Source organism: Salvelinus fontinalis, chromosome 2 (genome assembly GCF_029448725.1).
Source record: "Salvelinus fontinalis isolate EN_2023a chromosome 2, ASM2944872v1, whole genome shotgun sequence".
Lineage (NCBI taxonomy): Eukaryota > Metazoa > Chordata > Actinopteri > Salmoniformes > Salmonidae > Salvelinus > Salvelinus fontinalis.
In genome coordinates, this window is record NC_074666.1 from 39,480,749 (window position 1) to 39,624,927 (window position 144,179).

At 42.3% G+C, this 144,179-nt stretch overlaps 3 protein-coding genes, 1 long non-coding RNA gene and 1 other non-coding gene across 8 annotated transcripts in view; all 5 read right to left on the minus strand.

Moving 5' to 3' along the window:
* Window positions 1–1,111: 1,111 nt before the first annotated feature.
* Window positions 1,112–76,555, minus strand: LOC129818508 (AP-2 complex subunit beta). 2 transcript variants are annotated; one of them, XM_055874469.1, is made up of 22 exons: window positions 76,394–76,555; window positions 75,786–75,837; window positions 75,397–75,502; window positions 74,755–74,890; window positions 74,224–74,469; window positions 72,186–72,376; window positions 63,053–63,274; window positions 59,451–59,571; window positions 58,228–58,323; window positions 57,923–58,038; window positions 57,581–57,746; window positions 56,893–56,991; window positions 56,352–56,611; window positions 55,492–55,687; window positions 43,213–43,254; window positions 42,524–42,670; window positions 41,594–41,739; window positions 38,138–38,267; window positions 29,168–29,252; window positions 28,900–28,986; window positions 21,221–21,375; window positions 1,112–3,111 (listed from the first exon to the last, which is right to left on the minus strand). In XM_055874469.1, exons 2-22 carry the CDS (start codon window positions 75,820–75,822, stop codon window positions 3,037–3,039), a joined length of 2,859 nt encoding a protein of 952 aa, XP_055730444.1. In that variant the 5' UTR covers window positions 75,823–75,837; window positions 76,394–76,555; the 3' UTR covers window positions 1,112–3,036. The 2 variants fall into 2 exon arrangements, with proteins under 2 accessions (XP_055730444.1, XP_055730452.1); XM_055874477.1 differs by lacking the exon at window positions 43,213–43,254.
* A 16,324-nt stretch (window positions 76,556–92,879) lies between these two features.
* On the minus strand, window positions 92,880–94,832 carry LOC129818522 (uncharacterized). 2 transcript variants are annotated; one of them, XR_008753953.1, is made up of 4 exons: window positions 94,604–94,832; window positions 94,145–94,182; window positions 93,307–93,515; window positions 92,880–93,020 (listed from the first exon to the last, which is right to left on the minus strand). It is a non-coding gene; the product is annotated as an uncharacterized LOC129818522 (long non-coding RNA). The 2 variants fall into 2 exon arrangements; XR_008753954.1 differs by having other exon boundaries at window positions 93,485–93,515; window positions 94,604–94,810.
* Window positions 94,307–94,401, minus strand: LOC129833827 (Z30 small nucleolar RNA). The gene has a single exon (XR_008756119.1). It is a non-coding gene; the product is annotated as a Z30 small nucleolar RNA (small nucleolar RNA).
* Window positions 94,833–95,449: 617 nt separating the features above from the next.
* LOC129818515 (protein orai-2-like) lies at window positions 95,450–99,743 on the minus strand. 2 transcript variants are annotated; one of them, XM_055874503.1, is made up of 4 exons: window positions 99,562–99,743; window positions 98,955–99,016; window positions 98,055–98,290; window positions 95,450–97,776 (listed from the first exon to the last, which is right to left on the minus strand). In XM_055874503.1, exons 3-4 carry the CDS (start codon window positions 98,283–98,285, stop codon window positions 97,177–97,179), a joined length of 831 nt encoding a protein of 276 aa, XP_055730478.1. In that variant the 5' UTR covers window positions 98,286–98,290; window positions 98,955–99,016; window positions 99,562–99,743; the 3' UTR covers window positions 95,450–97,176. The 2 variants fall into 2 exon arrangements, with proteins under 2 accessions (XP_055730478.1, XP_055730469.1); XM_055874494.1 differs by lacking the exon at window positions 98,955–99,016.
* Window positions 99,744–110,152: 10,409 nt separating this feature from the next.
* The window catches only part of LOC129818529 (3-methyl-2-oxobutanoate dehydrogenase [lipoamide] kinase, mitochondrial-like), a 36,162-nt gene continuing 2,135 nt past the window's right edge, over window positions 110,153–144,179 (minus strand). The window contains exons 2-11 of the mRNA XM_055874527.1: window positions 137,788–137,856; window positions 135,837–135,947; window positions 134,793–134,840; window positions 133,303–133,422; window positions 132,971–133,069; window positions 130,947–131,020; window positions 122,452–122,580; window positions 120,260–120,349; window positions 112,272–112,427; window positions 110,153–111,709 (exon numbers count right to left, since the gene is read on the minus strand). Coding sequence (XP_055730502.1) covers window positions 111,565–111,709; window positions 112,272–112,427; window positions 120,260–120,349; window positions 122,452–122,580; window positions 130,947–131,020; window positions 132,971–133,069; window positions 133,303–133,422; window positions 134,793–134,840; window positions 135,837–135,947; window positions 137,788–137,856 — 1,041 coding nt within the window. The 3' untranslated portion in view covers window positions 110,153–111,564. The remainder of the gene's footprint in view (window positions 111,710–112,271; window positions 112,428–120,259; window positions 120,350–122,451; window positions 122,581–130,946; window positions 131,021–132,970; window positions 133,070–133,302; window positions 133,423–134,792; window positions 134,841–135,836; window positions 135,948–137,787; window positions 137,857–144,179) is intronic.

A 144,179-nucleotide genomic window follows, 5' to 3' on the forward strand; every position in this document is an offset into this window, starting at 1 on the left:
AGACACCGATGCACGCATACCCCACAAGACATGCCACCAGAGGTCTATTAACAGTCCCCAAGTCCAGAACAGACTATGAGAGGCCCAAAGTACTACATAGAGCCAAGCCTACATGGAACTCTATTCCACATCAAGTAACTCACACAAGCAGTAAAATTTGTTTTAAAAAACAGATACAAATACACCTTATGGAACAGCGAGGACTGTCTAGATTTTTGCTGGACCCCAGGAAGAGTAGCTGCTGCCTTTGCAGCATCTAATGGGGATCGATAATAAATACAATACAGTACAATGTGATAAGTCAAAAAAGTTAAATAGTCAACCAAATAGCTACCCGGGCTAACTATGTAGCAGTCTTATGGCTTGGGGTAGAAGCTGTTCAGGGTCCTGTTGTTCCTGACTTGGTGCAGCAGGACCGCTTGCCATGTCAACAGAGAGAACTAGAACTTGGCGGGGGGGGGGGGGGGGGGGGGGTGTCTCTGTATGAACTCACCAACCTCAAACACCATTGTTGATCTTATTTTGTGTTCCAGTTTGGCCTTGCAACGAGGGTACAGTTTTTTCCCAATGAGTTTACAACAATATAAACCTTGACACTCAATGTGGATGTGACTGAGTTTTATTGTCTATTTTGAATATAAATAGAGCAACTAATTACCAGAGCCATATTCTGTAGGCCTATAGCTCTGCTAATTTCTTTAGTTCAAGCCAGACTTCTTCCCAATACCCACAATGCAGATGATGTAAAGAGTTGGCAGTCCAGCGTGAAACACTTTTTCGAACACTGATATCGCTGATCTCTAGACTGTGTAACTTCCATTGTGCTTGCATTTCTCCCAGACACACAACTGTAACAAAATCAACATGCTGATTCAGACTGTCATTTTCAGTGTGAAAATGCCTACCCTCCAAAGGAAAAAAAGGACACCTAAAAAATCAGTAACATCTCAAGGGAAATAAGCTTTGATTCTGAGCGAGTCACTCTGTATTCTGAGCATCTGTGGACTACACACTGCTGTGTCTGGCCTTTGGCTGTGCGTCACACACTGGTCATATTACCTCTGGTCTGATTATGGATTGTGAACAAACGAGTGAAACATCAGGCACCGCATACGTTTATACCGGACATTTTATTGAAATAATAGATACAGTGCCACCTTGACGACGAGGAGTGATGCAGTATCAATAGGTTAGCTTGAGGAGAAGCAAAAAAAAAATGGACATTTCAGTTTTCATATTACTTCTTACTACAGCCGTTCTGTAGGCTTATTCCTGGTTGCTGGGCTTATAAGTACATTGAATATTTTTTTCTCAAACAAGTTCTGGATGGGAAAGCTACACCCAAATACACCTGTATAACATCTTGCTTGGGATACATGCAGTCAAATTCTGGGCAAAGATAAGTCCATCCCCTGTAGCCGAGTGTTGTTTTGAGAATGAGGAAAACAGACAGCAAAGATTTTTGGGGAGCAATGGACACCGCTTCCATGCAGGTTTACAGGCACATCAGCATGTGGCAACAATACAATTAGAAAGCTGAAGTCACAAACACAATTGGTACCCTTCAGACTGCACTTTACATTGGCTTCAATAAAATAATTAATAAAATGATCAACAATGTTTGAGCTCAACTACCAGAGGTCTAGCAAGCATGGTTAGTCATAGATATGGCATATTAAAATCACATCAGTTTGTATACATTTATTAATACAACTTCCACGAGGACTTGGTACATAACTGGAATATAGCGCCAACGTGTTTCTGTTATGGAATACAAGCACACTAATTCTGGGTTACAAGGTAGTAATATAATAACCATCTTTCATTAGTCGTACAGAGCTTTAGGTCTACAAACTACACCACGTCACTGCACAGTATAATCATAGAGGGGGGACCCTGGTCATTAGGTGGCCTGCAAGCACTACATAGCCTCCATGTTAAGGATAAAGCAATGCCAGGGAGGTGATTTTAACTGTAGAACACCACAAACACGTACACTAGGCATGTCATTGATGACAGTATGGGGTTGTTATCTACTATGAAAATAGCAACTGATATTGACCCTGGCTTTGGGTTTGACCCAAGGTTTAGGGTTTAGTTTTGTTTGGAGGAACAGCTGCAAATAAAATATCAATAACAATCTTACATATAAAGAATAACGCATAATATCTCATTGGAATCAACATAAGATGATTACAGTATAACAGAATGGACAACTCATGACACACTCACAATTGGCATAATAATTAATACGGCAAAACAAAATCAGCAAAGAGGCATGGATTATTGGAAATCTAGGAATGACTATAACTGTGTTTGATGGCTGCTGCAGGTCGAGCAATCAGAAAAGCGTTGAGAAGCTTGAAATTATCAGCTACCTGCAAGTATCAATAAAAAATAACAATGGCACAGACTGGAGCAAACAAGTAATAATAGCCATCATAAATAGTGGTCAGCATAGTGGTTACTAAAATGAGTAGAGAATGACATCCACTAATGCATTAAAATCATGGCAGCCTGACAATTTCATGTTCCCTGTTCCTGCTCGTGCCTCTCACTACTGCCATCTTGGCCCAGAATGGTACTTGTTGAATCATGGAGACATACTGTAGCAACTGGTTCAACTGGAAACGTCAGCCCCAGTAAGGCCTGGAAGATGGCACCAAATCGAGTATCTCTTGTGGAACAGTTGGGAAAGTAGGAAAAGTACCACGGAAGCAGAACAAGCATAAAAAATAGACACAAAACATATATATTACACTTTCCAATATTGGCAATACAGTACAAAGAGGTGGGACCGATGGCTTAGTGAATATGAAAGATTTCTTCTTCTTTTTGGAGAGCTTCACCATCAACCACGTTTTACGACATTAAGACATTTAGTTTAGGATGGACTGGGGATGTCATATTCTCCCATGGAGGTAAAGATGGTGGAGAGGAATGAGGGGAAGGAATAATACATGACTAAAACGCTAACAGCTGCTGTTTGTTCTTGGGGCGAGATGTGGAGTGGAGGGTGGTGAGTGGACGGAAGGTTCAGTTCTTCAGGACTGAGTCGTACACCTGGTAGACATACTGGGTCACCTCAGGAGCCCGGCACTTCAAGGACAGCTGGAAGAAAGGATAGGAAAAACTATTGATTCAGGTTACATTTCAGCTCAATAAGTCTGAGAACATTTCACCTTCTCTACTGCAAAACAGTTGAATTTCTTTTCGCCACTCTTTTCATTCTAACAATTATTGTGAACACCATAATATATGATAGCGTTATTGAGTATCCCTACAAAGCATATTATATTCAATTCAGCCATCTCCGTATTATAAATTTTCCTTATACATTTAACAGCATTGATCAGTTTCTATTCACAGTGGGGTCGTTCCATTTGAATTCAATCACTTTTTGACCCACCGCTTTTGATTTGAACAAACCATTCTATACATACACTATACAGTGGCTTGCGAAAGTATTCACCACCCTTGGCATTTTTCCTATTTTGTTGCCTCACAACCTGGAATTAAAATAGATTTTTTGGGGGTTTGTATCATTTGATTTACACAACATAAGACGATGCAAAATAAGAAATAAGACAAAAAAACAGAACTTGAGCGTGCATAACTATTCACCCCACCAAAGTCAATACTTTGTAGAGCCACCTTTTGCAGAAATTACAGCTGTAAGTATATTGGGGTATGTCTCTATAAGCTTGGCACATCTAGCCACCGGGATTTTTGCCCATGCTTCAAGACAAAACTGCTCCAGCGTCTTCAAGTTGGATGGGTTCCGCTGGTGTACAGCAATCTTTAAGTCATAACACAGGTTCTAAATTGGATTGAGGTCTGGGCTTTGACTAGGCCATTCCAAGACATTTAAATGTTTCCCCTTAAACCACTCGAGTGTTGCTTTAACAGTATGCTTAGGGTCATTGTCTTGCTGGAAGGTGAACCTTCGTTCACAGGTTTCCCTCAAGAATTTCCCTGTATTTAGCGCCATCCATCATTCCTTAAAATTCTGACCAGTTTCCCAGTCCCTGCCGATGAAAAACATCCCTACAGCATGATGCTGTTACCACCATGCTTCACTGTAGGGATGGTGTTCTCAGGGTGATGAGAGGTGTTGGGTTTGCGCCAGACATAGCGTTTTCCTTGATGGCTAAAAAGCTAAATTTTAGTCTCATCTGACCAGAGTACCTTCTTCCATCTGTTTGGGGAGTCTCCCACATGCCCTTTGGCGAACACCAAACATGTTTGCTTATTTTTTCTTCAAGCAATGGCTTTTTTCTGGCCACTCTTCTGTAAAGCCCAGCTCTGTGGAATATATGGCTTAAAGTGTCCTATGGACAAATACTCCAATCTCCGCTGTGGAGCTTTGCAGCTCCTTTAGGGTTATCTATGGTCTCTTTTTTGCCTCTCTGATTAATGCCCTCCTTGCCTGGCCTGTGAGTTTTGGTGGGCGGCCCTCTTTTGGCAGGTTTGTTGTGGTGCCATATTCTTTCCATGTTTTAATAATAGATTTAATGGTGCTCCGTTGGATGTTCAAAGTTTCGGATATTGTTTTATAACCCAACCCTGATCTGTACTTCTCCACAACTTTGTCCCTGACCTGTTTGTAGAGCTCCTTGGTCTTCATGATGCCGCTTACTCAGTGGTTCCCCTTGCTAAGTGGTGTTGCAGATTCTGGGGCCTTTAAGAACAGGTGTACAATATACTAAGAACATGTGACAGATCATGTAACACTTAAATAAAGTCCATCTGTGTGCAATCTAACTAATTATGTGACTTCTGAAGGTAATTGGTTGCACCAGATCTTATTTAGGGGCTTCATTGCAAAGGGGGTGAATACATATGCACGCACCACTTCTCCGTTTTGAATTTTTTTGATTGTTTTTTAAAACATTTTTATTTTATTTATTTCACATCACCAATTTGGACTATTTTGTGTATGTCCATTACATAAAATCCATTTAAATTACAGGTTGTATTGCAACAAAATAGGAAAAACAGCAAGTGGGATGAATACACAAGGCACTGTATATACAAAAGTATGTGGACAGTGCTTAAAAATAGAGGATTTGGGTATTTCAGCCACACCCGTTGCTGACAGGTGTATAAAATCGAGCACACAGCCATGCAATTTCCATAGACAAACATTGGCAGTAGAATGGCCCGCACTGAAAAGCTCAGGGACTTTCAACATGGCACCGTCATAGGATGCCACCTTTCCAACGAGTCAGAGCGCCATATTTCTGCCCTGCTAGAGCTGCTTTGGTCAACTGTAAGTGCTGTTATTGTGAAGTGGAAAAGTCTAGTAGCAACAACGGCTCAGCCATGAAGTGGTAGGCCACACAAGCTCACAGAATGGGACTGCTGAAGCGCGTAGCGTGTAAAAATCGTCTGCAACACTCACTACCAAAATCCAAAACTGCCTCTGGAAGCAGCAGCACAAGAACTGTTCGTCGGGAGATGTTCCTAATGTTTGGTACACTGTGTGCATTCCCATTTAATTGTACATGTGCGCCTCCCCGCACAAAAACTATATTGAGATAATCACATCAAAGACAGTATAGTATGAAGATGGGCAGAAACGGCTTCTCCAATAGAAATCCCTGATCATGCTTGTAGGCGATGTTATGGTGACGTTGGCTAGCTAAGCTCATAAGCAGAAAAGCGCCATCGGTTTTAACGGTCGTCTCGCGCCAAACGGAGCTTGTGCAGGCTGTAAAATCAAAAGGCACTCCTTCGAAATAAAGTTGTTTTTGACAAAAAATGAAAACATGTCAGTTTGTCACTTTCACGAGGTTGGAGTAATAACACGTTCAACTACTTAAGACACTGACTCGAATCTAGGTCGTGTCTTTAGATTTAGAGAAAACTAACAACTAAGGAAGAATTTGGCACTTCTCAAACCCCAGCCTGGTCTACTTGGTCAGTTTCCGGAAGTCTCGCGATGTTGCACCTCTGGGTTAAGAAACTCTGTGGTCATCTGGTATGTTTGTTTACAAAGAGCAAATGGATCAAACCTGATATGACGATCCACTCTTGAGCAGCACAAGAGAGGTGATCAAGGTACACTTGAAATGTACTACTAATGTTAACTAGTTTAACATATTAGATACTTAGCTGGCAATCTAAGATGTGGCAAAAACATTTTCTCTAGCTCAGGGCTCCAGGTATGCATTTGGCTTGCTAACTATAGTGTTAGGTGGCTAGTTTGCAATATCAAGCTTCTTGGTTACAGCAGAGACAACCAATCCCCTTCTGGATCAAGTGTGAGTAGCCTTTTGAGATTTGTAGAAATTGTATAACTTTATTAGCTGGGATATCTTCCCTTGCATTTAGTTTATGTTCGCTTGTGCTTTTTAGCATTTAGTTAGCGTCTGCTATGGGAATGCCCTAGTACTTTGTTAGCATGGCTTGTTTAAAAATAAAAATACAGTTAGGAAATAAATAGAAATAGCGCCCCTTGTGTGCACTGCCAGTAATAGCATATACTGGTATTGTACAGGAACGGTATGAAGGTATGGAAATGTTAGGGTGGGACGGGATCCACATGTAAAATAGGGCCTGAGCTATTACATACTGTACTCAAAAATGTCCCCAAAAAATCTGAGTTTATGCATTTTTAGATAATTGACGTTAAATGTTAAGAATGTTTTATATTTTTTTCGAGAAATTATCAAATCAATTGACAACCCTGTTTGTAAGCTTTTACAATTATATCAAATTCAACTGTTTAGGGTGGTAGGGTGGGGTTTGCAAAATCGGTCAACTGTGAGCACCTGTATCTTCTAAATTTTTGTCATTCAGGTCCAAAAAGTAATTTTCTGACCACGTCTACCATGGGCAAATATGTATGGTAAGTTTCTTTCAAATCAAAATGGTATTGGTCAAAAAGTGATTGAAATCAACTGGAATGACCCAGTGGCCTAATTAGGTCTGACTAATAAAAAAATCTCAACACCACTACTCACTTCTCCTTTTTTTGTCTTCCACAGGTTTTTTTTTTTTTTTTAAGGTCTCACTTTCTATCAAATCACATTTCAGCTCTTAACCAACAATGCAGTTCAAGAAAAAGCATTAAGAAAATATTTACTAAATAAGTAAAAAATAAAATTAAACAATAACAATAATGAGGCTATATACAGGGGGTACCGGTACCGAGTCAATGTGCGGGGGTACATCCATACTACCGCTTTAAAAACACTACAACATTAATGCATACTAGCATGTAGACGTACACTCAGTGACCAGTTTATTAGATATCAAATCAAATGTATTTATATAGCCCTTCTTACATCAGCTGATATATCAAAGTGCTGTACAGAAACCCAGCCTAAAACCCCAAACAGCAAGCAACGCAGGTGTAGAAGCATGATGGCTATGAAAAAATCCCTAGAAAGGCCAAAACCTGGGAAGAAACCTAGAGCGGAACCAGGCTATGACGGGTGGCCAGTCCTCTTCTGACTGTGCCGGGTGGAGATTATAACAGAACATGGCCAAGATGTTCAAATGTTCATAAATGACCAGCATGGTCAAATAATAATAATCACAGTAGTTGTCAAGGGTGCAACAAGTCAGCACCTCAGGAGTAAATGTCAATTGGCTTTTCATAGCCAATCATTGGGAGTATCTCTACCGCGGTCTCTAGAGAGTTGAAAACAGCAGGTCTGGGACAGGTAGCACGTCCGGTGAACAGGTCAGGGTTCCATAGCCGCAGGCAGAACAGTTGAAACTGGAACAGCAGCAAGGCCAGGTGGACTGGGGACAGCAAGGAGTCATCATGCCAGGCAGTCCTGAGGCATGGTCCTAGGGCTCAGGTCCTCTTTAGAGACCTGAGCCCTAGACCACCCTTTTTCACGAAAAGGGTTCACGCCAACGGACAGTGGTCATGTGGACGTGGCTTGCTATATAAAGCAGGCAGACAGGCATCGATGCATTCAGTTACTGTTCGATTGAACGTTAGGAATGGGCAAAACGAGTGACCTAAGCGAATTTGAGCGTAGTATGATCGTCAGTGCCAGGCGCAGAAACAGCCGGCCTCCTGGGCTTTTCATGCACAACACTTTTCATGCGACAAACAAAAAACATGCAGTAGGGGGCAGTCCTGTGGGTGAAATTAGTTTGTTGATGAGAGATCGAAGGAGAATGACATTAATCATGTGAGCTATCAGGTGGGCCAAAAATAGCCAATAACGGAGCAGTACAACATTGGTGTGCAGAACAGCATCTCGGAACGCACATCTTGTTGGTTCTTGTCATGGATGGGATATTGCAGCAGACGACCACACCGAGTTCCACTCCTATTAGCTAAAAACAACAAGAAGTGGTTCCAGTGGGCACGCAATCACCAACATTGGACAATTGAGGAGTGGAAAAACATTGCCCCGTCCGACGAATCCCTGTTCCTGTAGCGTCAGGATTTGGCGTAAGCAGCATGAAACCATGGCCCCTTCCTGCCTGGTGTCAACAGTACAGGCTGGTGGAGGTGGTGTAATGGTGTGGGGAATGTTGTCTTGACACATGTTAGGTCCCTTGATACCAACTGAGCAACGTTTCCATGCCCCAATGAATTCAGGCTGTTCTGGAGACAAAGGGGGTTCCAACCAGGTAATAGATGGGTGTACCTAATAAACTGGCCACTGTGTACACTCTCCTGTTATTATAGCCTGGTCCATATGTTCTACCTGTTCCATGACAGGCCATGATGTTGCCCAAAAGGTATTTGTCTGAGATGCTTCTGCCAATAAATGGGCCCCTAAACAGCTGCTCTTGACCATTCTCAAAGGTTGATATGAACTGTTACCTGAACTCTACTACCTTGGACAGCTTTATTGTGCAAGGGTCAAATGAAATAACCCCTGGGCATTATCTATGTATGGGGAGCACAAAAAAAACAATAGCCATGGCCATCACCATAGCTCACTTGATATTATCAGTCTTCCACTGCTCCTGATGTCATAGGATAAGTGTTTGTTCTCAACTGCTTGATGGGCTAACACAATCCATTATTTATTTTAGACGGGTCTAAAGAAGCATGATATGAAGAAAATGTAGTCTATTTCCGAAGAACAGAATAGCATACTGAGTTGTCCTTAAGTTAGGTCCTGATCTGGCTATGGCTATGGGCTACACTAGAACATCTGGAAAAGGTCCACCAGGACACGAAAAGGCATGAGCAGATAATCATCCCACATGACATCCCACCTATTCAACCACCAGAATTCAATCTGGACACTGACCCTCCAAAATGGAAGGAAGTAGAGAACATTGTCCGACGAGCAAGAGCGGCCTCGGCTCCTGGGCCTAATGGAGTACCATATAAGCTCTACAAGAACGCCCCGGATGTTCTACGCTTTCTTTGGAGGCTCATGAGGATAGTGTGGCAGAAGGAAATAATACCAAAGGCATGGCGAAGGGCTGGTGGTGTGCTAATCCCGAAAGAGAAGGATGCGACAGACATCAGTCAATTCCGACCAATCTCCCTTCTCAACGTCGAAGGGAAGATCTTTTTCAGTATAATAGCACAGAGGCTGTCCACTTACCTGGAAAGGAACAAGTACATTGATACATCTGTACAGAAAGCAGGCATTCCTGGTTTCTCTGGTTGCCTGGAACATACTAGTATGATTTGGCACCAGATCCAAACAGCTAAGAAAGACAAGAGAGACCTCTATGTCATCTTCCTCGACCTGGCCAATGCCTTTGGCTCAGTTCCCCATGAACTGCTCTGGGAATCCTTCAACTTTTTCCACGTACCAGAACCCATCACTACACTGGTAAAGGCCTATTTCCAAGACCTGCAATTGTGTTTCACAACACCTGACTTCACAACAACATGGCAGCGCTTGGAAGTGGGCATAATGGCAGGCTGTACAATTTCACCTCTGGCCTTCACTATGGCCATGGAAGTCATCATCAGGGCATCGAGATGGGTGGTCGGCGGTGAGAGAACTAAGGAAGGGCTCCGTCTCCCACCTATCCGAGCATACATGGATGACATGACTACACTGACCACCACTGCAGCATGCACCAGGCGGCTACTTGCAAAACTGCAGGATAACATCAAATGGGCCCGGATGAAAATCAAGCCAAGCAAATCTCGAAGCATCTCCATAGTCAAGGGACATCTTAACCTGTTGAGGCTGGGGGCGCTGTTGTCACTATTTATGCTAATCGTGTAATTTTTGAAACGGCTTCCCACAAAATTCTTGATCGTACAATATGCATATTATTATTATTATTGGATAGAAAACAGTCTATAGTTTCTATAGGAGTTGAAATTTTGTCTCTAAGTGGAACAGAACCCATTCTACAGCAATTTCCCTGACATGGAGTCAGATTTCAGAAATGTTGGCCCCTGATCTGGAGTCAGTTAAAAGGCCACTGTTATTGCTATGAGTATACGGACACTGCTTACGTCTTCCCCTGGATGCCTTTACGTGATGACGATTTGAATGGGGTCGATTGCGCGTTCACAGGCACTATAAATTAAAAAACCCTGTAGCTAGCAACTCTTTTCTTGGTGCGTCATGCGCGTGGAGGACACCGACCCGCACCTGTTCCAAGCATTAGTGTTGGGAGTAATCTTTCTCCGGTCATGTTAAGACTCGTTATAGGAGTTAAAAACATCATAAGGTAGTTAATTTAAAGCGTTTTATAGCAATTTATATCCGTTTAGTGCGATTTTGGGACATTTATTTCTGAAACGCTGTGAATCGCTGGGCACGCTTCCAGTTCATCCCGAACGCAGTTGGCATTTCCACATGGCAAGAGGACAGCTTTCCACCAAAAGACGATTAGACCCAAGAAAGGATCCTTTGCCCAAGATACTGATGGAAGAACAGCTCAAAGTAGGACATTTTTATTATGATAAATCGTGTTTCTGTCGAAAAATGTTAGTGGCTTAGGACGCCATGTTTTTTGACGTAGCTTCGCTTGGCGCAAACTGTATTGAAAAGTAAGGATAATTTAAAAAATGTAAATCCGCGATTGTATTAAGAATTAAATTGTCTATCAATCGCTGTCCACCCTATATTTTTTAGTCACGTTTATGAGTATTTATGTATAAGAGTAGATCACTGTCTAATATGGCGCACCAACATTTTCTCACCAGCTGGGCTACTTTTGTCATTGTGTAACCATGATTTTGGTGGCTAAATATGCACATTTTCGAACAAACTGTATATGCATGTTGTAATGTGATGTTACAGGGGTGTCATCTGAAGAATTCTGAGAAGGTTAGTGAAAAAATTAATATATTTTGGCGATGTTTACGTTATCGCTCACTTTGGCTAGAATTAATGCTGGGGTAATGTTTGCACATGTGCTATGCTAATATAACGATTTATTGTGTTTTCGCTGTAAGACACTTAGAAAATCTGAAATATTGTCTGTATTCACAGGATCTGTGTCTTTCGATTAGTGTATGCTGTGTATTTTTACGAAATGTTTGATGATTAGTAAGTAGGTAAACACGTTGCTCTATGTAGTTATTCTAGTCCATTTGTGACGGTGGGTGCAATTGTAACCTATGCCATCTACCTGAAATATGCACATTTTTCTAACAAAACCTATCCCATACCATAAATATGTTATCAGACTGTCATCTGATGAGTTTTTTTCTTGGTTAGGGGCTATAAATATCTTAGTTTAGCCGAATTAGTGATAGCTACTGTTGTTGGTGGACAAATAAAAGATGGTGGATTATGCTAATGTGTTTTTAGCTAATAGATTTACATCTTTACATATTGTGTCTTCCCTGTAAAACATTTTAAAAATCGGACATGTTGGCTGGATTCACAAGATCTGTGTCTTTCATTAGCTGTATTGGACTTTAATGTGTGAAAGTTAAATATTTAAAAAAAATATTTTTTTTGAATTTCGCGGCTCTGCCTTTTCAGTGGGGGTGGGGGGGGGGGGGGGGGGGGGGGGAGTGCCGCTAGCGGCACCCTCATCCTAGACAGGTTAAAGATGTGAGGTTCTGCATTGGAGATGACCCGATACCAACGGTGTCTGAGCAACCCGTCAAGAGCCTGGGTAGATGGTACAACGAAAGCCTCCGAGATAAAGATCAAGTGCAGCAAGTAAGACAGGACATCGCAGACGGACTTGAGAACATCAACAAGACCCTACTGCCTGGGAAGCTCAAGCTTTGGTGCCTACAGTTTGGACTTCTCCCCCGGGTAATGTGGCCACTCACCGTCTATGAGGTCCCAATAACAACAGTGGAGAAGATGGAGCAAACCATTACCTCATACGTGAAGAAATGGCTGGGTGTCCCACGATGCCTGAGTAACATCGGCCTCTATGGCAAAGGGGTCCTTGAACTACCTCTTACAAGTCTAACGGAGGAGTACAAGTGCTCTAAAGTAAGACTTCAGATGACATTGAAGGACTCCAAAGACCAGACCATCAGCAAGGCTGCACCTCCCCTACAAACTGGACGGAAATGGACATCATCCAAGGCTGTGCAGCAAGCAATATCAGCCCTGAGACACCAAGACATTGTGGGGAATATCCAGCATGGAAGAGGAGGCTTTGGCCTGGCAGCAAGCAAACCAACGTTCCATAAGGCAACAACATCTGAACGCAGGAAGCTGGTGGTCGAGGAGGTGCGCAGACAGGAGGAGACTGCAAGAAGTGCAAAGGCTGTCTCTCTTGCTAAACAAGGGCAATGGACGCGGTGGGAAGGCCTGGAGAGGAGAAAGATCAACTGGAGTGAGCTTTGGCAAATGGAGGCAAGCAACATCAGCTTCATCATAAGAGCTGTTTATGATGTGCTTCCATCACCAAAAAACCTACATCAATGGTATGGCGAGGACCCGACCTGCCCCCTCTGCCCAGCTCCAGCGACTCTCAGGCATATAATGACAGGTTGCAAGACCAGCCTCTCACAAGGCCGCTACACCTGGAGGCACAATCAGGTCCTCAAGAGCCTGGCTGCAGCACTTGAGACCAAGAGGAGTGCAACCAATTCATTACCTCGAAAAACAAGCAATCCCGTCAATACAACAACATTCATCCGGGAGGGACAGAAAAGGCCCAAGCATCCTCCTACAAAGCCAGAAACTGGACACCTAGGCATGGCCCGGGACTGGAAGATGCTTGTCGATATTGGCCAGCAACTCATTTTTCCACCTGAGATTGCTTCTACCAACCTTAGGCCAGACATGGTACTCTGGTCCCCTTCACGAAAGGCTGTGTACATCATAGAGCTCACAGTCCCATGGGAAAACTCTGTTGAAGAGGCCTACGAGCGTAAGAAACTGCGTTACACAGAGTTGGCAGCAGACGCAACTCAGCGTGGCTGGAATGCAAAAGTCTGGCCAGTTGAAGTGGGATGCAGACGATTCGTGGCTTCTTCCACCATCAGGTTGCTGAAAGAACTTGGAATCCATGGACAGGCTCTGCGGCAGACCGTCAGAGCAGTTTCTCAAGCAGCTGAAAGAGGCAGCCAGTGGATCTGGATCAAACGGAAGGACCCTTGCTGGGCTATAATTTCATGACCCCCCCCCCCCCCCCCCCCACCCCCACCTGAGAACCCAATTCAGATCCATCCAACTTGAGGAGGGCATATGAGGTATGCGGTCAGCTATAGGGCTGGCTCAGGGAAGAGGACGCCCCTGCCTTGCATAGTCCCATGGGAAATCTTAATTGGGCATGGGACACAAGCTAAGGCTTGATCACCCTTTAGCTGGCCACCTTTGATGAGGGTGTTTAGTGATTAAAGGCCGAAACACCCACTGATTCGAAGGCACACTACTGAGGATGTGTCCCAAAATTGACATCTTAACCCAGTCTAAGAAATAAACCTCCCATGCCACTCTGTCAACATCACGGCAAATCTCATGTGAGTGCATACCATCTATTGGCACAATGGACAGTTTCAACATCTCGTCCCGTGTTTTATGATTCATTCAGCAGACAAGATTTGCTTAGAATTCCATGGCATTATTTTATAGTATGAAGTATCAGCTGTTCCGGACGACTATTTGATCATGCTCTCCGTAGCCGACGAGAGTAAGACCTTTAAACAGGTCAACATACGCAAGGCTGCGGGGCCAGACGGATTACCAGGACGTGTGCTCTGGGCATGTGCTAACCAACTGGTAGATGTCTTCACTGACATTTTCAACATGTCCCTGATTGAGTCTGTAATACCAACATGTTTCAAGCAGACCACCATAGTCCCTGTGCCCAAGAACACAAAGGCAACCTGCTTAAATGACTACAGACCAGTAGCACTCACGTCCGTAGCCATGAAGTGCTTTGAAAGGCTTGTAATGGCTCACATCAACAACTTTATCCCAGAAACCCTAGACCCACTCCAATTTGTATACCGCCCAAACAGATCCACAGATGACGCAATCTCTATTGCACTCCACACTGCCCTTTCCCACCTGGACAGAAGGAACACTTATGTGAGAATGCTATTCATTGACTACAGCTCAGCGTTCACCACCATAGTACCCTCAAAGCTCATCACTAAGCTAAGTATCCTGGGACGAAACACCTCCCTCTGCAACTGGATCCTGGACTTCCTGACGGGCCGCCCCCAGGTGGTGAGTGTAGGTAGCAACACATCTGCCACGCTGAATCCTCAACACTGGAGCCCCTCAGGGGTGCGTGCTCAGTACCCTCCTGTACTCCTTGTTCACCCGCGACTGCATGGCCAGGCACGACTCCAACACCATAATTAAGTTTGCAGACGACACAACAGTGGTAAGCCTGATCACCAACAACGACGAGATAGCCGATAGGGAGGAGGTCAGAGACCTGGCCGGGTGGCGCCAGAATAACAACCTATCCCTCAACGTAACCAAGACCAAGGAGATGATTGTGGACTACAGGAAAAGAGGACCGAACATGCCCCCATTATCATCGATGGGGCTGTAGTGGAGTAGGTTGAGAGCTTCAAGTTCCTTGGTGTCCACATCACCAACAAATTAGAATTGTCAAAACACACCAAGACAGTCGTGAAGAGAGCACGACAAAGCCTATTCCCCCTCAGGAAACTAAAAGAGTTGGCACGGGTCCTGAGATCCTCAAAAATATCTACAGCTGAAACATCGAGAGCATCCTGACTGGTTGCATCACTGACTGGTACGGCAATTGCTCGGCCTCCGACCGCAAGGCACTTCAGAGGGTAGTGCGTACGGCCCAGTTCATCACTGGGGCTAAGCTGCCTGCCATCCAGGACCTCTACACCAGGCGGTGTCAGAGGAAGGCCCTAAAAATTGTCAAAGACTCCAGCTACCCTAGTCATAGACTGTTCTCTCTACTACCGCACGGCAAGCGGTACCGGAGTGCCAAGTCTAGGACAAAAAGGCTTCTCAACAGTTTTTACCCCCAAGCCATAAGATTCCTGAACAGGTAATCAAATGGCTACCCGGACTATTTACATTGTGTTTATCATACACTGCTCAAAAAAATTAAGGGAACACTTAAACAACACAATGTAACTCCAAGTCAATCACACTTCTGTGAAATCAAACTGTCCACTTAGGAAGCAACACTGATTGACAATAAATTTCACATGCTGTTGTGCAAATGGAATAGACAAAAGGTGGAAATTATAGGCAATTAGCAAGACACCCCCCAAAACAGGAGTGATTCTGCAGGTGGTGACCACAGACCACTTCTCAGTTCCTATGCTTCCTGACTGATGTTTTGGTCACTTTTGAATGCTGGCGGTGCTCTCACTCTAGTGGTAGCATGAGACGGAGTCTACAACCCACACAAGTGGCTCAGGTAGTGCAGTTCATCCAGGATGGCACATCAATGCGAACTGTGGCAAAAAGGTTTGCTGTGTCTGTCAGCGTAGTGTCCAGAGCATGCAGGCGCTACCAGGAGACAGGCCAATACATCAGGAGACGTGGAGGAGGCCGTAGGAGGGCAACAACCCAGCAGCAGGACCGCTACCTCCGACTTTGTGCAAGGAGGTGCACTGCCAGCGCCCTGCAAAATGACCTCCAGCAGGCCACAAATGTGCATGTGTCTGCTCAAACGGTCAGAAACAGACTCCATGAGGGTGGTATGAGGGCCCGACGTCCACAGGTGGGGGTTGTGCTTACAGCCCAACACCGCACAGGACGTTTGACATACTACCTCAATTGGTCCGACCAACCAGTGCACCCGCACATTGGTTAACCGGGCTATCTGCATTGTTTCCCGCCACCCGCCAACTCCTCTTTTACGCTACTGCTACTCTGTCATATATGCATAGCCACTTTAACCATATCTACATGTACATACTACCTCAATCAGCCTGACTAACCTGTGTCTGTATGTATCCTCGCTACTGTTATTTTTCACTGTTTTTTTACTGTTGTTTTTATTTCTTTACTTATCTATCGTTCACCTAATACCTTTTTTGCACTATTGATTAGAGCCTGTAAGTAAGCATTTCACTGTATCACCTGTTGTATTCAGCACACGTGACAAATAAACCTTGATTTGATTAATACAAATTAACAAAGCTGAATAAAATTGAAATTATATTTTCTCTAAACGATTTTAGGGAGTGCGCACATGCGGCTATTCTGTGTTGAGCGGTTAACAAAGAAATAGGTATTCCTATATGCTTAATTTAGAGTTAATAATATAACTTTGTAGAACAACTAAACGTTGGGCTATATGTTTTGATTTTTAATACATTATAAGGCTGCATGATGCCGATTTGAAAACATTTGTTTTTTTTTGCGCAGGCTGTACACGCTACATCAGTAACTCATTCACAATTTGACAAGCATTTGATCATGCCAAGAATTTCACGCCGGAATCCCTTTGTGTGGCCATAATGCACCCTAAAAAAAATAATGCACCCTTTTGCGTGGCCGTTGTGCCCTTATGCCTGAGCGCTCCATCACGTGAGAGGGGTCTTTCTCACAGGCTACAAGTGAAGATAGACACATTGGGGACGCAACTTCGTGCATCCATACCCAACTCCAAGGTGCATATTGAAGATATTGGAAGAAATGTTCACATTTGCTTTTCGTCAGCCAACAAGATGAGTAGGCCTAACAAACAGCAAAAGCACTAGCCTATGTCAATCTACTATCCCCCATAATACAAAGCTTGACCTATTCTATGTTGTGCGAGAAATAAATATACCAAACATAGTCTGGAACATATAAAATAAACAGAAGTAAAAAAAGACAAATAAAAAAGACAACTAATAAATAAATAAAAATAAAAACTAATAGAAAAATAACAAATAATTAAGGAGCAACAATAAAAGAACAGTAGCGAGGCTATATACAGGGGGTACCGGTACAGAGTCAATGCGAGGGGGCACCGGTTAGTCGAGGTAATATGTACATGTAGGTAAAGGTAAAGTGATTAGGCATGGATAATATACAGAGTAGCAGCAGCTTAAAAATGGGGGTGGGGGGGAAATGCAAATAGTCTGGGTAGCCATTTGATCAGCTGTTCAGGAGTGTTATGGCTTGGGGGTAGAAGCTGTTAAGAAGTCTTCTTGACCTAGACTTGCCGCTTATTTTTAGAGCCTTCCTCTGACACTGCCTGGTATAGAGGTCCTGGATGGCAGGAAGTTGGTCCCAGTGATGTACTGGGCCGTACGCACTACCCTCTGTAATGCCTTGCTGTCGGAGGCTGAGCATTTGCCATACCAGGCAGTGATGCAACCAGTCAGGATGCGCTCGATGATGCAGCTGCCAAAATTTTTGAGGATCTGAGGACCCATGCCCAATCTTTTCAGTCTCCTGAGGGGGAATAGACATGGTCGTGCCCTGTTCACAACTGTCTTGGTGTGTTTGAACCATGATAGTTTGATGGTGATGTGGACACCAAAGGAACAATTATACGCACAGCAATGCGCACATGGTAGTAGGCTATCAGTGCAAATGCTCCAATAGTGGAAAACACCATTATCAAAAGTGATCGCAAATTAAATTATGCATGTAATGCTTTTATTATAAAGGTGCATTTTTAATGGGGAAAGTTATCTTCCCCAAACTTGAAACTCAGGCGCTGCTTATGTATGCCAGTTGGTATGCCAGCTCTACACCCCTTGTAAAGCTGATTAATGTGCTTAATTTTAAGCACTTTAGTTGTGATACAAACCTTACTGAAACATATAGGCCTATGGGCTAGGCTATATGAGGTGTATGACTTAGAGGTTGACCGATTAATCGGAATGGCCGATTTTAAGTTTTCATAATCGGTAATCTGCATTTTTGGACACCGATCATGGCCGACTACATTGCACTCCACGAGGAGCCTGCGTGGCAGGCTTGACTACCTGTTATGCGAGTGCAGCAAGGAGCCAAGGTAAGGTGCTAGCTAGCATTACACATATCTTATAAAAAACAATCAATCTTAACATAATCACTAGTTAACTACACATGGTTGATGATATTACAAGTTTATCTAGCTTGTCCTCGATGCTGTGCCTGTTAATTTATCATTGAATCATAGCCTACTTTGCCAAACGAGTGATTTAACAAGCGCACTCGCGAAAAAAGCACTGTCGTTGCACCAATGTGTACCTAACCATAAACATCAACGCCTTTCTTAAAATCAATACACAAGTATATATTTTTAAACCTGTATATTTAGTTAATATTGCCTGCTAACATGAATTTCTTTTAACTAGGGAAATTGTGTCACTTCTCTTGCGTTCTGTGCAACAGAGTCAGGGTATAGCAGCAGTTTGGGCTGCCTGGCTCGTTGCGAACTGTGAAGACAATTTCTTCCTAACAAAGACAGCCAACTTCGCCAAACGGGGGATGATTTAACAAAAGCGCATTTGCGAAAAAAGCATAATCGTTGCACGAAATGTACCTAACCATAAATATCAATGCCTTTCTTAAAATCAATACACTGAAGTATATATTTTGAAACCTGCATATTTAGTTAAAAGAAATTAATGTTAGCAGGCAATATTAAACTAGGGAAATTGTGTCATTGCGTTCATTGCACGCAGAGTCAGGGTATATGCAACAGTTTGGGCCGCCTGGCTCGTTGCAAACTAATTCGGCAGAATTTTACATAATTATGACATAACATTGAAGGTTATGCAATGTAACAGGAATATTTAGACTTATGGATGCCACCAGTTAGATAAAATACGGAACGGTTCCGTATTTCACTGAAAGAATAAACCTTTTGTTTTCGAAATTTGACCATTTCCGGATTTGACCATATTAATGACCTAAGGCTCGTATTTCTGTGTGTTAATATGTTATAATTAAGTCTATGATTTGATATTTCATAGAGCAGTCTGACTGAGCGGTGGAAGGCAGCAGCAGGCTCGTAAGCATTCATTCAAATAGCACTTTCGTGTGTTTGCCAGCAGCTCTTAGCAATGCTTCAAGCATTGCGCTGTTTATGACTTCAAGCCTATCAACTCCCGAGATTAGGCTGGTGTAACCGATGTGAAATGGCTAGCTAGTTAGCGGGGTGCGCGTTAATAGCGTTTCAAACGTCACTCGCTCTGAGACTTGGAGTAGTTGTTCCCCTTGCAGAGTCCCCTTGCAGAGTTCCCCGCGGCTTTTGTGGAGCGATGGGTAACGATGCTTCGAGGGTGGCTGTTGTCGATGTGTTCCTGGTTCAAGCCCAGGTAGGGGCGAGGAGAGGGACGGAAGCTATACTGTTACACTGGCAATACTAAAGTGCCTATAAGAACATCCAATAGTCAAAGGTATATGAAATACAAATGGTAGAGAGAGAAATAGTCCTATAATTCCAATAATAACCTCAACCCAAAACTTCTTACCTGGGAATATTGAAGACTCATGTTAAAAGGAACCACCAGCTTTCATATGTTCTCATGTTCTGAGCAAAGAACTTAAACGTTAGCTTTTTTTACATGACACATATTGCACTTTTACTTTCTTCTCCAACACTTTGTTTTTGCATTATTTAAACCAAATTGAACATGTTTCAATATTTATTTGAGGCTAAATTGATTTTATTGATGTATTATATTATGTTAAAATAAAAGTGTTCATTCAGTATTGTTGTAATAGTCATTATTACAAATAAAATAAATAAATAAATATATATTTTTAAATATTAACAAATTGTCCGATTAATCGGTATCCTCTTTTTTTGTCCTCCATTAATCGTTATCGGCGTTGAAAAATCATAATCGGTCGACCTCTAGTACGACTATGACTCGAAAAAGTCGCACAAAAAAATGATTTTTTTCTTATGCTGGGCATCATTCACAAGTGATAATATATAATTCACAAGTCATAGGCTAATGTTGTCACCCATCAGACTATTCCTGCTTTAATCTTGTCTTTACATATCCTAAATAGCATGTGTGAAATTTGTTTTGATTTCGAATGGACCATTATTATGCATCTGTATCGAAACAGGGACAGCGGGAAAAAATGTAATCTATGCACTTAAATAGCGAATGGAGGATGCTTTCCCCCGTGGTTTATTTTCATGCCAGCCAGGTAGGCTATATTCTCTTGTTGTAAATATAAACAATGTGCTTAATATTAGGAAAGTTGAGAAATAAATATAGTAGGTCTAGCCAATAGAAAGCTGGCCCTCCTATTTTTAGTAGAGGTCATCACCGTCACCATTTACCGTGACTAAATGGTGACCTGGAATTTTACTGCCTCCATGACTCGTGACCGCCAGTGTGGCGGTAATACGGTCAACACAACAGCCCTAGACCTGACCTTGCCTGTATTTAGGAGCTATTTTGCAGTGCTATATGGGTCTTTTGACCTTGTTCATATCCAATCTAGAGGAGCAAAAGTTAACCAAGCAGCACGTCTGCTGCCAAGGTCACCCATTACTTTACCAGAGGACATGTCATTCCCAATGAGTCCTCAATGATGAACAGGTTCCTTCAAACGTATGATAAGGGAACAGGATATAGCTGGGTGTGAAACAAAGAAGGTTGATAACTTGTATTACTTCCATAAACCATCTCTAGGTACCAGTTCCTGGATGTAACATGCACTTCATTATAGGGGAGTGTAGCGAAGGTGCTGTCTCAGTGAGAAGGGCTATCAATTGTTTCCTGGGTTCAAACATTCCATTAAAGACTAAGTCTACTCATGAAGGTCACGCAATGACTACAGCGTTTACAAAACACAAAAGTGTTAATTTGCCTGGTACTCTAGTGAGTGGAAATATAAAGAGCCTTCTGCTTGGCACTTCAGACTTCTACTGACAAAAACAATGAGTGACTTCTGAGTTCAGAATTAGGAGAGTTGAGGTTAGGCGGGTGTTTTACCGTGTAGTTGGGGTTGCCGGGTTGGATGCGGAGCTCAGCCAGGATCCAGATGCCATTGGTGAGCTTGAGTGACTGGTAGAGCATGTCCTGGCCCTCCACGTTCCTCTTGGCGATGGTGTAAATGTTGTCGTTCTGCAGCTTCCCCGACACAGTGTCTGCAAGGTCACATTACATATGAGTCAGGTATATACTAGAAGTGTGGATATAAATTCTCCGTTTTTTCAGGACTTCTGGAGTCATGAGGGAATAGGCTGCGAGGGAATACTTAAAATGGGAATTTTGGGAAGATTTCAGGAATTTTCCAACCCTACATCATGGGGAGATCAGCGCTACACAGGCAAAGCTCAGACCTCATGGGCTGTAGGCTATTCTACGGTCGACTACTGATAAGTGCACATTGGATAAGTGCATTCTCCATTGTAGTGCAGTTCAGCAGTTGCAATTAAAAAAATGTTTACTGACAGTACTCATTCGGACATACACATCTGAGAAGGGAGTTATCTATAGACTAAGGCATTGTATTGTACAGTAGTAGCTTCATTTTTGGGAACTGCATTCTCTAGTCTAGGAACATGAGGTTTTTGCTTTATTACTAGGTTTTGGGCTATATATGCAGTGGTTTCTACAGTTTCCATTGTTGGTTTGCAGCGTCATCTAAAAAAAGGACTGAGGGACTCAATACAACAAGAGAGAAGGAGATTGATTTCATGTAAGACGAAATTCATAATAATAACAGTATGTGAAAAACCAACAACTAGGCCATTGGCTGCTTTCTGAGTCATATTAGACTACACACATTGCCTGACAAATCATTCCATTTCCATGACCTACGTCAGCTGCCTATTCCTCTGTCCCAGTCAATCTGTACCCTTAAGGCAACTCTAATGGTTTCTCTGTGAGCCTGGCTAACTACTGGCAGTGGGGAGCAGCTCAGCTAATATATTTACATTAGCTTCTTGAAACAACTGCTGGAGCTTAGTCCCTCCTTTGTGCCTCTAAGTGAAAAAAAATGTTTCCTGATCCAAGTCAAACTTTGAGTAAGGGGAACAGAGCTAGGGTAACTTCTACCAGTGCTGTGAACGTTGAAGCAATACATTGAACGTCATGGATGTAACCTAGCCTGTAAGCTGCACTCTTATGTGGACTGTAACTACAGGGAGTAGCTACTACAACTTCCAGATCTCACATCTAGAGGTGGGGATGTCACTATAGACACTATGTCTAATGGGCTTAAAACCATAGGTCAATGGACAATCTACCACAACCATAAAGTCTGACCCTGAGGCCCATGTCCCATTGCAGGTCCTGTCCTGAGCACTCGTCGGTGCCACTGCTCTCAGCCCTCAGTCACTCTGTTGTCTGGGGCAACCAGGCATGGTGTGGGTTATCATTAAAGAGCTTGTGTGAAGTCTCCTTCAGGGAAAGAGGGGGGAGGCGAAATGCCTTGAAAGGAGTCCTGAGAGGTAGGTGGTGGATGGAGAGAAGGAGAAAGAGAAGTGTCAAAAAAGAAAGAAGCAGGACAAGTGACAGTGGGGGAATGAATTTCATCTCTCCTAAAGCGCAGTGGAACAGCTTCCTGTATGACTAGTCTCTATTATGTTACAGTCTGCAGGGAAGCTTCTAGTGGTCAAGGCTCCCAACTCCATACTGCTCTAACCATTTACCTTTGAGCAACACTTGTCAGTCATAGATGGCAAATGGCTGCTTTTTGTTACCCTACCTTGTTTGAATGTGAGACGCAACTTAAGTGGTGTTTGCATTTTTGTGTGGCCAATCAGTGCCTTGTAATTTTCAGGGCAAAATGTGAATTGTCGTTTTGTCTTTTTCAGGGCAGAAAGGATGTCAGTTGTGTTTTAATAACAGCCTTTAAAACCATCCAACCACTTTATCACAATGACATTCTATGTCTTCAGATGAACAAGGGAAACAAACATTGATTACTGGGAAAAGGTTATATCCATTAAAATGAAAAGTATGATTCAAGACCATTTAATGTGTTGAAATATTACTTTAATTAGCTAGCTAGTATGTTGCCTACTTGGTGGCAAACATTTTGTATTTGCTATGCTATTATTCTCGCTTGCATGACTCATGGCTCTACTGTGGCTGTGGAAAGAGCCTTGTTTTAAATTAGGCTACTGGAGTACTGCTTGTCTCGCTACAAAGAAAGCATCTAAAAACAGAGGTGGTAACATAATAAGAATCTCCATATTTGACATAGGGAAAATGTAGGCAGCAAAAGAAAATACATTTTCATTACCATAAATACACATCTTCCAGAGATATCATCTTCCAAAAATGTACACTACCGTTCAAAAGATTGGGGTCACTTAGAAATGTCCTTGTTTTTGAAAGAAAAGCATATTCTTTGTCCCATTAAAATAACATAAAATTGATTAGAAATACAGTGTAGATGTTGTCAATGTTGTAAATGACTATTGTAGCTGGAAACTGCTGATTTTTAATGGAATATCTACATAGGCATACAGAGGCCCATTATCAGCAACCATCAATCCTGTGTTCCAATGGCATGTTGTGTTTGTTATTCAAGTTTATAATTTGAAAAGGCTAATTGATCATTAGAAAACCCTTTTGTAACTATGTTAGCACAGCTGAAAACGGTTGTGCTGATTAAAGAAGCAATAAAACTGGCTTTCTTTAGACTAGTTGAGTATCTGGAACATCATCCTTTGTGGGTTCGATGGCTCAAAATGGCCAGAAACAAAGAACTTTCTTCTGAAACTCATCAGTCTATTCTTGTTCTGAAAAATGAAGGCTATTCCATGTGAGAAATTGCCAAGAACCTGAAGATCTCGTACAACGCTGTGTACTTCTCCCTTCTCAGAACAGCACAAACTGGCTCTAACCTGAAATGAAAGAGGAGTGGGAGGCCCCGGTGCACAACTGAGCAAGAGGACAAGTACATTAGTGTCTTTAGTTTTAGAAACAGACGCCTCACAAGTCCTCAACTGGCAACTTCATTAAATAGTACCCGCAAAACACCAGTCTCAACGTTAACAGTGAAGAGGCGACTCCGGGATGCTGGCCTTCTAGGCAGAGTTTCAAAGAAAAATCCATATCTCAGACTGGCCAATAAAAAGAAAAGATTAAGATAGACAAAAGAACAGACACTGAACAGAGGAAAATAGCCTAATAAATGAAAAAAGCATCTAAAATCAACAATGTCATAATTTTCAATTAAAAGTAGACTCGAAATGACGTTGCCTTGAGCAGCACCGCAGATATTGCGATGAGCGAGATGCAAGTCTTCACTCCCACACAGTATCTGCTTCACGCTGCTAGAGCCCAAAACAGTGCGTGAGTTTGGCCGCGAGCTTCATAGGGATGGGCATGATTAATTGAGTTCACGAACAGACGTCAAACGTCAATCTTTAACCAGATATATATATATACAGTTCCAGTCAAATGTTTGGACACCTACTCATTCAGGGGTGTTTCTTATTTTTTATTTTTTTAACTATTTTCTACATTGTAGAATAATAGTGAAGACATCAAAACTATGAAATCACACATATTGTAAGGAATCATGTTGTAAGCAAAAAAGTGTTAAACAAATCAAGAAATATTTAATATTTGAGATTCTTCAAAGTAGCCACCATTTGCCTTGAAAACAGCTTTGCACACTCTTGGCATTCTCTCAACCAGCTTCATGAGATAGTCACCTGGAATGCATTTCAATTAACAGGTGTGCCTTCTTAAAAGTTCATGTGGAATTTCTTTCCTTCTTAATGCGTTTGAGCCAATCAGTTGTGCTGTGACAAGGTAGGGGAGGTATACAGAAGATAGCCCTATTTGGGAAAATACCAAGTCCATATTATGGCAAGAACAGCTCAAATAAGCAAAGAGAAACAACAGTCCATCATTACTTCAAGATCTTTGAAAGTTACTTCAAGTGCAGTCGCAAAAAACATTAAGCACTATGATGAAACTGGCTCTCATGAGGCCGCCACAGGAAAGGAAGACCCAGAGTTAACTCTGCTGCAGAGGATACGTTCATTAGAGTTTACTGCACCTTAGATTGCTGCCCAAATAAATGCTTCACTGAGTTCAAGTAAAAGACACATCTCAACATCAACTGTTCAGAGAAGACTGCGTGAATCAGGCCTTCATGGTAGAATTGCTGCAAAGAACCCACTACTAAAGGATACCAATAAGAAGAAGAAACTTGCTTGGGCCAAGAAACACGAGCAATGGACATTAGATCAGTGGAAATCTGTCTGGTGAGTCCAGATTTGAGATTTTTGGTTCGAACCATCGTGTCTTTGTGAGACGCAGAGTAGGTGAACGGATTATCTCTGCATGTGTGGTTCCCACCGTGAAGCATGGAGGAGGTGGTGTGATGGTGCTTTGCTGGTGACACTGTCAGTGATTTATTTAGAATTCAAGGCACACTTAAACAGCATAGCTACCACAGCATTCTGCAGCAATACGCCATCCCATCTGGTTTGCGCTTAGTGGGACTATCATTTGTTTTTCAACAGGACAATGACCCAACACACCTCCAGGCTGTGTAAGGGCTATTTGACCAAGAAGAAGAGGGATGGGGTGCTGCATCAGATGACCTGGCCTCCACAATCACCCAACCTCAACCCAATTGAGATGGTTTTGGGATGAGTAGGACTGCAGATTGAAGGAAAAGCAGCCAACATATGTGCTCAGCATATGTTGGAACTCCTTCAAGACTGTTGGAAAAGCAGAAGCTGGTTGAGAGAAGCCCAAGAGTGTGCAACGCTGTCATCAAGGCAAAGGGTGGCTACTTTGAAAAATCTAAAATATATTTTGATTTGTTTAACACTTTTTTGGTTACTATGATTCCATATGTGTTATTTTACAATGTAGAAAATAGTGAAAATAAAGAAAAACCCTTGAATGAGTAGGTACAGTTGAAGTCAGAAGTTTACATACACCTAGGTTGGAGTCATTAAAACTTGTTTTTCAACCACTCCACAAATGTCTTGTTACCAAACTATAGTTTTGGAAAGTCGGTTAGGACTTCTATTTTGTGCATGACACAAGTAATTTTTCCAACAAATGTTTACAGACAGATTATTTATTTATTTTATTTCACATCTATCACTCCAATGTTAATTTGCTAAACTGTAATTACTTCGCTACTATGGCCTATTTATTGCCTTACCTCCTTACTCCATTTGCACACACTGTATATCTACTTTTCTATAGTGTTATTGACTGTACTTTTGTTTATCCCATGTGTAACTCTATGTTGTTTTTTGTCACACTGCTTTGCTTTATCTTGGCCAGGTCGCAGTTGTAAATGAGAACTTGTTCTCAACTGGCCTACCTGGTTAAATAAAAATGAAATAAATAAAAAATAATTAAAATAGATTAATTCACTGTATAACAATTCCAGTGGGTCAGATGTTTACATGAACTAAATTGACTGTGCCTTTAAACAAATTAAAGGCAATTCTACCAAATACTAATTGAGTGTATGTAAACGTCTGACCAACTGGGAATGTGAAATAAATAAAATACAAAATAAATCCTTCTCTCTACTATTATTCTGACATCTCACATTCTTAAAATAAAATGGTGATCCTAACTGACCTAAGACAGGGCATTTTTACTAGGATTAAATGTCAGGAATTATGAAAAACTGAGTTTAAATGTATTTGGCTAAGGAGTATGTAAACTTCCGACTTCAACTGTATGTCCAAACTTTTGACTGGTACTGTACATTTGCAGCAGCACTATCACAACTCTGCGACAATGGTAGGGATTTTGTGAATCACTGATAAATCATTGTCTCAAAACAACCTCGAAATGCGTGGACATGGATCAGGAGCAAAGAAGATCTGGATGGACTCCATCAATCCTGTAGAGCATCTTCTGTTTCCAAAATGTGTAAAATGTATATATAAAATGTATGCCAACAGAGCTACAGTAGTCTTCTAGCCAGGTGTGTAATGCTAGTAGCCTGATGAATTTTCACAGCCGTGGCCCAGCGATGGTACCGGGCCTGAAATAATTGGCCGCTTTTTGGAATCTTCCAGAGCTAAAATCAGTTCTTTAAAAACTAATTTTCAGCTGTTCCCGAGCTAGCCCTCCTAATGTCCTTTGACCCCACATGGACTATGACAGCGTCGTGTGTATGCATCTGTACTGTGTATGTGCATGCGTGTTCCTGTAGGTGTGTGTGGGAAGACATCTGCACATGAATTACAGGCAGGTGTGTAACGCTGGAACCTAAATCTGTGATGTTGTGGTCACTGCAACAAAGCCAGAGGGTTAGAGGAAAAGGCCAATTCCACCATTTAAATGTTACCACTTTAAACCCCTAGTCATCTTATCTAGTCCTCCAGTCAATCTGTAGAATCTCTTTTAAACCAATGCCCTCAGCTTCCAGTGCTTAACTGGCTTCAGTCTGGTGAACACAAGTTAGGAAAGGATTTGATGACTTTGTGGTTTGATGGTTTCAGAAGGTCACCTGCGGTACCACCTGTCCAGGTTGGTAAATCAAACCCTGCATATAGACTAAACAATAACTAAAGCTACTTCCCTCCAATATAACTTTCCCAAAACAAGGACGGCCCTCTATCTGCCCTGTAGTTGGCTCAACGTGTTAGATCTATGAAAGGAGAGGATAGTAGTAGTAAGTGTGATTCAGACATGAGCTCCGTGAGGACAATAGGCCTGATATATTACCAAATAATATTTTAGGATGACAAAAACACCAACAAGTCACCGAACACAAGCACACCTAGAGATGTCATATATTTCCAAAACTGACTGAGCATATCATGAGCAAAAGGTTTTTCTATTGGCCTCATAGGTTAATGGATGTCATTTGTCCATTTTCCATGCGTCAAAAGTTGAAATAAGTTGAACTTTTGACAGCTAGACAGATGCATAGAGCACTCTTCATGCATTTCATCCTTCTCTGCATGCTTTCTCCTCATCAAATTACATCTCCTTCCACTGAATCACCAGCACTCAATCGATAGGAAACACTCGAAGTGACACTGTCCTTCACTTGTGCTCGAAGCAGTTAAAAAAAGGACAAAGATCTTATCCCATTGTACTCTTGGTAACTTAAACACAATGAAGTGTTCAAAACCACACTAAGCTGCAATTTCAACATCACCTAACAAATGTCCTCTGACATAAAAAAAAGATAGAGGAATACAGGAAGCTAGATTGGTGATGAGACTTAATTGTCTTTTTATAATTTGTGTTTGTGGCTGATTACTGTAAATGACTATGGGGTGTGTATTTCATCCACAAATATTAGCAGCATTGTGGATCGACTCGCAGGTCCTCACACTTTAAGACTGAATCACGCAAGGTTACATTTTTAAAGCATAGCGTGAACAGCTCCGATGATGGACATTTGAGCCGTACTGCTTGAAAGCCTTGTGTTTCTCGATAGGCTGGGTTTCAGTACAGTCAGGGTTAGGAGGGTGAAAGATGACCCTCTCCAACACATACATAGTATACATTTTCATTCTAGATCTGTATTAGTGTTTTTATACCGTTGAGCAGTAGGAGGAGGAAAACCCACAGATAAAAAAAGTGACAGCTCTTAGAGTACATATCATGGTCAGAAATGTTTTTTTTTTTGTTCATATGGTGCATAAAACATAAGTTAGTGTTCAAAGGTACATATAGCTTTCATCCATAGAAGTAAAGAAGCATACCTGCGTTTAAGTGGCACTCCTTGATCTGGTACTGCAGCTCGTTCTCATTGGGGATGTCTTTCCAGGTTGCCAGGAACACCTGTCGCTCTGAGGCAGATGAAGATGGGGGGGGGGAATAAGAGTGAAACCTGAACCTAGCGGGGATCTACAAAGGTCCTTGTGTTGGTATAAAATAAACTCTTCAAACTCTTTGGTGATAATGACTCTACTGCTATGGTAATGAGCTGAATATTGAGTGTTTGAGAGTGTTGCTTCCAGACACACGTACCCATTTTACCGTCCTCCACAAAGAAAATGTTGAGTGGGATAAGCCCGCTGAAGTAGAAAACATCAATGTTGTTCTTCACAGCCACCTGTGGACAAAAGACAACGTCAACACAACGTTAATATGACATCCGTCAGTGCCATGCACTAGAGGTGGCTGATTTGGACATATAGAATTCCAATAAGTCCTCAAACACTTCTGAGCACTTAGGAGCATGAGAAAGATGAGGCAGACAACTGTAAATATAGAATTGCTCTAAATAAGATAAAGTACTCTTGAAATGTCCATGCACTGTCTGTCATGGCTAGACAGAAGTTAGACTGGAGAGGTGTCTATTTGTGAATGTGGGTGGCGAGGGCTTAAAGCTGAGTGTGTGGTCTGTTGGACTCTGCAACTAATGCAGTATACAGCCCTCAAGGGCACTCTGAGCTCTCTCTGAACTTGATTAATATTTCTGGCTTCATGGAGTGACCCTCCGGCAGGCAGTCCTGTCCTTATTCTGTTCACGAATAGACATTATCAGATGTATTTGACAGGAACACTGTGTGAAAGTTGCGCAATGCTAAGCACCGAGGACACACACACAGAGAGAGACATAAATACAAAACACACAAACCTCATCTAGTATGACGGAGTTGTCGATTCCGTGAAAAAACTTTCCCCCATTAGCTCACAACGCAACTCGCATCGTGACACAACATGGAATTAGAGCTCCGTCAGAAAATCAATTAATCCACAAAAGGACAATCGTCTCCACCTACACATCTGAACCAAACTGACGTCCTGTCTGGGCTTAAAAAAATCCCCATGATAAAACACCCAAGCTCATTACAGAGGCCTTTTGATTTGTTTAGTGTCACATGATCGGAGTCATAGACATACTAATAAAGTATATCAAAACACAAGACGCATCACAATGGGGAGTGTGGGAGAGGTGTCGGAATCACATGGTAAATATCCCTAGGCTGTGTTGTGATTAAGTACCAAAGCTGCCAATAACTATTATCTTTGTTAGTACTTAGAAGTCTTCATTACAACTTAGGGTCTCTGAGGTAATTATTAGAATGAACACTGAGGTGAATCAGGGTCAGTAGTGTTGAATGGTCGGATTGGTAGATATTTATAGTCATTATTATCAATTACTCAATCTGCTGTTTTCTTATAGAATGGCCTAAGGACAAATGTGATTGACAAAATGTGTCACTACAGGCGCCAAACATTTTATTTATTTAACTAGGCAAGTCAGTTAAGAACAAATTCTTATTTTCAATGACGGCCTACCGGCCAAACCCTAACGACGCTGTGCAAATTGTGCACCGCCTTTATGGGACTCCCAATCACGGCCGGTTGTGATACAGCCTGGAAGCGAATCAGGGTCTGTAGTGACGCCTCTAGCACTGAGAACCTGCGCCACTCGGGAGCCCCATGAGCAAGTCTTCTGAAAAAAAGGACACAAGAGGTTGAATTTTCACTATTGAATATCATTCTGCATTTATGAGTAAGTAGATACTATATGAGCAGTGTTCATTTGAGCAGTGAGTGGATCCAACCCAGATGAACAGCTGTGGTGTGGTGAGCTCAAACACTCTAACGGTGGTCTGCTTACCACCGGGCCTTCAGAGACAGATATTTTCCTGCGCACACACACACACACACACACAATACCCATGCCGGGAAGGCAAGAACAGAAAAGGAGGAATCATTATAGGATGGAGGCTAGCCTGGGATATAGGCACAAAGAAAGTAGCTGTCTCAGCTGGAGAGCCCCGTAAAGTAGTGCTATTTTGGCTGAATGGTTTCCAGTGCATCTCTCTCAGCCACTGAACAGTGAAAATGAGACGACTGGAACTAATAAAGTCTGCTGATGGATGGGCTGCTTTCCAGGATAGCTGAGTAGCTGTTATATATTGCCATTATATAGGCCTACGTGCTCTTATGCATATTACCAAAGAATATACAGAGCTTTAAAAAAGGGCTATGTATTCAATTTCTGAGAATGGATTTACAGAAAGCTATTCCAGTGAATTGCCATACCTCCATAAAAATGTGAGCTTATGAAATGAGAGTTTGACGCAAGACAGAAGCACCCAATTCTGTAGATTATAGTTTGATAAACAGCATTTAGAATCCTGCTTTCTCTGGGGACTTAATACCTAGTTTTACATACACTTCAACGAGGCTGTAAAAAGACAGGCTCAAAAGCATATAAACAAATGTCATACATTGAGGATATCTTGAAGTTTGAAATTAATTTCTATTATAAAAAGCATATAGCTTGTTTTTTTGTTTTCCATTGTAATAGGTCTCAGGCTTGAAAGAGGAGTTTGCACACCGTACGTTGTTCCAGGAGGGAAAAAACTACAGTACCACTCATTCAAGACTTTCTTTATTGTTACTATTTTATACATTGTAGAATAGTGAAAACATCAAAACTATAAATAAAAATACACATATGGAATCATGTAGTAACCAAAAAAGTGATAAACAAAACAAAATATATTTCACATTTTAGATTCTAGATTCTTCAAAGTAGACACCATTTGCCTTGACAGCTTTGCACACTCTTGGCATTCTCTCAACCAGCTTTACCTGGAATGCTTTTCCAACAGTCTTGACGGAGTTCCCATATATGCTGAACACTTGTTGGCTGCTTTTCCTTCACTCTGCGGTCCAACTCATCCCAAACCATCTCAATTGGGTTGACTTCGGGTGATTGTGGAGGCCAGGTCCTTTGATGCAGCACACCATCACTCTATTTCTTGGTCAGATAGCCCTTACACAGCCTGGAGGTGTGTTGGGTCATTGTCCTGTTGAAAGACAAATGATAGTCCCACTAAGCGCAAACCAGATGGGATGGCGTATCGCTGCAGAATGCTGTGGTAGCTATGCTGGTTAAGTGTGCCTTGAATTCTAAATAAATCACAGACAGTGTCACCAAAAAAGCAGACTCACACAATCACGCCTCCTCCATTCTTCACGTTGGGAACCACACGTGGAGATCATCTGTTCACCTACTCTGCATCTTACAAAGACACGGTGGTTGGACCCAAAAATCTCAAATTTGGACTCATCAGACCAAAGGACAGATTTACACCGGACTAATGTCCATTGCTCGTGTTTCTTAGCCCAACCAAGTCTCTTATTATTATTGGTGTCCTTTAGTAGTGGTTTATTTGCAGCAATTTGACCATGAAGGCCTGAATCACGCAGTCTCCTCAGAACAGTTGATGTTGAGATGTGTCTGTTACTTGAACTCTGTGAAGCATTTATTTGGGCAGCAATTTCTGAGGCTGGTAACTCTAATGAAGTAACTCTGGGTCTTCCTTTCCTCTCGCGGTCCTCAAGAGAGCCAGTTTCATCATAAAGATTGATGGTTTTTGCGACTGCACTTGAAGAAACTTTCAAAGTTCTTGAAATGTTCCGAATTGACTGACCTTCATGACTTAAAGTAATGATGAACTGCATTTCCCTTTGCTTATTTGAGCTGTTCTTGCCATAATATGGACTTGGTCCTTTACCAAATAGGGATATATTCTGTATACCACCCCTACCTTATCACAACACAACCAATCAAAGAAATTGATCAGGAAATTCCACAAATTAACTTTTAACAAGACACACCTGTTAAATGACATGTATTCCAGTTGACTACCTCATGAAGCTGGTTGAGAGAATGCCAAGCGTATCCAAACCTGCCATCAAGGCAAAGGGTGGCTACTTTGAAGAATCTCAAATATAAAATATATTTTGATTTGTTTAACACTTTTTGGTTACTGCATGATTCCATGTGTGTGGTTTCATAGTTTGATGTCTTCACTACGATTCTACAATGTAGAAAATAGTCAAATAAAGAAAAACCCTTGAATGAGTAGGTGTGTCCAAACTTTTGACTGGTACAGTATATTTGAAAAAGAAACTCAGGCACACTGGCATTGCTGGAGTTTCTTCTTTAAACAAGCTTCAGGCAAAAAGTAGGGTGCTTAACCTGACAGGCTTTGATTACTGCGTCAACAGGAACATTAAAATACATGAGAAAGACCAAAGATCATGGGCCTCGTTTCCCAGAACGTTGGTAGCGTTAAAGATCATCGTTAGAACCTTTTTACAATCTATCTTTAGTAGCCAAGGTGTTTCCCAGAACCTTTGTTAGTAACGTGGTAGGAAAGATGCATTGTTAAAAACATTCATAAGCCTAAGTTCCATCGTTATCGGGAAATCGAGCCCGGAAGGTGCCGGAAGAAATGGCAGCAGTTTTACGGACGCCCAACCAATTGTGCTATTATTTGGGGTTTTTTCGCGTTATTTGTAACTTATTTTGTACATAATGTTTCTGCAACTGTATCTTACGGCAGAAAAGAGCTTCTGGATATCAGGACAGCGATCACTCACCTCGGATTAGACAAAGATTTTTTCAACAACAAGCAAGACTCGCATGATATTCTCCAAACACCCGGCAGGGCCGACATCCCAGTTATTCGCAAAAGGAAGCGACGCAGGTACAGAGGACGAGAGCCGGATGCCTCTACACCAGGCGGTGTCAGAGGAAGGCCCTAAAAATTGTCAAAGACCCCAGCCACCCCAGTCATAGACTGTTCTCTCTACTACCGCATGGCAAGCAGTACCGGAGTGCCAAATCTAGGACAAAAAGGCTTCTCAACAGTTTTTACCCCCAAGCCATAAGACTCCTGAACAGGTAACCAAATGGTTACCCGGAATATTTGCATTATGTGCCACGCCCCAACCCCTCTTTTACGCTGCTACTCTCTGTTTATCATATATGCATAGTCACTTTAACTATACATTCATGTACATACTACCTCAATTGGCCTGACCAACCAGTGCTCCCGCACATTGGCTAACCGGGCTATCTGCATTGTGTCCCACCACCCGCCCAACGCCTCTTTTTACGCTACTGCTACTCTCTCAGTTCATCATACATGCATAGTCCCTTTAACCATACCTACATGTACATACTACCTCAATAAGCCTGACTAACCGGTGTCTGTATATAGCCTTGCTACTGTTATTTTCAAATGTCTTTTTACTGTTGTTTTATTTCTTTACTTACACACACACACACACCATTTTTCCGCACTATTGGTTAGAGCCTGTAAGTAAGCATTTCATTGTAAGGTCTACACCTGTTGTATTCGGGGCACGTGACAAATAAACTTTGATTTGGGCTGCCTATATGCCTTACACTTATCTTCTGTATTGACAGCTGCCTTCAAAAAGGCCTTGCAACAAAAACTTAAAACAATAAAAAGTATTTTGGATCCTTTTCTTTTGTCCAAGCCTTCTTCTTTCTCTCTTTTATCTCTTCTTCTTTCTCTCTTTTTTTATGAGAAGCTAAGCATTCAGGTGAAACTCTGGGTTTATTCGGGATCAAAAGGGGGCTTAAGTGGGGGTGGCGTGGCAATGAGCGCAGGCAACATTTTCAGGCCCAGCTTGGCAGTGTATAGATTCTTTTGCATTTTAAGCCAATTACCTGCAATTCTACACATTTCTCCAGAGCTGAGAGAAATTTTTGCAGTTTTAAAGCAAATTTCCTGCAATTTTACGCATTTTGACACACAGCCGAGAGAAAACTTTGCAGCTTTATACACATTTTGTGCAATTCTACATATTCTGCAACGGAGTGGAGAGAAAACTTAGTAGTTTTAAAGCTAGATTAGTTTCCTGAAATTCTATGCATTTTGCCATTGCTAATACGGTGTTCTTGTGTTCAAACATAATAACAAAATGAATACTGCTAAATTCATTGTTTTTGGAATTTTCAATTCTCCCTGACTGTCAGTGGTGTGTCCAGAACATTTTGAATGGGGTGGCCAAGGTGGGGCACAGACACAATTTAGGGGGAGAATAACATTGTGAACCTTAATCGATGCAGGGTGGATTTTTTTCAATATAATTATGATGGTTCAATGCATTAAATGCTTCAGCTTAGGTTTGGTACATTTCCCTGTTCAAATAAAACATAAATCAATTCCAAAAGTCTTGTTAGTGTTTGCATTCAAGGTCAGGATTTTATATAAGGGTATTAGCATACAGCAGTAACTTCATTTGAAAGTGCCACCCCGAGTGATAATTATACAGTGACACTCGGGGGTGTCTATTTTTTTAACCGCACCTTTTATGTGTGCATGTGCTTTTTATGGGCTTTAGAGTAAAGACATGTCATTTAACTGTAAAAATGTATTACCTTTAAATGTGTTTTGAACACAACTAGTCATGATGTTTTCATCTGAGTGTCAGATACCTGCGCACATTCGTCCATTAAAAAATAAGTCCAGCATCCGAACAGTACACTGTGCACCCGCCATTTGAATGGAAAGGGGCATCTACACTGAAATCTAATTTCAACATGTAAAGTGTTGTCCATGAGCTGAAATAAAAGATCCCAGAAATGTTCCATTTGCAGAAGAAGCTTATTTTGTGCACAAATTTTTCTACATCTCTGTTAGTGAGCATTTCTCCTTTGCCCAGATAATCCATCCACCTGACACAGTGTGGCATATCAAGAAGCTGATTAAAAAGCATGATCATTACACAGGTGCACCTTGTGCTGGGGACAATACAAGGCCACTCTAAAATGTGCAGTTTTGTCACACAACCCATGTTGCAAGGATCTGAACACAATTTGTGGTAGCTGAAAATGTCAAAGTTCTTCCATGGCCTGCATACACACCAGACATGTCACCCATTGAGCATGTTTGGAATTCTCTGGATCAACGTGTATAACAGCGTTTTCCAGTTCCCGCCAATATCCTACATTTACAATTTACCTCGACTAAACTGTACCCCCCGCATATTGATTCGGTACCGGTACCCCCTGTATATAGCCTTATTATTGTTAATTTATTCTGTTACTTAAAAAAAAAATGACTTTTTAATTTAGTTTATTTAGTAAATACTTTCTTAAAACTGCATTGTTGGTTAAGGTTAAGTAAGCATTTCACGGTAAGGTGTTGTATTCGGCGCATGTGACAAATACAATTTGATATCCAGCAACTTTGCACAGCCATTGAAGAGGAGTAGGACGACAATCAACAGCTTGTTTTACTCTATGTGAAGGAGATGTGTTGTGCCGCATGAGGCAAATGGTTTTCTGATCCACGCCCCTTCCGTTTTTTTTAAGGTATCTGTGACCAACAGCTACATATTTGTATTCCCAGTCAAGTGAAATCCATAGATTAGGGACTAATACATTTATTTCAATTGACTGATTTCCTTATATGAAATGTAACTTAGTAAAATCTTTGAAATTGTTACCTGTTGCATTTATATTTTTGTTCAGTGTATTACAAACACCATAAGTGTAATGACATTCAACCTACAAAGTGGTGTGTATTCATGGATGCCAAGGGAAACCAGGATTCCCTCCAAAATGTTAATGAAACTAAAAATAAACGTATAAAATGATTTCTCATACGTGTCAATCAGTGTTTCTTCATTTTCCTTAAAATTGCAAGAGGCTGAATATATTTCACCAGAGAAAGCATCCGAATGAGGTAAACAGCGCCCCTCTGTCTTAGTATCTATAGCCCATGTATCTGATGCTGTCTGGCCAAAAATAATATGACATGCAATAGGGGGCAGTGACCCAATTTGGACTATTTGGATTCATTTTTTAACACCTTTAACTGCCATGTCCTGCAATTTAGATCAAGAAATACTCAATTATGGTGTGGTGCTTGGCCTAAAATGATAAGAAATAAAGTTTCACAAATATATATATATTTAAAGAGCGCCCTTACTTTCTTTGGGGAGAACCGTGCACATGGGCCACAGATACAATATAGAGTGGCTCCATTTCACATGGTGAAGATATTAATTACACTTAGGATATTGTTCAATACACCCAGTCACTACAAAGATACAGGTGTCCTTGTTAACTCAGTTGCAGGAGAGGTAAAAACAGCTCAGGGATTTTACCTTGAGGCCAATGGTGACTTTAAAACAGTTAGAGTCTGTGATAGGAGAAAACTGAGGATGGATCAACTCCATAATACTAACCTAATTGACAGAGTGAAAAGAAGGAAGCCTGTACAGAAAAAATATTCCAAAACATCCTGCTTGCAACAAGGCACTAATATAATACTGCAAGAAAATGTGGCAAAGCAATTCACTTTTTGTCCTGAGTACAAAGTGTTGTGTTGGATTTGACCAAACATAACACATTATGCAGTACCACTCTCCATATTTTCAAGCTTAGTGGTGGCTGCATCATGTTTTGGGTATGCTTGTAATCGTTAAGGACTGGGGAGTTTTTCAGGATAAAAAAAATGTGCGGAATAAAGCTAAGCACAGGCAAAATCCTAGAGGAAAATTTGGTTCAGTCTGCTTTCCACCAGACACTGGGAGATGAGTTCACCTTTCAACAGGACAATAACCTAAAACTCTGGAGTTGCTTACAAAGAAAACAGTGAATGTTCCTGAGTGGCAGAGTTACAGTTTTAACTTTAATCTACTTGAAAATATATGGAAAGACTTGAAAATGGTTGTCTAGCAATTATCAACAACCAACTTGACAGAGCTTAAATCATTTTGAAAAGAATAATGGGCAAATGTTGCACAATCCAGGTGTGGAAATCTCTTAGAGACTTACACAGAAAGACTCACAGCTGGTATCGCTGCCAAGGGTACTTCTACAAAGTATTGACTCAGGTGTAAATCCTTATATAAATACATTTGCTAAAAAATCGTGTATTGTGTGTAGATGGGTGAAAAAAAAATGTAATCCATTTTGAATTCAGGCTGTAACACAACAAAATGTGGAATAAGTCAAGGGGAACGACTACTTTCTGAAATAAATGTAAATGTAATCCGAAAAAACGCTTTGGCGGCGCGCTCAAGGATTAAAATGGCAGAAAAATCCCTGAGAGTGAATAATCATGATATCTTTTGTAGACCAGGTAGGCTGCTCTTGCCTAGCATGCATTACGTAACCAGAAAATACATGTAGGAGTTTACCTGTAGGTTGTTCAGTGGGTCCATCTTCATGACTGGCCCAATGGTGTTGAGAGGCAGGGAAACTTCGATACTCTGGCTGGGCATCAGTGGAGTGTGGATGGGCAGAGGGGTGGTGGGGATCACTCCAAAACTAGACAACATAAATTGCATAACAGGGTCTTAAGTGCTTCAGGTGACTGGAGCTAAATACACTACATGAGAAAAAGTATGGACACCTGCTGGTCGAACATCTCATTCAAAAATCATGGGCATTAATATGGAGTTGGTATATGGAGTTTGCTGCTATAACAGCCTCCATTCTTCTGGGATTGCTTTCCACTAGATGCTAGAATATTGCTGCAAGGTCTTGCTTCCATTCAGCCACAAAAGCATTAGTGAGGTCGGCACTGATGTTGGGCGATTAGGCCTGCAGTCGGCGTTAAGATTCTTCCCGAAGGTGTTTGATGGGGTTGAGGTCAGGGCACTGTGCAGGCCAGTCAAGTTCCTTCATACCGATCTTAACTAACCATTTTTATTTAAAATTTATTATTTTTTTTTTTTAATCCTCTTTTCTCCCCAATTTTCGTGGTATCCAATCGCTAGTAATTACTATCTTGTCTCATCGCTACAACTCCCGTACGGGCTCGGGAGAGACGAAGGTCGAAAGTCATGCGTCCTCCGAAGCACAACCCAACCAAGCCGCACTGCTTCTTTAACACAGCGCGCCTCCAACCCGGAAGCCAGCCGCACCAATGTGTCGGAGGAAACACCGTGCACCTGGCCCCCTTGGTTAGCGCGCACTGCGCCCAGCCCGCCACAGGAGTCGCTGGAGCGCGATGAGACAAGGAAATCCCTACCGGCCAAACCCTCCCCCACCCGGACGACGCTAGCCCAATTGTGCGTCGCCCCACGGACCTCCTGGTCGCGGCCGGCTGCGACAGAGCCTGGGGGCGAACCCAGAGACTCTGGTGGCGCAGTTAGCACTGCGATGCAGTGCTCTAGACCACTGCGCCACCCGGGAGGCCTAACTAACCATTTCTGTATGGACCTCACTTTGTGAACAGGAGTATTGTCATGTTGAAACAGGAAAGGGCCTTCCCCAAATGGTTGCCACAAAGTTGGAAGCACAGAATGGTCTAGAATGTCATTGTATGCTGTAGAATTAAGATTTCCCTTCACTGGAACTAAGGGGCCTAGCACGAACCATGAAAAACAGGCCCAGACCATTATTCCTCCTCCACCAAACTTTACAGTTGGCATTATGCATTGGGGCAGGTAGCGTTCTCCTTGCATCAGCCAAACCCAGATTCATCCGTGGGACTGCCAGATGGTGAAGCGTGATTCATCACTCCAGAGAACGCGTTTCCACTGCTCTAGAGTCCAAAGGCGGCGAGCTTTACACAACTCCAGCCGACGCTTTGCATTGTGATCCATGGCTGCTCGGCCATGGAAACCCATTTCATCTCGCTCCCGACGAACAGTTCCTTGTGCTGATGTTGCTTCCAAAAGACGTTTGGAACTCGGTAGTGAGTGTTGCAACAGAGGACAGACGATTTACAACGTGCTAAGTCTTTCAGCTGTCCCATTCTGTGAGCTTGTGTGGCCTACCACTTTCAGTTTTCGATTTCACAATAACAGCACTTACACTTGACCTGAGCAGCGCTAACAGGGCAGAAATTTGACGAACTGACTTGTTGGAATGGTAGCATTCTATGACGGTGCCACATTGAAAGTTTGAGCTCTTCAGAAAGGCCATTCTACTGCCAACGTTTGTCTATGGAGATTGCATGGCCTTGTCAACAATGGGTGTGGCTGAAATAGCTGAAGTGGGAAGTTCAATTGAAGTGGGAAGTTTACATACACCTTAGCCAAATACATTTAAACTCAAGTTTTCACAATTCCTGACATTTAATCCTAGTAAGAATTCCCTGTTTTAGGTCAGTTAGGTTCACCACTTTATTTTAAGAATGTGAAATGTCAGAATAATAGTAGAGAGAATTTATTTATTTGAGCTTTCATTTCTTTCATCACATTCCCAGTGGGTCAGAAGTTTACATATACTCAATTAGTATTTGGTAGCATTGCCTTTAAATTGTTTAACGTCGGTCAAACGGGTCGGGTAGCCTTCCACAAGCTTCCCACAATAAGTTGGGTGAATTTTGGCCCATTCCTCCTGACAGAGCTGGTGTAACTGAGTCAGGATTGTAGCCCTCCTTGCTCGCACACGCTTTTTCAGTTCTGCCCACACATTTTCTATGGGATTGGTGTCAGGGCTTTGTAGTGGCCACTCGAATACCTTGACTTTGTAGTCCTTAAGCCATTTTGCCACAACTTTGGAAGTATGCTTGGGGTCATTGTCCATTTGGAAGACCCATTTGCGACCAAGCTTAAACTTCCTGACTGATGTCTTGAGATGTTGCTTCAATATATCCACATCATTTTCCTTCCTCAAAGAGCAATCTATTTTGTGAAGTGCACGAGTTCCTTCTGCAGCAAAGCACCCACACAACATGATGCTGCCACTCCCGTGCTTCACGGTTGGGATGGTGTTCTTCGGCTTACAAGCCTCCCCCTTTATCCTCCAAACATAACGATCGTCATTATGGCCAAACAGTTCTATTTTTGTTTCATCAGACCAGAGGATATTTCTCCAAAAAGTGCAATCTTTGTCCTCATGTGCAGTTGCAAACTGTAGTCTGGCTTTTTTATGGCGGTTTTGGAGCAGTGGCTTCTTCCTTGCTGAGCGGCCTTTCAGGTTATGTCGATATAGGACTCGTTTTACTGTGGATATAGATACTTTTGTACCCGTTTCCTCCAGCATCTTCACAATGTCCTTTGCTGTTGTTCTGGGATTGATTTGCACTTCACGCACCAAAGTATGCTCATCTCTAGGAGACAGAACGCGTCTCATTCCTGAGCGGTATGACGGCTGCATGGTCCCATGGTGTTTGTACTTGCGTAGTATTGTTTGTACAGATGAACGTGGTACCTTCAGGCATTTGGAAATTGCTCCCAAGGATGAACTAGACTTGTGGAGGTCTACAATTTTTTTTTTGAGGTCTTGGCTGATTTCTTTTGATTTTCCCATGATGTCGAGCAAAGTTTGAAGGTAGGCACAGGTACACCTCCAATTGATTCCAATGATGTCAATTAGCCTATCAGAAGCTTCTAAATCTATGACATCATTTCTGGAATTTTCCAAGCTGTTTAAAGGCACAGTCAATTTAGTGTATGTAAACTTCTGACCCACTGGAATTGTGATACAGTGAATTATAAGTGAAATAATCTGTCTGTAAACAATTGTTGGAAAAATGACTTACCGACTCCTAACCGACTTGCCAAAACTGTAGTTTGTTAACAAGACATTTGTGGAGTGGTTGAAAAACGAGTTTGAATGACTCCAGACCGCACTGTGACTAAGGGCACAATAGCAAGAGATGGCATATAGGATTTGATACCAGTCGCACCCTCTCTCACCTGTTCTTGTTGAACTGGATTGCAAAGTCGGTCATGTGCTGCAGGGCCTTGTTGGTGAAGGTCATGTCCATATACATTTGGCCCTGTCGGCGGGAGAATGTGCCTGAGATCTCTAGCCCTTTAGCTTTCACTGCAGGCAGCCATATCTGGGGGAAGAGATAGACAGGAAATAAAGAAATATGAACATGCAAACTGCTTCACCAATACCTGGGAGCAGAGAGAGCACACAGGTAATTTGAAAATGGCAACCCGAGTCATACAGGATTTGCACAACAAGTGCTGAACTACGTGTCTGTGCTGTGTAGCCCACTCATTGTATTGAGTCAGACACAAAGGGAGATGGAGAATGGAACCTGTAAATTAAGTGGATACCTTGGACAGGATGCTATGTCCTGCTGCTACATAGCAACATGTACCAATCAACAGCACACATAACACAGCGAGGACTTTGTGAGCCTCTTCTGCATGACTCAACTGTATGATATATCTAAATTAACCATTTTGAACAGGAATCTAGGGTGGAGCCTGTTGATGCCAACATGGACTTAACACACCCCTCCTTCTGCCCCTGCCAAACAACGTCATAACTATATTTATGCCCTGTCCTACATGAAGAGTGACTTTGAGGCAGGGCTCAAGGTTCTGATTCAGAGGGGTTGGGTTAAATGTGGAAGACACATTTCAGTTGAAGGCATTCAGTCGTACAACTGACTAGGTATCCCCCTTTCCCCTTTCTGCATGCATTTCTCTGCTTGCTAGGTCCTAATGAGTTAGCATTCTGATCAGCTTTATCTGAGCTTTATTCTCTACCCTTGCTGGTGTGCTAACTCAGCAATGAAAATCTACTTTATCCCAACATAGTGCTAACATTAAGCTCTGGATAGCATTAGCATTGAACATCAACATAAGCATCGAGCTGTGGGTACTCACAGACTTTGGGGTGACATAGCCTCCTGTGGTGATGGCCATGCCTGTGGAGAGCTCAAACAGGTCGTTGAGGCCACTGCTGAGCACTGCAGGAGTGGGCGATGGGGCGAATGTGTTGGGAACTGAGGAGGGGATAAAGTTCTGTCCCACCTGAGTCACACACACATGCACACACAAAAAAAACATACAGGACATCAGCACAACTATGAATCCAGAATGTACCTCATCGACGGTTCTCTAGCAACCTTCGATGAAGAGACAGGTTCCAAACTCATTTTTGTTGTCAAGTGCTCAGAGTGGGTTTCAAATAACAAATGGTGGCACCTTCTAATTATTTATTTTTAAAGACAATGTCATGATCGACAAATGTGATTTCGTACATTCACTAAAGCTGAAATCCTGACACGAGAAATACATTCTCCAATGCTCTGATTTGCAGAGGTCGAAACTAGTTTGTATATCTTCAGTCAGAATTTCGGCCTATGATTTCGCAATTTGAGCAATCCTCCACTGGAATACATGATTTCCCCCACCCCCCATCAGTGGCAAGCAAGGTCAAAAGGTGAGGCGTGAGTGTGCAGGGAAAAAAATGTTTGTCCAGCTTTGAACTGTGTGGCAGTGAAGTTTTGACCCCAGCTAGAACCTCTAAGAGCATGCAGCATGCAGATGGAGAAACGGAAGGGCTCACTTACTGCTGGACTTCCCCCAACACCTCCTCCCAGGTCTCCCCCCAACTACAGGTGAGAGAAGAGAGGACCCATATCCAGCACCCGCATCCAAACAACAGATAGACAGAGAGAGAGAGTTAGAGATAGAGGTACTTAGCAATAGCAACCCATCCCCAACCCCCCCAAAAGCAAAATAACCCATATACCGCCTAGAAAATGGCAAAGGTTATTATGAAGATAGTCAATTTGACAGAGTGAAATGGTTACCAGGAAGAAGCGTCAGTCAGTCAGGAGACCAGAAAACCTTGCCAAAACATGAACATTGAGATGGAAGAATAGCTCATTGCGAAATTCATTCGATACACGTATTTGAGAATTCACAAAAAATGATAGTATAATAGCTTTAAATGTATTGGGCTCCTTTCATCTCTCCAGTTGAATTTTTACAGGGGTGTAAGGGGAAGGGGATAAAGTAATTACAGAAATCAAGTCTAGGTCTACACAAAAGATTCAAAGACGCATCCTCATTAGAATCTCTAAAAGCATTTTGTATTTGAGATGCAAAATATCCATCTCAGAGGCTGGATGACAAAATGTCATTATGTATGTAACAATAACCATTGTGATATTCAGGACAAAACTTCCTTTGAGACCTGGCACTCTTAGTTAAATGCATTGTGACTGTGAGAAGTGCAAAGTCACCTTGACAGCCACTTAATGAGACTGGAATAACATAAAACAATTTTATAGCCTAAGACCCAGCAAGGCACAAATCACATGCTCGTATTTGGCTGTTAAAAGGCAGATAGAAAAGCATTGGCGCAAGCAACGTTAGAAGCAATGTTCAAGACATCTTGAGGATATTTGACCTTGGGGAATATAAATGTATGAAATTATTTTACTTTCAAACATACAGTGCCTTCAGAAAGTATTCATACCCTTATTCCACATTGTGTTACTGCCTGAATTCAAAATGAATTACATTTTTTCCCTCTCAACCATCTACACACAATACCCCACAATAACAAAGTGAAAACATGTTTTTTGAATTTTTTGCTAAACTATTGAAAATTTAAAACATATCTTATTTACGTAAGTATTCACACCCCTGAGTAAATACATCTTTGGCAGCGATTACAGCTGTGAGTCTTTCTGGGTAAGTCTATAAGAGCTCTGCACACTTGGATTGTACAATATTTGCCAATTATTCTTTTTTAAATTCTTCAAGTTCTGTCAAGTTGGTTGTTGATCATTACGAGAGAGTCATTTTCAAATCTTGCCATAGATTTTCAAGCCGATTTAAGTCAAAACTGTAACTAGGCCCCTCAGAAACTGTCAATGTCGTCTTGGTATGCAACTCCAGTGTATATTTGGCCTTGTGTTTTAGGTTATTGTCCTGCTGAAAGGTGAATGTATCGCACAGGGTAGAGAGATAAGGTACTCATTCAAAAATAATGTTACATTATTATACGCTATTATTGTACACAGAGTCCATGCAACTTATTATGTGACTTGTTAAACACATTTTTACTCCTGAACTTATTTAGGCTTGTCATAACAAAGGGGTTGAATACTTACTGACTCAAGACATTTCAGCCTTTCATTTGAAATTAATTTGTAATAAAAAATTGAAAACATAATACAACTGACATTATGGGCTATTGTGTGTAGGACGGTGACAAAAAATATATATAAATTTAATACATTTTTTATTCACAATCTAAAACAACAAAATGTGGAAAGAGTCAAGAGGTTTGAATACTTTCTGAAGGCACTGTATATCCATCATTGTAATGAAGTGTAATCAATTAGCTGTCTTTTAATGTTAGAACCCAACATTTCTTTTTTTATTTTACCTTTATTTAAAACTAGGTAAGTCATTTAAGAAGAAATTCTTATTTACAATGATGGCCTCCCCCGGCCAAACCCGGACAACCCTGGGCCAATTGTGCGCCGCCCTTTGGGACTCCCAATCACGGCCGGATGCGATTCAGCCTGGATTCGAACAAGGGACTGTAGTGACGCCTCTTGCAGAAGCAGTGCCTTAGACCGCTGTGCCACTTGTGTACCACAGGTCGATAATGCTTAGGTTTGACAAACTTTGATAGAACTGTTTGATAGTGTTTACCACAAGATATACCTAGTTTTGCGAGCTTGCACAAAAGTGCATTGTATTCAGCCCTCCCTTGACGAAGTGGTGTATTTTGAAGGTGAATCACTCAGAACAAAATGGCTGAATGCTGTGGCCTTTTCACAGTGTTTTGTTAAGAGACTGCTGGGAGTCTGTCAACTATGCCGAATTAACCCTTACTTCCTCACATGCGAAGGGGAACTGGCAGACTAGTCAATATTTTCTCACTTCACCCTCACACTGAATTATTTCTTCTTCTAGCATATGAATATTCTTGATATTTACACAGGGTTGAAGTACCAGCTTTTGACCAGCGGCAAGAGATGCAAGTCACAAAGTTGGAGAAGTCTTAAAGTGTGAGGGAAGTGTCTGGAAATACTGCCAAGTTTTATACTGACGATACAAGGGCCATTTAGGAATGCATACAGAATATAAATAGGACATTCCATTTACATACCGCTGGAGAGGGAAGTTTCAGGCTCTTCAATAATAAAACCTTAATGGGGCAGTTAACGGTCACATTATATTTCTATTGGGAGACAGACATAGAGTCCTTCGCAATTTCAGCGGGTGTTCAAAATTCCATCCATATAGATGAGTGAATGAGAGTCTTCCATGAAAAGCCTGACCCAATATGTCATTCAGTTTTAGAGGGGTCTGCTATTGGCAGGTTTAAGAGAAGAACCCAGTCTATTTGCATTGAAAAATGGCTAGCACACGGAGCTAGCCTGACAGCTTGTCAGGTTAACTTGGCTCGGCCTCCTCATCTAGAAGGTCAACTTTAATATTCAGTTTTGGGGCGCTGACTCAGCCCTTTCTATTGCATTAATCATTCCCAGATTTTGCCCTTCTGATGACAGCAGGTCATTGTCTATCTGGTCTGGCGATGCAGCCTCAAACCTCTAGCAACACTGTCTCTCTGCAGGGTGTCTGGGAGCATGTTCCAAGCTATGGGACATTGATTCTAGTTCTATGCGATTCTATTTCTATGGGCATTGGGCAAGTAGACTTAAAAGGCAGGGTGCTTTACCTGGCATAATCCCAACCCTTGCTTGGATGGTGTGAATTGAAAAGTTTACACTGTTAAGACAGTGGACAAAGGCAATGTCCTGTGAAGTGGCTCATATGTTAAATCAACTGGCTGAGCTCCTTTTACAGTGGCCCAGAAAGCTGTAATACGGAATGACATGAGGATGAACAGGTTAGTTATCTGGTGCATTACACTGAAAATTGTACACCATCTCTTTAAAAATGTGAAGTTTATGATGATGACGTGCAAGCGAGCTGCCATTAATTCATTGCTATGCAATGATCATTGATCTCCCAAAGAAGCTTTTACTTTCTTTATTTGCCCTCTAAGGTTTGGATATACTGGTTAAGTTAGCTAGCTAGCCAATGAGGTAACATGACCGAACAAATGTAAACAAATGGTTAATGACGCGCAAGTAGTTTCTGTGGTGGAAAGAGTACCCAATTGTCCTACTTGAGTAAAGTAAAGATACCTTAAAAGAAAATGACTCAAGTAAAAGTCACTCAGTAAAATACTACTTGAGTAAAAGTCCAAAGTATTTGGTTTTAAATTTACTTAAGTATCAAAAGTAAATGTAATCACTAAAATATACTTAAATATCAAAAGTAAAGTATAAATAATTTCAAATTCCTTATATTAAGCAAACCAGATGGCACAATTATCTAGATTTTTAAATTAACGGATAGCCAGGGGCACACTTCAACACTCAGACGTCAATTACAAACGAAGCATTTGTGTTTAGTGAGTCTGCCAGATCAGAGGCAGTAGGGAAGACCGGGGATGTTCTCTTGATAAGTGTGTGATGAATTAGACAGCTAAGCATTCAAAATGTAAGTAGTACTTTTGGGTGTCAGGGAAAATGTAAGGAGTAAAAAGTACATTATTTTGTTTAGGAATGTAGTGGAGTATAAGTAAAAGTTGTAAAAAATATAAAGTACAGATACCCCAAAAAACAACTTAAGTAGTACTTTCAAGTACTTTTACTTAAGTACTTTACACCACTGAGCAGTTTTAAAACTGCCCACGACATGATTTATGAATGTAAAATGCGGTCCGGTGATCCCCTATAGGAAGATAAATGTTGCGCCTGTAATATGGGTCAGATCTTTTGACTTGGTTGCGCTAGAAGCAAGCCGTTTTCGCTGTAGTAATGGTGCAACCATGACGCTACTGACTCACCTTTTTCTCTAGGGCAATCAGAAGCCTTTTCATTAGAACAATTATCTTCTCCCAAAATAAAACTCCTGGTCGCACTTTAGAGCCCTTCTCAAGGGTCCAAGTAGAAATATCTAAAGCCATGATGACTCTCGAGTCTCTCACTAACAAAGTCCTCCTAGGTTCAGGTGTGAACAGGAGCCTAGGCAGTTCCCTGATACCATTCTACTTCCCCAACGAGGGCAGCCTGCCATTCCCCAGAAGTGCCCAAAAGTGGGATCCTAAATCCAATTACTTCAGAATATCGGAATCTTACTCACTCTCCCAGTTTCTGAAGGTGGATGACAACCGGGTAGTAAATACACAGAGGAAACGATTAGAGCGGAAATGAAAGACTAAAAAGTAGCTTCCTCATCAATCTACACACAATACCCCATAATGACAAAGCGGAAATAGTTTTTTTTAATGTTTGCAAATGCTTTAAAAATAAAAAAAACAGAAATACCTTATTTACACAAGAATTCAGATCCTTTGCTATGAGACTCAATTGAGCTCAGGTGCATCCTGTTTCCATTGATCATCGTTGAGATGTTTCTACAACTTGATTGGAGTCCACCTATGGTAAATTCAATTGATTGGACATGATTTGGAAAGGCACACACCTGTCTATATAAGGTCCTACTGCTGACAGTGCATGTCAGAGCAAAAACCAAGGCATGAGGTCTAAGGAATTGTCAGTAGAGCTCCGAGACAGGATTGTGTCGAGGCACAGATCTGGGGAAGGATACCAAAACATGTCTGCAGCATTGAAGGTCCCCAAGAACACTGTGGCCTCCATCATTCTTAAATGGAAGAAGTTTGGAACTACCAAGACTCTTCCTAGAGCTGGCCGCCCGGCCAAACTGAACAAATCGGGGGAGAAGGGCCTTGGTCAGGGAGGTGATCAAGAACCAGATGGTCACTGATAGAGCTCTAGAGTTCCTCTGTGAAGATGTGAGAACGTTCCAAGACAACCATCTCTACAACACACCACTAATCAGGCCTTTATGGTAGAGTGGCCAAACGGAAGCCACTCCTCAGTAAAAGGCACATGACAGCCCGCTTGGAGTTTGCCAAAAGGCACTTAAAGGAATTTCAGACCATGAGAAACAAGATTGGTGTGATGAAAACGAGTCAAAATGAAAGACTACAAATTTTACATTGCAATACAATTTCTGGAGGAGTATTTCCACATAATCTCTTGCTGGTGATTTAAAAATGGTATATTTTGAGGAACAAGCCCAGAGGAGAATTCAGTCCAGACTGTAAACAGACTGCAGTCAAATGTCATATTAAATTATCATCAAAGGCTATAACAACGTTAAATCTTGATCGCCCAACATTAAGCTTAGGCCTGCTTTTTATTTTACTAATATATAGCAAATAAAACTAGCATTGCTCTCTGTGTTCAATCTGGAGGAGCCACAATATCAGTAGTATTGGAACCCAGACTGCGAGAAGGTCAGGGTACCCTTAGAATTTATCAGTGCTAAACTCTAACTACCGACTGAGGGCTGTTTCAGTTCACAGCTCTTTGCCTTCCACTAAAACCCATATCGATTCCATTAATTGGTCGAATGTGCTTAGAGTAAGTAGGCCTGCAGAATGCCTGGTTATAATTGGTAAGAAAGTAGCTTTCACTCCCCACTGTAATTACTCAGCAGATCTGTTTAAACATTCTGTGTAGCAGCACAACGGTAAGATGTCCTCGATTGGACTCTCTGACTTGGATTGGAGTCACTGTAGTATTAATGACCGCCCAATTAGTCCCTGCAAAAACCAAGCCATGAGGTTTAAGGAATTGTCCGTAGAGCTCCGAGACAGGATTGTGTCGAGGCACAGATCTGGGGAAGGGTACCAAAAAATGTCTGCATCATTGAAAGTCCCCAAGAACACAGTGGCTTCCATCATTCTTAAATGGAAGAAGTTTGGAACTACCGAGGCTCTTCCTAGAGCTGGCCGCCCGGCCAAACTGAGCAATAGGGGGAGAGGGGCCTTGGTCGGGGAGGTGACCAAGAACCCGATGGTCACTGATAGAGCTCTAGAGTTCCTCTGTGAAGATGTGAGAACGTTCCAAGACAACCATCTCTACAACACACAACTAATCAGGCCTTTATGGTAGAGTGGCCAGACGGAAGCCACTCCTCAGTAAAAGGCACATGACAGCCCGCTTGGAGTTGAAACCAAGATTGAACTCTTTGGCCTGAAAGCCAAGCGTCACGTCTGGAGGAAACATGGCACCATCCCTACGGTGAAGCATGGTGATGGCAGCATCATGCTGTGGGGATGTTTTTCAACAGCAGGGACTGGGAGACTAGTCAGGATTGAGAGAATGACAAACGGTGCAAAGTACAGAGAGATCCTTGATGAAAACCTGCTCCAGAGCGCTCAGGACCTCAGACTGGGGCGAAGGTTCACCTTCCAACAGGACAACAACCCTATGCACACAGCCAAGACAACTCAGGAGCGGCTTCGGGACAAGTATCTGAATGTCCTTGAGTGGCCCAGCAAGGGCCCGGACCTGATAGAAAATCTCTGGAAAGACCTGAAAATAGCTGTGCAGACACTCTCCCCATCCAACCTGACAGCTTAAAATTATCTGCAGAGAAGAATGGGAGAAACTTCCCAAATACAGGTGTGCCAAGCTTGTAGCGTCATACCCAAGAAGACTCGAGGCTGTAATCGCTGCCAAAGTTACTTCAACAAAGTACTAAGTAAAGGGTCTGCATACTTATGGAAATGTGATGTTTCCATTTTTCATTTTAAGAAATTAGCAAAAATGTCTAAAAACCTGTTTTTGCTTTGCCATTACTGGGTATTGTGTGCAGATTAAGGAGGGGGGGGGGATGATTTAATCCATTTTAGAATAGGGCTGTAATGTAACAAAATGTGGAAAAAGTCAAGGAGTTTGAATACTTTCCAAATGCACTGTATCATTAAAAAGTTATTATTACTGTCTGTCGAGAAAGCCTCCCTAAAACATAAGATAAATAAATAGAGCTTCCCAAAAAGCTGCTGCTCATATCATGTGCTAAGCACGGACTATAATGGTTATCCAGATGAGCAGCCACAAAACAACAAGACCTATGAGCAAATGAGACTTCATTATCACATTGTTACACTAGAGATTCAAATGTGCTGTGTATAGCTAGCTAACTAGGACGTTTTAGATGCAACACTGAAATGTTCATTAGTATGCACCATCTTGTCAAACAAAATAACTCATCTGCATGAAGACTAAAACAATCTTGACAGTGCAATAATATTAGCAGCATACAACCTGATAAGACGCTATCACTATCCACCGTCCACCATTAGGACCAAACTTTGGGGTCCTGTGTGTGTGCCAGAGCCACCATGGCGTGCCAAGCCTCCGCCTCGTGTCTCTTCTGTATTGAGATGTTAGAGTGAAGCCACATCGTGACATCCCTGGCCTGCATGCCTCTCTGTACTAGTGTCTGGCAGATCAATCAGGGACAGGGAGGCAGGCTTCTCACAGACAGAGTGTCTCTCTGTTGCCGCAGCCCAGCATACATCACCCTTGATGTGTCAGCCAGAATGTGCAAACACTATTTGAACTGTTGATGCATACAGTATAATAAGAGATGAATCGATAAGCCAATATGTTTAATGTGGATATGATGATAACATAGCTATCCTGATAATGTAATAAACTTAACTTCCAAATTTAGCAGATACTTAATCAAAAAGCTAATCAGAGTTACCTTGCACCATACATGAAGATACTAAATCAGTCATACAGTGCTGTGAAAAAATATTTACCCTCGTTCTAATTTCTTCTACTTTTGCATATTTTTTTATACTGAATGTTATCAGATCTTCCACTAAAACCTAATATTAGATAAAGGGAACCTGAGTGAACATACAGTTGAAGTCGGAAGTTTACATACACTTAGGTTGGAGTCATTAAACACATTTTTCAACCACTCCAAAAATTCCTTGTGAACAAACTATAGTTTGGGCAAGTCGGTTAGGACATCAACTTTATGCATGACATGCATGCATTTATGCATGCATGACAAGACATAGTCATTTTTCCAACAATTGTTTACAGACAGATTATTTCACTTATAATTCACTATCACAATTCCAGTGGGTCAGAAGTTTACATACACTAAGTTGACTGTGCCTTTAAATCGGAGGGCATGTTGTCCGGTCCTCTGGCAGTCTCTATGGGGGTACCACAGGGTTCAATTCTCGGGCCGACTCTTTTCTCTGTATACATCAATGATGTTGCTCTTGCTGCGGGCGATTCCCTGATCCACCTCTACGCAGACGACACCATTCTGTATACTTCCGGCCCTTCCCTGGACACTGTGCTATCTAACCTCCAAACGAGCTTCAATGCCATACAACACTCCTTCCGTGGCCTCCAACTGCTCTTAAATGCTAGTAAAACCAAATGCATGCTTTTCAACCGTATGCTGCCTGCACCCGCACGCCCGACTAGCAACACCACCCTGGACGGTTCCGACCTAGAATATGTGGACATCTATAAGTACCTAGGTGTCTGGCTAGACTGCAAACTCTCCTTCCAGACTCATATCAAACATCTCCAATCCAAAATCAAATCTAGAGTCGGCTTTCTATTCCGGAACAAAGCCTCCTTCACTCACGCCGCCAAACTTACCCTAGTAAAACTGACTATCCTACCGATCCTCGACTTCGGCGATGTCATCTACAAAATAGCTTCCAATACTCTACTCAGCAAACTGGATGCAGTTTATCACAGTGCCATCCGTTTTGTTACTAAAGCACCTTATACGACCCACCACTGCGACCTGTATGCCCTAGTCGGCTGGCCCTCGCTACATGTTCGTCGTCAGACCCACTGGCTCCAGGTCATCTACAAGGCTATGGTAGGTAAAGTGCCGCCTTATCTCAGTTCACTGGTCACGATGGCTACACCCACCCGTAGCACGCGCTCCAGCAGGTGTATCTCACTGATCATCCCTAAAGCCAAAACCTCATTTGGACGCCTTTCCTTCCAGTTCTCTGCTGCCTGCGACTGGAACGAATTGCAAAAATCTCTGAAGTTGGAGACTTTTATCTCCCTCAACAACTTTAAAAATCTGCTATCCGAGCAGCTAACCGATCGCTGCAGCTGTACATAGTCCATCTGTAAACTACCCACCCAATTTACCTACCTCACCCCCATACTGCTTTTATTTATTTACTTTTCTGCTCTTTTGCACACCAGTATCTCTTCTTGCACATGATCATCTGATGATTTATCACTCCAGTGTTAATCTGCTAAATTGTAATTATTCGATTTATTGCCTACCTCATGCCTTTTGCACACATTGTATATAGATTCTCTTTTTCCTACCATGTTATTGACTTGTTTATTGTTTACTCCATGTGTAACTCTGTGTTGTTGTCTGTTCACACTGCTATGCTTTATCTTGGCCAGGTCGCAGTTGCAAATGAGAACTTGTTCTCAACTAGCCTACCTGGTTAAATAAAGGTGAAAAAAATTTAAAAAAATAAAAACAGCTTGGAAAATTCCAGAAAATGCTTTAAAGCTTCTGATAGGCTAATTTACATAATTTGAGTCAATTGGAGGTGTACCTGTGGATGTATTTCAAGGCCTACCTTCAAACTCAGTGCTTCTTTGCTTCACATCATGGGAAAATCAAAAGAAGTCAGCCAAGACCTCAGAAACATTTTTGTAGACCTCCACAAGTCTGGTTCATCCTTGGGAGCAATTTCCAAACGCCTGAAGGTACCACGTTCATCTGTACAAACAATAGTACGCAAGTATAAATACCATGGGACCACGGAGCCGTCATACCGCTCAGGAATGAGACGCGTCCTGTCTCCTAGAGATGAATGTACTTTGGTGCGAAAAGTGCAAATCAATCCCAGAACAACAGCAAAGGACGTTGTGAAGATGCTGGAGAAAACAGGTACAAAAGTATCTATATCCACAGTAAAACGAGTCCTATATCGACATAACCTGAAAGGCCACTCAACAAGGAAGAAGCCACTGCTCCAAAACTACCAAAAAAAGCCAGACTACGGTTTGCAACTGCACATGGGGACAAAGATCGTACTTTTTGGAGAAATGTCCTCTGGTCTGATGAAACAAAAATAGAATTGTTTGGCCATAATGACCATCGTTATGTTTGGAGAAAAAAGGGGGAGGCTTGCAAACCGAAGAACATCCCAACCGTGAAGCACGGGGGTGGCAGCATCATGTTGTGGGGGTGCTTTGCTGCAGGAGGGACTGGTGCACTTCACAAAAGAGATGGCATCATGAAGCAGGAAAATTATGTGGATATATTGAACCAACATCAAGACATCAGTCAGGAAGTTAAAGCTTGGTCGCAAATGGGTCTTCCAAACGGACAATGACCCCAAGCTAAATGGCTTAAGGACAACAAAGTCAAGGTATTGGTGTGGCAATCACAAAGCCCTGACCTCAACCCTATAGAACATTTGAGGGCAGAACTGAAAAAGCTTGTGCGAGAAAGGAGGTCTACAAAACTGACTCAGTTACACCAGCTCTGTCCGGAGGAATGGGACAAAATTCACCCAACTAATTGTGGGAAGGCTACCCGAAACATTTGACCCAAGTTAAACAATTTAAAGGCTATGCTACCAAATACTAATTGAGTGTACGTAAACTTCTGACCCACTGGGAATGTGATGAAATAAATAAAAGCTGAAATAAATAATTCTCTCCACTATTATTCTGACATTTCACATTCTTAAAATAAAGTGGTGATCCTAACTGACAGGGATTTGTGAAAAACTGAGTTTAAATGTATTTGGCTAAGGTGTACGTAAACTTCCAACTTCAACTGTAACAACAATTACATACATATTTCATAAACAAAATTATGCAACACCCAATGCCCCTGTGTGAAAAGGTCCACCCCCTTACACTTCTGTAGAATTCTACAGGACAATGTCAGGCCATCAGTCTGTGAGTTGAAGCGCAGCTGGGTCATGCAGCAAGACAATGATCCAAAACACACAATCAAGTTTACATATACATTTGAAATTTTGGAATGGCCTAGTCAAAGTCCAGACCTAATCCCAATTGAGATGTTGTGGCATGATGTGAAACGAGCAGTTCATGCTTGAAAACCCACAAATGTCGCTGAGTTGAAGCAGTTCTGCATGCAAGAGTGGGCCAAAATTACTCCACAGTGATGTGAGAGACTGATCAACAACTACAGGAAGCGTTTGGTTGCAGTCATTGCAGCAAAAGGTGGCACAACCAGTTATTGAGCGTAAGGGGGCAATTACTTTTTCACACAGGGGAATTAGATGTTGCATAACAGTGTCAATTAAATAAAATAAGTATAAATATTGTTGTTATTTGTAAACTCAGGTTCCCTTAATCTAATATTAGGTTTTGGTTGAAGATCTGATAACATTCAGTTTATAAAATATGTAAAATAGAGAAAATCAAAAAAGGGGAGAAACACTTTTCCACGGCACTGTACATCGATGAGTTTGATGTCGCCAAGGAGACTTAAAACAGCCTAAAATGAGCATTTACATCTGACAACATTGCCCCGCCACAGCAAACAAACTATGCCTTTTCACTCCACAGTAAAGCTTAGGCCTACAGCTTCATAATATTTGACAGGAACACCATGTACCATTGTCACTGATGCATTCCAAAACCTGCAGTTATCCTAGTAATACGCAGACGCAATTAAAATGCCCTCTAGAATTCCTCTGCCTCCCTACAACATCTCAGGTGAAAAGCCTACCCTGCTTAGGAAACCATCAATGAGACCACAATCTCCACACGACACCATACTATGTTTTATTGTTCATGGCACAATGAAACAATCTGGAGAGTGCGGTCCTATTGATCCCTCATGGACTTCATTGACAATCCCCACCATTCCAACTCAAATAAATAAACTCAGTTGTTTGCAATTGTCTGTGAGTGTCCGTCACTCACCAGGCTGTCGAGGCCTCCGCCCAGCAGGTCGACTGCGCCCATCTGCATGGAGGACTGCTGGGGCACGTTGACAGGGGGACCCAGGTCCAGGTTGAGCAGGTCTCCCAGCAGGTCACCCTGGGAGGGGATGACTGACTGGGTCTGTTCAATGGGGGCCGCTGGCCCTGCGCTCACCGGGCTCTCGCCTGTATCAATGCTGAGAGATGGGAAAAGAGGAGGACACAGAGATGCTAGTATGTCAGTGTTTCCCCTATATTCATTTAGCAACACTTCTAAATTGCCGCCATTCCCAGAAATATGATAAACCCCCCACCCCCCCGGGGAACGACTCAAACCAGATATAAAGTATAGGAGAAAATATACTGGAGATATACATGTTTTAATTAATAAGATTTTTTTTAGAACTAACAATCACCAAAATAAAACTAGACATTCAGGGAGAATCTAAAATGTAAAAAATGGCATGGCATGGGGCCCCCATTGATTTTGTTATAATGTTTGAGTCACTCAGATAGCATAAGAGGGCATAAATGTTCTCTCAGCCCTACGTCGAAATGTGTAGAATTGCAGGAAACTAGCTTTACAACTAATCTTCTCTCTGCCCCATGGCAAAACGTGTAGAATTGCAGGAAATTGGCTTTAAAACAGCAACATTATGTATCTGCATCCAAGAGCGCCTCTAAATTTAGGTCGGAGACAGCGCTATTGCCACGCCCACTATGGGAGAACAGATGTTGGTATTTGTGTGTTAGCAATGATACCCTTTGTGTTGTGCTAGAGGGGGAGGGAAGCTTTATTTGGGGGTTAGGTGAGTGTCTGTCTTCCTGGGACTTAGTAACTTTCTCATAACTGTGTCTCACCTGCCATGCTGGATGGGCAGGTGCTTGCGGTGGATGCCGTGGCTACCCTCCACGAAGGCGTTGGGGGGCTTGTGGTAGACGGAGGCCAGGGAGCCAATGTGGCAGATGAGTTCATCCAGCAGAGTGGGCTCAATCAGGTCCGTCTCCTCCGAGATCAGGGGCTTCTCGGACAAGACCACCTCCTTGGCAGTCACCGGGTCGGTGGACAGCAGGCGCCAGTAGATGTAACCCCTGTCACGTAGGTCAGGGTTGTCAGAATCCTAGGACGACACAAGGGGAAGGAATCACAGTGGTGAATAGACAGTGTTGAGTTGAAGTTTGAGACAGTTTGAAGCAAAAGAGGGAGATATATTTGTGTGTGTGTGTGTGTGTGTGTGTGTGTGTGTGTGTGTGTGTGTGTGTGTGTGTGTGTGTGTGTGTGTGTGTGTGTGTGTGTGTGTGTGTGTATGTGTATGTGTGTGTGTGTATGTGTGTGTGTGTATGTGTGTGTGTGTATGTGTGTGTGTGTATGTGTGTATGTGTATATATATATTTATGTCACCTGTGTGGCCAGACTAAGGACCTGCTGCACCAGCTCCTGAGTCTCAGAGGGTTTCTTGAGGAACAGTTTGACAATGGCCGTCAGAAGAGTGAGCTGGACCTGAAACACAACACACCCCCAAGACTGTGAATGGTCTGACCCCACAACCCAGATAATAAAGGTAATTATTGTTAGGGTGGGGTTAAATCAACTCCTAGCCACAAGGCACGTGTAGATCTGAAAGGAGGGCTTTAATGAAAGCAATATAGCAGAAATTACAGACAAGGGCAAGGTGGAGATCTTACCATATTCAATCCAGTCTTTGCCCTAGATTAATTTCCAAGCAGGGTCTAATAGTCCCAAAGGCAACAAAGAGGCCATCTGGCATTAAGATTGTCAAATGAAACCAACAAGGTAAAACATTGATCCAATCTTTTCAGATTTATATTAATGGTCTTGCGGGGTAGAATTAGATTAGAAATTGACTGGGTGCTCTGCTCTGGGACAACTGACCTGGGTGCTCTGCTCTGGGACAACTGACCTGGGTGCTCTGCTCTGGGACAACTGACCTGGGTGCTCTGCTCTGGGACAACTGACCTGGGTGCTCTGCTCTGGGACAACTGACCTGGGTGCTCTGCTCTGGGACAACTGACCTGGGTGCTCTGCTCTGGGACAACTGACCTGGGTGCTCTGCTCTGGGACAACTGACCTGGGTGCTCTCGTCGTGGAAGCCCTCCAGGAAGCTCTCCAGCAACTCGTCGGCGTTGTCGATCCTCTCAGCGTACTCGCCCACGATCCAGATCATGGCGGCGCGAGCATCCGGCTCGTCCAGAGAGTCCAGGTTCTCACACAGCGTGGCGATGATGCTCTCATACCTGAAGAGATAGAGAGAGAACACAAAGGGCCAGGGTATATACTAGTGTCTGTCTGGGCCTTGGGATATACACAGCTATTGTATATACACAGACAGGGGCGGTATAGGTCCTATTGAGGAAAATAAATCTCCATCTTCATTGATAATTATCGGGGATGGAGGGAAAAGGACACCTACTTGTTGGGGTATTTGCGGAAGATGTCCCTGATGACAACGATGGCCTCCTGCACCACATAGTTGACTTTGGTCTGGATGAGGTCCAGCAGGGTGCTCACACAGCGCTCAGCAGATTGCTAACAGAGAGACAACAGGAACAAAGTCAACACCGACCAAACACAGATTTATTTGTTTAAATCAGTGGCCAAAGTACCTCGTTTAAACCCCTTCAAACAACTTCATAGATGGCACTTTTATGGAACAGCTATAAAATCTGATCAGAGACCCACTCTGCGTTCATCTATGATGGGGTCTCAGATTCCTACCTCTACTTTGATGGCACAGCGTCCGATGGCTCTCACTGCCTTACGCACAAAGTCAACATCCACCTCGGTGGCGTACTCCTTCAGCTCAGCCAACACCTGGGGAGAGAGCAGGGCATACGAGTGAAAAACATGACACACACACACATTTACACACACAGTCACAGTGGGAGGACAGGCAAGCGTATTGACATTGTAAGAGAATGATTTGAGAAGACATGGTTAAGGTTGGTGAATTATGTATGTATCCAAAGCTAAACTACCCAAGCCAAGGCTTGTCTTTTTACAGCAAAGGAAGCAAGCACATCCACTGTCCAAAACATGTGTTTATTAAGGCATCATCTGACAGCATGCCTGTCAGAGTACCATTAGTAGTGACGCATTGGGATGTGAACATGTCTGTCGAAATAAGTCTTCAATATAAACTAAGTATACAAAACGTTAAGAACACCTTCTCTATCCATGACATAGACTAACCAGGTGAATCGAGGTGAAAGCTATGATCCCTTATTGATGTCACTTGTTAAATTCACTTCAGTGTAAATGGAGGAGACAGGTTAAAGAAGGATTTTTAAGCCTTGAGACAAGTGAGACATGGACTGTATATGTGTGCCATTCAGAGGGTGAAAGGGCAAGACAACAACATGTAAGTGCCTTTAAACAGGGTATGGTAGCAGGTGCTAGGCGCACCGGTTTGTGTCAACAACTGCAGCTCTGCTGGGTTTTACATGCTTAACGGTTTCCTGGGTGTATCAAGAATTGTGCCACCACCCACAAGACATCCAGCCAACTTGACACAACTGTGGGAAGCATTGGAGTCAACATGGTCCAGCATCCCTGTGGAACGCTTTCGACACCTTGTAGAGTCCATGCCCCAACAGAGGGGGAACTCAATATTAGGAAGGTGTACCTAAAGTTTGGTATACTCAGTGTTTTGGTGCAGCTGAACAGATGAATGCAAATCTGGGCTAGCTCCTGTTGTTTTCTAAGGGCCATGTTCTTATGTTAACAAAACTGTATATTTTTGTGGGCCAATAACATTATTCTAAGTCAAACAGATACAGTATGAAAAACAAACAAAACATATATAGTATGGAGCCATCTTCCCCAAAGATGTTTTTCTGTGTAGAGTGACTAAGTATAAAATGATGTACAGCAAATCATGAGAAATGAACACCCTAATATAGACTTCCATTCAGTAAGGTATGGAGTTCCATAAGCAGTACCTGGGCTATGTTGGCCTGGGAGGCCAGGCGAATCATGATATCCAGTTTCTCCAATTTGACGTAGATGGGGTCGTTGTACTTGACAAAGAACACCTTGATCTCCTGCTTCAGGATCTCAGGCCTAAATAGTAGAGATTACATTTATAATGGGAACAGAACAACTCTATATGTCTATCTATGTGGTCCTGATCTGAACCCACAGAGCTGAGAGATGGGAAAGGTACATAGGAAGAGAAATGCTGTCATCTAGTGGCTAGGAAGGGAGGAGGACACAAAACGAAAACATGGTGCCAAGACATAAAATGGTCCAATGCAGCCGCTTTTATCTCAACATCAAATAATTTCTCTTTAAAAATTAAGTAACTTACTGTGACTGCCTTAAATAAAATGGTTAAAAAAAAGGTATACAAAATGCTTCTTAGCATAGAGCAAGCAAGAATTTTGCTAGGACTGTCTGGGAGTGGTCTGAGTGGGAGGAGAAAACCAAAAACTAGCTGTTATTGGCAGAGAAGTTTGGAACTAACTTGGTTATTGGTCTATTAAGTCAAAGTCGCAGGTCCATTATGATGTTCTGAGAGAGCAACTTAGCATATATAACAAGGCAATTAGAAATGCCAGACAGACTCATTTTTCTAAATTGATCACTAATAATCAGAATAATTCAAAAGTGCTCTTCTCGACCATTGATGGTCTGATAAATCTTACCCCCGCAAACCTATGTGAACTTTCCAAACGTGATGAGTTTGGCTAGGTATCAGTCAAGCAAGACCTGCTGAGAAGTTTTATGATATGTGCCTTAGCCTACCACGCAAAGGCACTATGGATTTATTTTCCATGGTTGACACCGACATGCTCAGGAAAGTGATAACACAAGCCTTCTAGATCCTATCTCCACCACCTTCTTCAAAACTATTTTTAATTGCATATATGAAGAAGGGCAAGCTATTGTTCACAGGCACTTTCCCCACTGCACTAAAAACTGCTATGGTGAAACACCTTCTGAAGAAAATAAATCTAGTTTCTTCAGCTCTTAGAAATGTTCAACCAATCTCCAACCTTCCATTCTTAAGCAAAATTCTGTAGAAATAGGTTTTCAAACAGCAAAATAATTTTTAAAGTGCAAACTGTATTTTGGAAAAATTCCAATCTGGTTTTCGTGCCCACCACAGCACAGAGACCGTTTTAGTTAAAGTGGTAAATTATCTTTGTGCCAACACAGATGCCAAACAGCTCTCTGTCCTTGTACTCTTGGATTTAAGTGCAGCATTTGACACTGGTGACCATGATGTCCTTCTGGACAGACTGGAGAGGTGGGTTGGCCTCTCCGGTCCTGTTCAAAATTGGTTTAACACCTATTTAACTGCTGGAGAGTTTGTCACCCTTGGTAAAATTAACTCAAGAGAAAATACATATCACGTGGCGTTCCACAAGGTTAGATTTTAGGTCCGGAACAGTTCAGTTTATATACAGTATGTTACCCCTTAGCAGCGTTTTTCAGAAAGCACAGTATTGATTTTCACTGCTAGTAGGATGATATACAACTTTACATTTCTGTGTCACCAGAGGATTTTAGCTCCACTGATAAATTATTAGACTGTACTACTAACTTAAATACTTGGATGGCTCACAACTTTCTCCAGCTAAATCAATACAAGACCAAGGTACTTACTGTTGGAGCCAAAGCACAGAGAGGATCTGGTCGCACATTTTAATTCACTGGCAATAAAGATAAAACACCAGGTAAAACACCTGGGTGTCATTTTAGATTCTGAATTCAACTTTGAATCACACATTAGGAATGTGACCAAAATAACTTTTTACCAGCTGAGGAACATTGCCAACCAATTTCTGATCGTAGGCTGATACTGTAATACTCTCCTGGCTGGTCTACCCAAGAAAAGCCATTGGTCAACTGCAAAACATACAGAATGTTGCAGCACGGATACTGTCCAAGACCAGACGGAAAGCACACATTTACACCGGTTTTAAGGTCTCTGCAATGGCTGCCTGTGAGTTTTATAATTCATTTTAAAAAGTACTTTATTGGTTTTTAAATCAATCTACGATTGTGCACCCCAATACATGTCAGGCGTGCTTTTAAGTTATGCACCCAGTAGGTCTCTCCGGTCCTCTGGCACTGGGCTTTTAACTTTCCCAAAGTCTCGGACCAAGAGGCATGGAGAGGCAACATTTAGTTATTATGCCCCCAGCCTCTGGAATAGCCTGCCAGAGAACCTGAGGGGGGACAGAAACTGTGGACATACAGTACCAGTCAAAAGTTTAGACACACCTACTCATTCCAGGGGTTTTCCTTGAATTTTTACTATTTTCTACATTGTAGAAAACTATCAAAACTATGAAATAACACATATGGAATCATGTAGTAACCAAAACAAACGTTTGACTGGTACTGTATTTAAAAGAGATCTTAAAAACACACCTTTTAAGCTTTGCTTTTCCTCAGGGTGCTTTTTAGTATTTCAATTTTTATTGTTCTTATGTTTTTTTTTATCCTCATGTTTGTTGTGTAGTGTATATATATACACACACACACACACACACACACACACACACACACACACACACACACACACACACACACACACACACACACACACACACACACACACATACATACATACATACATACATACATATATATATATACAAACACAAAAATTGAAAATAAAAAAGTGAAAATAAAAAAAAGAAATATACATTTTCACTTTTTTATTTTACATTTTTCCTGTGAAGGACATTGCATGTCTGAAATGGCCTGTATAAATAAAGCTTGATTAACTGATTTACCTGGTGCCTGGTGATGTCACCAGGCAGGCCAAAACGCCATGCAAACAAAACAGGATGACCTTTCAGGCAGTCTTTTCATTTTCACAATTTCACAATTTCACAGTATTACATTTACATTTAAGTCATTTAGCAGACGCTCTTATCCAGAGCGACTTACAAATTGGAAAGTTCATACATATTCATCCTGGTCCCACCGTGGGAAATGAACCCACAACCCTGGCGTTGCAAGCGCCATGCTCTACCAACTGAGCCACACGGGACCTTGTGTATTATTCCAACCTCATAGTGTGGAAATATTTGTATTTATTTATTTAACATTTATTTAACTATGCAAATCAGTTAAGAACAAATTCTTATTTAGAATGACGGCCTACCCCAGCCAAAACCTAACCCGGATGACGCTGGGCCAATTTGTTCTTAACTGACTTGCCTAGTTAAATAAAGGTTAAATAAATAAATATAAATATTTCCACACTATGAGGTTGGAATAAAAATTATATTGACGAGAGAAAAAACAAACAATTTAATTCATTTTACAATAAGGCTGCAACCTAACAAAATGTGGAAAAAGTCAATGGGGTCTGAATACTTGCAGTGTATATATAAAACACAGAAAAATCATATATTTTTTTACTTCACTGGCCTTATCCAACACCAAACATTCCAAATCACTGAGGATTAATTTAGAAAGTGATAAACTAAACACATTTTGATGGATTGCGCTGTTCCAGCCCTGATCCCTTGGAGGCTAGCAATAACTTATCATTAATGTTGAGTGTAAATTTCCCACTGACCTTTTCTGGACGATGAGGTTGATGTTCCTGAGGGCCACATACTGGACCTCTGGCTCCCCAGAGAGCAGGGTGACCAGTGGTGGGGACAGCTTCTTCAGCAAGGTGTTGTAGTAGTCCGACTCCTTGGGCAGAAGCTCCAGGAACTTCATCAGCACCTTAACGGCCGACAGCACCACCGCTGAGTTGGCATGGGAGAGACGGGGAGTGACACGCTCGCAGATGCTGGAAAATAAAGAGGACAGGTGGGTTTATTAGTGCAATCTATATTACAAAGGATTTAAAAGTTGACAACACCATAAGTGATTTTAGTGCACAAAACGCAGCAGTTTACTTTAGATGCAATAAACATCTGGTAGAGATTTAGTACACAGGACTTATTGTGGAGATTTATCACAACTCCCTTTACAGGACATAACTAATTGGTACATAACAAATAGCTCAGATATTGTGTGTGCATGTGTGTGTCACCTGATCTCAACCCAATTGAACACTTATGGGAGATTCTGGAGCAGAGCCTGAGACAGTGTTTTCTACAACCATCAACAAAACACCAAATTATGGAATTCCACATGGAAGAATGGTGTCGCAACCCTTCAATAGAGTTCCAGACACTTGTAGAATCTATGCCAAGGCACATTGAAGCTGTGGTGGCCCAATGCCCTATAAAGACACTTTATGTTAGTGTTTCCTTTATTTTGGCAGTTACCTGTATCGATCTCAATGCAACACTGAATTCCATGGTTGCCTTGGTAGTTCACTCCTGCAAACGTGTCCTTAATTATTTGTTTTAGGTGTTTATGTGCATTGTTTTTCTCAACTTATTTTTTATATAGCTAATCAAGTAGTGTATTTTTTCCCCCTCAACAGCATTAAATTAGTTAACATATTTGACTACTTATCCAACCAAATAGCTAATTGTTTGGATTCAAATACCAGCTCAGATCCTCCGAGATCCTCATCTCTTCTTATCTCATCTCCTATTTATTGGATCAACGGCTGGACCAAAAGATACAGAAATGGCAGCAACTATAACTCACTACACCCAAAGATTCCTCAGAAGTTTTTGACATGTTAAAACAACCCTGTGCAGGGAGATGAAGAACAGCCTTATGCAATACAGAATCCTGTGGTGGAAATTACAACATGATGTTATTCACATGACTTTATATTAGAATGTATTCTTGTATTAGTACTTTCAACACTTTGTCTGTTCTTCTGAGAGAAGCCTCTGAGGCTTAACGCTGACAGTTGATTTACAATGCCTTGGTGATAAAACCTAAAGGCTGCATTCCATTTCATGATTAGTGTTGTGAAATGCTGGCCTGTCTGCCAGTGCCAGGCAAACCCTCCTTCCAGTTTATTTCTCCCACATTGCAGATGAACACTGGACTTCATCATTTGAGGGAAGGACCTAGTGTCCTATGTTGCATTAGTATTTCTGTATAAACAAGTAGTAAAAGACCTAGAGATTGACATTTGGCACCATGTAAATCTTGCTGTCTGTTGCTTGATATCACAATGTACCTTTGAATAATTATACACATCTGTTGTTTGACATAAACATTCAGGAGGATGTACTTTGCTATAAAGAGCTGTAACCCAAATATTTTTCGTTGGGCTCTCAGGAATCACTTAAGGGTGGTCGTTGACCACTCCGTTATTGCAATAATTAATAATAAAGTTTGATTGTTTTGAAGAAATCTAAAAGTCTCTCAGAAATATTCCACGACAATCCTCAAGACAAAAATGCTGAAAAAACACATGTCTATTGTGTGCAGTCACACTGCGACCAGTACATCAACACACTGAAGGTGGATAATAAAGGACACTGACCTGTTCTTCAGGCTGCCCCTCAGGCAACTTCCAAAGTTATTCAACTGGGCCTTTTAAATGCAAGATCCATAAACAACAAAAGAGGTCTAGACTTTGGCATTTCAAAAGAGGTCTAGACTTTCTCTGCCTCAGTAAAACTTGGCATCAGCCCAATGAGTACATATCCCTCAAACAATGCACTCCATCTGGCGACACCTACCTGGACTGTTCTCGCACATCTGGACATGGTGGTGGATTGGATGTAATCTGCAGGACTGACGGCACTGTGAAGTCTACACCAGTACCAGCAATCTCATGTTCTGAATGCATGGCTTTCAAGAGCACTGGCTCTGTATCAGTACTGGCTGTGCTGATTTATCGACCTCCGAAGCTGAACTCTGACTTTCTTGCGGAAGTATCTGAGCTACTAACACTCCTGAGCCCTTTGTGCCCTGCTATGCTAGTGCTTGGTCATTTCAACATACATGTCGACTGCAGTCTCTCTACCGGCCTGGCTGATGTCCTGGAAATCTTTGGACTCCAACAGCACGTGGACTTTGCCAGCCACAACAAAGGCCATACACTAGACCTGGTCTGTACTACAGGTGTGGAATTCGCCAAATTGGAAGGAAACGTGTCAGCGATGTCCGACCATAAACTCATCACCTTCACCCTAGCTATTCCTCTACCCAGTCGGCCAAAGAAAGGCTCCATTCAGTTTAGTAGTCTGAAAACAAACACTGGCCAGCTTACTGAATCCATCTCCTACCTGCAAGTTACTGACTCGTGGCTCAACACAACACTGCATTGGCCTCCATACTGGATAAAGTTGCTCCTTTGGAAACCCGAATGGTGTCTTTCTACAAATCTTCTCCCTGGTACACTGAGGAGCAGAGCAACGTTCTCTGAAAGCAAATGGCCGTCGTCTAGAACAACAGTATAAGAAAACGGGGTCTAACTGTACATGCGCAGATGTATGAGCAACATCAGCAAGAATACAAACAAGCCTTAAATGCACATCGGACATCTTACTGTTCCTAACTGATCAGCAACGGCATTGGTAACTCCCTGTTTTCTACTGTGAGCAAGCTCCTCCAACCTATAGTCAATTCTGTTACCTCAGCCTCCCCAAGGTACAATCAATACCTGTGCTTCTTCCAAAGCAAAATTGAAAAAAATCAATAACACCATCCTGTCCTCTCCAGCCCCGGTAGTTGAGCTACCCAGTCATACGCTCCCTGAGTCAAGGTTCTCCACCTTCACCACAGTCACTGCAGCTGATGTAACCAAGCTAGTTAGGACAATGAGGCCCACCACTTGCTCCCCACCTCCCTATGACATGCTTACCTGCTCTGGAGCCTTTCTTCACAGAAATGATCAACAAGTACCTCATCACTGGATGTGTCCCTCAGCTCAAACTGGCCACAGTCAGACCAGTACCTGAAAAACCTGGATCTGACCCTGACAACCTCAAGAACTACAGGACTATTTCCAAGCTCCTCGAACGTACTGTTTCTAACTCCAAAATCATCCGGCCACTCACAACCTACTTGAGCCCTTCCAGCCGGGTTTGAGAGCTAGACACAGTGCCAACACTGCCCTGATAAGAGTCACCAATAACGACCTCATGAATGCTGACTCTGGGGCTGCCAGCATCCTCATTCTGCTGGACCTCAGTGCAGCCTTACACGGTCAGCCATGCCATCCTACTGGACCGCATGGAGAAGCTCTTGGGCCTGTCAGACACTGTCCGGGACTATCTCACTGATCACTACCAGTTTGTAGCCATCTGTCCTAGTAGGTCAGACACAGTTGTGGTCTGACAGGGGGTCCCTCAAGACTCGGTCCTGGGACCACTACTGATTTGTATCTGCATGCTGCCACTGGGAAACATCTTGAGGAAACACGGACTGGGGTTTCACTTTTATGCTGACGCCACTCAGCTGTACGTTTCCACAAACACTGACAATGCCACTGCACTCTTGGTGAGCTGCCTGCAGGACATCAAAGTGTGGATGCAGTGAAGTTTCCCTCACTTAAACTGCAAAAACACAGAGGACGTACTGATTGGCACTGGCACAATTATAAACAACATCAGCAGCTACAGCCTCAATATTGTTGGTGTCAAAGTCACCCCCTACAGTGAGGTTCACAACCTGGGTGTGATATTTGACAGTCACCCCTCGTTTGAGGCCCACATCAACAGTATGACCAAAGTCACATTTTTCCATCAACAGAACATTGGCTGGTTACGACCTATGCCATCACAAACTGGAGCTCCTTTATTTCATCCCGTCTGGACTATTGTAATGCCCTTTTTGTTGGCGCATATGCCAAGTGCCTAATCAGACTACAATATCTCCAGAACTGTGATGCACATGTCCTCACCCACACCACCTCCGACAAGCACCTCACTCCAGTGCTGTTCAACCTCCACTGGCTCCGAATATGCTCACGTATCGACTACAAAATCCTGGTTCAATCCTACCAAGCTATCCACAACTCTGGACCCAAGTACCTGTCTGACCTCATTTTACTCTCCTGTCCCACACGCACCCTTCGCTCCTCCAGGTTCGCCTCCCTTCGGCAGCCCCGCAGCAGACTAAAAACTATCGGTGACAGGGCTTTCAGTTGCGCGGCTCCGGAACGCACTTCCAGACACTATTAGGGCTGCAAAGTCTCTGTCCACCTTTAAGTCACAACTCAAGACCACACTGTTCAGAAAAGCAGGACCTTTGCTAATTCTGTTCTCATGTCCTCCGGATCTGCGACACCTGTATATAGCTTTGATTGTTGTTTGTGTTCTATGTTTTGGATTGTGTTGTTGTAGTAGAAGTAGTACACTATATATACACAAAGGTATGTGGACACCCATTCAAATGAGTGGATTTGTCTATTTCAGCCACATCCGTTGCTGACAGGTGTATTAAATCGAGCACACAGCCATGCAATCTCCATAGACAAACATTAGCAGTAGAATGGCCTTACTGAACAGCTCAGTGACTATCAATGCGGCCCCATCATAGGATGCTACCTTTCCAACAAGTCAGTTCATCAAATTTCTGCCCTGTTAGAGCTACCCCGGTCAACTGTAAGCGCTGTTATTATGAAGTGGAAAAGTCTAGTAGCAACAACAGCTCAGCTGAGAAGTGGTAGGCCACAAAAGAATGCTGTTCATCGACTACTGCTCAGCATTTAACACCATAGTACCCTCCAAACTCGTCATTAAGCTCAATACCCTGGGTCTCGACCCCGCCCTGTGCAACTGGGTCCTGGACTTTGATGGAACGCCCCCAGGTGGTGAGGGTAGGAAAAAACATCTCCACCCGCTGATCCTCAACACTGGGGCCCCACAAGGGTGCGTTCTCAGCCCTCTCCTGTACTCCCTGAACACCCATGACTGCGTGGCCATGCACACCTCCAACTCAATCATCAAGTTTGCAGATGACACTATAGTGGTAGGCTTGATTACCAACACCGATGAGACAGCCTACAGGGAGGAAGTGAGGGCCCTCGGAGTGTGGTGTCAGGAAAATAACCTCACACTCAACGTCAACAAAACGAGATGATCGTGGACTTCAGGAAACAGCAGAGGGAGCACCCCCCTATCCACATCGACGGGACAGTAGTGGAGAAGGTGGAAAGTTTTAAGTTCCTCGGCGTACACATCACGGACAAACTGAAATGGTCCACCCACACAGACAGCGTGGTGAAGAAGGCGCAATACCGCCTCTTCAACCTCAGGAGGCTGAAGAAATTTGGCTTGTCACCAAAAACACTCACAAACTTTTACAGATGCACAATCGAGAGCATCCTGTCGGGCTGCATCACTGCCTGGTACGGCAACTGCTCCGCCCACAACCGTAAGGCTCTCCAGAGAGGCAAACTACCTTCCCTCCAGGACACCTACAGCACAGGAGGGCCAAAAAGATCATCAAGGACAACAACCACCCGAGCCACTGCCTGTTCACCCCGCTATCATACAGAAGGCGAGGTCAGTACAGATGCATCAAAGCTGGGACCGAGAGACTGAAAAACAGCTTCTATCTCAAGGCCATCAGACTGTTAAACAGCCATCACTAACATTGAGTGGCTGCTGCCAACATACTGACTCAAATCTCTAGCCACTTTAATAATAAAAAATTGGATGTAATAAATGTATCACTAGTCACTTTAAACAATGCCACTTTCTATAATGTTTACATACCCTACATTACTCATCTCATATGTAGATACTGTACTCTATACCATCTACTGCATCTTGCCTATGCCGTTCAGCCATCGCTCCTCCATACATTTATATGTACATATTCATTCCTTTACACTTGTGTGTATAAGGTAGTTGTTGTGAGATTATTTGTTAGATATTACTGCATGGTCAGAACTAGAAGAACAAGAATTTCCATACACTCGCATTAACATTTGCTAACCATGTGTATGTGACCAATAAAATTTGATTTGATAAGCTCACAGAACGGGACCGTCAAGAGCTGAAGCGTGTAAAAATCATCTGTCGGTGGTTGCAACACTTACTACCGAGTTCCAAACTGCCTCTGGAAGCAACGTCAGCACAAGAACTGTTCGTCGGGAGCTTCATGAAATGGGTTTCCATGGCCGGGCAGCCCCACACAAGCCTAAGATCACTGTGCGCAATGCCAAGTGTCGGCTGGAGTGGTGTCAAGCTTGATGCCATTGGACTCTAGAGCAGTGGAAATACGTTCTCTGGAGAGATAAATCACTCCTCACCATCTGGCAGTCCGACGGACGAATCTGGGTTTGGCGGATGCCAAGAAAACGCTACCTGCCCGAACGCATAGCGCCAACTGTAAAGTTTGGCGGGGTAGGAATAATGGTCTGCGTCTGTTTCTCATGGCTCAGGCTAGGACCCTTAGTTACAGTGAAGGGAAATCTTAATGCTACAGCATACAGTGACATTCTAGAAGATTCTGTGCTTCCAAATCTATGCCAACAGTTTGGGGAAGGTCCTTTCCTGTTTCAGCATGACAATACACCTGTGCGCAAAGTGAGGTCCATACAGACATGGTTTGTCGAGATCGGTGAGGAAGAACTTGACTGGCCTGCACAGAGCATTGACCTCAAACCCATCGAACACCTTTGGGATGAATTGAACGCCAACTGCGAGCCTGGCCTAATCGCCCAACATCACTAATGCGCGTTGCTGAATGGAAGCAAGTCCCCGCAGCAATGTCCAACATCTAGTGGGAAGCCTTCCCAGAAGAGTGGAGGCTGTTATTACAGCAAAGGCAGGACCAACTCCAAATTAATGCCCATGATTTTGAAATGAGATGTTCGACGAGCAGGTGTCCACATACAGTGCCTTGCAAAAGTATTCATCCCCCTTGGCGTTTTCCCTTGTTTGTTGCATTACAACCTGTAACTTAAATGGATTTGGATTTCATGTAATGGACATACACAAAATAGTCCAAATTGGAGAAGGGAAATTAGAAAAAAGAATGTTTCAAAAAAATTCTAAAAAACTTAACAAATATGAAAAGTGGTGCATGCATATGTATTCACCCCCTTTGCTATGAAGCCCCTAAATAAGATCTGGTGCAACCAATTAGCTTCAGAAGTCACATAATTAGTTAAATAAAGTCCACCTGTGTACAATCGAAGTGTCACATGATTTGTCACAAGATCTTAGTGTATATATATATATATATATATATATATATATATATAAAAGTACACACACAAACACCTGTTCTGAAAGGCCCCAGAGTGCGCAACACTAAGCAAGGGGCACCACCAAGCAAGCAGCACCATGAATACCAAGGAGCTCTCCTATGTGTTAGGTCAGGGACAAAGCTGTGGAGAAGTACAGATCGGGGTTGGGTTAAAAAAAATTATCAGAAACTTTGAACATCCCACGGAGCACCATTAAATCCATTATTTAAAAAAATGGAAAGAATATGGCACCACAATAAACCTGCCAAAAGAGGGCCGCCCACCAAAACTCACGGACCAGGCAAGGAGAGCTGCAAAGCTCAACAGCGGAGATTGGTGCATTTGTCAATAGGACCACTTTAAGCCATACACTCCACAGAGCTGGGCTTTACAGAAGAGTGGCCAGAAAAAAATCAATTTCTTAAAGAAAAAAATAAGCCATCAAGGAAAACGCTATGTCTGGCGCAAACCCAACACCTGGTGGCTGCATCATGCTGTGGGGATATTTTTCCATCGGCAGGGAGTTTGAAACGGGTCAGAACTTAAGGAATGATGGATGGCGCTAAATACAGGGACATTCTTGAGGGAAACCTGTTTGTCTTCCAGAGATTTGAGACTGGGACGGAGGTTCACCTTCCAGCAGGACAATGACCCCAAAGCATACTGCTAAAGCAACACTTGAGTGGTTTAAGGTGAAACATTTAAATGTCTTTGAATGACCTAGCCAATACCCAGACCTCAATCCAATAGAGAATCTGCGGTATGACTTGAAGATTGCTGTACACCAGCAGAACCCATCCAACTTGAAGGAGCTGGAGCAGATTTGCCTTGAAGAATGGGCAAAAATGTCCAGATGTGCCAAGCTTATAGAGACATACCCCAAGAGACTTGCAGTTGTAATTGCTGCAAAAAGTGGCTCTACAACATGTTGACATTGTTGGGGTGAATAGTTATGCACGCTCATGTTCTGTTTTTTTGTCTTATTTCATGTTTGTTTCACAATAAAAAATATTTTGCATCTTCAAAGTGGTAGGCATGTTGTGTAAATCAAATGATACAAACCCCCCCAAAATGTATTTTAATCCCAGGTTGTAAGGCAACAAAATAGGAAAAATGCCACGGGGTGAATACTTTCGCAAGCCACTGTACATTTGGTCATTAGTGTATGTATGCGTATAAACATATCGGGATGAATATATGAAATTTGGTGCATTTCTATAACCTATTTGGAATGATTGACGTGATACTCTGTAACCACATGTAAATACACTGCGAGGGTAAATAAACAGTGGAGCACAGCAATGTCTGTTTGTTTCCCTTGTATGTATGTGTCACTCGTGTGTCCAAGACGGGACATTTCTTGGCTGGCAAGCATAAAGTAGAAGAAATATACATTTCACAAGACAGCTTTTTGGGCAGCATAGTACCATGCAGCAGTATTTAGAAGTTGCAAACTAACATACAAAAGCTGACCCACAAGAAAAAACTTGGATGAGTATTATATGTTACTCTGACAACTAAATCAGGTTTTAGTTCAGTTTCTATATAAACCTGGGAAAAAAAGTTTTCAGAATGATAACATAACTCAATGAATCCACTTTGTTTGAGGTGACAACAAAAGATGTGTGCGTACCTCTGGGCCTCGCGCTCATCTTTGGGGTTGTAGTTGGACAGGCAGTCCAAGATGAAGATCTGGCCCCACTCAGTGCACTCATTGAGGGCCGTCAGAAGCTTGTTGATGTTCTGGGGGTTGAGGTCCAGCAGGTTGCTGTTGGGGTGGGACTCACTGATCTCAGACAGAGCTGCCACTGCGTTGGCCACCACCTGGAGGTTCAGATACAGTGATCAGTGGTCTGTCTTGTCTGCCAATGGACTTTCATCGGTGAAATAGGGTCAATCAAGAGAAACTGTTAAAACAGGTCCTCGAACAACACCCTTACAGGCTGTTATTAAATTACCACAGGCCCCCGAAGTAGACAAGAAAAGTAAACAAAGTCTGAGAATTTCGCCTGACATCTACATTACCGGTAAAAAGTTATAGAACACCTACTCATTCAAGGGTTTTTCTTTATGTTTTACTATTTTCTACATTGTAGAATAATAGTGAATACATCAAAACTATGAAATAACAAACATGGAATCATGTAGTAACCAAAGTGTTAAACAAATCAAAATATATTTTATATTTGAGATCCTTCAAATAGCCACCATTTGCCTTGAAAACAGCTTTGCACACTCATGGCATTCTCTCAGCCAGCTTCGTGAGGTAGTCACCTGGAATGCATTTTAATTAACAGGTGTGCCTTCATAAAAGTTAATTTGTGGATTTTTTTCCTTCTTAATGTGTTTCAGCCAATCAGTTGTGCTGTGACAAGGTAGGGGGAGTATGATAGCCCTATTTGGTAAAAGACCAAGTCCATATTATGACAAGAACAGCTCAAATAAGCAAACAGAACCGACAGTCCATCGTTACCTTAAGACATGAAGGTCAGTCAATAATGAACATTTCAAGAACTTTAAACGTTTCTTCAAGTGCAGTCACAAAAACCATCAAGAGCTATGATGAAACTGGCTCTCATGAGGACCACCACAGGAATGGAAGACCCAGAGTTACCTCTGCTGCAGAGAGATAAGTTCACTGGAGTTAACAGCCTCAGAAATTGCAGCCCAAATAAATGCTTCACAGAGTTCAAGTAACAGACACTTCTCAACATCAACTGTTCAGAGGAGACTGCGTGAATCAGGCCTTCATGGTCAAATTGCGTCAAAAAAAACACTACAAGAAAAGACACAAATAAGAAAAGACTTGCTTGGGGCAAGAAACACAAGCAATGGACATCAGACCGGTGGAAATTTGTCCTTTGGTCTGAAATCCAAATCGGAGATGTTTGGTTCCAACCGCCGTCCCTTTGTAAAATGCGGTGTGGGTGAACGGATGATCTCCGCAATTGTATTTCCCACCGTAAGGCATGGGGGAGGTGGTGTTATGGTGTGGGGGTGCTTTGCTGGTGACACTGTGTGATTTATTTAGAATTCAAGGCACACTTAACCAGCATAGCTACCACAGCATTCTGCAGCGATACGCAATCCCATCTGGTTTGGGCTTAGTGGGACTATCATTTGTTTTTCAACAGGACAATGACCCAACACACCGCCAGGCTGTGTAAGGGCTATTTGACCAAGAAGGAGAGTGATGGAGTTCTGCATCAGATGACCTGGCCTCCACAATCCCCCGACCTCAACCAAATTGAGATGGTTTGGGATGAGCCGGACTGCAGAGTGAAGGAAAAGCAGCTAAGTGCTCAGCATATGTTGGAACTACTTCAAGACTGTTGGAAAAGCATTCCAGGTGAAGGTGGTTGAGAGAATGCCAAGAGTGTGCAAAGCTGTCATCAAGGCAAAGGGTGGCTATTTGAAGAATCTCAAATATAAAATATATTTTGATTTTGATTTGTTTAACACTTTTTTGGTTACTACATGATTCCATATGTGTGATTTCATAGTTTTGATGTCTTCATTATTATTATTCAATGTAGAAAATAGCAAAAATAAAGAAAAACGCTTGAATGAGTAGGTGTTCTCAAACTTAGTAGTATTGTAAATAGTAGTAGTGTAACAGTAGTGTAAATAGTCTGGGCTGTGCCTAGGGGCCTACTGCCAGACTATCCTACCATGGGGTTGGAGTCGGCGATGAGGTCCCTGAGAGAATCCAGGAAGCCCTGGTCCTCCACCATCTGGGCATTGATGTCATGGAGCTTTGCCACACACACCGCTGCCGTCTTCCTCACATATGGGTCCTCGTCCTTTAGACACTTCCTCAGCGGCTCACACAGGTACTCTGTGATCTTGTCCACGCGGATGCAGCCCATGGTGCGCACGGCCAGGGCCCGGATCAGGGGGTTAGGGTCCTCACAGTCCTGAGGGAGAGAAAGGTGAGATATCTATGGACAGGGAAGTGCAGTATTGCAATGGCTAGGCTGTGTAATATGTTAACAGCCAAAGTAAATGGAAAATCATGTAAATGTGTATTTTTATGTCAAATAAAAGGACATGCCTCTCGGCTGGTCGGTAGGTAATGCTGCATCCTCTGGCACACATGCCTAGTGCCGGCGTAGGTTTGAATCCAACCTACTGCCCTTTGATATCTCTCTCTCTATCATAAAATACCTTTAAAAAAATATTTAAAAAAGAAAAGGCCTTGCCTTGACAAAGCTGTTGACAGCCATGATGGCCATGTCAGGCTGGCTCTTAGCATAGTTCATCAGGTACAGGTAGACCAGCTTTTTCAGCTCCAGGTTGTCTGTCTGCATGCAGTTCACCACATCTGGGAAGAGGGAGCTAAAGGACAGACAATTTTAGGTCCTAACTGTGCATGTGCACGGGTTCACTTCACGCTGTTACAATGTGGTAGCAACGGGACCAAAACAGAGGAGAAGTTTAGCTTTGCGCTTCAACGCTTCACTTATTGTGGAAATTGACCCACAATGCTGTTTACATTGTGCATTAAGGCCATATCAGGGAGTATACCATTAATAATAGAGATTATAATACATCATTTGCTAATTATAGACAAGTAGGCAATTCCTTTTTCATTTAAGTAAAAATAATTGCTGAGAAGTGTTTGGAGAGCAGAAGCTGCAGGCAGGTCAAATCAAATCGTATTGGTCACATACATATGGTTAGCAGATGTTATTGCGAGTGAAGCGAAATGTTTGTGCTTCTAGTTCCAACAGTGCAGCAATATCTAACAAGTAATCTAACAATTCCAAGGTCATTAGATAATGTCAGAGGGATGAATGGTCAACACACAGAAGTGTCACAGGAAGCAATCAGCTGTATAGTACCTGACATCCTTGCCCACAGTCATAGCCGCAATGACCTTCTTCACCGCCTCCTTCCTCTTCTCTTTCTTCTCATTGTTAAGCTCTGCCTTCAGCTCAAATATCTCCCCTGTAACAGGATACAGATGCAGCATTAGCAAAAGTCCAGTGTGACAACAGAATGACGCTCTCATTCAGCAACCCTGGTTGACTAGTCAGCTCAGTTGTCAGCTTTGGCATAAACAGTTCAGCCTTCAGTGGTAATTTCATGCATCCTATTTCTGTGAGGAGAGTAGGAGCCAATCTATTTCCATTAAGAGTTATGTTGCACTTTCCTAATTGCAGGCATGCACTCATGATCAAGGGGACAATGTGTCATTGAAGACAATACCAATAACCGTTTTAAGACTAACCTTTTTTATTTGTTGTAAAATATTTTGAGTCAGTCATTGTTGTTCTTCAAATCTGTTACAGGGAAACATCCAGCATTAGAGGATAGAAAGGACACATCATTGGCCAAATATTATAGCTATATCTTTACTCTTGGCTTCTAAATATGTTTTATATAGTTGAATGCAAGGGAACAAGCAAAGCAGAACTATAACAGCATCCCATGCCACTACGAGACCTCAGTTGTACGTCACAACAGCAGCACTTTCAATGGCTAATGTCGGTAGTTAACGTTAGCTAGTTTGCTAGTCTGTAAGGCAGTTTACTTCCCTTTATAATAACATTACATATGGAAAACATGTTTGTAAACAGACTAGTTATTATTATATATGTAGTTAGCTAGCTAAAAGCTCACAACAGAGCCAAGTGTTTCCAATTACAAGGCAATTATTGTCTTGGGTGTGACCCCAGGCCCGTGGAGTAGGGAAAATATATGTCCTACTAAGCTAGCTAACGTTAGCTGGCTAAGGATGCTGGTAAGGCCTCTGTACTTCCAGCTAACTAGCGCTAGCTAGATACCATTAACGTTAAAACCACAACAAATCATCATTACAAATTGAAATGTACAAACTTGTTTTGAGAGGTAATTTCAATAAGAAACTGCGTCGCTAGGGTGAGTGAAGCTATTCCAGATCTGGAAAGATGTTTTTGCTCCTTGATTGCCGCAGAGCGATAGCTAGCCGTGGAAAGATGGAGCACTCCCGGAAAAACAAAATGAGTGAAGGGTATCGGAGCCAGAAAGGCGTAACACCGGTAAACAGTTCATTTCGACCGGAAATAGCCGGACTATGTTTACAGAGGGACACGGAGTAGGTCACAAAGACGTTTTAATTCAATCATTGGCGATAGCTAGTTATGCATGTGTAGTTTCGGTGGATAAAGTTGTGTGTGTCAACTGTAGGGATGTCCATGTTGCTGGGGACCGGAACTGTCCAGTGCGAGAGAGGCAGGTTGAAGTGGCCAGAGTAGCGCAGGTGTCGTATGCTGAGGCAGTGAAGAAAGTAGAGGAGGATGGGTCAAGGATGAGGGATCCCAATGAGCAGTAGATTTGTGCCAGCACAGAGGGATAGGCCACGAGTGATATATTCAGTAAGGTTGGCTTCTTAGCGTCCATAGCAATGGTTATCAACTGTACCGCAGAAATGGAACGTAAATCACAGAAAATACATGTGGTGGCCGCTGCAGAGAAGTATTTGGGTATACGAGATTTGACTTCAGAAGAGTTAAAGGGTGTGTTGTGTTTGGCTGTGTGTTTTAACGAGTGTAGGAGGCAGCTGCAGAGAAGTACCTCTGTGTACGAGATTTTACTGCAGAAGAGTTACAATATGTTTTGAGGTTTTTAATTTTGATGAAATAGTGGCATGGAAAGTATTCAGACCCCTTGACTTTTTCCACATTTTGTTACTTTACAGCCTTATTCTAAAATTGATTAGATAAACATTAATTATTAGCAATCTACACACAATACCCCATAATGACAAAGCAAAAACGGTTTTTATTTTTGCAAATTTATGTAAAAAAATATATATAATAAACAGAAATACCTTATTTACACAAGTATTGAGACCCTTTGCTATGAGACTCAAAATTGAGCTCAGGTGTATCCTGTTTCCATTGATCATCGATGAGATGTTTCTACAACTTGATTGGAGTCCAACAGTGGTAAATTCAATTGATTGGACATGATTTGGAAAGGCACACACCTGTCTATATAAAGTCCCACAGTCGACAGTGCATGTCAGAGCAAAAACCAATCCATGAGGTCAAAGGAATTGTCCGTAGAACTCCAAGAAAGGATTGTGTCGAGGCACAGATCTGGGGAAGGGTACCAAAACATTTCTGCAGCATTGAAGGTCCACAAGAACACAGTGGCCTCCATCATTCTTAAATGGAAGAAGTTTAGAACCACCAAGATTCTTCCTCGAGCTGGCTACCCGGCCAAACAGAGCAGTCGGGGGAGAAGAGCCTTGGTCAAGGAGGTGACCAGGTACCCGATGGTCACTCTGACAGAGCTCTAGAGTTCCTCTGTGGAGATGGGAGAACCTTCCAGAAGGACAACCATCTCTGCAGCACTCCACCAATCAGTCCTTTATGGTAGAGTGGCAAGACGGATGCCATTCCTCAGTAAAAGGCACATAACAGGCCACTTGGAGTTTGCCAAAAGGCACCTAAAGACTCTCAGACAATGAGAAACAAGATTCTCTGGTGTAATGAAACCAAGATTCTCTTTGGCCTGAATGCGAAGCGTCACATTTCAACAGGACAACGACCCTAAGCACACAGCCAATGCAGTGTAGGAGTGGCTTCAGAGGAGATGGCTGCCATTTTACGGTCTCCTAACCAATTGTGCTATTGTGTGTGTTTTTTCCTGTTATATGTAACTTATTTTGTACATAATGTTTCTGGCCCCATCTCTTATGACCGAAAAAAGCTTCTAGATATCAGGACAGCGATTACTCACCTTGTACTGGACAAAGAGTTTTTCTTTAACATGTTGGAAGTGAAGGATTTACTTCAGACACCCGGCAAGGCCCAAATCCGGGTGATTCACGTGAGAAAGAGACAGAGATATTGGGGACGTAGGTCTGGGTGCCTTGTAAGTATCCGACTGCGAGTGGGTAATATGCCAACCATCAGTCCTATTAGCCAACGTACAATCAATGGATAACAAAATAGACGAACTATGATCACGAATATCCTACCAACGGGACATTAAAAACTGTAATATCTTACGTTTCACCGAGTCGTGGCTGAACGACGACATGAATAACATACAGCTGGCAGGGTTTAGGCTGCATCAGCAAGATAGAACAGCCACCTCCAGCAAGGCAAGGGGTGGAGGTCTGTGTATATTTGTAAAAAAACAGCTGGTGCACAAGATTTTGCTCTCCTGAGGTAGAGTAACTCATGATAAGCTGTAGACCACACTATTTACCAAGATATTTTTCATCTACAGTTGAAGTTGGAAGTTTACATACACTTAGGTTGGTTGGAGTCATTAAAACTAGTTTTTCAACCATTCCACAAATTTCTTGTTAACAAACTATAGTTTTGGCTAGTCGGTTAGGACATCTACTTTGTGCATGACACAAGTAATTTTTCCAACAATTGTTTACAGACAGATTATTTCACTGTATCACAATTTTAGTGGGTCAGAAGTTTACATACACTAAATTGACTGTGCCTTTAAACAGCTTGGAAAATTCTAGAAATGATGTCATGGCTTTAGAAGGTTCTGTTAGGCTAATTGACATCATTTGAGTCAATTGGAGGTATACCTGTGGATGTATTTCAAGGCCTACCTTCAAACTCAGTGCCACTTTGCTTGACATCATGGGAAATCAAAAGAAATCAGCCAAGATCTCACAAAAAAAGTGGTTAATCCTTGGGAGCAATTTCCAAACGCCTGAAGGTACCACGTTCATCTGTACAAACAATAGTACGCAAGTATAAACACCATGCAGCCGTCATACCGCTCAGGAAGGAGACGCGTTCTGTCTCCTAGAGATGAACGTACTTTGGTGCAAAAAGTGCAAATCAATCCCAGAACAACAGCAAAGGACCTTGTGAACATCCTGGAGGAAACCAGTACAAAAGTATATATCCACAGTAAAACGAGTCCTATGTTGACATAACCTGAAAGGCTGCTCAGCAAGGAAGAAGCCACTGCTCCAAAACCGCCATAAAATAGCCAGACTACGGTTTGCAACTGCACATGGGGACAAAGATTGTACTTTTTGGAGAAATGTCCTCTGATCTGATGAAACAAAAATAGAACTGTTTGGCCATAATGACCATCGTTATGTTTGGAGGAAAATGGGGAACGCTTGCAAGCCAAAGAACACCATCTCAATGGTATGGCAACTGCTGACCTCCCGGGTGGCGCAGTGGTCTAGGGCACTGCATCGCAGTGCTAGCTGCGCCACCAGAGTCTCTGGGTTCGCGCCCAGGCTCTGTCGCAGCCGGCCGCAACCGGGAGGTCCGTGGGGCGACGCACAATTGGCATAGCGTCGTCCGGGTTAGGGAGGGTTTGGCCGGTAGGGATATCCTTGTCTCAGTATGTAAAAATGTAATAAAATGTATGCACTCTACTGTAAGTCGCTCTGGATAAGAGCGTCTGCTAAATGACTAAAATGTAAATGTAAATGCTCGGTCTCCGATCGCAAGTTACTACAGAGGGTAGTGTGTATGCCCCAGTACATCACTGGGGCCAAGCTTCCTGCCATCCAGGACCTCAACAACAGGCGGTGTCAAAAATAAAATTAAAATAAAAAAAAATTGTCAAAGACTTATTTAATCAAAATTATTCAGTGGGTTGCTCCTGTCTATAACTACACTTCTGTCTGACCTTGGTGGTGCTCTTTGAGCATTATTGAAATATTCCAGGTAATACATTTAAGGTCAACCTTGGGGCCAACATCCATTAATCTGAAGATAAACCTGCCTCTGGCCAGGTTTCATTTAAGCCTTCACTTAGATCTAGAGTAACTCTAATCGTCCTTCTGGAAATCTGACTTTTAAAATCTAGACTAGGGCAAGTCTGAGACCATTTTAAACCATGTCTGAGAAATGCAATTTCAGTTAGTCCAGTGACTCCAGTTTAAAAATGCAATTTAGTATAGGATTAGGCTTAATCTGTGTCTGCGAAACAGTCCCTAAGTGATTTAAAGTCACCATTGGCCTCATGGTGAAATCCCTGAGCGGTATTAAAAAGTCATACAATGTCTAAAGCAAAATATTTATCACATCAAGTGATTCAACATCATGCCAGTCTGTAGTCTAGTAGAATATATTGAGGCACCTGCGAAACTATAGACCAGAGTTCTCCAAGTCACATGCACAAATATAACATCATGTGTGCAGACTTTTGTCCTAGCTGTTTCAAATAATCAACCGATCAACAAACAAGCATGGCCTTCTGACATTTTATTTCTGGTCTGTAACTAAAGCCGGCACACCTGGGCCAGTACTCGGGACTCTCAAGAACTGTTGTTGGATAACTGTGGTTTATAGTTTGTTACTGGTGTCTGCAGATATCGTATCAAAATACACAGTAGTGGGAAAATATCGTTGAACCTCCACAGCGTGTTGCAAGGCGGGTCTGACAACACCCATCAAGGAGTTCTGCACCAGGACCTTGAATATCGACGGTCTGTCATCTGCAGCTGCAGTTGTCAAATGTGCACTACGTACCGCCATGGCTGGTGTGTTCAAACTCGGTTGGAAAGAGGCTTAGCTTCCTAACTAGCTAGCCAAGTTGGCTACAGTGATAGCAAGTTAGCTAACAACTCTCTGTACTGGCAAGTTCAAACAAATATTAGCATAATTCAGCTAGTTAAATACATCAATTTCGACAGATGAAAATGTGAAAGTCAAGTCATGCAGAGACATCACAGTTAGAACATTTTTATTTTAATCATTGGAGGCATAGCTAGCTTCTTTAGTATCATGACATTCGCACATTTTGTTTGTGCATGCCGCCACCTACTGTGCGGTAGTGTGTTCAATCTCGTTACATTTTGTGACATAAGTATTCGGACCCTTTACTTAGTACTTTGTTGCTGCACCTTTGGCAGCGATTACAGCCTCAAGTCTTCTTGGGTATGACGTTACAAGCTTGGCACACCTGTATTTGGGGAGTTTCTCCCATTCTTCTCTGCAGATCCTCTCAAGCTCTGTCAGGTTGGATGGGGAGCATTGCAGCACAGCTATTTTCAGGTCTCTCCAGAGATGTTCAATCGGGTTCAAGTCCAGGCTCTAGCTGGGCCACCCAATGACATTCAGAGACTTGTCCCAAAGCCACTCCTGCATTGTCTTGGCTGTGTGCTTAGGGTCGTTGTCCTGTTGGAAGGTGAACCTTCACCCCAGTCTGAGGTCCTGGAGAAGGTTTTCAATCAAGGATCTCTCTGTACTTTCCTCCGTTCATCTTTGCCTCGATCCTGACTAGTCTCCCAGTCCCTGCCACTGAAAAAGACCCCCACAGAATGATGCTGCCACCACCATGCTTCACCGTAGGGATGGTGCCAGGTTTCCTCCAGATGTGACGCTTGACATTCAGGCCAAAGAGAATCTTGGTTTTATCAGACCAGATAATCTTGTTTCTCATGGTCTGAGAGTCCTTTAGGTGCCTTTTGGCAAACTCCAAGTGGACTGTTATGTGCCTTTTACTGATGAGTGGCATCCGTCTGGCCACGCTACCATAAAGGCCTGATTGGTGGAGTGCTGCAGAGATGGTCCTCCTTCTGGAAGGTTCTCCCATCTCCACAGAGGAACTCTAGAGCTCTGTCAGAGTGACCATTGGGTTCTTGGTCACCTCCCTGACCAAGGTCCTTCTCCCCCGACTGCTCTGTTTGGCCGGGCGGCCAGCTCAAGGAAGAATCTTGGTGGTTCCAAACTTCTTCCACTTAAGAATGATGGAGTCCACTGTGTTCTTGTGAACAGTTAATGCTGCAGAATTTTTTTGGTACGACACAATCCTGTCTCGGCGCTCTACGGACAATTCCTTTGAATTCATTGCTTGGTTTTTGCTCTGACGTGCACTGTCAACTATGAGACCTTATATAGACAGGTGTGTGCCTTTCCAAAATCATGCCAATCAATTGGATTTACCACAGGTGGACTCCAATGAAGTTGTAGAAACATCTTAAGGATGATCAATGGGAACAGGAGGCACCTGAGCTCAATTTCGAGTCTCATAGCAAAGGGTCTGAATACTTATGTAAATAAGGTATTTGTTTTTTATTTTTATTACATTTGCAAAAATGTCTAAAAACCTGTTTTCACTTTTTTTCATTATGGGGTATTGTGTGTAGATTGAGTCAAAACATGTATTTAATACATTTTAGAATAAGACTGTAACGTAACAACATTTGGAAAAAGTCAAGGGGTCTGAATACTTTCTGAATGCACTGTATATATATACAGTACCAGTCAAACATTTGGACACCTACTCATTCAAGGGTTTTTCTTTATTTTTACTCTTTTTGACTGATGGAGTGCTGCATCAGATGACCTGGCCTCCACAATCACCCGACCTCAACCAAATTGAGGGGTTTGGGATGAGTTGGACTGCAGAGTGAAGGAATAGCCGCCAACAAGTTCTCAGCATATGTGGGAACTCCTTCAAGGCTATTGCTAAAGCATTCCAAGTGAAGCTGTTTGAGATAATGGCAAGAGTGTGCAAAGCTGTCATCAAGGCAAAGGGTGGCTACTTTGAAGAATCTCAAATATAAAATATATTTAGATTTGTTTAACACTTTTTTTGGTTACTCTATGATTCCAAATGTGTTATTTCATAGTTTTGATGTCTTCACTATTATTCTACAATGTAGAAAACTTTTGACTGGTACTGTATGTGTATGCATGTTTTGGAATATTTGTATTTTTTACAAGCTTACTTATTTTCACTCTGTCAATTAGGTTAGTATTGTGGAGTAACTACAATGTTGTTGATCCATGCTCAGTTTTCTCCTATTACACCCAATAAACTCTGTAACTGTTTTAAGGTCACCATTGGCCTCATAGTGAAATCCCTGGGTGGTTTTATTCCTCTCCGGCAACTGAGTTATGAAGGAGGCCTGTATCTTTGTAGTGGCTGGGTGTATTGATACACCATCCAAAGTGTAATTAATCATTTCACCATGCTTAAAGGGCTATTCAATGTCTGCTTTATATTTTTTTTATTACTCATCTATCAATAGGGTCCCTTCTTTGTGAGTCATTGGAAAACCTCCCTAGTCTTTGTGGTTGAATGTGTGTTTGAAATTCACTGCTCGACTGAGGGACCTTACAGATAATTGTATGTGTGGGGTACAGAGATGAGGTCGTCATTAAAAAATCATGTTAAAAACTTATTGAACACACGTTCATGCAACTTTTGATGTGACTTGTTAAGCACTTTTTTACTCCTGAACATAATTCCACTTTGACACTATGGGGTATTGTGTGTAGGCCAGTGACAAAAAAATCTGAATGTAATGCATTTTAAATTCAGGCTATAAAACAACAAAATGTGGAAAAAGCCAAGGGGTGAATAGTTTCTGAAGGCACTGTAGGCCTATGTGTATGCATAAGCTCTAATATGCGTAAGGGTGATTTGAATTAATCATCACCTAACACACAATTTCGTTGTGTTAGGCTTTGAAACAACACCCACAACGACCATGTTTTACACTGTTTCAACCTGTTGTTGAACTTCTTTCTTCAAATTGATCAGTCACAGTGAGGTGTTTTAAAATCACTTTACAGTTGTGATGATAAGTGTCTGATGTGATTTTCAATTGCATTTGCTGAGTGGTTCGAGGAGAAATAGAGCCCTGAGTACCAGGCCATTAGCGACCTGATGATCGTTAGTGAGTTGCGTACTACCAATGCGTGTTCAGATTACATAAGAGGAGATTACCGTGACTCAACGGTCACATGAAATTTTACTGCGGTAATATGGTCACGCAACAGCCCTAGGGACATCCGGTCTCAATGGACTCTTGAGTTCAAGGAGCTTAATCACTTTTTAAATCATTTAAGCCCATAAGTATACTTCCCTCTAAGGAGTTGTTCTTTCTTCCCAGTGTTGGTGAGAGGTTGCGGAGGCTGACATTGACAGTGGTGGGGGTGTAGCTCTGTCCATCTCCACTAGTCTCTCCTGGGCGTGTTCTTACTTCAGTTCCTCGAGTGCTGGTACTTCTCAGAAAACTAACATATCCCTCGCACTTATGATAGTTTAACACGGGTGGTTTATTCATTAGTAATTAACACTTAATTTAATTACACAAGGTCAGAAGTAGTTCCGTCTCATGTTCAGGTTGGAACATTCATTGACCTTTCTCAAAACCATACCTTAGTAATTGATCTCATTTCGACCAATAGTAAATGTAAAATTAGGGCCTATCCTTGTTTGTTTTGCAGAACATGGAGGAACAATGAAGCCATGTTCACACTGCAGGCCTTAATGATCAAAACAGTTTTGTTTTTCAAATCTGTTCTGGAAAACTGACTGTCCAAACAGCAAGTTACATGTGTCCAAATCAGATTTGTGTATGTTCATACAGCAGTCATTTGCTGACATCGCTATGCTAGTTGTCATAGTAACGAAAGGTGTGTGTACAATGGTGAAGGCTGATTGGTGTTGGTGCTTCCTATCACTCAGAAGTTGTAGCAAGCTAAGGTGACAACAATTCCTGCCATGGATGTTTCCCAGTTGCTTCAAATGTTCAAAATCATTGTGTAAGAATCATTTTAAAGCCACAGCAGTCAACTAACTATCTTTCTAGCACATTTACTAATTTGTTTGTAAACAATTAACAAGCAGGTAGCCTAGTGGTTAGAGCGTTGGGCTAGTAACTGAAAGGTTGCTAGATGGAATCCCTGAGCTGACAAGGTCAAAATCTGTTGTTCTGCCCCTGAACAAGGCAGTTAACCCAGTGTTCCTAGGCTGTCATTGTAAATAACAATTTCTTCTTAAAACTTCTTATGGCTGCAGGGGCAGTATTGAGTAGCTTGGATGAAAAGGTGCCCAGAGGTGCCCAGAGTAAACTGCCTGCTCCTCAGTCCCAGTTGCTAATATATGCATATTATTATTGCAAAGAAAACACTCTGAAGTTTCTAAAACTGTTTGAATGATGTCTGTGAGTATAACAGAACTCATATGGCAGGCAAAAACCTGAGAAAGAAATCCAACCAGGAAGTGGGAAATCTGAGGTTTGTAGGTTTTCAACTCATCGCCTATCAAATACACAGTGGGATATGGGTCATTTTGCACTTCCTAAGGCTTCCACTAGATGTCAACAGTCTTTAGAACCTTGGCTGATGCTTCTACTGTGAAGGGGGGCCGAATGAGAGGGGATTGAGTAAGGTCTACCATGACCTGAACATGCGCGTTCATGTGAGAGCGAGCTCTGTTCCATCGCACTTCGGAAGACAAAGGAATTCACCGGTTGGAACATTATTGAAGATTTATGTTATAAACATCCTAAAGATTGATTCAATACATCGTTTGACATGTTTCTACTGACTGTTACGGAACTTTTTGACATTTAGTCTGCTTTTAGTGAACGCGCTTTGTGACTTTGGATTTGTTTACCAAACGCGCTAACAAAAGTAGCTATTTGGACATAAATGATGGACATTACCGAACAAACCAAACATTTATTGTGGAACTGGGATTCCTGGGAGTGCATTCTGATGAAGATCATCAAAGGTAAGTGAATATTTCTAATGTTATTTCTGACTTCTGTTGACTGCACAATATGGCGGATATATTTTTGTCTTGATTGGGCCCTGAGTGCCGACCTCAGATTATTGCATGGTTTGCTTTTTCCGTAAAGCTTTTTGGAAATCTGACACAGCGGTTGCATTAAGGAGAGGTGGATCTAAAATTCCATGTATAACACTTGATCTTTGATCAACGTTTATTATGAGTATTTCTGGAAATTGATGTGGCTCTCTGCAAAATCACTGGATGTTTTTGGAACTACTGAACATAACGCGCCAATGTATACTGAGATTTTTTTTATATAAATATAAACTTTACCGATGAAAACATACATGTATTGTGTAACATGAAGTCCTATGAGTGTCATCTGATGAAGATCATCAAAGGTTAGTGATTAATTTTATCTCTATTTCTGCTTTTTGTGATTCCTGTCTTTGGCTGGAAAAATGGCTGTGTTTTTCTGTGATTTGGCAGTGACCTAACATAATCGTTTGTAGTGCTTTCGCTGTAAAGCCTTTTTGAAATCAGACACTGTGGTGGGATTAACAACAAGATTACCTTTAAAATGGGGTAAAATAGTTGTATGTTTGAGGAATATTAATTATGAGATTTCTGTTGTTTGAATTTGGCACCCTGCACTTCCACTGGCTGTTGTCATATCGATCCCGTTAACGGGATTGCAGCCCTAAAAAGTTAAATAAAAGTTTGAAAAATATATATTTTGTTACCACATGTTCTTGCCAAAACTGTCAAGAGCAAGCATCAATATATGCCAAATAAGTCTAAAAACCAGATGAGTGCAATAAATCAGGTTTGACAGTTCAGACAAGTTTGAATGGCCAGGGATCAGATTTGTATCTGATTTCAACCACCTACGAAGGTGGTTTGAAATGTGGCTTGAAATATCTTATTCCAAAGTGCTTTTTGGCTGTCCAGACTGCAAGAAAAGATTCAAATCGGATATGCAAAAAAGATAGGATTTGAGTGACTTCAAACTGCCAATGTGAACAAGGCTTAAGTGTGAAGTCATCAGGGTTTAGGAACTTTGAAATGTATTATTTACATTGTGACGCAAGTAATATCAAAGTCACTTTTATACTATGTACTCCCCTAGTGGTACAGACATGTTGTGAATGGTTATGGAACTGAAACTAATTTCACATTAAGCAAAGTTGCAATGCGATACATGGAAATATACTCATTTGTTTTTGAAACCCCAGTATAGATCAATGTTTGATGCAGAAGAACATTAATTTCACATAGGTATCAAACAATTAAGTCACATTTAAGGGGAAACATTGATGATGCATCAGTTAATGCGGGCGGCAGGTAGCCTAGATCGAATCCCCGAGCTGACAAGGTAAAAATCTGTTGTTCTGCCCCTGAACAAGTCAGTTAACCCACTGTTCCTAGGCAGTCATTGTAAATAAGAATTTGTTCTTAACTGACTTGCCTAGTTAAATAAAGGTAAAAAAATATATATATGTCATAAACTCAGCAAAAAAAGAAATGTCCCTTTTTCAGGACCCTGTCTTTCAAAGATAATTCATAAATATCCAAATAACTTCACAGATCTTCATTGTAAAGGATTTAAACACTGTTCCCCTTCCTTGTTCAATGAACCATCAACAATTAATGAACATGCACCTGTGGAACTGTCGTTAAACAGCTTACAGACGGTAGGCAATTAAGGTCACAGTTATGAAAACTTAGGACACTAAAGAGGCTTTTCTACTGACTCTGAAAAACACCAAAAGAAAGATGCCCAGGGTCCCTGCTCATCTGCGTGAACGTGCCTTAGGCATGCTGCAAGGAGGCATGAGGACTAAAGATGTGGCCAGGGCAATATATTGCAATGTCTGTACTGTGAGACACCTAAGACAGCGCTACAGGGAGACAGGATGGACAGCTGATTGTCCTAGCAATGGCAGACCACGTGTAACAACACCTGCACAGGATCGGTACATCCGAACATCACAACTGCAGGACAGGTACAGGATGGTAACAACTGCCCGAGTTACACCAGGAACGCACAATTCCTCCATCAGTGCTCAGACTATCCGCAACAGGCTGAGAAAGGCTGGACTGAGGGCTTGTAGGCTTGTTGTAAGGCAGGTCCTCACCAGACATCACCGGCAACAACGTTGCCGTCGCTGGACCAAACAGGGCTGACAAAAAGTGCTCTTCACTGACGAGTAGCGGTTTTGTCTCACCAGGGGTGATGGTCGGATTCGCGTTTATCGTCGAAGTAATGAGCGTTACACCGAGGCCTGTACTCTGGAGCAGGATCGATTTGGAGGTGGAGGGTCCGTCATGGTCTGGAGCGTTGTGTCACAGCATCATCAGACTGAGCTTGTTGTCATTGCAGGCAATCTCAACCCTATGCGATACAGGGAAGACGTCCTCCTCCCTCATGTGGTACACTTCCTGCAGACTGATCCTGACATGACCCTCCAGCATGACAATGCCACCAGCCATACTGCTCGTTCTGTGCGTGATTTCCTGCAAGACAGGAATGTCAGTGTTCTGCCATGGCCAGTGAAGAGCACCGATCTCAATATTATTGAGCACGTCTGGGACCTGTTGGATCGGAGGGTGAGGGCTAGGGCCATTCCCCCCAGAATTGTCCTGGAAGTTGCAAGTGTCTTGGTGGAAGAGTGTGGTAACATCTCACAGCAAGAACTGGCAAATCTGATGCAGTCCATGAGGAGATGCACTGCAGTACTTAATGCAGCTGGTGGCCACACCAGATACTGACTGTTACTTTTGATTTTGACCCCCCCTTTGTTCAGGGACACATTATTCAATTTCTGTTAGTCACATGTCTGTGGAACTTGTTCAGTTTGTCTCAGTTGTTGAATCTTATGTTCATACAAATATTTGCACGTTAAGTTTGCTGAAAATAAACACAGTTGACAGTGAGAGGACGTTTCTTTTTTTGCTGAGTTTAATTATTCACACCCAAAACCTTTGGCAGCGATTAAAGCTGTGAGTCTTTCTGGGTAAGTCTCTAAGACCTTTCCACACCTGGGTTTGTGCAACATTTGCCCATTTATTATTTTCTATATTCAAGCTCAATCAAATTGGTTGTTGATCATTGCTAGACAACCATTTTAAGGTTTTGCCATAGATTTTCATGTAGATTTAAGTCAAAACTAACTCGACAACAAAGTTAATTGCTTTGCCACATATTTTGAAGAATTACTTTAGTGCCTTGTTAAACATTATGCATGTTTTGAATATTTTCTATTCTGTATACCGGCTTAGGGTAGCGAAATTAACATAAAATTCTCAGGCAACAGCTCTGGTGGACATTCCTGCAGTCAGCATGCCAATTGCACACATAACTTGAGACATCTGTGGCATTGTGTTGTGTGACAAAACTGCACATTTTAGGGTGGCATTTTATTGTTGCCGGCGCAAGGTGCACCAGTGTACTGATGCTGTTAAATCAGCTTCTTGATATGCCACACCTGTCAGGTGGGTGAATTATCTTGGCAAAGGAGAAATGCTCACTAACAGGGATGTAAACACATTTGTGCACAATATGTGAGAAATAAGCTTTTTCTCCATATGGAACATTTATTTTTTATTTCAGCTCATGAAACCAACACTACATGTTGCGTTTATATTTTTGTTCCGTATACAATGTTGATCCATCTTCAGTTTTTTCCTATAACAGCCATTCAACTCTGTAACTGTTTCAAAGTCACCATTGGCCTCAGGGTGAAATCCCTGCATGGTTTCCTTCCTCTCTGGCAACCGAGTTAGGAAGCACACCTGTATCTTTACAGTGACTGGGTTTATTGATACGCCATTCAAAGTGTAATTAATAACTTCACAATGCTCAAAGGGATATTCAAAGTCTGCTTCTTTTTTTTTTACCCATCTACCACTACGTGCCCTTAAGCGAGGCATTGGAATAACTCCCTGGTCTTTGTGTTTGAAATGTACTGCCTTGACTGAGAAACCATTCAGATAATTGCATGTGTGGAGTACAGAGATGAGGTCATCATTTAAAAATGACATCAAATTGACTACCCTCAATGATCATGTTAAATTGCACACCGAGTCCATTCAACATTCCTTCTGAATTTATTTAGGCTTGCTGTAAAAGGGGTTGAATACTTTAAAAAAAAGATGAAATGTATTGTCTATTTATTTTACATTTCTAAAACAACCCTCCACTTTGGCATGGGGTAGTGTATAGGCCAGTCAATGATTTTTAAAAAAATCAATTTTAAATTCTGTCTGTAGAAAAAGTCAAGAGGTGTGAATACTTTCTGAACAGGTCAGACTAAACCTACCCAATTTTGTTCTGCCCATCAATGACTGTTGGTGAGCAGGCAAGAGGCATTTTATTAGGCTCCCCATTAGCTGTTGCAAAAGCAGCAGCTACTCTTCCCGGAGTCCACACAAAACATATACAGAACATTAGACAACTGCTCAAGCACAGATCTACATACGCACAGCCTACATATCAATACATGCACTATCTAGGTCAAAGAAGGGAGAGGTGTTGTGCCGTGGGTGTTGCATGATCTGTTTTGAAACCAGGTTTGCTGTTCATTGGAGGAATATGATAGAGTTCCATGCAATAATGGCTCTATATAATACTGTACACTTTCTTGAATTTGTGGGACTGTGAAAAGACCCCTGGTGTGGTTAGTGTGTGTAAGTTCACTGCAAAACAATTTAGAACTTACAAAAATTAGTGATTCAGTCAGTCTCAACTTTCAGCCAAGAGAGCCTGGCATGCAGAGTATTTGTGCATTCAGACTCCTTATTTGTGCATTCAAATTCAGACTCCTTCCCTTAACACATTTTGTTACATTACAGCCTTATGCTAAAATATATTTTTTTCCCCAGAAATCTACACACAACACCCCATAATAAAAAAGCAAACACATTGCAAATATTAATAAAACAGAAATATAAGTATTCTTGATTTGGAAAAGCACACACCTGTCTAAGGTCCCACAATTGACAGTGCATGTCAGAGCAAAAACCAAGCTATGAGGTTGAAGGAATTGTCTGTGGAGCTCCAAGACAGGGTTGTCAAATCAGAGATCTGTGGAAGGGTACCAACACATTTCTGCAGCATTGAAAGTCCACAAGAACAGTGGCCTCCATCATTCTTAAATGGAAGAAGTTAGTAACCACCAAGACTCCTCCTAGAGCTGGCTGCCTGGCCAAACTGAGCAATCGGGGGAGAAGGGCCTTGGTAAGGGAGATGACCAAGTACCCGATGGTCACCGACAGAGCTCCTCTGGAGCTGGGAGAACCTTCCAGAAGGACAACCATTTCTGCAGCACTCCAAAAATTAGGCCTTTGTGGTAGAGTGGCCAGACGGAAGCCACATGACAGCCCACTTGGAGTTTGACATTCACCTAAAGGACTCTGACCACTCAGATTCTCTGGTCTGATGAAACCAAGATTGAACTCCTTGGCCTGAATACCAAGCGTCATGTCTGGAGGAAACCTGGAATCATCCCTACGGTGAAGCATGGTGGTGGCAGCATCATGCTGTGGGATGTTTCAGGGGCAGGGAGACTACTCAGGTTCAAGGGAAACATTAACAGAGCGATCCTTGAAGACCTGCTCCAGAGCGCTCAGACTTGATCAGAGAATGAACATTTGCTCATTTGACTGGTTGGACATGTCAGTTCATGCTGCAAGCGCTCTGATCGGTTGGAGGACGTCCTCCGGAAGTTGTCATAATTACTGTGTGTCCATGGAAGGGGGTGAGAACCATCAGCCTTCAACAGTTTGTATTTAAGTCAACTTACCCAGAGGATGGAAGCTAGCTGTCCTCCGACTATACCATGGTGCTACCCTACAGAGTGATGTTGAGCCTACTGAAGACCTTTGCAAGTGTTTAACAATTATTTGGTGACACGTGATTATAGTATAGTTCAACTTTTTGTGAATGGGGGCAGTATTCGGAAGTTTGGAGGTGCCCAAAGTAAACTGCCTGCTACTCAGGCCAAGAAGCTAGGATATGCATTTAATTGGATAGAAAACTTTTTGGAAAGGGTAACTGATTTTTTCACTGATGGTCAACCGCTTCCCGAGGAGCCTCCACTGACTAGTTTAAATTCTATAGCTGTGGGTGTCACTGAGTAGACTGATAGCCCATTTCATTCATCCACCATCCATTAGTAAAACTGTACAGTGAAAAGTATGCCCCCAATGCAATTCTGAGGTCTAATATATCCATTGAGATGAGATTTTTACTTTGTCAAATTAGCATGTTCTTGAATGTGTAACAGTCAAAACTTGTTTTGCATCATCTAGTTCAAATATGGCACATTCCCATTTGCACTTTCAATGAGGTACTTTGATTTTTACAACCAACTGTATAGGCCACCATCGGTAATCCTTATTGTGGCTAGTTTCTCATAGCTAAGTGACATGGGCAATTTGCACAGCGCGTCTGTCAAAGGGGCATGATTTGACAAATGTAATCCAAACCCTAACTTCACCTCTAGTGATAGAGGTGTCAAGTTTATGATGACTTAAGTGGTATTACTTTGGTTAACTTAAGTCAATTTTGTCACTAGAATAAAATGTTTGATGCCACAGGCCATTTTCAAATGGATTAGTTGGATTTTTAGGGGGCAGTTCCTCTTCAATGCAGTAATGTCTGTTTTATTACATGACAAGAGGTATTCTTCAAAGTAGGCTTCCAATGCAAAATACTCCCTTAAATTTAGATTGAGACGTGATCCATCCAATGAATTTGAACATGAGCTTTCCCAAAATTCAAAAGGCACTTACCCATTTGAGCCATCCTTGTTGCATTTTACCAATTGAACAACATGAAAAAGAAAACCGCTCACTGCTCTCGTTAGTATCACTGCTTTTTATTAAGAATCTGCTTCAACGCATTCTTCAGAGCTTCTTTAACATGATCTTCTCCAAAGGCCAAAAGCTATTTGAAGCCTGCAAGGCCCCAGTGGATTCCTTCAGTAAACAGCAAAGGCATCTGAAAATTGTCAAAAGAACAAGGCTGTTAAAGAGTTGGTATGTAGCTCCTTTAAAGTTACATCTAGATGGAATCATATTAATAAAGAACTCCACTGTTAGCCCAGGAAGAAAATGTTAAGACTGGGACAGTTAACCCCATCAAGCTTGTCCTGCTTACATGAAACAGTTGATGAATAAAATACTAATTCATGATATATTAGTACACAAATTCTAATCTAAGTGGACAAACAAGTACTTTTCATTGAAGTCTCTGCAATGTATTATATTTAGAAACAGGTCACAACCTCCATGCAGATGTGAATGTGATCCATTGCAGTCTGGCTGGAGAGTTCAGCTAATATGATAAGGGGGCCTCCCATCCAGCCCCATAATTAAAATGACATCAGCTAAAAAGTTCACTCATCTTGCTGGAGTCCAGCCCACTGTTTAGAGTCAAAGGTCATTTCCTTAAGAATGATGCACCTTGACAGATGATCAAGCACCTCTTCAAACACTTCAGAAACAGAAAACCACATATTAAAGCAGTTCAAGGCTAGATAACTGGTTGGACATTTGGAATGAAAGGTTGACCATTTCCTGCAAGTTAATCATATCTACGCAAATAGGAGCCACCAATGAAAAAAAAAGATTTGCATCAACCAAAGAACCCTTGCAGAGCACAAACTGTTTTTCAAAAGGTCTCAAAGTACTTTGCATTGTTGGGGGTTCAACCCATCAAAGCCACACTGTAGAAATTCAATTATTAGATGGACCACCAGTCTCACCCCACATTAGTGGAGAGGGTGCGTTCAGAGGGCATTTAGACTGAATAGCTCAGAGAAGATTTACAACCAATCCCACCTTGGTCAGTGACAATACAGAGTCAGGAAATGCGTCACCTCATAGCGTGCCACCAAAACCTAATGGGAATATTTTCAGTTTGAAATGGAGCATACATGGCTTTTGGCCAGAGTGATATCAGGGAAAATTAGGCTGCGTTTACACAGGTTGCCCAATCATGATATTTTTCCTGACTTACTGGCCTTTTCACCAATAAGTTATTTTTCAGAAAGACCAATAAGTGAGAAATGAAAGGCTACCAGTGTGAACAGAACCTAAGGATCCAGTTTATGGGATACATACCATCGGTTGCCAAGTTACTGGTGAACTGGTTCCAAGTCCTGAATAGCCCCCGGTGATTTGAATAAATAGAAAACAAGTCAGTATCTCAACAGGATGTGATTAAACAACCTATTAAAAACATTTGGGTATTTGCAGGAAGTCAAACAGTTCATTTTGATATAACAGCTCAGAGAGAAGATTAAAATCAATCACACATTGGTCAACAACACCCTTGAGTGTCAATACCAAGTCAGGAAATGCTTCATATCATCATAGCTGCAAGTGTCAGAACACCATACTATATGCCATTTTGTTGGTACTCATTAGGTTAAAAATCAGGAACTTAATTAGACAGCACTCCAAAAGAAAACAAACCAGTTTCTAGACATGTCTTACAAGATTATCGTCTAACCATTTGGCCATTGAAGTAAGAACTACTGGTAGCGTGATAAAAATAAAATAAAATAAAAAAATACATACCCGTTTAGTCTCATCCTCTTCGACGTATCAAAGACTTAATCAGAGGCATTGTAATAAACTAGACGATGTAGTGGTTTGGTGCCTTTACCCTCCTGTAATGCGTGAGCCATCCTTTTAAGTAAACTAACTTGATTGGATAGTGTCTGCTTGGGGTGTTCTATTGGCTATCACTTGGGAGAATAATTACATGTCAAATTAGTGTAATGATTACACAGCTGTAAATGTTGTGTAATTGAACAAACCAGGACCAGGATTGGACAACCACAATCACTATTGTAGCATATTTTGTGTAGCGCATCATCAGAATAGCAATGTGGCTGTTTCTATATATCGCAGGTGTGTACCATCTGGCACTCTTGAGACGTGGAAGGATTTGCTTTTCAATTGATGCACATTACAGAGAGAAGCCAGACAATAAAATAGTCTGATTCTCATTAATACATCCAAGCCGTCTGGAGCATTATCAGTAATTCTGGAATAAACAAGGTGGAATGTTCGCAGCTAATCAGAAACATTATTTTATGTAAGGGCAGATTGCCAAATTAGATGGGGCACGGCCTGCCTTAACTTGAAGAATCTGGGAATGGGATCATCTGTATGTCTCTGGTATACTATGGTTGTGTTCCTCTGCTCAGACGTTGTTGACGTGTGTCAGCTCTTACAATGCCGGATAGGTATTTTATGTATAAACTAACCAAATGTTATTGCAATCTGGCGCCCAATGGCACTGTCGATGACGTAGCACGGAACCATTGGTTGATGCATGCAATGTCTTAGCAGGGAAACACGACCTAGGTCTTCACAAGATATAATCAGCTCATTAAATATAGACAGGAGTACGCAGAGTAGGGCATGGAAATAACAAAATAAGATGAGTCTTTATTTAACATTCATTAACAAGATTTGAAAAGACATGCTATTCCACAGAACCTTTAATAGACTACATTATGCACAGAAAGCAGTAAATGTACCACAATACCCCATGTGTTGTTATATCCAAAATAAGTCAGGTTTTAACAAATTGACAGCATTGTTTTCCCATCAACATACAATCCTTTTGTTTGGTCAAATAAACATTTTTCAGAGGGGACATTTACAACAATTAAGTATGACCTGAAGAAAACAATGTGACATTCTAGGATTAACACTAACTTTCAAACTAAACTACAAGTGCACTTTTGTCTTTTTCCATCACATTGAAAGGAGATTCTTGGTCAGAAAAAATCTTTGTTTGGAATGTTAACTTTTTTTTTAAAGCCGAGAAAAAAATATTTATTCAAGAGAACTGGCACCATTGACTGTATTTACATTCCTCATTCATAGCTCACCACTCAAACCCACCAATAAAGCATTAAGAATTTAAGTATTCAATAAGCATTGAGTTATGATCATCGTGCCTGGTTCATTGCATCAGTGATATATTCAGTAACCCTCTTCATTTTAATCATAGCCGACACACTTCCATATAAAGTAATGGTGCTAATGACATTTGACACTGGTTACTTTATCATACAGTAAGCACCCTCTCTGCTGCAATAATACTATTGTAAACATGTTCAGACAAGTATTAACATGCCAGTGTTGTTTTGAATAGAACAGGAGCCATTTTTGGCACATAAAACATGTTTTGTGCCAATGTCATAAAGAAATATAATGCATAACAGTGGATATGAATTTCATGTAGTCATTCTATTATTTGTCAATGTTTATACTGTTTTGTTATATAAGCCAATGCAAGTTCACTAAACTATACTTTGGTGAGCATATACATTGTAACTTCAATATTAATTTGCCTTGTGAGCAGGTAGTATCTCTTATTTTAACAATAATTAACAGTAACTTAAAATAAATAAGCAGTCCTTCACTAATATGAGGAGATTACAAGTCTTAACGTCGAAGCACCGTAGCTATTCACTATCTTTAAGCACCGTAGCTATTCACTATCTTTGACACCACAGAGTAGCCTATGAACTAAAGGACAGTTTATAGGCTTGGGAGGGAGTTCTATATAAAATATGGATTATAATGCAGATCAAATGAACATACCCCCCAAAGCATGTCTACACACAGCATTTGTGTGTGCTCCTATTCCTGTCACCTACTGAGAAACATTACACTGTTTGGTGCAACATGAACAACTTCAAAAAGTAAATTAACTGTTGTTTCCACCCGCTTCTGTGTCTGCTTACTGCCATGATCTGTGTAAATCATAGCCTGGCATGACCACAATAACACTGCCTTGTGAGAACAAGCACGCAGTAAAGTTTGACATCTCATTTTGATTTTCACCACTTCCTTTATGAATTGTGGAGAGATGGCACAAATGAACAACTAACAAAATAACCCTCAAGATATTAGAATAGAAGTCCTATTTTAATTTACCTCAATACATCAGATCCTACTTCTCTCAGAGACAAGACACTATTTTCCAAAACAAACATACGCTAACCTTTGACCTCAATAAATTAGTAGCGTGGGAGAAATCCTTAATCCTCCCACTTATTCAGTGGAATTTTGGTGCTTCTCAATGCCATTGAGAGTGGACAGAAGAGCAGAAGGAGGAGCTAAAGAGCTCACACTGCCTGTAGGCCTCTCTCGCACCCATCCAGCTGCACCTTAATCTTGTGCAGTTCCTCAATCTCCTGGTGGTGGCGCTCTGTCTTGTGGCTCACCAGAGAGCGGTAGAAGTGGATGGTGAATACCACAAAGATCACCCCCACCGGCACCATGATAATGGTGGAAGCCAAGGCCGCCTGCCAGCCGCTGTGCCCTGGCGGAGCGGCGGACGGCACAGCGGGGCCACTACAGTTCACCTTAGATAGGGCCAGTTCGGCGGCCGCCACAGCGACCTGGTTGGCAGCACCAGAGTCCACGGGCAGGAACTTGATCCAGCAGAGCAGCACCACCTCGGCCAGGAAGAGCAGGATGCCCAGGGCGGTGGAGAAGCCCCAGGCCAGCTCAATGTAGTGGTGCATGCGCTCGTGAGGTGACTCACTGACCGAGTTGAGGTTGTGGATGTTGCTGACCGCCTCCACGTGCGGCAGGATGCAGGTGCTGATGAGCAACGCAAATAAGTGTACAGCCACCAGCACCGTGGTGCACACACTAAAGGCGATGAGGAGCATGCGCGGGTAGTTGTACTGCATCTCCAGCTGGACCTCCACCATGGCCACCTAGCATGGCACAACAACATCATCATCATCATCACAGTCCACCACCACAGTGAGCGGGATAGCTACTAGCATAAATGTCAAAACTGCCTACTTTTCAGATTGGTTCACATGCTATTAATAGCAGCCTGGGAGTGACTGAGTGTGCTTTTTTCCCTCAAGAGGTTTATCTGAAAAATGTCTCAGTCTCTAGTGATACAACGTACAGGCTGCCAGGGAAATTGATCTTGAAAACAACTTTGAAGGGATTATTATCCCTGGAAAATAGTGGGGTAACTCACCATAGCAAAGCCTGAGAGCAGGGCAGAGGTGCGGCTGGAGGCTTTCAGCTTGGCCCGGCTCAGGTAGAGCTTCCTCCAAGACAGGGCCTGTACAGAGTGGTGATTGGAGGTGACCAGCTCCAGGTAGCTGCGGCGCACCCAGTCCCTGTAGTCCATCCCTCCACCCTCCGGCATCTGTTCTGAGCCCCCCGGGGCCGGGGAGCCCATGGGCACGTTCAGCTCACTGCTCATGGCAACTAGCAGACAAGGAAGGATGGCAACATTAATAAAAGGAAATAAAATAAAATACATTTAGAGTTAATGTTTGTCGGTGTGCCAATTTTACAGTGTGGTCCAACACATTTGAGACACTATGGCTGAATTCTTGAGACGTATCCAAAACTAGACTGCTCACTTTGCTGGGATTCCATTGTTTTATGACTGGTTTGCATCACCCGTCTATAGTTAAGCCAAAAAAAGCATGGCTATTGCCAGCTACACAAAATCTTGAGCAGTGAGTGATTGAAAGTATGGGTTGTGCCTTATTGCCAGCTGCAGCAACAACAAAAAAGTGCCAGGTATACATCCTTGTCAATTTTGGCTAAGAATTTAACTTGTGTTTGACACATATACTAGAGATTTAGACAACTTATTGTAAAACGTCTTCTCTTTTTAGTCATATGGCTACATCCTTGTCAGGAAAGTTCAACCTGATACGACCATGATGTAGGTAGGTAAATCATTTACAACTTGGCCAAATTATTTGTAGCTGAACAATTCATTTTGTGCATGATATTCCTGAAGCCTGTATTACGGGTATTGTTCCCACACATACATATTTCCATATTACTGCACTTGTTTACAAAGACAGACGACCACCTGTGCCAATTAGCTTGCTCTAACACCTGTGTGTAAACGTACCTGGGGAGGAAGTGTAGTTCGTTGGCTGGAGGCACACAGATGTATGGATCTGTGCAAATCTGCTACAGTAAGTATATATATTTTATTTGAAAGATGTTTTCTCGCCGATATGAAAGATATGGAACTTATGTTTTGAAAACCATATCAAACGCGATGATTGACGTTTCTAAACGTTAAAGCAGAGCGTCGGGATTGTAGTTCACATGGTTCCACCAGTAAGCGGTGCTTATAGCTGAGAACCAGTGGGTTAATATCTACAGCTAAGCACCCACAAAATTAATTTCGCGCTCACGCTAGCCAACTGTTTTATTGCTTTCTAGACAGCTTCAACCTTGCTCTCTGGCTAGAATCAACAGTGCGTGGAATATCAACTAACTAGCAAACAAACCATCAGGGAAAATAACAGGTGCAACCTAGCTAGCCATGTCATAATAAAATATTCATTTCAGTCATTCCAGCGTCCAACTGCTCCGAGGTGTTGCTAGTACGGCTAACGTTACTCATATAATATTGACGATGTGACTTCCTAGCACTCTGGCTAACATCGAGTTGGCTAAGTTATTGACAAGCTCAGTAGGCTGTTACACGATTCTTGATATAGTTTTACCTTTTTGCCAAGACGTCCTTTGACCTATTAATTCATCCACAAACCTGAGCTAACTTCGATGAATGAGAGGGTGATTAAAATACTTGCTGTGAGAGACTTGACTACAATCTTTCCTTCGCCCTCACTGTTATTTTAGTCCGGAGCATTCTGGTCACGTGATCCAGGGCAGAGTACGAAAACTTCCTCTGTGGATGTTTTATGGCAGTTGGCAACCAACTAAGGTGCATTACCGCCACCAACTGTATTGGAGGGTGGACCAGAGACAGGGAAGGTCTAAAAAATCCTACACAATATTCTCGTCTCCCCACGGAAACGAAATACATAATTAAATCTTACATCCCCTTTAAGATTTCAGCAGCAGTACACTTAATCTTGGCTCTTCAACCCCAGTACTCCTCAAATCTAATAACAATCGCTCCCTTTCATATTTCTGGCACTGAAATAGTGGAACACGTTCTGTCTCCATTTCCTGCTGACAATGATCACACCTCCCAGTTGGATGTTTCCCCACCAATTTCAATGTACGATTGAGCCTTGTGTGTCCCAGTCTCAGCCTTGTGATTACCCTTTCATCCCTTCTCTCTCGGCCTGATGACCTCCCTGCGCCCACCTTTTCCTGAATCTTATAAAGGGTCTTCCCTTTCCCTCCTCATCCACAACTCTTCTAATTTGTTTTTAACCCCTTTTTAATCAACCGGTAAGGCTTCTACTTTACTGATTGACAATTCCATCTCAACATTAGGATGTTTAAGAGCCTGCTTGACGATAACATCCACCTCCTCATTCCCCTCTACTCCCACATGAGCTGGTGCACAGAGGAACATCACAAATACCCCCATCTGTTTCACCCTATAAAAGCACAGTAAAACTTCAAACAATAAATACATTCTGTCTGCTCCGAGACATTAATTGCAGCTCATCAGTGCTGCACAGGAGTCAGAGCAGATGACTGCCTTGTCTGGCTCACCACCCCCACCCACTCTGCAGCCAAGAAAATGGCCATCACCTCCATTGTGTAAACATAAATGATCCATTGCTCTTTTTGCCACTGCCACCTTACATGCTGTTGTGCACATGGAATAAACAACAGGTGGAAATTATAGGCAATTAGCAAGACACCCCCCAATAAAGGAGTGGTTCTGCAGGTGGTGACCACAGACCACTTCTCAGTTCCTATGCTTCCTGGCTGATGTTTTGAAGTGGCTCAGGTAGTGCAGCTCATCCAGGATGGCACATCAATGTGAGCTGTGGCAAGAAGGTTTGCTGTGTCTGTCAGCGTAGTGTCCAGAGCATGGAGGCGCTACCAGGAGACAGGCAAGTACATCAGGAGACGTGGAGGAGGCCGTAGGAGGGCAACAACCCAGCAGCAGGACCGCTACCTCCGCCTTTGTGCAAGGAGGAGCAGGAGGAGCACTGCCAGAGCCCTGCAAAATGACCTCCAGCAGGCCACAAATGTGCATGTGTCTGCTCAAACGGTCAGAAACAGACTCCATGAGGGTGGTATGAGGGCCCGACGTCCACAGGTGGGGGTTGTGCTTACAGCCCAACACCGTGCAGGACGTTTGTCATTTGCCAGAGAACACCAAGATTGGCAAATTCGCCACTGGCGCCCTGTGCTCTTCACAGGTGAAAGCAGGTTCACACTGAGCACATGTGACAGACGTGACAGAGTCTGGAGACGCCGTGGAGAACGTTCTGCTGCCTGCAACATCCTCCAGCATGACCGGTTTGGCGGTGGGTCAGTCATGGTGTGGGGTGGCATTTCTTTGGGGGGCCGCACAGCCCTCCATGTGCTCGCCAGAGGTAGCCTGACTGCCATTAGGTACCGAGATGAGATCCTCAGACCCCCTGTGAGACCATATGCTGCTGCGGTTGGCCATGGGTTCCTCCTAATGCAAGACAATGCTAGACCTCATGTGGCTGGAGTGTGTCAGCAGTTCCTGCAAGAGGAAGGCATTGATGCTATGGACTGGCCCGCCCGTTCCCCAGACCTGAATCCAATTGAGCACATCTGGGACATCATGTCTCGCTCCATCCACCAACGCCACGTTGCACCACAGACTGTCCAGAAGTTGGCAGATGCTTTAGTCCAGGTCTGGGGGGAGATCCCTCAGGAGACCATCCGCCACCTCATCAGGAGCATGCCCAGGCGTTGTAGGGAGGTCATACAGGCACGTGGAGGCCACACACACTACTGAGACTAATTTTGACTTGTTTTAAGGACATTACATCAAAGTTGGATCAGCCTGTAGTGTGGTTTTCCACTTTAATTTTGAGTGTGACTCCAAATCCAGACCTCCATGGTGTTAGGATTTGTGTTTATTGCACTATAACCCAATGCTATATCACATGTGATTGAATATTAGCAACTGTTGGCCTGGGCGCCTGGGTGTCTGTGTGTGTGTGTGCTGGAAGTAACAGTTAGCCCCAGATAAGTGTGCTGGGAAGCTGTGGTTAGCCTTGAGCGAGAACAGTGTGCTTTTGTATACAGGTGCAAATAGCGCAGACAATGTTGCAGAGCTGTCTGACCTCAGTCTCTGGGGTGAGGGAGCGTAATCTACACAGCAACAGCGCCGGGACACCAAAGAGCGCAAAGAGGCTAGGACTAGCCTGAGCGCCGGCGATAGGCTGAGCAGAGTTTAAACCACGCTCAGCCTCTACTGTGATAGGCCAACAGACGGGTTGGAACTAGTCTGTCACAGTATAAGAACAGCTGTTTACTTACATCCTGCCAGTTCCCTGTTCTGCCCTGCGGGGTGGTACAGTGAACCCGTATATACGAAAATTGCATTTACCATTTATCGCTTGAGTTTAATAAAAATACTTAAAGTATATTCGGTGACTCTGAATCACATTTTGTCCTGATACCAGATTTGAATTGACGCAAATCCCTTATAATGGGTTGATAAATTTGATTTCCATTGATAATTTTTGTGTGATTTTGTTGTCAGCACATTCAACTATGAAAAGAAAAAAGTATTTAATAAGAATATTTCCTTCATTCAGATCTAGGATGTATTATTTTAGTGTTCCCTTTATTTTTTTGAGCAGTGTATTTAATAAGTAGACATGCGCTCATAATTAACTGTAGCGCATATAAAGCACCCACAAGTTACCAGTGGCTGAAAACACAATCATCGCGGGATGAACGAGTGACGAATTTCCGGCCAAGGGTGGTCAATTTAAAAAATCATTCCTTTGCAAGTGTATACTCGTCAGACGTCATGATACGTCATCAGAAGTGTCCACTTAATTTGAGGGCTGAGGGGATAGGGTGTGTCTTAAGTGTTTGGACCGCAGCCATAGTCAAGAAAGCATTGTATTGTGTTCTTAAATGTTCACTTACAACTGAATCTACTCCTTCCTCAACAGTTCTTACCCTCTCAAGCAACCCTAGATCTATCACTGGCTGAGGGAGAAACCAAGGTGGGATAGCAGGAAGAACCACAGAGGGACTAAACTCCATCCCAAACAACCCCATCTTCCTCACCATGCCAATGCCTATCCACCCGAAACTTGTATTCAGATGTCATGTTCCCAGCACTCTAGGAGCACCTTTTTCGTAGGATGTGTAACCTTATGTCCTTGTAGGTTGACCCAATATGTCATGGTTAGCTGTTGTCTTAACCTTAACAGCATCTCTCCCAAAAAATCGAATTGTTTATGACTGGAGGTAGCCTTTAACAGAGACACAAAGAAGATTATTTGTGGCCCAGATCTTGACATGATCCATTTTAGGTAGTAAATTACAAACGTTAAGATGTAAAAATGTCAAACCTTTTCTGCATTTAAAATCACACAGTTTCAATACAAGTCAGATTATTTGAGATTTCAGAACAACCTGTACTTCACCCTGTTCACCCCGGAACAGGGTGAAGTATTACATCTCCTGCAGCGTTGATAGTGCAATGAGTCCTTCATTTTAATTAGTCCTCTCCAGAAAGTAAGTCAGCTTTTCCGTTATCATCCTTTCCATAAATTTACATACATGAGATGTCAACGCTATCAGACTAAAGCTTGAAGGACTAGTAGGGTCTTTCCCTGGTTTCCGTATTGGCATAACTATAGCCTGCTTCCAACTTCCAGGCAGTTCCTGCCACACCTTATTGTAAAGGCCCAATACTTTCCCGATTGCAGTGTCACTGAGATGAGCCATCATGATGTAACACATCTCATCCTTCCCGAGGAGATGCTACCCCAGCTTTAGCTAATGCTCTCTTCATCACAGCCAACGTAAAAGGGCCATTCAATGTATCCCCGACCATCTTTCTCTGATCCACGACCCCCGGCTGTTCTCCTCTGACCCTCTCTCTCCCACGTTGCCCCTCTTCGGTCAGGTTATTTGAGCTATGCACCTTCACAAATGCCTGGGCTAACATGTCTGCCTTCTCAGTATCTCTCACTGCAACAATTTCCCCACTTTTCAGCACAGAGAAATCCCAATCTCGTCTGACCCCACTCATCCTCTTAATAATCCCCCATACTTCTCCCACAGGAGTGATCCTGCCTATGTTTCCACAGAACCGGTGCCAATACTCCCTCTTAGCTGTTCTAATGATCCTCCTTACTACTGATTGTGCTTGTTTATACTGAATCAGGTGCTGGTAATTATGGGACCTTTTCAACATTCTGAAAGCCCTGTTCCTACACTTCACAGCTTCTCTACACTCCTCAGTCCACCAGGGAACTGCGTTGACTCTTTCTCCCCTGCCTTGTGGCCCCTACTAATGCTCCTCTACTCCATCATTCACTGTTCCTATATCTGAATTGAGATCGACCTGAGACAGCTCCTGTTCACTCAACTCTCGAAACTGACCCCACTCTGCTTTCCCAAATATCCATCTCCACAATCCATTTCCTACTGAAACTTCCACCCTCATTCCTACAGTACACATGATAGGATAGTGATCACTACCCTCTGTAGATTCCTCCAATACCTCCCAACTACATCTGCCTGCCATTGAACTTGAGATCAGAGCATTCATTTCCAGTTATTGGGTCAATCCTGGTTCCCCGGCCATCATTAAGACTCACAAGCCCTTTCTCATCAAGTAGTTCTTCCAACACATGTCAATTTACATCAGTCCATAACCCTCCCCAGAGCGTACTATGAGCATTAAAATCCCCACACCACATTACCCATCTCCTATCTTGACCTATTAAATTCCCAAGGGCCATCAACTCTAGCCTCTCTAGTCCCCCCTCTATCTCTACAGACTGCAACATACCCTTCTATTACAAAAGCTAGAGCAGGGTTAAACCATACACATCAAGAAACTGTTTGAACTCTTTTTTTTTTTTTTTTTACTGTTTGAACTCTTGCCCATTAGCCATCAAACTTCTGGCATTCCATTGAAGGATCAACATCATTATGACAATAAACCAATACTTGATTCCTGGCTGAACTGATCATAAAATAGTTCACTGCCTGCTACACTATGATCTGTATTTTGTTAATCTTTGTGTAAAAGGAACAGTGATCGGTAAGCTGCTCTGACAGCTGATGCTTAAAGTTAGAAAGGGAGCAATAAGACTCCAGCTTCAGAGAATTTTGCAATTTGTTCCAGTCATTGACCACAGAGAACTGGAAGGAAAGGCGGCCAAAGGAAGTGTATATCTGAGAAGTAGTTGGTGAACCAGGTGAGGCAGTCATTTGAGAAGCCAAAGCTATTGAGTCTGCCGATAAGAATGCGGTGATTGATAGAGTCGAAAGCCTTGGCCAGGTTGATGAAGACGGCTGCACAGTATTGTCTTTTATCGATGGCGGTTATGATATCATTTAAGACCTAGGTTGAGGTACACCCATGACCAGCTTGGAAACCAGATTGCATAGTGGAGAAGGTACGGTTGGATTCGAAATGGTTGGTGATCTGTTTATTAACTTGGGTTTTGAAGATTTTAGAAAGGCAGGGTAGGATGGATATAGGTCTATAACAGTTTGGGTCTAGAGTGTCTCCCCCTTTGCAGAGGGGGCTGACCGTGGCAGCTTTCCAATCTTTGGGGATCTCAGACGATACGAAAGAGAGATTGAATAGGCTAGTAATAGGGGTTGCAACAATTTCGGGAGATCATGTTAGAAAGAGAGGGTCCAGATTGTCTAGCCCAGCTGATTTGTAGGGATACAGATTTTGCAGCTCTTTCAGAACATCAGCTGTCTGGATTTGGGTGAATGAGAAGCGTGGGGGGGGGGGGGGGGGCTTATTGAAATGATCGATTATCGTAGATTTATCGGTGGTGACAATATTTCCTATCCTCAGTGCAGTGGGCAGCTGGGAGGAGGTGCTCTTATTCTCTATGGACTTTATAGTGCCTCAACTTTTTGAAAATACTGCTACAGGATGCAAATTTCTGTTTGAAAAAGCTAGCCTTTGCTTTCCTAACTGACTGACTATATTGTTGCATATCACAGGGCTGGTCACAGGTGCTGGTCAAGGGCAGTCAAGTCTGTGGTGAACCAAGGGCTATATCTGTTCTTAGTTCCACATTTTTTGAATGGGGCATGCTTATTTAAGATGTGAGAAAAGCACTTTAAAAGAGCAACCAGGAATCCTCTACTGATGGGATGAGGTCAATATCCTTCCAGGATACCCGGGCCAGGTCGATTAGAAAAGCCTGCTCGCTAAAGTGTTTTAGGGAGCGTTTGACGGTGATGAGGGGTGGTCGTTTGACCGCGGACCCATTACACATGCAGGGAATGAGGTTGAAGACAGCAGAGGTGTGTTTAGAGGTCCGGATGATATCTAAGAGGGTGCCCATGGTTACAGATTTAGGGTTGTACATGGTAGGTTCCTTGATCATTCGTGTGAGATTGAGGGCATCTAGCTTAGGTTGTAGGACGGCAGGAGTGTTAAGCATGTCCCAGTTTAGGTCACCTAACAGTATGAACTCTGAAGATAGATGGGGGGGCAATTAATTCACATGTGATGTCCAGGGCACAGCTGGGCATATGCATGTTCTCCCCTACACTTTGCACATCTCTTTTTGCCTTTGCACAAACCTTTGACAGTTATAGCAATGCAATGGTTTTGGAACATATGCTCACACATAGTAACTCATATACCCAATCCTAACCTTTTCTGGCAGTACCAGATCCTCAAACTTTAGTAGCACTGACAAGCTATCCACCTTCTTCCCATCTTGTGTTACCTGGAGGCACTTTGCCTCAATAAGAGAGCCTCCCTTCAAATGGTCCTTTATTTCTTTCATGTTAACAATTTCTGGAACTCATGTAATAACACCCTTCATCCACTGCTATCCAGTTTGATCCGGCATGCTATTATCAACCACACGTTTACATACCTGCTTGAATTTGAGCGCTTTCTCATACTGTTTAGCATTGATACACAACCAAACTTCCATCACAAAGAACTTTAGCAGAAAAACTCTCCTACTTTACTCTCCAAATCTCTAGTCAATGCTATCAGATTCACCGCAGTGACTCCACCCTCGTCCTTAAATTTCACCAGTGGTGACCCGTCTTTTTGTTGTTGTATGTTTTGCATGTTATTTTGACATGAATAGCATGTCACATATCAGTTTGCAAATATATATATATATTTTTTATCATTAATAAAGCCACATTCAAACATGGTCTCTTTTTTGCTTTCTTGAGCTCCAAAATGCAGGTGTTTCAGCCTAACTCAGTGCTTTCTGTGGTGGCGGGGCAGCCAGCGGACAATATGGAGAGCGTAGGGGTTGGTAATGTTCTCTAGTTGCGCTGTGATTGGCTCAGCATTCTGTCACTCATGGGGACATTACATCAAAGCAAAATCTACAGGGAGAGATCAAAAAGTCACACCCTTGGGTAGTAAATCTAAGTGTATGTTGTGTAGTAAGCTGTTAGTAGCTAGCTCACTCATTAATGTCTTATCCGCTCGTTGTCCCCTTATGCCATAGTTGTACATCTCAATTGTTAGTAGAAACCACCTTTGTTTAAGCAAGTTAGCCACATCAGCTATGTTTTTTTTTAAAGGCAGTAAATTAAGCTGAATTAACTGTTTTGCTGCCAGAGGAGGCTCCGCTGATAGCCAGGTGTAGCAGTGGTAAGGTGTTGGGACTGCTGTTGGGACAGCTTTATGTAGGCCATAACAGTTTGTGGGCACCGTTTGTCACCGTTATAATGCAATTAATGTAAGGAAGTGCTATTATGCTGTGTTCGTAACCAAGTGGGAATTTAGCACATGAAAATCCACTTGAATGGCTCTCCAACTGGTAATTACTAGCGGGAAAGTTGTCTTTCATCCTGAGCTCCAATTTATCCCACATGCAGACCTCGGATGTCACCTACTAAGGAGATTACCTCGATAACAGTATTTTAGGCAGTTAAAATGTAACAAAACATTTATAGAAAGCAGTCTATTAATTTTGTTTTTGAACTCAATCATTTGTTTACAAGAATGATAGCTGTACTCTTAGTTTATGGTTTTTCAGCTTGTTGGCCATTAGCCAATCAGCGTTTCTCAATGAGTTCAAAGCACATGAACGCATCCAACTGGTATTAACAACTTGTACATTTCCACCTCCCACTTAGAGCATTGATGCTGGGTTTGTAACTGAGTGAAGCGGGTTAGTGTTGATTGCATTAGTTTTGTAACCAGGCTACGTCCCGGGCATGTGCCAGGTGCCCCGTTTTGGCCGACAGCGAAGTCGGCTCAAGACAAAGGAGACGTAGTTTAAGCACATTGAGGTGCAAACGTTTAATCAAACTGCATTCCAAGAGGAGATGGCTAACACAAAAGTGAGCCATATGAACACAATTACTTAAAGGAGTTGGGAAATTCATCTTGATACAAAATTATTTGTATCACCTCAATAACCTAAATTGTGATCCTCACACAATCGACAATAAGAATCCACATTAACATGTCCTTTCTACATCTATGTATAAATGACAAATACATCTGTAAATTGCTCTGGATGAAAGTTTCTGATAAATTAGTATGCCTCAACCTTCAGTCTGTGGCATGGCTCTGGTTCTCTGTCTGTCGCCAATTTGATTATATTCAAATGATTCTCTCGACAGGAGGCTGACTAGGCCAGTGTTTCCTAACCCTGGTCCTTGAGTACCTCCAACAGTTCACATTTTCATTGTAACCCTGGACAAACAAACCTCATTCAACTCATTGAGGGCTTGATGATTAGTTGACTAGTTGAATCAGGTGTGCTTGTCCAGGGTTACAATAAAAATGTGTACTGTTGGAGGTACTTACATTTACATTTTACATTTTAGTCATTTAGCAGACGCTCTTATCCAGAGCAACTTACAGTAGAGTGCATACATTTTATTACATTTTTTTTTGTTTTTTTTGTTTTTTTACATACTGAGACAAGGATATCCCTACCGGCCAAACCCTCCCTATCCCGTACGACGCTATGCCAATTGTGCGTCGCCCCACGGACCTCCCGGTTGCGGCCGGCTGCGACAGAGCCTGGGCGTGAACCCAGAGACTCTGGTGGACCACTGCGCCACCCGGGAGGCGCAGTGCTTGAGGACCAGGGTTGGGAAACATCCTCCTAGTCAGCCCAAATCTGATTTAAAAAAAAATCCTAATTGGTCTTTTGACCAATCAGATTTTTTTCATAGCTGGTCTGATTGGTCACAAAAGACCAATTAGTGAAAAAGAACAGATTTGGGCTGCCTTCCTAAACACAACCTAAATGAATACACTGTAAAATAACTCAACCTGTCAGTCCCACTTTCAATCCAATCATCTCTTTCTCACACACACAAAACTGTATGTATGGTAAAAATTAAGTGAAACATTCAATTCCACCCATGAAACGGTTTAATGCCCAAGAGTAATACATGCCAATGCAAAAAGCAAGTAAGACCACCACTCCATTTGGACAGGGATTAAAGAAGGAAATTAAACATGTGTTTTCAAGACCATAAAACCATGTTAATCCATGTTTTCATAAAACAACTAGACAGGGGTATACAACTTGAGTCTGCTTAGGTATGTCATAATTCCAAAAATAAACTAACAATAAAATGTGTCATTGTTTTACTGCTAATATACTGAAAATATCAAACCCAACAATTTCAATGCTTTTACTAAATTACAGTTCAAAAGTCAGTCAATTGAAATAGAATCAGAATATGTTTTCCCCCCACAAAAGGGCTTTAATTACTGACAGAAATACTCCAGTTTCATCAGCGGTCCGTCCGGGTGGCTGGTCTCAGACGATCCTGCAGGTGAACAGGCCGGGTGTGGAGGTCCTTGACTGGCGTGGTAACACATGGTCTGTGGTTGTGAGGCCAGTTGAATGTACTGCCAAATAATCTAAAATGACATTGAAGGCAGCTTATGGTAGAGAAATTAACATTAAATTCTCTGGCACCAGCTATGGTGGACATTGCTGCAGTCAGCTTGCCAATTGCACACTCCCTCAAAACTTGAGACATCTGTGACATTGTGTTGTGTGACAAAACTGCACATTTTAGAGTGGCCTTTTATTGTGCATAGCACAGGGCACACCTGTGTTATAATCATGCTTTTCAATATGCCACACTGGCTGGATTCTTTTGGGAAAGGAGAAATACACACCAACAGGGATGTAAACAAATTTGTGCACAAAATTTGAAAGAAGCTTTTAGAAAATCTTTGGAATATTTTATTTCAGCTCATGAAATCAAAACTTCACATGTTGCATTCATATTTTTGTTCTGTATACAAGCCATAACTCAAACTATTATGCTGTTTTTTTATCAGACTTCATCACTTTTGCCAGCAGGGGGAAGATTTGGACAGGGCACATACTTCAATGAGGTCACTGCAGTCTATCCGACAGGAATTCTCATGCTAGAAAGATTCTAATTCTTCTCTACCTAGCCCCATCCCAAAACTTTTAAATCACAGGGAACATTATTAATAACCAGAGGTATATTCATCGAGGTGAAACGTTGCAAATGCGCCTCACTGATTTGTATACACTGAAGGATTTACATGCAAATTCCCAGCACGCTTATGCCAGCAGGCCAGACCACATACCTGCAGTTCTATATTCTGATAATTCATCATGCACCTTAAAATGTCCACCATACTGAAAATACGGTTTCAAAAGTTTGAAAACTTGCCCTTCCTCGGAATGTGTTCAGTAAAAAATGCCTTCGACACCAAGCCAAACATAGAAAGTTAGCAACCTCTGAAATATTGACATTTTGAACACTTTCTTCTTCCAGTGTATTGAAAGCAAAAAACAACTTATAGTTCAGATATGACACAGCAAGTGATGAGCATTTCCAACCCCCCCCATATGTATTATGCAAATGTTTTATTAGATTTACTAACGTGGTATGAGTGTGAAATTGCATTACAAGGATGAAATTGAACAAGTTACATTAGCGTGTCGTCATAAGGACCAGCATCGCACACAGTAAGGCAACTGAACATCTCTGCTCATGACCTTGCTTAAGAGCTTGACAAAATGGCGCTGAACCAAGAGTTCACTCAACAGTTCCTTCTGCTTGTTTTCTTCAAATTGAATCACAAGCATTGTTTTGGCAGTGTGTTTTGACTGGTGTTTTCGCAGTATCCTCCGTGGTGTCCTCCACAGTCAATTCAAGAGAAGTCATTTTTAAGGGTAGCATCATCCAAACTCAGATAGTAGCCACTGGAGTGTGTAAAGAGACCTCTTCTGTTCTTTAGTCTTTTTATATTTGCAGAAGCTATGCAACACAAGTAACTTAAAGGCAGACCAAATTAACTTTAAGGCAGATTTGTTCCCTTTCTAAAAAACTAACACTACTAAACACGCTCTGCTTATGACCTGTACGCTCAAGAGTTCAAAAACCCTCAACGCTGAAAAGCGTAGACAAACGCAAAACAAAAAGGAGGTGAAAGCGCCAACTGGGCAGCCATTTAAAGTTGAGGCAAAAATAGGAAACTTTAAGAGGCCAGTTTGTGAGGAGCCAACTGGTCACCTATATCAGCCTAGCCCTGGCTTACACTGAAATGGTTGAGCCCCTTGGTGGAAATATATCTGTGCTAACTGCAAGTGGTCTTAGACGCGGAAGCTTTCTCCCTTGCCGTCGATGTGGAGCAGGCGCAGGTAGACGTCGGTGCCGATGCCCTGCATGGACTGGATGGACAGGGAACCGCCCAGGTACTCAGCATACGCCCGGGAGGTGGGCAGCCCAAAGCCAAATCTGACGGGCACACAGTTTCTCATGCGTTAATAATATGGAGGTTTGTAAACTGGCACTCATTAACAAATTGATAGATTTATTTTGCAACATGCGAGGACCGCCTTCCAAAGAAAGCAAATGTGTATAAATAATTTGGGGCTGCTAAATGCAGACGTAAACATTATCCTCACAGTCATAAGATGTTTGCACAAATTAAATATTTCGTAGGTTTCATCTCCATGACTACTTAATGGAAAAGAATAGTTAAGACAACCTTTTTTACTTCCATATCCATCCCCCTTCAAGTCTCAATTATTCATAGGATAAAGTAAACCTATGTGACTCAGTGAAATGGAAGTGTGTGATATTTTTCTACTTTACGTGGCATCCCCATGGCACACTGGCAGTCAATTCAACACTGCATTATGATATTAAGAACCGATGTAGTAGAAAGGGGATCAACAGACAGGAGGACACAATGAGCAGGATTATCACACGTATCAATTACCTTGTTCACATTCATTATAGCTGAACTGGTGCAAATGTTTTCCAACTGAAATTGTATAAGGCCCGCCTAACTCACCCGTGCATTGGGCCGGACTGAGGCCCACTGTTGGTCAAGGTGTTGAAAAGGTTGTTCATGCGAGGGTCTTGGTTGCTCTCTTCAGCTGTGCTGTAATGGTAGTCCGTAACCTTGTCCAGGATACTGTGGGGGATGCCGCCACCACGGTCTGAGATCCTGACGAACATGGAGGATACCCCAGGGTTACACAAGATAAATTTTAAAAGGTATAGTATTCATGTTAACAAGGCAAGTCAGTTAAGAACAAATTCTTATTTACAATGACAGCCTACCAAAATGCCTCCTGCCAGGACGGGGGCTGGTATTAAAAATAAAATACCTGCCACAGTACAATACTGAACATTTGTTTGAATGAAGACAACTGAAACCAAAGAAAGAGAAGGCAGACGATTAACAGTATATGCTGTAGGATTACATTTCTGGCGATCCAAATATTTTCATCCCTGTGCTTGGCAAACTGAAGTCACTTATACCTAACACTAGCCCACATCAAGACTACTTCGTTAAATGAAGGTATCATCCTTTGGTTTCTTATTCCCCTATATGGCCACCAGTGGCGGTCGATGACATTAAGATGTTAAAGACTATTTATGAGCTTGGCCTTATTTTCTATACAGCACACTGGATGACTGTCATTCATATTCCATTCACCCAGTTCAATGTAACCGTGATACATTTAGGCCTCTAGATGATACTCTACTTTTCCCTATACCCATCATGAGGTTGCTACAACCAAGCCTATGAATAAAAGTTTACAATGTAGGTGCACAGGTGCAGGATACATTTTTTTTGTAATCAAGGTGACAGTGACATATTCAATATCAACTTGTACACTCTTGCCTGCAAACAAGTTAAACAAATTCAGTTTATCCCAGTTGTTTCGGTTTCGTAGCTTCCATTTAAGGGTGCGTTCGTAAAATGACTCTGGCCATCTGCTCCGATTCCAGAGCACTCTCAGAGTGTGCCAGAGCCCAGAATAACTGACGCCGAAGCTCAACAACCGCTGAATAAGACCGGTGTCAGCAAATGTTGGCAAAAAAAAAAGTTATTAAAATTGTCACCAGACTACATGAAACCACTTTAACCAGCTCTGCTAGGGCGAGTAAAATGGTCAATGAGGTGTTCTCTCATTTGTGTCTGGAAGTAGCTAGCAAGATAGTCAACTTTAGCCACTTAGCTTGGGTGCTTGACTGCCGTTGTGAGGTCAGAACATTTGGATCAAACCTACTCCTCGGTCAGATCAACTAGTGTGTGCCCTGAACGTGCCGAGAGCAAAAAGCTCTGAATTCAGGAACACCCAGAGCAAATTTATGAACACAACCTAAAAAAAAAAAAAAAATCTAATATATTTCTCTCAACAGAAATCGGCGGAATGAATACACCCTGGTCACACGCAACCGGTTCACTTTCATAGCAGCCACATACATACAATGTGCTGCTTGTATGTATGTATGTATGTATGTATGTATGTATGTATGTATGTATGTATGTATGTATGTATGTATGTATGTATGTATGTATGTATGGTTGAAGTCGGAAGTTTACATAGTTAAGTTGGAGTCATTAAAACTCCTTTTTCAACCACTCCACAAATTTCTTGTTAACAAACTATAGTTTCGGAAAGTCGGTTAGGACATCTACTTTGTGTATGACACAAGTCATTTTACCAACAATTGTTTATAGACAGATTATTTCACTGTATCACAATTCCAGTCGGTCAGTTTACATACACTAAGTTGACTGTGCCTTTAAACAGCTTGGAAAATGTCATGGCTTTAGGAGCTTCTAAAAAATTATGTCCATTAGCCTGAGTCAATTGGAGGTGTACCTGTGGATGTATTTCAAGGCCTACCTTCAAACTCAGTGCCTATTTGCTTGAGATCACAGGAAAATCAAAAGAAATCAGCCAAGACCTCAGAAAAAAAATGGTAAACCTCCACAAGTCTGGTTCATCCTTGGGAGCAATTTCAAAACGCCTGAAGGTACCACGTTCATCTGGACAAACTGTATGCAAGTATAAACACCATGGGACCACGCAGCTATCACACCGCTCAGGAAGGAGACGCGTTCTGTCTCCTACAGATGAACGTACTTTGATGCAAAAAGTGCAAAGCAATCTCAGAACAGCAGCAAAGGACCTTGTGAAGATGCTGGAGGAAACCGGTACAAAAGTATCTATATCCACAGTAAAACGAGTCCTATATCGACAACCTGAAAGGCCGCTCAGCAAGGAAGAAGGCACTCCAAAATCGCCATTAAAAAGCTAGACTACTGTTTGCAACTGCAAATGGGGACAAAGATCATACTTTTTGGAGAAATGTCCTCTGGTCTGATGAAACAAAAATATAACTGTTTGGCCATAATGACCATTGTTATGTTTGTAAGAAAAAGGGGAATGCTTGCAAGCCAAAGAACACCATCCCAACCGTGAAGGACGGGGGTGGCAGCATCATGTTGTGGGGGTGCTTTGCTGCAGGAGGGACTGGTGCACTTCACAAAATAGATGGCATCATGAGGTAGGAAAAGTGCATATATTGAAGCAACATAAAGACATCAGTCAGGAAGTAAAATTTGTCACAAATGGGTCTCCAAATGGACAATGACCCCAAGCATACTTCCAAAGTTGTGGCAAAATGGCTTAAGGACAACAAAGTCCAGCTATTGGAGTGGCCATTACAAAGCCCTGACCTCAATCCTATAGTACAGTGGGCAGAACTGAAAAAGCATGTGCGAGCAAGGAGGCCTACAATCCTGACTCAGTTACACCAGCTCTGTCAGGAGGAATGGGCCAAAATTCACCCAAATTATTGTGGGAAGCTTGTGGAAGGCTACCCAAAACCCTTGACCCAAGTTAAACAATTTAAAGGCAATGCTACCAAATACTAATTGAGTGTACGTAAACTTCTGCCCCACTGGGAATGTGATTAAAAGAAAAAAAAGTAGAAATAAATCACTCTCTCAACTATTATTCTGACATTTCACATTCTTAAAATAAAGTGGTGATCCTAACTGACCTAAGACAGGGAATTTTTACTAGGATTAAATGTCAGGAATTATGAAAAACTGAGTTTAAAGGCTAAGGTGCGTGTAAACTTCCAACTTCAACTGTATATACGTGTGTGTTTGTGTGTGAGTGTGTGTGGACACCCCTTCAAATTAGTGGATTTGGCTATTTCAGCCAAATTGAGCACACAGCCATGCCATCTCCATAGACAAACATTGGCAGAAGAATAGCCGTACTGAAGAGCTCAGTGACTTTCAACGTGGCACCGTCATAGGATGCCACCTTTCCAACAAGTCAGTTTGTCAAATTGCTGCCCTGCTAGACTGCCCCGGTCAACTGTAAGTGCTGTGATTGTTAAGTGGAATCGTCTACGAGCAACAATGGCTCAGCCGCAAAGTGGTAGGCCAAACAAGCCCACAGAACGGGACCACCGAGTGCCGAAGCGACACTCACTACCGAGTTCCAAACTACCTCAAAGCAATGTCAGCACAAGGAACTGTTCGTTGGAAGCTTCATGAAATTGGTTTGATTTGCAATGCCAAGCGGTGGCTGGAGTGGTGTAAAGCTCCCCGCCATTTGACTCTGGAGCAGTGGAAACACGTTCTCTAGAGGGATGAATCACGCTTCACCATCTGGCAGTTTCATGGACGAATCTGGATTTGGCAGATGCCAGGAGAACGCTACCTGCCCCAATACATAGTGCCAACTGTAAAGTTTGGTGGAGGAGAAATAATGGTCTGGGGCTAAATGACTGACATTGAGAAACAAAATTCTCTGGTCTGATGAAACCAAGATTGAACTCTTTTGCCTGAATGCCAAGTGTCATGTCTGGAGGAAAACTGGCACCATCCCTACGGGGAAGCATGGTGGTGGCATGTTTTTCAGCGGCAGGGACTGGGAGACTAGTCAGGATCGAGGGAAAGATTAACGGAGCAAAGTACAGAGCGATCCTTGATGAAAACCTGCTCCAGAGCGCCCCGAAACTCAGACTGAGGCGAAGATTCACCTTCCAACAGGACAGCGACCCTAAGCACACAGCCAAGACAATGCAGAAGTAGTTTTGAACAAGTCTCTGAATGTCCTGGTGTGGTCCAGCCAGAGCCCGGACTTAAACCCAATTGAACATCTCTGGAGAGACCTGAAAATAGCTGTGCAGCGACGCTCCCCATCCAACCTGACAGAGCTTTAGAGGATCTGCAGAGAAGAATGGGAGAAACTCCCCAAACACAGGTGTGCCAAGCTTGTAGCTTCATATCCAAGAAGACTCGAGGCTGTAGTCGCTGCCAAAGGTGCTTCAACAAAGTACTGAGTAAATGGTCTGAATACTTAAGTAAATGTGATGTTTCAATTTCTTATTTTGTATACATGGACAAACATTTCTAAAAAACAGTTTTTGCTTTGTCATTATGGGGTATGGTGTGTCGGCTGTAACGTAAACAAATGTGGAAAAAGTCAAGGGGTCTGAATACTTTACAAATGCACTGTATGTAAATGAACTTGGGAATGACTGGAGTACAAAAGCACTTAATACACTGACCTGTTCTGCAATCTGTGCTGGTAAAACAATTTAGCATCAGTAAATTTGTTCAGTGTCAACATCGATTTACTATTCTTAAATACTGCATGTGATTAAGTCTGCTGACGGTGCGTTCACTGTGGTCCTGAACTGCTGTTCCCATGGGGAACACACTGGGCATGATAAGCCTGCAGCTTAAAGGAAACTCACCCTGAGGCGTCAGGTTTCCCATTCAAACAGCTAAGCCCAGAGTCTGGGACTCCTAACATGTTGACCGTGTTGCGTTGGCTGCAAAATAAATGTACACATACATGTTATTCAATCATTGCACCCACACCGCACGCGTGTGCCAACGAGCGTCTGCGTTGCCAAGCGCTAAAATAGTAGTCAGTTCTATTTGTAACGCTGAACACGGTGCAAGTCCTGCCTCTCCCATCTCCTCATTGGTTTATAGAAGCAGATACCCACGTGCCATCTCCTCCTTGGTTATACCCACATGGGTGATTGAAAACACCTCTGCTGTTTTCAACCAAGATCTCAGCGATCACTGCCTCATTGCCTGTATCCGTAATGGGTCAGCGATCAAACGACCTCCACTCATCACTGTCAAACGCTCCCTGAAACACTTCAGCGAGCAGGCCTTTCTAGCCGACCTGGCCGAGGTATCCTGGAAGGATATTGATCTCATCCCGTCAGTAGAGGATGCCTGGATATTTTTTTTAAATGCCTTCCTCACCATCTTGAATAAGCATGCCCCATTCAAGAAATTTAGAACCAGGAACAGATATAGCCCTTGGTTCTCTCCTGACCTGACTGCCCTTAACCAACAGAAAAACATCCTATGGCGTTCTGCATTAGCATCGAGCAGCCCCCATGATATGCAACTTTTCAGGGAAGCTAGAAACCAGTATACACAGGCAGTTAGAAAAGCCAAGGCTAGCTTTTTCAAGCAGAAATTTGCTTCCTGCAACACAAACTCAAAAAAGTTCTGGGACACTGTAAAGTCCATGGAGAACAAGAACACCTCCACCCAGCTTCCAACTGCACTGAAGATAGGAAACACTGTCACCATCGACAAATCCACTATAATTGAGAATTTCAACAAGCATTTTTCTACGGCTGGCCATGCTTTCCACCTGGCTACCCCTACCCCGGTCAACAGCACTGGCCTCCCCTCTGCTACTCGCCCACGCCTTCCCCATTTCTCTTTCTCCCAAATACAGTCAGCTGATGTTCTGAAAGAGCTGCAAAATCTGGACCCTTACAAATCAGCCGGGCTAGATAATCTGGACCCTTTCTTTCTAAAACTATCTGCTGAAATTGTTGCCACCCCTATTACCAGCCTTTTCAACCTCTCTTTCGTGTCGTCTGAGATTCCCAAAGATTGGAAAGCAGCTGCGGTTATCCCCCTCTTCAAAGGGGGGGACACTCTTGACCCAAACAGCTACAGACCTATATCTATCCTACCCTGCCTTTCTAAGGTCTTCGAAAGCCAAGTCAACAAACAGATTACCGACCATCTCGAATCCCACCATACCTTCTCCGCTATGCAATCTGGTTTCAGAGCTGGTCATGGGTGCACCTCAGCCACGCTCAAGGTCATAAACGATATCTTAACCGCTATCGATAGGAAACAGTACTGTGCAGCCATATTCATTGACCTGGCCAAGGCTTTTGACTCTGTCAATCACCACATCCTCATCGGCAGACTCGACAGCCTTGGTTTCTCTAATGATTGCCTCGCCTGGTTCACCAACTACTTCTCTGATCGAGTTCAGTGAGTTAAATCGGAGGGTCTGTTGTCCGGACCTCTGGCAGTCTCTATGGGGGTGCCACAGGGTTCAATTCTTGGACCGACTCTCTTCTCTGTATACATCAATGATGTCGCTCTTGCTGCTGGTGAGTCTCTGATCCACCTCTACGCAGACGACACTATTCTGTATACTTCTGGCCCTTCTTTTGACACTGTGTTAACAACCCTCCAGGCGAGCTTCAATGCCATACAACTCTCATTCCGTGGCCTCCAATAGCTCTTAAATACAAGTAAAACTAAATGCATGCTCTTCAACCGATCGCTGCCTGCATCTGCCCGCCTGTCCAACATCACTACTCTGGACGGCTCTGACTTAGAATATGTGGACAACTACAAATACCTAGGTGTCTGGTTAGACTGTAAACTCTCCTTCCAGACTCACATCAAGCATCTCCAATCCAAAGTTAAATCTAGAATCGGCTTCCTATTCCGCAACAAAGCATCCTTCACTCATGCTGCCAAACATACCCTTGTAAAACTGACCATCCTACCAATCCTCGACTTCGGTGATGTCATTTACAAAATAGCCTCCAAAACCCTACTCAATAAATTGGATGCAGTCTATCACAGTGCCATCCGTTTTGTCACCAAAGCCCCATATACTACCCACCACTGCGACCTGTACGCTCTCGTTGGCTGGCCCTCGCTTCACACTCGTCGCCAAACCCACTGGCTCCAGGTCATCTACAAGACCCAGCTAGGTAAAGTCCCCCCTTATCTCAGCTCGCTGGTCACCATAGCAACGCCCACCCGTAGCACGCGCTCCAGCAGGTATATCTCTCTGGTCACCCCCAAAACCAATTCTTCCTTTGGCCGCCTCTCCTTCCAGTTCTCTGCTGCCAATGACTGGAACGAACTACAAAAATCTCTGAAACTGGAAACACTTATCTCCCTCACTAGCTTTAAGCACCAGCTGTCAGAGCAGCTCATAGATTACTGCACCTGTACATAGCCCATCTATAATTTATCCCAAACAACTACCTCTTTACCTACTGTATTTAATTATTTTGCTCCTTTGCACCGTATTATTTCTGTCTCTACTTTGCACCTTCTTCCACTGCAAACCAACCATTCGTGTTTTTTTTACTTGCTATATTGTATTTCCTTCGCCACCATGGCCTTTTTAATATTTTTATTTATTAATATATTTTATTTGCCTTCACCTACCTTATCTCACCTCACATTGTATATAGACTTATTTTTCACTGTATTATTGACTGTATGTTTGTTCTACTCCACGTGTAACTATGTGTTGTTGTATGTGTCAAACTGCTTTGCTTTATCTTGGCCAGGTCGCAATTGTAAATGAGAACATGTTCTCAATTTGCCTACCTGGTTAAATGAAGGTGAAATAAAATAAATAAAATATGAACTGAGGTCGGTCAGTCGTTGTAATACACCTATGAAAGTTAGATGCCAATCGCCATATAAAGTCCAAAGAAGAAAAAGCCTGGGAGGAGAGATGACTAGAAACGAGTCGGTTGACCGTTTTAGGTGTGGATTAGTTGTTGGAGTAGGGGACCTTGTGCATTTCAGGTAAAAAACCTCAACGTTTATATCCCAGAACAAATTAGCTAGCAACTGCGTAATTCTTTAACCTTGTTAAAGGAGTCTTGAGTAGATAGAGGTAAAGATAATCAAGGTCGCCCACTCACCTGATGACAAAGTCCACGTCGTTGTTAGCAATGGTGACTATGATATCAGGCAAGTTGTAAGGTGTGTCGAGGTGGCTTTCCATGGTGGCCCTGTGGGGACACAGGTTGAGGGGAGGTCAAGGGCAGGCAGTGATGACATTAGCCTGTGGAGTCCTTCAACGTAACCCGACAGAATCTGTCAGCAGGATTGTTTAGAGCAGGGGTGTCAAACTCATTCCACGTAGGACCGAGTGTCTGCAGGTTTATCCTTTCAATTAAGACCTAGACAACCAGGTGAGGGGAGTTCCTTACTAATGAGTGACCTTATTTCTTCAATCAAGTACAAGTGTAACCGATGTGAAATGGCTAGCTAGTTAGCGGTGGTGCGCGCTAATAGCCTTTCAATCGGGGACGTCACTTGCTCTGAGACCTTGAAGTAGTGGTTCCCCTTGCTCTGTAAGGGCCGCGGCTTTTGTGAAGCGATGGGTAACGAAGCTTCAAGGTCTCAAAGCGAGTGATGTCACCGATTGAAACGCTATTAGCGCGCACCACCGCTAACTAGCTAGCCATTTCATATCCGTTACACTCACCCCACCTTTCGACCTACTCCTTTTCCACAGCAACCAGTGATCCAGGTCAACAGCATCAATGTAACAGTTCAACTTTATTCCGTCCCCTCGCCCCGATCCGGGCGCGAACCAGGGACCTTCTGCACACATCGACAACAGTCACCCACGAAGCGTCATTACCCATCGCGCCACAAAGGTCTCACATCGGTTACACGAGGGTGGAGCGAAAACACTTTGACTCACTGGTAGATGACACATTATGACACACCCTAAATACACTGCCTTCTAGGAAGGAGGAACATGAGTCAGAGTGAATGGTCTGTCTGCTAATTGCGACATCTGAGACGGAGCTCCAAGAACAGAACCACCTCTATTCCTCATTGGACTGAAAGGCTGATTATTATCTTATTGAACACACACACACACACACCTTAGCAATCCTCTCATAAGTGCCAGGGCAACATTTCACCACCAAGAGCAGTAGCACACAGCTAAATACTTTGAAGAAAAGAGGTTGTCTAACTAGAGATTTAGTTATGTATAGTCTTACAATGGCTACCGTGGAGTCTGATTTCCTGTTAGATAAGTAGTCAAAGTGAAAGGTATGATGTTTTAGGGGTGTGTGAGTTGTGTGGGGTTTTTATAAGGTTTTTTGACATGCTTAACTAACTATAAGCTAGTAGGGCTTCTTATGCATTAAAGTTTGAATTGCTGACTCTTGTGAACCTGCATTTTCCATTGGTCTCTACTCTTACCAGTGCTCTGTCTAACCATGAATATCAGCCTGAAATGTGTGTGTGTTAAAGAGAGCGCTGTACTGTATGAAATATGCGTGTGTATGCAACAATGTATCAGTAGTGTGGGCGCTGTACTATGTGGCCGAGACTGTGCTAATCTTAAAGAGACACAGGAGGGGGGTGAATCAGGAGACTGCTGACCAGACAATAACAGATAAACTATACACACGAAAAACATGTGAGGTTCTGAGTTATGCACTATAACCCAATACTATAACAAATGTGATTAGCAACTGTATTATATGTGATTGAATACTATAACAAACGTGATTGGATATTGATAACCTGTTGGCCTGGGCGCCTGGATGTCTGTGTGTGTGTGCTGGAAGTAACAGTTAGCTCAGATAAGAAGCTGGGAAGCTGCGGTTAGCCTTGAGCGAACAGTGGCCATTGTATACAGGTGCGAATAGCTCAGACAATATTGCAGAAGCTGTCTGACCTCAGTCTTTGGGGTGAAGGAGCGTAATCTACACAGCAACAGCATCGGGACATCACATGCGCTAAGGGGCCAGGACTGGCTTAAGGCGCCAACATCAACGATAGGCTGGGTGAGTCTAAACCACGCCCAGTCTCTACTCTGACAGGCCGGCTCGGAAGCGGGAACTATCTCTGTCACGAGTATAAAATACTATCTTTGTCAGAAACAAATCAGTTCCTTGTCCCACCCCGCGGGGTGGTGCAGTGAGCCCGTATATACGAAAAATGTATTTGTCATTTATTAACTTTTGAATTAAACAATTATTTTAACCAAGTTCAGGTGTACTATTGTTCCTATCTCAGTTGAACTTTCGCAACCCTAACAGTTGTCAGAAAGTCAGTTAAAATGATTAGTGAAATGTTCTGGTACCTCATAGCGTTCTTCAGCAGCTCAGGCAGGATGTAGTCTAGGGGCAGAGGGATGAAGGGGAAGCGGGCCGCCACATGGCCGTTGATACGCACCCGCGGGGAGTTACCGTACTGGTGCTCACACAGACGCCTGCAGAAGACATGAGGGAGCATGCACACACACACTTATAATTGTGTACAGATACAGTGCATTCGGAAAGTATTCAGACCACTTCACTTTTTCCACGTTACAGCCTTATTCTAAAATGGATTAAATAAAACATCTCATCAATCAGCTGGAAAGAGGTTAAGTGAGGGGGAGAAGAGGGCTAGGAGAGAGAGAGAGCGAAAGGAAGCTGCACATCCCTAGAGGGGCTGAACTGGGACTACAAGTGTACAGAGGCTTGTGCTTGCCTGTGTGAGTGGATATGCTATATCTTGTGTAGGTTGCATTGTGCCACACAAAACCGTGGTTATGACTATGAACTTTATACAGAGCCAGTGGAGTAAGCCTGGTAGCCTATATCTTAACTGCCTGTCGCCGTCTTTCCCCACTATACAGTATCTATTGATCATGGCTTGATCTTGGGGCTTAATATAAATGAATCTGCCTCTTAATTTAAAAAAAAAATGGTTATCGACAAATGTTTTACATTAAAATGCACTGCATTGTGGGTTGAATGCTATAACACAGAATGAAACAAACGTCCCATGATGGTAGTGACAAAAATATTTCAGTTATGTATACTACATTTGTTTTATTTAAATGACTTACTTCATTCCAAGTAATCATCTCATCTCTATTGAGCTGCTGCCTATGCGATCTGACAAATCACAATTTTAGTAGTACTTCAAAGTAAATGACGGCTGAATACCAACTATAAAATCCATTTGATCATGCATTTTCAGGTGGAGATACCGACGCAACTGCTTTTTATCCCCGTCAATCGCCGCTCTTCTCTCAGTCTCCGTGTGTTCCACACAGACCGGACAAGTAGGCGGGCACGCAATGGACAATTACCACGTTTTCAGCAATAAACTAAATCGAATATTGGCCTGCTGGAAACATCGCACAGTTCGGCTTGATCCGATTTAAATCTTTAGAGAAACTGCGATTCGGGGGGAAAAAAATGTATTGAACCGAAGTCTGTCAATTAGCTTAAACGAAAAATAGCCGAAATGTCGATTAATTGCACAGCACTACACCATATATACACTGTGTACAAAATATTGGGAAACCTGCGCTTTCCATGACTGTCTGACCTGGTGAAAGCGGATTCCTTATTGATGCCACTTGTTAAATCCACTTCAAATCAATGTAGAGGAAAGGGAGAAAGTTAAAATAATTTAGAACCCATAGCGGCAGTCAACGTCCTTCGTTTAAAATACTATAGCCCCCAGGTTCAGCCTTGTTTTTCTAACAATATCGCAAAATTAACTGGCTAACAACATTTTCTCGTATTCGCGTGGTTGTCATCAACCAGAAACGGTGCGCGGTCATTTGAGCTAATTTTTTTTTAAACTAAATTACAAAATGACCGCCGAAGCAGATAGTCTCTTTCACAGTGAAAAGTAATATCATGTTGACTGGTGATACGGATTCGCACACGTCCTTGCACTTTGAAAAGCGATGTTGAGGATGAGTGAAATAAGTAAACAGCAGATACATGTTTGGGGTTGTCAAGGTTTGATGTTGTGAAATTTAGGGAATAGCTCACAGATTAGCAAATCCTGACATGATAATTTGGTTGGTACAGGCGAGCACATCAACGGTGGAGCTCGAATGATTGCCCTCTGGCTCATGGAAAAAGTTGCAGTGTTTATCTATATAGGTCAGCTAACTAGTTGGTTGTTTTGTTTCTACCGATGTAATTCATATGGAAAAACGGCCCAAACTGCTTGCTATAGCTAGCTAATCTGTCAGGCAAGAAAAATTGTTGCGCCAGAAATGTGGGCAGTGCTCACGAAGTCAACCTCAGCTGTCACTTTCACTAGCTAGCCATACAGACATCCAGCTAACTAGACACCGAAATGAAGGCTAGAGTAATTTCTGTTTATCTGTTGGGCTTAGGTTATGGTATGTCATGTTTGCTAGGTGCGGCTATACATGGCCTCGTTTCCTATTATTTGACAGCATAGCTGTCTGTTAGGGTAGTATACTTAACAAAAATAAAACGCAACAATTAACGATTTTACTGAGTTAAAGTTCATATTAGGAAATCAGTCAATTGAAATATGAGGTTCTAATCTATGGATTTCACATGACTGGGCAGGGGCGCAGCCATGGGAGGGCATTGGCCCACCCACTTGGGAGCCAGGCCCAGCCAATCAAAAGAAAAAAATCCCCACAAAAGGGCTTTATAAGACTGAAATACTCCTGTTTCATCAGCTGTCTGGGTGGCTGGTCTCAGATGATCCCGCAGGTGAAGAAGCCGGATGTGGAGTTCCTGGGTTGGCGTGGTTAAACGTGGTCTGCGCTTGTGAGGTCGGTTGGACATGCTGCCAAATTCTCTAAAACGATGTTGGAGGTGACTTATGGTAGAGAAATTAACATTAAATTCTCTGGCAACAGCTCTGGTGGACATTCCTGCAGTCAATATGTCAATTGCACACTCCATCAAAACTTTAGATATCTGTGGCATTGTGTGGTGACAAAACTACACATTTTAGTGACCTTGTTGTCCCCAGAACAAGGTGCACCTGTGTAATGATCATGCTGTTCAATCGGCTTCTTGATATGCCACACCTGTCAGGTGGATGGATTATCTTAGCAAAGGAAAAATGCTTACTAACAGGGGTGTAAACAAAATTGTGCACAAAGTTTGAGAAGCTTTTTCTGCATATGGAACATTTCTGGGCTCTTATTTCAGCTCATGAAACATGTGATCTACATGTTGCGTTTATATTTCTGTTCAGTATAGATGCTTGCGCAGTGAAGCTCACATGAGTTGGATATTTGTTTACATAGCCAGCTAACAAGTTCCTGGTTTTGTCCTGTTTCTACCACTGCAATTCATCTGGAAACTGTCGGAGCTTCGTAACTAATCAGCTAACATTGGCGAACTCTGTAGTTAGTGTCAGGCAAGAGTTTAGGTTTTTTTTTTAGTTAGAGAAAGGGAAAGAAAGCGAGAAAGGAATTGTACGTGTAACTATCACACAATTTATTAGGAATATAGTATGTGTATGGTTGAGAAAAAGATAGGAAGGACAAGAGAGACATTATGTTCCTGACTACAATGGTATCCTATTTGTTGTTACTCTGGGTCAGTGAAAGTGAAAAAGTGATGTGGAGTCAGGGCCCAGCAGCAAAAAGCAGAGAGGAATAGGAGTTAGCGGATTGGAGGGATAGAGATGAAGCGAGGAGATTAGAGGAAGAAAATAGTGGAAGGAGTGGACGAGGGAGAGCATACCCGAGAGGGGAGCCTATGTTTCAATGGCGTGTGTCTGCCCTAAGTCCCACCATTCACCTTTGTAGCACACAGCCTGGGCCTAAAGTGAGTGGCTTTGGAGTTGTTTTTAAGTGGTAGGGACCTTCTGTTACAGAGTTGTAATGGATTACAACAAGAAAATGGGCAGGATTGAACATCTTGACCAAGTGAAGAGCTATTACTATGTAGGATGCACAGGCAGAAAATGGTGGAAGAATGTGTTTTGGGGGATGCTCAACATTGCCATCATAAATGTGTACATTGCAGTGTCCCCCACACAAAGGACCCCTCCTAGAAACAGCAGGCGCTGGTCCATGAAGGCATTCAAAATGCAGTTTGCAAACAGTCACGTCATGATATGGCTACAGTGGCAGGAAGAGGGGATCCAAGAGCGTAACACCTGGGTGTGCGGACCGAGTTGTAACTCATTTGAAAGCAGGTTAAGTTTGATGGGCACAAGAGAGTGTGTGTGTGGTGCATCAGCAAAGAGTGTGAGATGTGTAGAAACCTCCTTTGGGTACGCTACGTGTTCTGTGCCACTTGCAGGATGGGGCCGTGCTTCCAGAAGTTCCATGACATGTTGTAGGCTAAATGCAAACACTAAAGTGATAGTGTGAAATATGAATTTGTACTACAAGTCTTGTCTCTGGACAGATGTTTTTTTATATTCTATCCAAATACTTGTTGCATTCACAGAATTGTCGTTAAAGTAGGCTATTATTTCTACATTGTGCGTCAGGCCTGTTCTGTACTAAATCTTATTGAGTATCTACATCAGGGGTGTCAAACATTCGGCCCGCGGGCCGGAACCGGCCCCCAAGGAGGTTCGATCAGGCCCGCAGGATAATTTGAAAGTGGAAAAAATGCATAAAAGACATGGAATTAATATTTTTAATTCGCTGCAATTCATGGATTATCTGCTAAGGGGCGCACTCTTTCCATCAGAGTAGAAGACAAGCCGCATCACTGAGACAGACTGAAAACAGCAGACGGTATCAATGCGCCATCTGCTGCTTGTTACGACGTTGTTAATACCTTGGTCTCTACCTCTCCGCTACACCCTCATTAGCCAAAATGTCGTTATCCAAACGGAGAAAAGTAGATAAGGAGTGTAGAATTTTCAAAGAAAAATGGACCACGTCCTATTTATTTACAGAGATGCACGGAAAACCTTCGTGCTTGGTGTGTTTGCAACAAGTTTCGGTATTGAAGGAATATAATATTCGACGCCACTACGAGACTCATCACAGCGAAAAATATGACGGCTTGCAAGGACAACTGAGAAGAGATAAGATTAACGAATTGCTGGCGGGTCTGAGGAAACAGCAGTCAACTTTCATCCAGAGCCGAGAAGTCAGTGAAGCAGCGGTAAAAGCCAGCTACCTAATTGCTAGCGAAATAGCATTAGCATCGAAGCCGTATTCCGACGGTGACTTTGTTAAACGATGCATGATGAAGGTGGCTGAACTTGTATGTCCCGAGAAGTGACAAGCTTTTGCCAATATTAGCCTGACGAGGAATACTATAGCAGAGAGGATTTCGGAACTATCGGCAGATTTAGACAGTCAATTGAAACAGAGAGTCAAGTCATTTATTGCATTTTCCGTGGCAATTGACGAGAGCACTGACATCACAGACGTGGCCCAACTGGCCATATTTATTCGAGGAGTTGATGAGACATTGACTGTTACTGAAGAGTTTCTTGAGTTGGTGCCAATGATGGACACCACAACAGCCGAGGACATTTTCGGCTCTGTCGTTGCTGCATTGGACAGAGTTGGAGTGGACTGGTCCCGCGCTGTCAGCCTGGCTACAGACGGCGCGCCATCCATGGTCGGAAAGAAAGCAGGTGTCGCGACAAAGTTCAAAGACAAAGTACAAGCCCTTAATGGAGGAGATCGTTTCTGGACATTTCACTGTATTTTGCACCAGGAGGCATTGTGTTGCAAGTCGCTGAAAATGGACCACGTCATGGAGGTGGTTGTTCGCACTGTAAATTTCATCCGGTCCAGAGGTCTGAACCATCGTCAGTTTGACAAACTTCTCAGCGACAGCAACATTACCCACAGCCTGCCATACCACACTGAAGTGAGATGGTTAAGCCGAGGCGCTGTGCTGAGGCATTTCTTTGATCTACGAGAGGAAATCGGACAGTTCATGGAGAAAAAAGGAAAACCGGTGTTGGAATTACAATCTCAGGAATGGCTACGGGACCTTGCATTCTTGGTTGATATTACTGAACACTTGAACAATCTGAACAAAATGTTGCAAGGCCGCAAAAAAGTTGTCACACAGTTTTCTGATAACATTTAAGTTGAAGCTGACTTTGTGGGAGATGCAACTGGCAAATGGCAACCCTGCTCATTTCCCCTGTCTGAGAGATGTGTGTGTGACCAGACCTGATGCGGACATGAAACGGTACAAAGACAAAATTGCAGGACTACTGCGGGAGTTTGAGAAACGTTTTCAGGTATTTGGTGAACTTGAGACAGAATTTTCAGTTTTTCGCTCACCTTTCACAGTTAAAGCTTCTGATCTGCCGGTCGAAATTCAGCTAGAGATAATTGATTTGCAGTGTGATGCAGATTTGAAGGGCAAATTTGCCTCTGTAGGTCTGGACAGATTTTATCAGCATCTACTACCAGGGTACCCCAAATTAACAGCCCTGGCTGCTAAAATTTTGTGCATGTTTGGGACAACCTACCTTTGTGAACAAATTTTCTCAGTGATGAATATCAATAAAACAAAAATGCGTTCAAGGCTCACAAACAAGCACTTAAATGACATTCTGAAAGTGACAGCTAGTCAGGACATGACACCTGGTGTTGATGCACTTGTACAGGCCAAAAGATGCCAAGTTTCAGGAACAAATACAAGTCCAGACTAGACTAACACCTTTAAAATGCTGCCTTAGATACTGTTTGCATTGAAAGAATACAGCTCTGTGAAGATGAATCCTTACTGTGGTGATTTAAAAAATGTGCACTTTAATGTTAGTCAGCAGCTTCAAAACAAAAGTTGTGTGATGGAATTCTACTGTTCATACAACTCCATAAATTTTCAGTATGTATTGTATGTGTATGTATGTTTCATGTATGAAGTTTACAGATTTACAGGACAGGCGAACACTTTCTTCATTACACATTTAAAATCACTCTCCTTAGTTTGTAAGGTGTACGCAGGGATTACATTTAGATTTTATATGCGTATGTGTAAGTGGTTTAAAAATTCCTTTCTTTAAAAGTCTCATTTAATCTTAAAGTACATTACTATATTTTTCAGTACCAATTAAAGTTGTGCCTTTGTACAATCAGTGGGATCAGTTGCAATGCATATTTGTGAATGATAAAAGTAAATTGCACATTTGTCTAAGGAAATATGAGGTGTTTCATGAAATGTTTTGTAAAAGGATAGTTCATTAAATTTCAATATTTTCCTAATGTTCTTGTGCTTCTTTACACCAAAACAAAGGAAAGACATGATATTTTGGTTATTTATAGCAGAGTATGGTATAATTTTAATGGTCCGGCCCACTTGACATCTCCCTAGGCCGTATGTGGCCCACGATGCGAAATGAGTTTGACACCCCTGATCTACATTTTGAAATAGTCTGAATAGTTTTTACATTGTTACAGAAGAAAGAATCATTGTCAAATAGACTCATTTGTGTGAGTTTTGAAATAATTTCTGAATATTGTCCTCGTCACATTTTGGATAATTTGTTGTTTATAAGATATTATACTTGGTACTTTGAAATGTACTATAATTTAAATACTTTCGGGGTTTTTGTTGAGTGTAGCGTCTTTACACATTGGAAGACAAAATTAGTGTTACTCCTATTGATATGAACATGATGTCACATTAAAGAAAATAATGTGCTCTTTCAAACTAAGTTAACTTGTAATTTGATCATTGATTTTGAGCGGTCTGTTTGAAATGTGTGCCAAAATTAGCTTAATCTTAAATTCTCAGTAATCTACAGCAGCATTCTATTGGGGTCTAAAGAGCTAAAGAAGGGTTTTTAAGCCTTGACATGGATTGTGTATGTGTGCCATTCAGAGGGTGAATGGGCAAGACAAAAGATTTAAGTACCTTTTGAATGGGGTATGGTAGTAGGTCCCAGGCACACTGGTTTGTGTCAAGAACTGCAAAGTTGCTGGGTTTTTCACACCCAACAGTTTCCCGTGTGTATCAAGAATGATCCACCACCCAACTTGACAACTGTGGGAAGCATTGGAGTCAACATGGGCCAGCATCCCTGTGGCATGCTTGACACCTTAGAGTCCATGCCCGACGCATTGACGCTGTTCAGTCCCCTACTAAAATGTAATCAATCTGCTTTTACTAGTTGTATTTGCTACTTTTGATGCAAATGTTAATGGATAAGGTGGAACAAAGGCCCATATACAGTCCACAATGGCATGCCCTGTGACAAGTCTGTACATGAGCTCTATCAGCTTAACACAGAAAAATAGCGGCAAATAGAAGGCAGAGCGTGACCTGTGGTCTAATACAGAAGTAGCGAGATTCTAAACCAACAATATATAAAGGTAACGGGCCTCCCGGGTGGCGCAGTGGTCTAGAGCACTGCATCGCAGTGCTAACTGCGCCACCAGAGTCTCTGGGTTCGCCCCCAGGCTCTGTCGCAGCCGGCCACGACCGGGAGGTCCGTGGGGCGACGCACAATTGGGCTAGCGTCGTCCGGGTTAGGGAGGGTTTGGCCGGTAGGGATTTCCTTGTCTCATCGCGCTCCAGCGACTCCTGTGGCGGGCTGGGCGCAGTGCGCGCTAACCAAGGGGGCCAGGTGCACGGTGTTTCCTCCGACACATTGGTGCGGCTGGCTTCCGGGTTGGAGGCGCGCTGTGTTAAAGAAGCAGTGCGGCTTGGTTGGGTTGTGCCTCGGAGGACGCATGGCTTTCGACCTTCGTCTCTCCCGAGCCCGTACGGGAGTTGTAGCGATGAGACAAGATAGTAATTACTAGCGATTGGATACCACAAAAATTGGGGGGAAAGGGGATAAAATAAAAAAAATAAAAATATATATATATATATATATATAAATAAATAAAGGTAACGAACCACCACTCACCTTGCAAAATCAACCCATTTCTCAATGATCTTTTTGGGGGAAAGTCGCCTGCAGATGATGCCCACAAAATCAGGCTGCAGAGGGATGAAAGGTATAAGAGGAGAAGCAAAAGCTTTATTACTGACATGCTAAACATTGGATAGTTTGCCCAATTTCTTAAGAGTCAATATAATCCTAGTCAGAATGTTTCAGAAAGAAACCAGCCGTCAAAGGATTTGATAAAACAGTGAGTTAGGTCTAAGTGTTGTTGGGCAACAAAACCATAACGCTTGGCGATGTATCAGGTACTAGCGGCTAACTAACAGTCTCTAGACCTAGCAAACATGCTTCATCATCCTGACCACCAAAACGTTATGTAGACCCTATAACTGGTCATATGAATATATTCTGAGGCCCACACACTGGAACTTAGGCTTACGAGTGTTTTAAAGATGCATCTTTCCTACAACGGCCGAAGATGTTACATGCATTTCCCAAAACGACCGTTCTCTCTGCATGGTGTTAAGTGCATCGTTGGCGCATGTGTCGATACTGACAGGATCAAAAGGGAGTGCTGCTCTTGGATCAGCTTTCTCCATTCAAATCTTACCTTAACATTATTTCGGGTGATCATTTAAAATATTATTTTTTTTTAAACTAGGCAAGTCGTTAAGAACAAATTCTTATTTACAATGGACGGCCTACCCCGGACGACACTGGGTCAATTGTGCGCAGCCCTATGGGACTCCCAATCACGGCCATTTGTGATACAGCCTGGAATCAAACCAGAGTCTGTAGTGACACCTAGGCACTGAGATGCAGTGCCTTAGACCGCTGCACCATTGGACATAACTAAAAACACACACAAAAAAATAAAAATAATAAAAATAAAATAAAAATAAAAATCGGCAAATGCATTTATTTAGGAAATCTGTTCCATATTATTGCCACACAATTTGAAATTATGGTTTTAGTCAAATGTTATATCCGTTTGGGCTTCTTGTGGTCAAATGCAGTCCACAAATTATTTGTAATTATCCCCCCCCCCCCCCCCCCCCAACCATACGTCATTTACAAAAAATCTGCCTGTGGCTGAATCTAGTTGACCCCTGTCATAGAGCTGTATTACCACCTACAGCTGCAAATATTGGAGGTAGCTTATTCTAATGCTTACCCAATAATAATGTACTAAACCCCAGATTTGGCACATCATTGCGCCCGTTAGACTACATATCATGTAATATATTGACACAAATTACAGACGGTAGTCTACAAGTAGCAAAATAGAACTAGATTGAACATGAAATGAATTTCAATATGATTAACATAAGCCAATAGCGTACTTATATTTTAATGCAGTCATCTCTGTATTCATTTAAAGCATATTTTTATACATCGCTTGTTTGTATCAATTGCAAAGAGATTGGCAACTTTATTCGTAGTCAACTTTGTTCTGAAGTTATCGGCATGAACGTTTTCAAGTGAACATTAATAACGATGGTTTTGGGAAGAAGCTCAGATTTAACAATCCTCCTACGAAGGTTCTAACAATGAACTTAGCCTTCAGATGATTTTGGGAAACCGGGCCCTGTACTTTGGTTGCATAAAGCACATCAAGGGTTAATATAAGGCTCTAGCAAAAGTCATGGGGCCAGCAGACTGCACCAATAATAATGGATTTGTCCATCTGACGTGTTCCGTTTTTCTTTTAGCTCGCATGAGTGTTGCATAATCTAGAATCTGTCAATCGGGAGTGACACTGCATTTCACTGCACTGGTGGGCTAGTTTTAACATTTTAGTGTATGCTAGAGTGTCTATAGATATATTTGGAGATACTACTGCACAAATAAATGAATCAGATGTTTATTGTAATGCTTATGATCCAAACTAAAAGTGTGTTTGCAAGGCTGAAATGTTAGTAAATAAATGAGTTATCCAAGTATGCTTTGCCTCTTCAACATATACTGCCCTGTAATAACACCATGCGTGTTCCTTTTCTCAGTATGTTAGCAATTAATGACTAGAAGGTTTCTGGGAGACATACATTTTCTTCATGCAGGGCAAGGTGGTGTGTGGCTAACATCCGGATGCCCAGACGGGAGGTGAGGGTGGTGTCCAGAAAGTTACGGACCAGTGTCTCATCCTGGAACATCAAAACAAAACACTCAAGGCCAGGAATACAATACACCATTCTGTAAATCCTACGGTAACATTACAAAACAAAGAGTTCCAACAACCAACTTATAACCAATTTAAATAAAAGATCTACAACCTCAAGTTGTGTTCCATATGACTGGCAGCAGCAAGACGATAAAACAGCTGTTAAAGTGGAACGTCAATGACTTCAATCAGCTGAAATATGCTTATGGCCATTACCTGGATGTGCCGCCGACACTCCCTGAAGCCTTCAGCCAGCAGAGTGACCACATCTTTGTGGTCATCCAGGAGCTGTTGCACCAGCTTACTGTACCGAGCGTCCATCTCCTGGTCCTTGATCTGACAAACAGATGATGCAGAGTGAAATCCATTTGAATTTGACCATTATCAAAATCTGAGCTGGGATGAATTCCATTCTTATTCCAGTCAGATGAATTGGTACATTTCTCCACTAGAATAAAATATACTTGCAGAAGTGGCTTGAAATCAACTGTTTATCCACACACACAGCCTTCAGAAAGTATTCACCCATCTACACACAACCAATAATGACAGCAAATTTTTGTTTTTATGTATTGAAAATGAAAACAGAAAAATATAATTTATATAACTATTCACAACCCTGAGTTAATACATGTTATAATCACCTTTGGCTGCGATGACAGCTGTTAGTCTTTCTGGGTAAGTCTAAAAGCTTTCCACACCTGGATTGTGCAACATTCGCCCATTATTCTTCAGAACATTTTTCAAGCACTGTCTAGTTGGTTGTTGATCATTGCTAGACATTTAAGTCTTGCCATAGATTTAAGCTGATTAAAGTCAAAACTAACTAGGCCACTCAAACATTCAATGTCATCTTTGTAAGCAACTCCAGTATATACACTGCTCAAAAAAATAAAGGGAATACTTAAATAAAACAATGTAACTCCAAGTCAATCACACTTCTGTGAAATCAAACTGTCCACTTAGGAAGCAACACTGATTGACAATAAATTTCACATGCTGTTGTGCAAATGGAATAGACAAAAGGTGGAAATTATAGGCAATTAGCAAGACACCCCCCAAAACAGGAGTGATTCTGCAGGTGGTGACCACAGACCACTTCTCAGTTCCTATGCTTCCTGGCTGATGTTTTGGTCACTTTTGAATGCTGGCGGTGCTCTCACTCTAGTGGTAGCATGAGACGGAGTCTACAACCCACACAAGTGGCTCAGGTAGTGCAGTTCATCCAGGATGGCACATCAATGCGAACTGTGGCAAAAAGGTTTGCTGTGTCTGTCAGCGTAGTGTCCAGAGCATGCAGGCGCTACCAGGAGACAGGCCAGTACATCAGGAGACGTGGAGGAGGCCGTAGGAGGGCAACAACCCAGCAGCAGGACCGCTACCTCCGCCTTTGTGCAAGGAGGTGCACTGCCAGCGCCCTGCAAAATGACCTCCAGCAGGCCACAAATGTGCATCTTTGAAATCTTTGAAATCTTTGTCTTTCCTAATGTTCTTGAACTTGGGATTTCATTTGAAGTCGTCTCACACACACACATATCTCTATAGCAGACACCCGTTGCCCACTCCACAAACAAATACATTAGTCAGTCTGGAGGTGTCAGGCCAGTCTGACAGCCTCTCCAGTTCCAGAAATAAATATGAAGACATGAGGGTCAAGCACTTGGCCAACCCAACCTACTCCTCAGTGTGGCCGCTTGACTACTCACCACTGGGAAATCACTCAACACATGGTAGGCTCGAATGTAGAGCTCATGCTGCAGGAGGGAAAGAGACAGAGTGGGTGTTGATTAGAATTCCCTCTGAGCACACTTAGGTAAGAGGAACCTCCTCTGCCTCCATAAGTGGGCCACAATACATCCCATGGGCATACATGTATCCTGGCCTACATTCCAAAAACAGAGGATGTTTACAAGGTTATAGCCTGGGTCTTCCAATATGACTCAAATCCTTAATAGTTGTTTGAGTGAATGTGTAATATTACCCCATCTTAAAAAACAAACAATGTAGAGTAATTTGTGCATCACTGGTTATGTGTTTTTGGTAGGAGAATATTCAGAGAAAGCACTAGGCCTACAGGTATACATACATCCCTTGTATGACTGATCATGCATTGCAGGCACCGATGTTTTGGTTGTTGATGAAAATGAAGAGTGCCCCTGCTGTGTGCAAAATCTAGGTAAAAGTTCATCCAGTGTCAAGACAATCAGATGAAGTAAATAGACCATGGGAAGGGAGGATAGAAGAGATGCCAAAGGGAAGAGTAGAGAAGGTTTCATAGTACTGCACATGACAGCTAAAGAACAAAGGAAAACCTCCAATTTCACAGATGGGGTATCATTTCAACTCTAGCTCTATAGGAGAAGAACTTTCCACACTCAAGCAGAAATTGGGTATGCTGATAGACACATTACTTAATCGAATTGATTATAGTTCTGTAGGCATAGTGATGTGGCTTTGTTTGTTACAGTGTAAAGAAGCCCTTCTCATGAATTTAGGAAGCTAAGCGATGCAGCTAAGCTAATAAACGCTAGCAGAGTGTTGTGTGACAAGTCCATTCTCAATGAATGATTGTTCAAGGTTAGTCTATTTTGATAGACAGTGACTCAATTATGTTTCGGACACCTGTTGAGCACATGCCCTCCTCTCCCAGACAAGCACAATGATTGGAATGAGAGGCTTGTCCCGTAAGTTGCAAAGTGGCCGTTACTGCACCAGAAAGGTAAACCAGACATGTTGACAAAGGGACTCACCACTTGCAGAATGGTGGGGTTGCAGCCAATGATGAAGGGAAGGCTGCGGAAGCCCTTGATACGGTGGGCAATGCGCACAGGCAACTCCTTGTGCAGGTACTTGGCACTACTCTACAAACACACAGGGTGGAAGGGTGAGACAGATACTCTGTATTGTCTGCGGTGTGTAAGGCAAAGTGATCAATGACTAGGCAACAAAAAAAAAAGTTATGACCCAGGTTATTTCGTAAACTGTAGTATAGTAAAATGTTATTTCCAGTGAGAGTGCTACACGTAAACACTCAAGATGACATTCCTAAAGCAGCATAGGGGAGAAAAAGAAAGTGAAATATTGGTCCAATATCTGTTTAACTTCTTATGGCTGGGGGCAGTATTGAGTAGCTTGGATGAATAAGGTGCCCAGAGTAAACTGCCTGCTACTCAGGCCCAGAAGCTAAGATATGCATATTATTAGTAGATTTGGATAGAAAACACTGAAATTTCTAAAGCTGTTTGAATTATGTCTGTGAGTATAACAGAACTCACATGGCAGGCAAAAACCTGAGAAAAAAATCCAACCAGGAAGTGGGAAATCTGAGGTTTGTAGGTTTTCAACTCATCGCCTATCGAATACACAGTGGGATATGGGTCAGTTTGCACTTCCTACGGCTTCCACTAGATGTCAACAGTCTTTAGAACCTTGTTTCAGGCTTCTACTGTGAAGGGGAAGCGAACAAGACCTGTTTGAGTCAGGTGTCTGGCAGAATGCCATGAGCTCAGTCAGGCGTGCGCCCGTGAGAGTTAGCTGCGTTCCTTTTCCTTTCTAAAGACAAAGGAATTGTCCGGTTGGAATATTATTGAAGATTTATGTTAAAAACATCATAAATATTGATTCTATACATCGTTTGACATGTTTCTACGAAGTGTAATATAACTTTTTTGACTTTGTCTGGACTAAGTGCCTGCGCCACTTGAATTTGGATTTGTGAACTAAATGAGCGAACAAAAAGGAGGTATTTGGACATAAATTATGGACTTTATCGGACAAAACAAACATTCATTGTGGAACTGGGATTCCTGGGAGTGCATTCCGATGAAGATCATCAAAGGTAAGTGAATATTTATAATGCTATTTCTGACTTCTGTTGACTCCACAACATGGCAGGTATCTGTATGGCTTGTTTTGGTGCCTGAGTGCTGTACTCAGATTATTGCATGGTGTGCTTTCTCCGTAAAGCTTTTTTGAAAATGTGACACAGCGGTTGCATTAAGGAGAAGTATATCTTTAATTCCATGCATAACACTTGTATTTTCATTAACATTTATGATGAGTATTTCTGTAAATTGATGTGGCTCTCTGCAAAATCACCAGATGTTTTGGAAGCAAAACATTACTGAACATAATGCGCCAATGTAAACTGAGATTTTGAATATAAATATGAACTTTATCGAACAAAACGTACATGTATTGTGTAACATGAAGTCCTATGAGTGTCATCTAATGAAGATCAAAGGTTAGTGATTAATTTTCTCTATTTCTGCTTTTTGTGACTCCTCTCTTTGGCTGGAGAAATGTCTGTGTTTTTCTGTGACTAGGTGCTGACCTAACATAATCGTTTGGTGTGCTTTCGTCGTAAAGCCTTTTTGAAATCGGACACTGTGGCTGGATTTACAACAAGTTTCTTTATAATGGTGTATAATAATTGTATGTTTGAGGAATTTTAATTATGAGATTTCTGTTGTTTGAATTTGGCGCCCTGCACTTTCACTGGCTGTTGTCAAATCGATCCCGTTAACTTCTTATGGATGAAATCCCGTTAAGGAACACTCAAATATAGATAAGCTGCATCACTTATCAAGTCAACTTCAAGGCAGTCATCAATCCCGCAGACAAAGCGTGTCTAAGACCTATTATGATGAGAACTAACCATACAATATTGTCCAAAGACTGGACAGAGGAGTGGTCAGTTACCAGGATGTGGTTTCCATCCGGAGACTTCCCAGCATAGAGCAGAGTGGCTGGTGTCAGTCGGACCAAAGCCTGGGGAGAGCGAGAGAGAGGAGAAAAACAGCTGTAGGTCTGGTTTAGTGGATTTCCTCCAATATTAGATACAATGGACATAAGCAAACAACAATGTAGTGTGAATTCATGAGATACGGATTACGGACACAAGAACTTAATAAATACCTGCAGTCAACTTGTGCACTAGGTTAAAGAGATAATTGGGAACTTTGGCAATGAGGCCCTTTACCTACTTCCCCACAGTCAGATGAACTCGTGAATACCATTTAAAAAAGGAAGTTAGGGGTAGTTTCGTGAGCCAATGCTAACTAGCGTTATGACTGAAAGTCTTTGGGTATCTACTAGCATGCTAGCAGATACCCATAGACTGTCATTGCACTAGCAATTGCGCTAGTTAGCAACTTCCTACAAACTGCGCACAGAAACTGAAAGTGGTATCCACAAGTTGCATCGGACTCTGGGGAAATAGATGAAGAGCCATTGCCAAAATCCCCAAGTATCCCTTTAATAGATAAAGCTGATCAAGTTATTCATTTCGCCTGTTTCATTATGATACCGTTCCCCAAAGCAGCGGATTGAGCCAGTCACATGGTATGTTGTTTTTTATTATTATAAAAAGCCCACAGAGTAAACAGAAGCTTCCACGACCTGACGATCCACTGTTGTGCAGCGCAAGAGGTGATCAAGTTTAAATTGAAATTCTCTGTTTGCTTAACTTGCTTACAGCAGAGAATCAATCAATCTGGACCAAAATCCCAGCTGTCTAGTATGTTTTGTGTGTGCAGCAAACCTTTTGAGATACAGGCATCCTTCCTAACTCAGTTGCCAGACATGGTGAAATCCCTGAGTGGTTTCCTTACTAAGGCCAATGGTGACTTTGTAACTGTTTTAGAGTTTAAATGGCTGTGATAGGAGAAAACAGAGGATAGATCAACAACATCGTAGTTACGCCACAATACTAACCAAACTGACAGAGTGAAAAGAAGGAAGCCCGTACAGAATACAAATATTCCAAAACATGCAATAAGGCGGTAAAGTTAAACTGCAAAAAATCCCCCCCCCCCCCAAAAAAAACAGTACCACTCCTCATATTTTCAAGCATGGTGATGGCTCAATCATGTTATGGATATGCTTGTCATCTGCAAGGACTAAGGAGTTGAAGATAAAAATAAAACGGAATAGAGCTCAGCACAGGTGAAATCCTGGAGGAATACCTGGTTCAGTCTGCTTTAACAGACAAATTCACCTTTAAGCAGGACCATAACCTAAAACAAGAAATAATTTTGTCCTAAATATTTAAACTAAAGCATTATATTTGGGACAAATCAAGTTATGTATCAATAGTAAAGGTCGACCGATTTAGTGAGGGTCGATTTCAAGTTATCATAACAATCGGTAATCTGCCTTTTTGGACGCCGATTACATTGCAATCCACGAGGAGACTGCGGCAGGCTGACCACCTGTTACGAAAGTGCAGCATCAAAAGGACCTTGTGGCTGCAAGGAGCCATGGTAAGTTGCTAGCTAGCATTAAGCGTATCTTCACAATCACTAGTTAACTACACATGGTTGATGATATTACTAGGTTAACTAGCTTGTCCTGTGTTGCATATAATCAATGCGGTGCCTGTTAATTTATCGCCGAATCACAGCCTACTTCAACTTTGCCAAACGGGTTATAATTTAACAAAAGGGCATTCGCGGAAAAAGCACAATCGTTGCACAAATGTGTCTAACCATAAACAATGCTTTTCTTAAAATCAATAGAGAAGTATCATTTTTTAAAACCTGTATATTTAGTTAAAAGAAATTCATGTTAGCAGGCAATATCAAGTGCAAGTAGAGTCAGGGTATATGCAGCAGTTTGGGCAACCTGGCTCGTTCCGAACTGTGTGAAGACCATTTCTTCCTAACAAAGACCGTAATTAATATACCAGAATTGTACGTAATTACAACATTGAAGGTTTTGCAATGTAACAGCTACATTTAGACTTAGGGTTGCCACCCTTTCGATAAAATACAGAATGGTTCCGTATTTCACTGAAAGAATAAACATTTTGTTTTCTAAATGATAGTTTCCGGATTTGACCATATTAATGACCAAAGGCTCGTATTTCTGTGTGTTTGTTATAATATAATTAAGTCTATGACTTGATAGAGCAGTCTGACTGAGCGGTGGTAGGCAGCAGCAGGCTCGTAAGCATTCATTCAAACAGCACTTTACTGTGTTTGCCAGCAGCTCTTAGCAATGCTTGATGCAAAGCGCTGTTTATGACTTCAAGCCTATCAACTCCTGAGATTAGGCTGGCAATACTATAGTGCCTATAAGAACATCCAATAGTGAAACATTTATGAAATACAAAAATGGTATAGAGAAAGAGTCGACGTGTCATTATTCCAATAACTGCAACACAAAACTTCTTAACTGGGAATATTGAAGACTCATGTTAAAAGGGACCACCAGCTTTCATATGTTCTCATGTTCTGAGCAAGGAACTTAAACGTTAGCTTTTTTACATAGCATATATTGCACTTTTACCTTCTTCTCAAACACTGTTTTTGCATTATTTAAACCAAATTGAACATGTTTCATTATTTATTTGAGACTGAATAGAGACTAATATAATGAAAAAAATCTATTTAAAGTTAAGTGTTCATTCAGTTTTGTTGTAATTGTCATTACACACACATTAAAATTAAAATAAAATCAGCCGATTAATAAATCGGTAGTGGCTAGACTAGATCTTAAATCACTAGATTTGATTTACTACAAGACTACGGGTATACTGTGCAACTTTCATAAGGTCTGGATGCCTTATGTAATACTGTACGACAAAAGGAGTCTATTGAAAACACTTAGGCAATCCCACATTTAGGCAATCCCTAGCCCAGTCCTAGCCCTGGGGGTCTGCACTACTGTTGGTTGTCACTCTGGTCTTGGCCTAACACACCCAAAACTAATAATGAATGTTTTCATTAAGTTCCTAAAGCTGACTGGGGGTTTGTTGGGGTGTGGCAGGGTAGTGGGCCCCTAGGGCAGGACGGGGCAATTCAGCTATATTGTGTGCAAGTACAAAACGCTCTACAGTACTATTAGGCCTATGATATGAATTAGTGCCCTCCATAATTATTGGGACAGTGAAGCATTTTTCCTTATTTTGGCTCTATACTCAAAAATTTGGGATTTGAAATCAAACAATGACTATGAAGTTAAAGTGCAGACTAACCTCAAATTACAGTGGTCATTTTCATCCATATCGGGTGAATTTAAGAAATTACATACTTTTGTACATTGCCATGAATGAATCGTGAATAACGACTGAGAAAGTTAAACACAAATAGCATACCCCCAAGACATGCTAACCTCTCACCATTACAATAACAGGAAAGGTTAGCATTTTTGTTATGATGTGTGTCTTAACTCTCCCTCATCATTATTCACAATTAATTCAGGATTATCCATAATCATGATAACCTGAGGTATGTAGCTATCTATGAATGAAAAATGGGGTACAACATTGCACAGGTCTTATTTTAATAATTCCAACCAGTGTGTCATAATCACATGGCAAAGTGTAGGCAGCCTGGCATTATTCCAATGTCAATAGCTCTTCAACCACTTGACTTAGCAACCTTATTTAAACTGTTCATTATTCCTTACAAAAGAGGCATATGGCACAACCTTACAGTTCATAAGGAATGTCAATTTTAAAATACACTTAACAAATATAAAAACTGCAACATGTAAAGTGTTGGTACAATGTTTCATGAGCTGAAATAACGGATCCCAGAAAATGTTCCATATGCACAAAAAGCTTATTTCTGACTCAAATTGGTGCACACATTTTTTTTACATCCCTGTTAGTGACCATTTCTCCTTTGCCAAGATATGCCACACCAGTCAGGTGGAAGGATCATCAAGAAGCTGATTAAACAGCATGATAATTACACAGGTGCACCTTGCACAAAATGTGCCGTTTTATCACACAATGCCACAGATGTGAGGGAGCGTGCAAATGGCATGGTGACTGCAGGAATGTCCACCAGAGCTGTTGCCAGTGAAATGTTAATTTCTCAACCATAAGCCACCAACATCATTTAGAGAATTTGGCAGTACGTCCGACTGGCCTCACAACAGCAGACCATGTCTGGGCAAACGGTTTGCTGATGTCAACGTTGAGAACAGAGTACCCCATGGTGGCTGTGGGGTTATGATATGGGCAGGCATAAGCAATGAACAACCAACAACTGTATTTTATCAATAGTAATTTCAATGCACAAAAGATACCGCGACGAGATCCTGAGGCCCATTGTCGTGCCATTCATCTGCCATCCTAATAATGCACAGCCCCATGTTGTAAGGATATGTACACAATTACTGGAAGCTGAAAATGTCCCAGTTCTTCCATGGCCTGCATACTCAGACATGTCACTCAATGAGCATGTTCAGGAGGCTGTTCTGGATCGACGTGTACGACAGCGTGTTCCAGTTCCCGACAATATCCAGTAACGTCACACAGCAATTGAAGAGGAGCAGGACAACATTCCAAAATCAACAGCCTGATCAACTCTATTCCAAGGAGATGCGTCACGTTGCATGAGGCAAATGTGGCCACACCAGATACTGCCTAATTCTATCATCCACGCCCCAACCTTTTTTTCTTTATAAAAAGGTATCGGTGACCAACCGATGCATATCTATATTCCCAGTCATGTGAAATCCATAGATCAAGGCCTAATTCATTTCAATTGACTGATGTTCTTATATGAATTAACTAAAATCTTTGAAATTGTTGCATGTTTATTTTTGTTCAATGTATATGAAAAATCACTCTGGTGCTCATTACATTTTGTTTGGTGCCTAACATTTTTTAAGTTGGAAGCAGTGTGTATGTGTTTGTGGGAGAGAGAGTGGTGTGTGTTTATGAGAGCGAGAGAGACCGAGAGAGTGTGGGAGGGAGCCCGTGTGGGTCTGTTTACTGAAGAGTAAAGAAGATTTCATACAGTGTTTTCACCTTACTGCCACAATTACATGCAGATCATTAGACATGTAAACTCAGCAAAAAAGGAAACATCCCTTTTTCAGGACCTTGTCTTTCAAAGATAATTGTAAAAATTCAATTAACTTCACAGATCTTCATTGTAAACGGTTTAAACACCGTTTCCCATCCTTGTTCAATGAACCATAAACAATTAATGAACAAGCACCTGTGGAACGGTCGTTAAGACACTAACAGCTTATAGACAGACGGTAGACAATTAAGGGCTTGTAGGCCTGTTGTAAGGCAGGTCCCCAACCAGACATCACCGGCAACAATGTCGCAGACCAGACAGGACTGGCAAAAAGTGCTCTTCACTGAAGAGTCGCGGTTTTGTCTCACCAGGGGTGATGGTTGGATTCGCGCTTATCGTCAAAGGATTGAGCATTACACCGAAGCCTATACTCTGGAGCGGGACCGATTTGGAGGTGGAGGGTCCGTCATGGGCGGTGTGTCACAGCATCATCGGACTGAGCTTGTTGCAGGCAATCTCAATGCTGTGCGTTACAGGGAAGACATCCTCCTCCCTCATGTGGTACCCTTCCTGCAGGCTCATCCTGACATGACCCTCCAGAAAGACAATGCCACACTGCTCATTCTGTGTGTGATTTCCTGCAAGACAGGAATGCCAGTGTTCTGCCATTCCCCCCAGAAATGTCCAGGAACTTGCAAGTATCTGGTGGAAGAGTGGGGTAACATCTCACAGCAAGAACTGGCAAATCTGATGCAGTACTTAATGCAGCTGGTGGCCACACCAGATACTGACTTTTGATACTGACCATTTCTGTTAGTCACATGTCTGTGGAACTTTTTCAGTTTGTCTCAGTTGTTGAATCTTATGTTCATACAAATATTTACACATGTTAAGTTTGCTGAAAATAAAAGCAGTTGACAGTTTGAGGACGTTTCTTTTTTTGCTGAGTTTATATTCCTTCCTCCCATCTCTCCAGCCAAATCACAGGTAGGCCTTAGCAAATATAAGCAAATCATCCATTCTATGCAGTACGCTATTAAACAGTTTGAAGTTAAATTCTGTGTTGTAATGAGTATAAGTGTGAATATCAGTGACGGTTGTTTGAAGCACCTGCGGATAACGTTTAGGAAACCGGAACTGGGGTGGGCACCAGGCCACAGAATTTCCCCCCTGTGGTACCCCATCCATACTACTCGGTATCGTGATACTTGGCCTGGTATCGTTAGTAAAATGTTGGTATAGTGACAACACTATTCCTTATACACTGAGTGTACTAAACATTAAGGACACCATCCTAATATTAATACATTCAATGTATCTTGGTAAGCA

Excerpts from the sequence above, each read along its gene's own strand:
- LOC129818508 (XM_055874469.1), bottom strand. The coding sequence starts at position 75,822 with ATGACTGACTCAAAATATTTTACAACAAATAAAAAAG. Across the intron at positions 57,747-57,922 it reads TTCCGCAAATACCCCAACAA|GTATGAGAGCATCATCGCCA; the intron begins GTAGGTGTCCTT and ends CTATCTCTTCAG. Across the intron at positions 38,268-41,593 it reads ATCCAGTTCAACAAGAACAG|TTTTGGAGTGATCCCCACCA; the intron begins GTGAGAGAGGGT and ends TATGTTGTCTAG.
- LOC129818515 (XM_055874494.1), bottom strand. The coding sequence starts at position 98,285 with ATGAGCAGTGAGCTGAACGTGCCCATGGGCTCCCCGGCCCCGGGGGGC. Across the intron at positions 97,777-98,054 it reads TGCTCTCAGGCTTTGCTATG|GTGGCCATGGTGGAGGTCCA; the intron begins GTGAGTTACCCC and ends GTGCCATGCTAG.